Source organism: Tenrec ecaudatus, chromosome 4, assembly GCF_050624435.1.
Source record: "Tenrec ecaudatus isolate mTenEca1 chromosome 4, mTenEca1.hap1, whole genome shotgun sequence".
Lineage (NCBI taxonomy): Eukaryota > Metazoa > Chordata > Mammalia > Afrosoricida > Tenrecidae > Tenrec > Tenrec ecaudatus.
This window is the reverse complement of record NC_134533.1, coordinates 64,983,147-65,126,590: the sequence shown is the minus strand read 5'-3', so window position 1 is coordinate 65,126,590 and position 143,444 is coordinate 64,983,147. Positions and strand designations below refer to the sequence as shown.

Here is a 143,444-nt window from a genome sequence, read left to right as displayed (position 1 = left end):
CTTTTATTTTCCATGAAACAATTTTTATTTTATTTTGTTTTTCATGTTAAAACCTGCCTTTTTTGTCTCCTCAGCCCTGCCCTCCCCTCGCCCTGTCCCCCCAGGCCCTGACCTCTTCGTTAGCCCCAAAGTCCTGTCTATTGGTGTATAACTCACACTAACAATGGTGATATTAAATGTTTATCTTTGTAAGATTGACTGTTTTCTAAGCATAATGTTCTCTAATTTTGTTCATGTCTTGTGGTGTTTAAGAGAGTTATTGTCTTTTTATTGATGCATAAAATTCCATAGAATAACTGTACCAAAGCTTTTGGTTGTTTTCATGTTTTTGCTATTGTGGAAATTGCTGCAATGAAAAGAGTGATGTGAGACTGCATATTAAATCCTAAATTGACTATAACTAACATAGAAATATGAGGCAGGCTTTGTCCACTGCAGAATTCATACTGGTCCCTGAATCCACAGACAGTATGGGGAGAGAATTTGAACTTCATTCCACCGACCTTGGGAATGTCAGAGACACCACAAGACTTTATCCATTAGAGGTTAGGCTTTTGAAGTGAATCTGTACATTCAGGTTCTTACACTGTGTTGTCGCCTCGTTAACCATTTTACCTAAGTCCTCTCTGGCCGTCCCCTGTTTACATACACTAAGCATGAGATTCACCCTTCTGCCTAGGCACAATTCACATCCTTCCCAAATTTGTTGTCTTTTTCTTAGGTATTAACCTACCTGAAAAACTCATGATTTATGGAAATTAAAACACCAAAGACATCACAACTCCACTGCATCCCATCGACCTCTGTTGTCTCATCAATCCCTCATAACCACATGTGGAGTGGTAGACTGTCCTTGTACTGGACTCCAGACTTGTGCCTGGGACATTAAATTGTATCTGACTGTGATCCTGAACTGATGCCCCTGAGAAAGTCTTTGTAACACTTTCTCCTTGAGGTTCCTGCCATCTGGATCTATTTGTCATTCACCAATATTCTACACTTTAATACAAGGTGACTTCAAAACTCCTGTGGACAATAGGATTAAGAAATAATGGAATTTTTCCATGAAATTTTGTCTCCTAGAGAACAATACCATCCTTAAAATCACAGGCAGCCTCTCTTTTTTCCACATTTCATATTCATCCCATCAGCAAATCTGTCAGTTCTACCTTCATGATATATCCAGCTTTATGATGCTCACTACATACACTGGTGCAATTCTCTGCTGCTCACATGTCACTTTGTTGTACTGCGGTGGCGAGATGCAGCTGTGATGCTGTGAACTGTACATACCCTACTGTTCCAAATACTAGCACTGTCACCCATGGGGGTGATTTCAACGGAACTTCCAGACCAAGAAGAAACCAGGCAGAGAAAGAAGTGGCCCGCTTCTGAGAGATTAATCTTGAAAGCCAGTGGAACGTTATCTCATAGAGGACTGGACGATGAGCTCCTCCGACAAGAAGGCACTCACAATACAATGGGGAAGCGTTGACTCTTCAAGGTGTTGTTGGTATTAGGTTCCATAGAGTCCATTCTGACGCAGGGCAACCTTGTGTACACTAGAACAAAGCACCACCCAGCCCTGTGCCATCTCATAATTGTCCTTATGTTTGAACCCGTTGGTGCAACCATTGTGTCAACCTAGCTTGTCATGGGCCTTTCTCTTTTCCACTGGCCCTCTACTTTACCAAGTACAAGGTCCTTTCTATGGACTGTTTTCACCTTATAACAAACAAGCCCAGAGTAGGTGAGATGAAGTCTCCCATCCTAGCTTCTAGGAGCATTCTGGTTGTAATTCTTCCAAGACAGATTTGTTTGTCCTTTGCAGCACTGTCATTGAAATGCATCAATTCTTCTTCCACGTCTCCTGACATTGATAACATGAAGAGAGCAAAGCTTTAGGAATCTTCTTTTGTTGACAGGACATAATTCATAATGAAAATGAACAGTTGCAAACATCCATTAAAAACAGAATGTGGAATGTACAGATGGTTGCCACAGTAAATTGATAGGGCACTGCCAGCAATTCCAGCTTGATTCTAACAGGATGTAGAATAAGGGACGGATCTTTGCTAAAAGCAGAAAATATCATAAAAGTGTTTACTAGTGTTTTATTGAATATGCAAGGGAACCCAACTGTGTGGATCATGACAAACTATGAACAGTATTGAAAGGAAGGAAAATTTCAGAGCACTTCATTGCGCTCATGCGAAATCTATAAACAGACCAAGAGTTAGTTGTTTTATCAAGTAAGGGATATTTTATTATTTTAAATCAGGAAAGGGCATGCATCAGTTTTACTTCCTCTCATGATATTTACTCATTCTGTGTGCTGAGCAAATAATTTGGGAAACTGGGCTGTATGAAGAAGATTGTAGGACCAGGGTTGAAGAAAAGCTCACTCACAGTCTGAATTATGCAGATAACATAAACTTAGCTGCTATAAGTAAAGAAGCACTTACTGATGAAACTCAAAGGTTGCAACCTTCAATATAGAGGACAATTTATCGTAAGCAAAAAAAATAACAACCTTTACAATTGGACCCATAGACAGCATAATGAAAATCAGAGAGAATATTGAAGTTGTCGATAATTTTATCTTACTTGAATCCATAATCAATGTTAACGGAAGCAGCAGTCAGGTGATCAAACAATGCATTGCATTGGGCAAATCTGCGGCTGCACAGGAGCTCTTTCAAGGCTAAAGAACAACTACAGTATATATTCTTGTATACACCGAGTTTTTCAGCACAAAAAAAGTGCTGAAAAACGGGTTTGGCTTATACACGGGTCAGTGTGGTACCCCAGCAAGGTGTAACATCTCGCTGCCTCCACCCCCCAGGTAACAGGACAAGCGCCCATTATCTCGCGGGTGATTGCCATTTCTCCGCTGTTCACTCAATGCCCCGCTGACACTGCAGGGCTTTGAGTGTTTGTTTACTCCCATCTAACCAATCAGAGCCGTCCTATGACGTGTATCTTTGAATAAGCCTTTTAAAGACCATATACGAAGGATGTGGCATGAATGGATGTCATCTGGTCAAGCCCGACTAACAAAAGGAGGAACTCTCATGAAGCCTGACATAGAGTTAATAGCAAAGTGGGTTCAAGATGCTTGGGAAGACATTCCAGAAGACATGGTGAGACGTGCCTTCCAGAAATGTAGTATTAGCAATGCTATGGATGGCAGTGAAGACTGCGCTTTGTATGAAACTGACAGCAGTGATGGTGATGACGGCGATCTCAGTGAGGACAGCGTCTATGATGACCTCACACCAGCTGAAGCTCTGCATTGGGATACAGATGATGATGAGGAATCTATTTTTGAAGGATTTTAACTCTTTACATTTTAGCTTGGTTGCTGATTGAGCTCAGGGAATAGTATTCTTAAGGTATCATTGTTGATACCTTATTGTTTTTGTTGAGCCTATTTTCCACTTACTGTGCTGGTTTACTAATGTTAAATGACTTGCTGTCCTTTTATTTATGTTTTTTATTTAAAATAACTATTTAAATACATTACACCACTGATGTCTCAATTTTTAGTAATTTTATTTTCATTTGTTTTGATTATTGAAACTCACCAATAGCTTCTGCATTTTCCACCCTAGGCTGATACTCGAGTCAATCAGTTTTTCTGGTTTCCCAGGTAATAGTTAGGTACCTTGGCTTATACTCAGGTCGGCTTATATTTGAGTATATACCTTTGAGGACTAAGGTGCACACCCAAGCCATGGTATTTTCAATCATTTCATAAACATGTGAAAGATAGGCAATGATTAAAGAAGACCATTAAAAATTGATGCCTTTGGGTTCTGGTGCTAGCAAAGATTAAAAGTAACATGGACTGTCAAAATGCTCCTTATAAAGCAAGGATGGCCAAACTGTCTTACATATTTGGGACATGTGGTTGGAGAGAACTATCCCTGGGAAACGGCATCAATCTTGGCAAGGTAAAGAGTCAGCAAAAAAGAAATGGAATTATAAGGTGCTCTCCCAATGGTCCTGGGATTTCTCTCTGTCTCAGGAGACTCTTATACACTGAAGAATAGCTTTGATGGAAGTGTGGTTTTTTTCCTTTTAGTGAATCATTCCCCAAGAAAAGGAACCCTGGACATGTAGTTGTTATGCACGTGACCGCTAACCACAAGGTCAACAGTTTGAAACCACCACTGGCTCCCTGGGAGAAAGATGAGGCTTTCTACTCCCAGAGAGAGTTACAGTCTCAGAAACACACCGCAGCAGTTCTACCCGACCCCTGAGGGTTGCCTTGAGGCACTGACTGGAAGGCTGTGAATCTGGTTTTTAGTTTGGATCTCCAAGGGAAACAAAGGATGGTATCTAATATCACACCTAATAGTAAGTTTGTTTTAAAGATTCCCTCTAGCAAACACTCCTGGAACAAAATTATTGTTGTTAGATGCCATCTATTCAGGTCTGAGCTGTAGCTACACTCTGCACAACACAATGAAACACTGCTCTACCCTGCAGCATCCTCACACCTGTTCTGATGCAGGCCCTGTGCCAGGCCTTCCTCTGCTGCGCCTTCCCTCGACTTTACCAGGCATGTTCTTCTTCTCGGGAACTGGCTCTCCAGACAACCTGTCCAAAATATGTAAGACAAAGTCTTGCCATGTTTGTCTCGAAGGAGCACTCTGGCCACATTTCTTCCAAGACAAATCGGTTTGTCCTTTTAGCAGTCCATGGTACTTTCAATATTCTTCTCCAGCACCAAAACTCAAATGCATTGATTCTCAGATCTTCCTTATTCCATGTCTTACTTTTACTTGCATGTGAGCCACTGAGAATACCATGACTTGGGTCAGGTGCACCTTATTCCTCAAAGTAAGCTGCTTGCTTTTAAAGACTCTAAAGAGATCTTGTGCAGCAGATTTACCTACCGCAACACATCTCCAAATGCAACCTCCTCCAAAATGAGGTCATAGCCACAGGCAGAGAATCCAGAATTATAATACAGCATATAAAGAAGTATGACTAGAGGCCCTATTAAGCATGCATTGATGAATCAGACACACTGTTTGCCCCCAGACCACAAAATCCCATGTTCAATTTCACATTCCAAGCAAAAGTAAGGGAATGATTAAAAATATGTCTTCAACTTACATTTACTCACATACTTCTGATTGGTTAAAATGAGTCAGATGTCCATCTATAGTTGCCAAGAAAACTCAGAAGTTTAATATTTTAGCTTCTCACATTCTATGATTGAGAAAAGTTATTGAAAAGTAGGTTTGAATTGGTATTGTCAATAAGATCTCCATAAAAATAAACAATATATATTCTTTTCCATTAGCCATGCAATAGTTTCGAGCATTTATAACAAGACAGAGGCTTTTGGTATTTGTTTACTCTTTGGAATTTATTTACTCACTAGAGCTGCCTTCTATCCTTAATTCCAGAAATACTTACAAGATATTCAATAATAAATCAATATCTGTGTGATAATATAGTATCTGTGTCTTTCTTAACCACTTAAAATATATAAAACTTTCTGCTGTCTTCATTAGTTTTCTCTTTGTGTGGTTGCAGAACTTTCTCGTTTGACACTAATCCCATTTTCCACAAACCCTGTTGCTTTCTTGTGTGATTTTCCATAGCAATGTTGACCTTTTAGACACATATGTTTCACATAAAACACAATCAACTCTACTTGCTAGAGTGAGTGGAGAGTAAACCCAGACTAGACAGAAGGCAGAACGCATCTTCTTCTAAGAATTCAACCACAGAGAACGGCCTATCCAGTGAGCTAGTCCCTGGAAGTAGGTCTGAGTCATTCTGTTCCTAGGACTAGATAAACTCCCAAAGTCCCTGGGGGAACTTCACAGCTAACATCAAACAATAACCTATCTTTTGGGTAGTTGGATGACTCTCAGGGTAGGCCTAGAGAGGATCAAACCAGGGCCAGATTATATTCAAAATCTTAGGAGTAGTAAGACAAGAAAGATCTTCCATCTGAGCAATAAAACGCCAGACGTAGGCAGTAGGACCCAAGCTAAGGGAAGCAACCTAGAAGCCAACATTTGCCTGAGGACATTGATCTGGCTCCTCCTGTAATAAGTAAACCAGCGGATGACATGGCACTGAGAGAGGAGGTGATGGACGCAGTTCATGTTCCTGAGATTTTTGTCTTCATCTATGACTCTGGTTCCCGCTCCTTGGACTTCCTATTTTTCTTTTTACCTCCCTTTATGTTCTTTGTCTGTGAAGTGGCTAAGCATCATAGCTAAAGAAGGAGTCAGAGAAATTAGGTTGAACTCTGATCCTATCCCAAATGGTACAGGAATAATAATTTACACATTAAAGATTTCTAAAACAAAGGGGCCATTCTAAATTAAGAGGTTGGACCCTTTCATGATTTGATACTCTTAGAGAATATAAGATAAAATACTTGATTTATTTGCTTTATTTGTATAGCACAAAGTCTGCATTTTAATTGCCAAACATTTTAAAAGTTAAAATCTTAACATATAAAGATTTTTATTAAATCAAACAAAGAGAAAATTGGAATTGGCCCGTTCTGCCTAGCTAAATTTACATAACACCAAGTCAGCATCCTTCTCAATGTACAGTTTAAGTTTTTTTATTAAATCAAGGGGAGAATGATGTTGGCTATTATCAGTATTATTTCACTTTTTAGCAAAATAAAGCATAAATAAGAAGTATAATATTTAGAAAGGAGATTCCAAATTTATCATATTTATACAACAATTTAAGGTTATCCTAAAAAGCCAGCCCACAAAGAACCAACTTTTTATAACTGATAATAATTAAATAATGTGGTGAAAGCAATTCAAAATAATAAAATAAGAAGTTTCCTATTAATCAATTATAATTAATTAGAAAATATACTACACAAAATTTCCCACTCAAAAAATTTCAAACATAATGAATATCTCAGAGTAAAATGTTGGCATATATACAAAATGCCTGTTGTAATAGATCTAAAACTTAAGTAAGGGAATAAAGAGGTCAAGTTGTTGAATGAGAAGGAAAATTCAATATTTTTAAAATGTCAATTTTCTCTAATTTTAAAAATATTTAATATTATTATAAACAGATTTGGATACTTTTCAAATCAAAATAATTTTTAGATGAATGGCAGTATAATTATTATGGACAGTTGAAGATTCTATAATATTAAGTAGAAAATAAACTTCTTACAAATTAAATTCATTATAAATCTAGAACGGGTTATTCACTGTGGTAATCATAATACACAGAATTAAATAAAATGGAGGAGTTAATTAGACTCAGTGAATACAAAAACCTATTGTATGTAAAATTCTATGCCAAAAAATCAATTATGTAAAAAGAAGGCACAGAAAATGCAAAATAAAGACTTTGAAATATTTCGATGAACTCTGTGGTCTAATTCATTTTCACGGTTTTTGAATCACACACTTTTGGTTTTCAAAGTGTTTATTGGTTTTGTGACAGTTTTACTAGCATATAATTCACATATCATTTAATTCAATAGTTCAATTATAATAAAGAGGTGTACATCATTATCATAATCCATTTCAGAACATCTTCTTTCTCGTACTCCTTGTTATTAGTGCTCTGTTTCCCAGCCTCCTCAGTCAGAGCCCCAAGAATCTATGAATGCAGTCACTGTCGCTTTCACAGTATTTCAATGAGAACATACTGTCATCATCTAAATATTGTAACTGCCAGAAAGGAACGCAGCCTTCAGAAATAAATGAGCCATATGTTTCTCATCCTCAGAGATGTATTTAGAATATCTTCCAAAAACTCAAACCCAAACTCACTGCTATCTAGCTGATGCTGATTCACAGGGACTCTGGGCAGCACTGCCTCTGGGAGTTTCGGAGGCAGAAGTCTCATCTTTCTCGGGAGGAACAGGTGGTGGTTTTGAATTGCTGGCCTTGCAGGTATCAGCCCTACTCATCACCACTCCTCCAACCCAACTCCCTGAAGACGACCTCAGACAGGAGTAAAGAGAGTTGCAGAATGAATTGAAACAGAGATTTCGTGACACAGAAACTCATAGCACGGGCAATATTGTACTAGAAGAAAAATAATAGAATTAACCATTATGGGAAATTTATACAAAGTATATTGCCCACTTTTTTCCTTCACAGAACATAAATCTAAAATGTTATAGAGTCATACAAGATTTGAATCACTGTTAAAACCTCGCAAATGTATAAGTATTGTCATGAGAAACAACCCCCAAAAACACCCAGAAAAACTCTGCTTTCTTAGTATGCCGTTTTCCCATTAGGCAAGCATCAAGCAACTGATGAGACTGCACCCAGTGCCGTCACCTGGGAAGGTTCTCTCTGGTCACAGTGAATTTTTTCATGAAAGCAGTTTTGATCAAACCTCATTTTGTTGTTGTTGTTGTTGCTTTTATGGCTGATTTAAGAGAATAGTGTGTGGCTGTGAAATTTGTTTCCTGCTCAGGAAAAATAGAGTCACTTCAAAAAGAATTGAAGTGAAGCGGGCAACTCTCGAGAGTTGAGGAGGGACACCTTAAGCATAGATAAGATGCACTTCCCTCCAGGAACAAAGTGGGTCTCCCTCTCAATTTGAGAAGGGACATTGTGGAGAGCAGTGGTTCCCAACCTTCCTAATGGGTAATGGGGTCTGTTTGCAGGATGATGAAATGTTCTGGTACCAGATAACTAGATATGGTGATATTATACAACAATGTAAAGGATGTTAAAAACTCATTGAACTTTACATATAAAATGATAGATTTATGGTACATAAATTGAGCTGTTAAAAAATAAAATATTGTCAGCAGCTTTCTCACAGTAAAGATAGCAGATCTTCTTTCTATAAGAATCAATATAGTAATTATGTAAGGCTAAAACATAATAGAAACTATTCTGTGGTTTGCCAAAGGTTGAACTGTCCTACTATATTTGGAGATCTTTTATATTTGAGCCAAGAAGTTTTCTAAAAGAAAGATGATGAGCCAAAAAATCTCTTCATTTTAGAGTTGAATGCAATATGCCCTTCCCTGAGTGAATAATTTAAGGTAGTTCAAACAGTTTCTGACTCTATCTGCAACAATGGATATAGGAGACTACTTGAGGGAAACTTTTATTATACGTGAAGTGTGTGTGTTTTGTGAAAGAGAAAACACACACACACACAAGCACTAGGGAAAGTGAAGTTGATGATCCAAATCAAATGGCACAATCCAGATGGACAAGTGGGCAGTGTTGCCAGATTTAGAAACTGAAAATCCAGGATGCCCTGAGAATTTCAGGCAAACAGCATTTTTAATGTATTTATTTGTTTGTTTGTTTGTTTGGTCCAAGCATATTTCATGCAATATTTGAGGCATATTAATAATGAAAAAATATTTGTTCTCTATCTCAAATCCAAATTTGATTTGTGTCTATGTTATCTGGAAAGCCCATAAGGAAGTAGATTGCTGCCAAGTGACCTTGTGAATGAGGTGCACACGGAAGATCAGGGTTGGTATTTAAATGCAAGGTAAAGGGCTCTCAACTTGGAAGCCCTTGACAGGTAGGTTTTCTATCAACTTGGCAGGGCCATGATTCTCACGGGCAGTTGGGGCCTCCTCCAAGGTGTGAGCTAACGTAATGGGAACCACTCCGTGAGGGAGCCCGCTGTGAGCAGGAAGGCAGCTGTGGGAGGGTTAGGGAGCGAGCGCAGGCAACCTCCTCTCTCAGGTGCTGTCTTGCTCCAGCTGAAAGGGTGTTTCCTTGGGTGTGGTCTACTCCTATTAAAGCAGATTCTGTGGGAAAGCTTCGCTTGTTGCAGGTCTAGATCCTGCTTCTGACTTATAAACCCACCATGTTACCCACTGGCCATGGGAACCATAAGCTATAATGCCTACCAACCTTGGGTTCGTTCAACTCTGCAGCCATGAACCTGACTTACTTATGAGCCTGGTTTATCTTATCGACTCTGCAGCCATAAGCCTGGTTTATCTTGCTGCTTCCAAGTTCATTAGCCCCAGCAGGTACGTGAGGCAGAAAAGTCATGAGCCTCACTTGCTGACCTTGAATTCATCCACTTCGGCTTCTGCCAGCCTGGGATCTTCCTGCTTCCTGGTTCATCTGCCCCAGCAGCTATGAAAATAAGGGAAAAAATGTGGCCAGACTGGATTTAACTGCTTCTGCAACTAACTACATGAACCACTTTCTTGATATAAATTCTTTATTGCTTCTCTAGAGAACCCGGCGTAACATAGAACCTGCCTAATAGGAAGTCCAAATGTGAAGACCACTTAGCTAAACATAATACTGAGGAAATCTAATCCTCTATCTCATTAAAAAATATATTGTTGGCCATAGTATACACTCAAAATTTTTCTTCCAGGAAAACACAATAAAACAGCATGGCTGAAAATCAAGAAGTAGAAAACTATAAACTGAAAAGGCTGCTGAACTATAGGGAGAGGGTGTGGGGGGGGGCTGTGTTGCCATTCCCTGGGGCTGTTCCCATTCTACCCCTTCCTCCAGCAGCGCAGGCGGTGGGACAGGAGTGACTGAGCGAATCAGTAGCTTCTCTACCAAGAGGGACTGTTTCCATCTGGAGCTCAGCGTGGCCATCACTTACCTCGTGCTCTCCAGGTGAACCAGACCCACCCATCGCTGTGGTTTTAATGCAGCACACACACGAGGTGAGAAGCGCAGCAAAACGACTAGTAATCAGCCCTTCACAGGAATGGGTGAACTTTAGACTTGTGTTTGGAGAGAACTGTAAGATGAGGCTGTAGGTTCGGCATCACGCTGCTAATGGCAACGTCAGCAGTTCAAACCCACAAGCTGCTTCACGGGGAAAGGGTCTGCGCCTTTAAAAAGTTTGCCTGGGAACCCGCATGGAGCAGTTCTACACTGCTCTCTGAGGTTGTTATTGTGAACTTGAGAAGCTCTATTCCTTTCCAATAACAGGTGCCGCCTTTTCCACCAGTGCCCAGCATTCCAAATCCTGAGCGGGGAGAGGGAGCGGGAAGAGGGACTTGGTGTAGAGAGAGCCAGATGAATTGAAGGGACTTCTGTGCTTCCACATTGCACCTGTAGAGGGCAGAAGAGGAACAGCAATGACCGATACAGATCATTGGCGACTTGAAAACTGTCCCCAAAGCGGTATATATGTTACTTGTAAAGTTCTGTTAGTTAAATGTGCTTCTCAACATTTAAAACTTCTGAGAAATCAAAATATTTCAGCGACTGGCTGTATTCGTAAGACTCCAACTTCAATTTCCGTTAACAAAGGGTTCACACAGAAAAGAATTTTAAAAGTATGTTGCTTCAAAGTGGTAATTCACAAACTCCTATCATTTTAAAGGTGTTCTCCAATGTCCTTATGAACAGGGAATGGCACAAGGGACAACCACCTCTGGCTTGAAGTCACACCTATCCTTTCTACCCACATTTCTTGGCAGGATGAACACTGGCTGTTCAGTTTCTTCCCAGGAACACCTGTAATCTATGAATGGCGGAGTATGGTTTTGATCATCAGTCTTCTGAAAATTAACAATCCATTTAAGTCAATAGGCATTCATTCGATGCTACTCGGGGACAGGCTCAGTTCTGGACTTCCCAGACTCAGGCACTAAACAAACCAGGCATAGGTCAGGAAACCAAAGCCTCTGTAGGTATCTTAAGCAGAAAGCAGTTGAATACAAGGAATGAAATGCTTATAAAATGTATTGGAGGGGCAAAATCTTGGTGAGGTTTGCAGGAATATTTCCTAAAGGACTACAGCCTTATCCCACAAAGGGAATTACTTCTGGTCACAATGAACAAGATAGGGAAGCCACCAATAGAACAATTAACTTCAAAAAGACATGACTGCTGTTTTGATCCATAATTAAATCTCTGCGAATGGAGCAAAGTTTCAGAGACCTTCATTTGCTGATGAGACACAACACATAATGAGAAGAAATCACTGCAAGCACCCATTGATAATCAGAATGTGCAATGTCTGCAGAATGAATCTAAGGAAACTGAAAGTCACCGAAATTAAATGGAAGGTATAGAGGTCAATAGCCTGGGCATCAGTGAACTATATTAGACTGGGGTTGGCCATTCTGAATCAGATAATCATCTAGCTTACTATGGACAGAATGACAAACTCGGGAGGAATTGCATCACTGTCGTCATCCAAAAGAACATTTCAAGATCTATCTTGAAGAATAATACTGATTGTCACAGGATAATATCCACATGCCTATAAGGAAGACCAGTTCCTATTACTATGATTCAAATTTACACAACAAACACTAAAGTCAGAGATACAGAAATTGAAGAAATGTACCAACTTCTTTAGTCTGAGATTGATTAGACACACAGTCAGGATGCATTGATAATTACTGGTGATTAGAATGCGAAAGTTGGAAATCAAGAGGAAGGACCGGAAGTTGGGAAGCATGCTCGTTGGGATAGCGATGAGCTGGGCAACAGGTCATGGAATTGTAGAATGACTTCTCCCTGACAAATATCTTGTTTAACACCATAAATGGTGGCAATGCATGTGGATATCACTAGATGGAGCACACAGGAATCAAGCCCTTACATCTGCAGTGAGAGATGATGAAGAAGCTTAAAATTGTTACCCAAAAAAAAGAAAGGCTAATGGCTGACATGTAATTTCAGGTTGAAGCTGAGGAAAATAAAAATATGTCCACGACAGTCAAAATTACAACCTTCAGCAGATTCCATCTAAATTAAGAGACCATCTCAAGAACAGATTTGACACGTTGACCACTAATAACCAAAGACCAGATGAGTTGTGGGATAACATATCATACATGGAGACAGCAAAAGACCATGAAAAAAAGACAGAAAATGATAAAAAGGATATCAGAAGAGACTCCAAAAGTGATCATAGGACTGCGTTTACCTCAACAGAAATGATAAGCAGACTGAGTTCTCTACATTCTCACACCCATCTTTACAGCTAGAAGCAAATAATTTGAAAATAGAGTGGCAATATGGGTGATATTAGAATGGCTTGCCTGGAGAAACAAATCTATTGACACTCATATGTGTGTAAGAGAGAACTTTATATCAAATGATGCAACATAGGCAATGATGCTGAATACAGGAAGATCACAGGCCAGAGAAAGTCCTTGTGGATCCATTGGCAGTGGACGCAGCTCCAGGGCTCTGGCTGCCATCAGTGTGGCTCCATGTGGCTTGTGAACAGAACTGTGTAGCAAAGAGAGAGTGCGTCCTGCCTCCAGCGAGGAAGAGAGGAAAGTTCCAGAATTCTCATGAAAAGGCCGTGCCCACAAGGAGACATCAGTCAGGCTGTGACCTGATTGACAGGCTAGAGTCCACCCCTATAACCTATTTATCAAGTTGACATAATTTTTTTTCTTTTATTTATTTATTTATTTTTAATAAATCATTTTATTGGGGCTCATACAACTCTTATCACAATCCATACATACATCAATTGAGTAAAGCACCCTTATACATTCGTTACCCTCGTCATTCTCAAAATTCGCCTTCCACTTGGGTTCCTGGAATCAGCTTGTTTTCCTTTTTTTCCCTCCCCCTCCCTCCCCCACTCCCCTCTCCCCCATGAACCCTTAATAGTTTATAAATTATTATTTTATCTTATCTTACACTGCCCGGCATCTCCCCTCACCCACCTTCCCATTGCCCAACACCCAGAGAGGAGGTTACACGAGATCGGTTCTCCCTTTCTACACCCCCTTCCCTCCCGGTGTCGCCACACTCACCGCTGGTCCTGAGGGGTTCATCCGTCCTAGATTCCCTATGTTTCCAGATCCCCTCTGATCTAACCAGGTCCGCAAGACAGAATTGGGATCATGATAATTGCGGGGGAGGAAGCGCTCAAGAACTAGAGGAAGGTTTTGAGTTTCATTGTTGCTACCCTGAACCCTGAGTGACTCATCTCCTCCCCACTACCCCTCTGCAAGGGATGTCCAGCTGTCTACAGATGGGCATTGGATCCCCATCACGCACTCCCCCTCATTCACGGTGATGTGTTTTTTTTCCCCCTGCCTTTCTTGTTTGAAACCTGGTCCCCTCTGCCCTTCATGATCACACATGTTGGTGTGCTGCTTCCATGTGGCCTTTGTTGCTTCTGGGCTAGATGGCCGCTTGTTTACTTTCAAGCCTTTAAGTCCCCAGATGCTATATCTCTCAATAACCGGGCACCATCAGCCTTCTTCACCACACTTGCTTATGCACACATTCGTCTTCAGCGTTTATGTGAGGAAGGTGATTACACAATTATGGTTTTTGTTCCTTGGTGTCTGCTACCTGGTCTGTTCAACACCTTGTATTCACTTAGGCTGTGTGCTTCTTCTCTGTGGGCTTTGTTGCTTCCGAGCTTGATGGCTGCTTGTTTGCCTTCAAGCCTTTAAGACCCTAGATGCTATATCTTTTTGATACCGGGTACCATCAGCTTTCTTCACCACATTTGCTTATGCACCCGTCTGTCTTCAATGATCATGTCGGGAAGGTGGGTATCATGGAACGACCATTTGGCTGAGCAAGGTGCTATTGGATTGAGGGAGTGTGATGCAACCCACGCGGACAGAATTTTAATAGCAGCTGAGTAGTAAAGAATTTGATTACACAAGCCAGGAAGATGATCTGTGTGGTGTAATAGTTGGTGACCTGTGATAATTTGGAGAATAGACCTGAATTTGAGCTCTAAGAGGTGGAATTGGAAAATAGAGCATTCGCAGTATGTGTTGCCTACATTTAGTAAGTGATCCACAAGGAAAGACTGAGAAAGAAGAAATGAAAAGAACTAACCGTTTTGCAAGCAGAAAAGAAGGAAGTTGCAAGCGTATTTACTTCCTATTGCTGTAATAAGTTGCCACAAACGGAGTTGCGCAAAACAAAAGTCATTTCCCTAAATTGCAAACCAAAATACAGTCGTGGATTTATTCCTGACTCGCAGTGAATGGCCCTGCAGAACAGAGAGCTGCTCGTGTAGGCTCCCGAGGCTGCAGCACTTTAAGAAAGAAGAAAGGCTTTTCTTTCTTTCTCCTTCCGAGGGGCTGAGGAGCTTTCCCTGGCATGGCTTCAGAGGCGGGGTTCTGCCTGCTGACTTCTGGGTTCGCAGCCTTGCACATCATCCGCCCCACCCCCAGAGTGCCTTCACTACAGTACAAAAATGAAAACAAACTCTCTGCTGTTGAGGCAATTCGAACTCACAGCAGCCCTGCAGGACAGACAAGGACTGGCCCTGGGGGGGTTCCAAGCTGTAAGTGCTTACCAGCGTAGAAAGCTTCATCTTTCTCCCTCCTGCAGTTCACGAGCTTAGAAATCGAAAACGGGTCTTGCTGGGCTAAAAGCGCAAGACTGCATTTCTTTACAGAAATTCCAAGGAAGAATTTGGGGTTTTGGGGGGTTTCTTTGGTTTGGTTTGGGGTTTTTTGTTTGTTTGTTTGTTTTGAGCTTTGTTTACTATTGGGTTTGTTTGTTTGTTTGCTTGTTTTGCTGCATTTCACTTTGTTGTTTGCCTTTTCCAGCTTCTAAAGGTTGCTCACATTATTTGGTTGATAGGCTCCTTCCATCATCAAAGCCAGTAGACTTTCTCCCATCACATCCCTCTGATACTGACTCTTCTGCCTTCCTCTTCCACTGCCAAGACCCTTGTAGGGACATCCAGCCCACCCAAATACTTTAGTATAAAAACAATTAAATAAGTAAAACCACATTTGTTGCTATCTAGTCAATTCTTTGCTGCGGGTGGTGGTTAGAGACCATTGCGCTGGTTTCCACTCATAACAACCTGATCTACAACAGAACAAAACACTGTCCAGTCCTTTGCCTTTCTTACATGTAAGATGATATGCACATTTGGGTCCCACGTGCAAACACACGCTCTGAGCAGTCATGTGTGCACTCACAAAGTGTTCGCATTTCTCATGCTGACTTGGCCATGGAATATTTTTATAGCGCATCCATTGAAATCTGGCGTCTCTTTTTACAGAATATTCTGTGGAAAAGACTCCTGTAAATAATGAATAATCCTCCAAATTACCTGATTAAAAAGAGCAGCATGCGCCGTTCTTCCTTTTCGAATGCTTAACTTTGATCGTGTTTATAGTTTAAAATGTAGATGATGGAAAATACTGAAATCTGTTAAATTTATGAAATATTTCAGGTAAAAAAGTATAAAAGCACAAGTAACTACTCAAGGTAATGTTTTAAAAAGAATACTAACAATACTAATTATAGTTTAAAATTTCTCAAATACTCCCTATGAGTTAAGAATTGTGCTTCATGCTATCGGTGGCTTATTGTGTTTGAACTTCTTATTATTGTTGTTATCTCCAGATATCTTGAAATATCAAGAGATGGGAAGAAAAACCTGCTAAATGTATTGTTAAATACATTTTCCAAGCTCGTACAGCTAGAAAATAAAGAAGGCATGACTTGGTCCTAATGTGACTCCAAATACCATCCCCTGAACTACTTCATGGTAGAATCGGGCATCTAGAGACGCCCAACCCCTGAACTACTTCGTGGTAGAATCAGGCATCTAGAGAAGCCCATCCCCTGAACTACTTCCTGGTAGAATCGGGCATCTAGAGATGCCTCAAATCACTGACTTATTGAAGAGCATGCCTAGAAAGAAGAAGGTAAGAAAGACCCGGGATTTCAAGCTTAGAGAATTTGATAGCATCACCATAATACAGTTTTAAATTAAAACACACAGAGGAAGAAAAACAATTCGTTTAAGTGGAAATTATGTTCTCAAAGAGCTATCACTAGATAGGTGGATTCATTAGTCTGGTACAAAAGAGTTCTGGTTAGAGACAGAAATGCACAACTCAGTATTGTAGGTGGTGGCTGAGAAAATGATTCTGCAAGACATTTTCAAGAAAAGCATGATGAGGGTCAAGATTGTAGACCCCAAGAAAGTGCTTCTGTTTTGCAAACCTGGTCATAAAAAGAATGCTATCATTCTAATACTTGGGCTTCCAAAAAGAATCAAAGTACCCAGTTTGTAGTCAAAAGAGAATCAGCGTATCTCCTATTCTTTATATTCCCTGGTTTCTGCGTTACAAGTAAACCAAGATCAAACCCATGGCCAGGGAGTCTATTTCAGTTCGTACAGCCCCTACAGGACGGAATAGAACTGCTCCACCAGGTTTCTAAGGCTGTAAACCTTTACGGGAGCAGACTGCCTCCTCCTTTGAAGCATGGATGGGGCACGACATCAGACCTTACAGTTATCTGACCAACACGTAAACCAGTGCGCCACCAGGGTTCTTGTACGAAAAGTTAAAGTTGAAAGATAAAAAGCATTGTGGATCCCTGGCCAATTTGCCTCCGTGGTAGCAAACAGCCTTTGTGAGGGGCTCGTTTACTAATCACTGGTTCTGTGGATGAATCTAAATGTTCTGACTTCAAGAAGATGATTATGCTCGCACTCTTTCTTTCACATATTGATTTTTATCATTTATATACCAGGAATTTTTGTAGTACACTGAAGGTACAAATCTGGATTACATACACTTTTCTGATTTAAGAAATTTACAATCAACTGAGGGTCAAAATTAAAGAACAATACATTACAATTCTTTGTGCACATTTGGAGGTTTATGTAAGATGCAATAGACCAGTGGTTCTCACCCTTACATACAGTTCCTCATATTGTGGTGGCCCCCTAACCATAAAATTATTTTTGTTGATTTTTCATAACTGTAATTTTGCTACTGTTATGAATCGGGAGACCCCTGTGATAGGGTCGTTCAACCCCCAAGATCATGACTCACAGGTTGAGAACCGATACGATAGACATACATAAAGAGATGGGAGGGTTGGCTTTCTCAGGAAGATCGGGAAAGATTACGCAGAAGAGAATGATCTGGAACAGATATTGAACACGAACAAGAGTTTACAAGAAGGTCTAAGGGTATGCATTGTTCTTCAAAACCATCTACCTTCATTTATATAAGTGGAATGCTGGAATCAAGGGACATTAGGTGATGTACAAAAACTGAACCTACTTTAGACGGTAAATACAAAATTATTTTCATTCATTTGTCCATGCCCTTGCTTCACCCAGTATTCAGCTTCTGGGGCATGCCTGGTCTGCTGAGAATGCCCAGTGCTCACATCAGAATAATGTGCGATAATTTCTGGGTTGCAGGAGGAGGATAGTAAGAAGGTGGACAGAGAGAAACCACAGGAAAAGGCAAAGAAGTACAGAGAAAAGAGAAAGAAAAGTGGGCGGAAGAAGAAGATGGAGAGGAAGGCAGAGAAAAGGGAAAAGTATACAGACGAAAAGTCCTTTTAGTCCAAAAACCTCTGCATTTCTGGTAGTAGGGGTTCTGAGAAGCCATCAGCCAAGAGGAAAGGCCCTGCACCGAGCTTTGATGTCCAAGAGCCGGTGCGTGATACCTTCCCGGATCTGCTTAGTCTTTACACCATACACAATAGGGTTGAGCATCGGTGGCATCACCACGTAAAGATTGGCCAGCACGATATGCACATGTCGAGGAATGTTTCGTCCAAAGCGATGAGTCAATAAGGTGAAGAAAGATGGAACATAAAACATGAGGATGACACAGAGGTGGGAGCCGCAAGTGCTGAGGGCTTTGTGCCGAGCATCCTGGGAAGGCAAACGAAATACCGCCCGAAGGATCAGTGTGTACGACACACTTATGAGGATCACATCCCAGATGACCATGACAATGGGCACTGAAAAGCCATACCAGATGTTGACAGTGATGTCAGCACAGGCTAAGCGGGCTACGCCAATATGCTCACAGTAGGAATGAGGAACAATATTGGTCTGGCAGAAGGGCAGCCTCTTCAGCAAGAAGATCACCGGGAAGATGATGCAGAAGCTCCGGGTTACAATGACGAGGGCAATCCTTCTTACAGCAGACCATGTTAGCACTGCTGTGTATCTCAGTGGGGAACAGATAGCCACAAAGCGGTCAAAAGCCATGGCCAACAAGATGGCTGACTCCCCCACAAACATTACATGGACAAAGAAGACTTGAGTGACACAGGCATCAAAAGCAATTTCATGAGCATGGAGCCAAAAGATGCCCAGGGCCTTGGGCACAGTGGTGGTGGACAGCAAGATATCGGTTGTGGCCAGCATGGAGAGGAAGAAGTACATGGGTTCGTGGAGGCTCCGTTCAGTGATGATGACCACCATCAGGAGGCTGTTTCCCAGGACGGCAATGATGTACATGAGACAGAGAGGGATTGACAGCCAAATGTGGTAAGCCTCTAGCCCGGGAATGCCAAGTAGGACAAAAAATGCAGGATGAAAGACGGTAAGGTTGGTGTGAGTCATGACTGACTTCAGAGTCCCCGCTATCGTGACTGATGAACTGATGAGTCTGATGAAAGGAAAAGGAGTAGACAAGACCTCTGAAAACCTGCAAAGATGGTCGATAATAGCATAGATTTCTGAATGTTAGGACACTCCAAGGTCAAGTTCCCTAAGATGATATTCACATGGATGTAGGAATGGTTTTTGGCCATCAGCAATGTATTTGCTTACAGAACTTCTGTCTCAGTCATGCTTAAAGAGCTAACAGTGTTGTCCCTACCTCCAATGCCCATGCTCCCAGGGTTGGACCACACCTACCTTTCTAACTTCATTCTGCCATTTCTGTGCAACACTAGTTCTCTAACTTTGTTGTGTTCGTCCCTTTCATGTCTTCTATGTTGATCTCAAAGCCTCTCTCCCTTCCTACTTGTTCAACCTAATTTTAGCCATAAAATATCTCCTTAAAATTTAATACATCTGTATGGATTGTGATAAGAGTTTTATGAGCCCCCAACAAAATGATTGTTTTTAAATTAATATATCACATTGTAAAGGCCATGTTCATAATAACGTCTTCTTCCTGAAAACCTATTAACTGAACTGTAGTGTAATTTCATTAGATTTATTTATATTAACTTTAACTAGCGATTACGCTAAAAGACTCATGGTGGTGCAGTGGTTACGAGTAGAGCTGCTAGCCACAAGATCAGAAATAAGAAACCTCCCACAGATTTGAGGGAGAAAGACAAGGCTCTCTACTCCTGTAACGAATTACAGTCTCAGAAACTCACCAAGGCAGTTCTATCCTTCCGTGTAGGGTGGCTATGAGTCAGAATTGAGATGAGTTAAAGTGCCTTGAATAGTTCACGAGACTTGCCAACCATTTTGGACGTTGCAGCTCTGTGTGCAAGAAAATAGATCGCCAAGTAGCAATCTAGAAGAAACCTAAAAAATATATTTCTTTTTATTTGGGGGGAGGGGGTTCTGGAAAAACCAGAAAGCCTGCTAGACAAATTCTAAAAGAGCTATAACACTCTTAAAAAGTATATTTCTTCACTCGGACTAAAACTAAAACCTTTCATAGGGCCATGAAGGAAAGCTAGGAGGTGGGCTTTAGAGGAACCATCTTCATTACGAGCTCCTCATAAATTTCTTATGCTTCTTCCACACAGAAGGTGCTTGTTCATGTCTCTCTCTTTTTCCATAAGAGGCTCCCAGAGCAACTCTTCTGAGTAGAATCAATGCCTTGTCCCCGACTCCAAGACGGCCCTCCTCCCTGCTTTACTTGTGAAACTTCAGGAAGAGTCCCTGTTTCCCTATTTCTGAGAAGCAAATACACAACAAAGGTAATGTCTGTTCCTTCTGGGTTATATCTCAGCTGCCGTGTTTGGGGAAAAAAAATGATGGATTAAGAATCTGGAAGGAAACCTGGAGAGAAAGTACTTTGAAAAAGTACAAACAAACAAAATATGCATGAGTAAAGGTAACAAATACTGGCTGCATCTATTGATAGTGGTGTTCAAAAGGCCCCAGGGACAGGACATGCAAAACATTAAAATCCCAATGTGGGTCAATCCTCCAGATTCTAAACAGATGCACGGCTTTAGAGCATGACATCCTGTAGCCAGAAAACAATGGAACTTCAGGTGAGTTTAGGGAAGGGTCTCTGGACAAACTAAGATGTTAGGGCCTCAGGCAATTTAATAATTTTTGCATCCTCTAACTTTTAACCAAAAGGAAAGCAGGTCAAAGTTCCCCAACAGCTCCATGGGAAAAACACCTGGCATTCCTCCATAAAGATGATAGCAAAGAAAACCCTGTTAGGTCATTCTGCTCGGTCACGGGGGGAGGTCTGTGAATCAAAAATTGGCTCAACAACACCTAAATATTTTAAATATATATAGTAAAGTATATTTTAAATATCATTTAACTTTTACAGAGAAGAAAGAGAGAATTTTTCTAGGATAAACGCAAAGAAGGACCATTGGAAGCATCGCTCAGCCTCTACTCTAAGACGGTGTTCCCAAATGTATATAAACAAAAGTCCATCAGAAAAAAAGGTCATTTTCCTTAGGGGAGATAAAAAAAATTTACTAAACCTTTATTTTCTCACCAGTTTTCCCAACTTTCCCCATTATTACCATGGCTTTTTTCCCTGAGAAAACAGTAAGATCTTTGGCATAAGTCTTCATAAAAACAGCTATATCTTTTCACAGACCTGCTGATATCACCCCAACACTGAGACAACAAAAGAGGGGTGAGGAAAAAGGCATCAAGACCTGACTGGCGACTAAGAAAGTTCTGGAACCAATATTGCTATCTGTAGAGGAAGAACTTCTATTCATTTAATGGCTATTGCTCCGTTGCTAAGCACCTTTAAAGACTCTTGGGCTCATTTAGGTGAAAAGGATGGGACACAAAAATATCAAGACACGAAAAAAAATCTCACAGAAAGTGCCTTCCGGTGCCTCAGAAGATGCTCCGCTGGACAAGCAAACGGATCCAGGAGGCAAGGAACCGTGTCGATGTGAGAGAATGCCCTGCAGTGAGTGAGGGTCTGAAGCGCTGGAACCAGGCTTCCTAAGCTCATTTCCCAGTTCTTCCTTGCCTACATGGATGACTTTGATCAAGTTGCTTACCTTTTGCCTGTGTCATGGTGTTTCATCTGAAATACTGTGAATAGGAATAGTTGTGAAGCTTAAATTCCTATATAGTACTTAGAAGAGTGGACTTTTATTTTTATTTATAACTCTGACCATCATCCTATTGTATTTTTTCCAATATGCAAAAGACATTAACAATTATTTAACACACAAAAAAACATATATTCTGCACCCAGATGTGAGAAAAAGGAACCCCTTCCCCAGGATGAAAGGAGAAATGGTCAAAAGACTGTCCTAAAAGCACAATGGAGCCACGTTTTCTCTGCACCCTCTCTTTCCACCCCAGAGCCCTCCCTTCTTCTGAGGCCCACCCAACTCTGTATTGGGGTTATGTGCATTCCCTACTTAGGGATTTGCGTAAAGATGCTTTATGACCACACAACCTTTATTTTGAAAGGCCCTCCTAATGACAAAATATTATATTAAGACATAGTTACAACCCACAGCGATATAATTTTTATATAACTACATAGGAGATGTGTACTTGGTCAGTTTGTCCTACTGTGGTGGCTTGTGTGTTGCTGCGACGCTGAGCACTCTGTCGCTGGTATTTCAAATGTCAGCAGGGTTACACGAAAGGAAAAGGTTCTAGCAGAACTTCCAAAGGAAGAGCTACAAAGAAGGAATCAGCTTCCCACTACAGCAAAATTGGCCGCCAAAAACCCTACAGAGCGCATCAAACTAGTGTCCGTTACTGAAAACCTCATGAATGGAAGCAGAATATTGGCAGAGATGGTGCAAGAAAATGGGCTTCTCAGATCAGAAGGCCCTCACAATAGGACTGAGAAAGAACTGCTTTTGCAAAGTAGAGTTGACCATAATGACCTGGATGGAGAAAACCTTCGAGGGTAAGGCCTCCAGGACCTTCATTTGCTGAGAAAGAAACATTTGCAAACATTGACCAAACTTGGAATGCGCAAAGTCTGAATCTAGAACTATTGGAAACCACTAAAAATGAAGTGGAACTCATAAAGATCAATATTCTAGGCACTAGTAAGGTGAAAGGGCCTGGTTTCTGTTACTTTGAATCAGGAAATCATCTGGCTTATTGTGCTGGGAATGACACAATCAATAGGAAAGGGATGGCACTCATTGTCACAAAAGGACTTTCAAAATCTATTTTGAACTACAATGGTGTCTGTGATAGGATAATGTCTATCTGTATACAAGGAAATCCAATATATATATATATATATATATATTGTTCACAATCCGGTGAGGAAGAAATGGAATAATTCTACTAATGTCTTCAGTCTGATATTGATCAAGTACCAGTCAAGATGCACTGATAATTATTGGCAATTGGAATGCAAAAGTTGGAACTGACTACATCTGTGTGAACAGATGATAGAGATTCAAAATCACAACAGGTAAAACAAGGTTCATTGTGCTCCTGTGGAACCTATACATGATTCAAGAGGCGTTGGTTCAAACTGCATGGCTTAAAAATCAGGAAGGGTGGGCATCAGGGCTGCATCCTCTCACTCTGCTTATTCAGTCTGTGTGATGAGCAAGTAATCAGAGAAGCAGGCGTATATGAGGAAGAATGTGGCATCCGAATTTGAAGAAGGTTTAATAATACCTTTGATATGCACATGACACCAAACATTCTTTCTGAAAGCGAGAAAGACTTGAAGTAGTTGCTGATAAAGACCAATTATCACAGCCTTCACTGTGACTTACAATTAAATATAAAGAAAAACAAAGTACTCACAAATGGACCAATGGGTAACATCGTGATAGAGAAAAGATTCAAGTTGTCAATGATTTCATCTTGCTTGGATTCACAATAAATGCTCATGGAAGCAGCAGTCAAGAGATCAAAGAATACATTGTTTTGGACTTCTTTAACACGTTGAAAAGCAAGAATGTTATTTTGAGAACTAAGGCGTGCCTGACCCAAACCATATTTTCAATCCTCTCATATATGTCAAAGTTGGACATTGAATAAGGAAGATGGGTAAAAAAAATCAATGCATTTAAACTATGACATTGGTGGAAAATATTGAAAATATCATGGACTGCCAAGAGAATGAACAGATCTGTCTTTCGAAGTACTCTTTTTTTTTCTTCAAAGTACTCTTTAGAGATGAGATGAGCGCTCAAAATGCATTGCAGCAATGCTCTTTAGAGATGAGAATAGTGAGACTTTGTGTCTCATGTATTTTGGACATAGTTACTGTACTGAGCCAGAATTGTTGACACACTCTTAACAGTGATTCACAATGATTTCTTAAGGACTATGCATCTCAAGAAAGATGTTCAGGAAACTACCCAAGGGGACAGATCACCTTTCAGGCAAAAAAAAAATAGACAGGCATATTAAGTGAACAATTGCACACTTTAAGAAATACTCTTCGGAAATCAAATGCCCAACATTTGCCCAAAAACAAACTTCAGGAGGCAGTAAGGAGTTAGGAAGAGAGGACGGATAGACCAAGAACCCCAAGAGGAAGTGGGAAGGGTACTGATACATTGAGGGATTGCAATTAACGTCACCAAACAACTTATCAGGGGAGTTTCAAAAAGTTCTTGAAAGTTTTCCATTATCTTTAATTCCATTTTCCATGATCTTAAAAATTATTGAATAGTATATAAATTGTTGAACAGTAAACTGGTGTGCTCCATAAACTTTCACCCAAACCACAATAAAATGTTCCAGAAAGAGGGAGAACCGATCTTGGGGATCTATGTGTAACCTCCTCTCTGGGAGATGGGCAATGGGAAGGTGGGTGAGGGGAGACGCTGGGCAGTGTAAGATAAGATAAAATAATTATTTATAAACTATTAAGGGTGCAGGGGAAAGTGAGGAGCGGGGAGGGGGGGAGGGAAAAAAGGGAAAACGAGCTGATTCCAGGAACCCAAGTGGAAGGCGAATTTTGAAAATTATGAGGGCAACGAATATATGAGGGTGCTTTACTCAATTGATGTATGTATGGATTGTGATAAGAGTTGTATGAGCCCCAATAAAAAGATTTACTAAATTTTTAAAAATGTTCCAGAAAAAAAGATATCCACCTATCCATTTATTCTAATACCCATCATTTTCCCATGAATTTTGTCTAGATTTGAGTAAACATATAGTGGTATATCATGTATAAATGTCATCTGCCATGTTTTCTTAATATGGTAGCAAAAATATGGAGCGCCATAGACCCAAAGTCACAATTACTTCCTTTCCTAATTGCCGTACGTTCCTCATTCCTACAGAATCAGGAGGATTTTTTAGGTTTAGATACTGTTGCCATCCAGATTCCCAAGAGAAAGCTTCTCTTGAGTTCTCCTGACTTTGGACTGGGCAGCTCATGGCATTAACTGCCAAAACAAAACTCTCAGCGATGTAGTTCTTTCCAATTCATGGTGACCCTTACATAGGACAAATAAAACTGTCCTTTGGGGATTTTGAGACTGCAAATCTCCACATGAGTAGAAAGTCTCTTTCTTCTGAGGAGCAGCTGGTTATTTCAAGCCCTAACCTTGTAGTTAGCAGCCCAACGTGGGACCCACTACACCACCAGGGCCCACATGAAGTCCAGTCTGATACATCATAGGGACTTAGGAAATATTTGAACAAAGGAGTTATGGAATTAGTGAATTAATCTTCTCCAATAGTTTTCTTGTTTTGCCAAGAACAAAGTGGTGATTAAAACCTGAACCATTTTTCATAAATGTTGCCGTTAGGTGCCATCAACTCATAGCCACCCCACGTACAACAGAGCGAATGCTGCCCGGTGTGTGCCATCCTCACAATTATGCCAATGTTTTATTTAGCCCATTGTTGCACCCCCGGTGTCAACCCAACCTCTACTGTAGCAGTGTTTGATTCTGATTGATGTATTATCTGCCTTCCAATCTCACTTTATTATAAACCTTTTTATCAATTCTCCTTGAGCATTATCTGGTCCCTCTCTGCATTTCCATGACTATTTCAAACTCGTGTCTACAGCCTAGTCCCACTGATATACCCCCAATGCCCATAGTTTCCCTGTACCTTATTGTGTTACAATTCCTTTATCAACCATTGACTTGACCCCTTGCAATTTCCTTTCTCTCAGTCCCCAGTCGCTCCCTTACAGCGACTCCTAAATGCACACACATACTCCTCCAACCGCTCCAACTTCAATGCTTTTGCACTCACCTACTCCATCACAGTATCAGCAAATGATTTTCCAAGTGGTAGGAAAGAACTTAAAAACAACATATGCTGAGAGAAGAGAAATTATAAGAAAGGAACAAGCTGTAGAGTGATCATGTTGGCATGAGGGATTTCACTGTTCCTACCCTGGGCAGGGCCTATATATTTAGACACAAAGAAGTTGCATCCTCCCATCTATTGGAGGCTGGTGTCAGTCACCCCTGGGATCATTTAGCATAAAGTCAAGGGGCCAAGGGAGAAATGAAAATGCTTCCCCAGTGTCAATGAAAAATACTAACTAGATAAGTAACTTGCTCCAGATAAATGCATATGGAATATTTAAAGGCATAGCACAGGTGAGAAGGGAGCCAGAAATCCCAGCAAAATAATAATATAAAAGTTAATATCTTCAAGGTTTCTAATGTTTCACAAAACTCCTGGTGGCACAATGATTAAGCATTCAGTCGCTAGCCAAAAGGTTGGTGGTTCGGGAGACTCCGGATAGGGCAAGATATGACAAAATAACGATGTATAAATTACCAAGACCATATGAGGGAGGGGGGAATGGGGAGGGAGGGGGAAAAAAAGAGGACCTGATGCAAGGGGCTTAAGTGGAGAGCAAATGCCTTGAGAATGAGTGGGGCAGGGAATGTATGGATGTGCTTTATACAATTGATGTATGTATATGTATGGATTGTGGTAAGAGTTGTATGAGTCCCTAATAAAATGTAAAAGAAGAAAAGAGAAAAAAATGATTAGGGCAAAGACTGTACAGATGTGCTTTATACAATTGATGTATGTATATGTATGAACTGTGAAAAGAATTGTATGAGCCCCAATAAATTGTTAAAAAAAAAAAAAAAGGTTGGTGGTTCAAAACCTTCAGAAACTCCACAGGAAAAATAACCTGGAAATTTGTTCTCTAAAAGTTTGCAGTGTTGAAAACCCTATGGAGCAACTCTACTATCTCATGTAAGACTCCCTATGAGTCAGCATCCATTCAACGGTGTCAACTCAATGTTGCATAGCAACTGCAAACATTTCTTAAGGTACATTCGAGTCACTGTGTTAAGGGTTTCTCTCACTACCATTGAGTTGACGCTGGGCAGGGTAGAACTGTCTTGTGAGTTTCCAAGACTGGAACATTACAGAAATAGAACACCCCTAAACTGAGTTAAGGGTTTAACATATATTATTATCTCATTGAGTTTTACCTCATTAACTCATTCAGCTGAACCACCAACCTTGTGACTCCAAACCAAATTCACTGCCATTGAGTCAGCGTCAACTCATAGTGGCCCTACAGGTCAGGATAGAACTTCCCCTGTGAGTTTCCTAGATTGTAACTGTTTACAGGAGTAGAAAATCTAGTCTTTGGCCCATGGAGCTGCTGGTGGTTTCAAACTGCCAACCTTGCTGATAGCAGCCCAACAGGTCACCTGCAGCCCTACTACATCACCAGAGCTAATTCTCACAATAGCCCAATGAGACGAGACATTATTATTATACCCATTGACGGATGAAAATATAGTTTACAGAGCCTGAGTAGCTGATAAGGAGAGGAGACATAAACCCTTAGATGAACATATTAAATCGTTCAGATTTATACAGAATCACTGATGATGAATAGCTTGGAGAGACGGTTTTGAAGGAACCTTACATAGTCAATGACTCAATGCAAGCTGGAGGGTTGGGGGGAGGGAGAGAAAATGAAAAGGCAATAAAAAATGTTTCACTGCTAAAAGAAGAATCTACTATTTTGTATGAGTGTTTAATTAAGGTATTCTAACATTTTCAGAGGAGGACATTTCCCCAGGTCATCTTGTAACTTTGGGGATGAAGTCGAGGCTAGGACTCCAATGCAGCAAAGAGATCAAAACGAAGTGAATTAATGGCCTTAATCCAGTGATGCCCAAAGGAATAAAAATGCACGTCCCGGATTGTGTTGAGAGCTGCAAGAGCCCCCGATGAAATATTTTTAAAATGTACATCCAAAAGGAGTTTTGTTTTCAGTATTTAAAAAATTAAAATAACCCAAATATTCATCAACTAGAAAAATGAAGTGTGATATATTCATACAGTGAAGTTGAACACACTTTTAAATTAATCTCAGAATTACTGTGTTGAGTGAAAGATGCCCATTCATATGAAGTTTTACAACAACAAAGCCTGTTCATCAGTGGGAGCAGAAGGGAGTTTTCTTTGGTTAAAAGATTCTATATGTATATTGACAAGTGTGTTTTACATGTATATTTACATTTTTCAAAACTTAAACTATGCACCTGTGGATTTTGCTGTATTATGATCTCAAAATAAAAATAATAGTATTAACTTTGGCAGTATTGTTCCCTCCATCTGTAGAACAAAGAAAAAGGGAAGGGATAAACATGAGAGAGGAAAGAAAAGCAAGAGGTGTCTCCTTTTCTTACAATTTCTTGTCTTAAATTTTTATCACCTTTATATAATAAAAAAAGCTATTTCCCAGCCTACATCTAGCTCTGATCTATGAGGTTAGAAACATGAAAATATATCTTTAAACTACTATATTTTGCCTGGCTGTGTTATCCCTTTCTTGTATCCTGTGGGGGGGGGGGAGAAAGAATAAACCTACTGACATTGAGTCTATTCTAACTCAAAATAGCAGCCTTATGTAGTGTTTCCAAGACTGTAAATCTGTACTGGAGCTGATAGCCTCCTTTTTCTCCCTCAAAGCAACTGATGGGTTTGAACCACAAACCTTGTGATTAGAAGTCCAGTGAATTTCCTACGGGGCCACCAGGGCTCCTTTTAACAACAAATGTTTTTGTTTTATTTTGGCTTGTAGGATCCTGCTTCCCTTAGATTTCAAATTACTTGGTTACCTACTCCTTGATGGGTTCAAGAAAAGTTCTTAGTTTTCAGTATGTGTTAGACAGGGTTCTCTAGAGAAACAAAACCAGAATGCTAATACTAATTAGATAGATAGATAGATAGATAGATAGATAGATAGATAGATAGATAGATAGATAGATAGATAACATAAGAAATAAACAGTTAATTAAATTATAAAGCAGTACCAACGGCTCAGTGCAACTCCCGTGAGACAGTTGTGAGACACTGGCAGTCCTTCAAGTCTTGAGGGCCACCAGGTAGTCCTCTGTAGAGCAATTCAGGTTATCCAGGCACAGGCAGCAAACAGCAAGGCAGGTCACCAACAGTCAGCCAGATGACAGGGTCCACAGTCCCCAACTCAAGAGATGTAAATTCCAATAGTGTGGCAAAGCAGGTCTTGAAGGAACCTCAAATTACAGTGACACAGTCCACGGGTTAGGTGTCCCACGGGTAGTGTAGCTTGCAACTTGAGGCACAGAACAAGCAAGGCAGCCGCACACTGGTCCGATGATCAAAGAGACAAGAAAGGTGAGGCTCACCAAGCCATTTATCCCTCCGCCCTTCAATTAATCCCACATGTGTCTATCGGCCAGGTTGGCACAATAAACTAACTACCTCACAGTGTATCTTGCTTTTTCTTGTTTTGAGAGTGGAAGAAACCCTCTTTCCAATTTGTGAAATCCATTTAATTAATATTTACTGAAGGAGTAAGAATTAATGAAAGCAAGCATGCCCATTATCTAGATGACAGCATGAAGATGTCTACGTGCACTGTTTTGATCACAAAGGATTTCTGGCAGTTCTCATAACTAAGTTCTCTACTTGTTATTTTTGTAAAATATTTCTTGCCTATAACACCAAAAAGTTTCCTGTGAAAATTCAAATAGCCCAAAATAGCCAAGACATTCTTTTTTTAAAAGAATGTTTTTATTTTTAATCGTTTTATTAGGGGCTCATACAACTCATCACAAAATTCTTGAAGAAAATACATTAAAGCTCATATAGCTCTACTAGATTTCAATAATTACCATAATCTTAGGTCAATGTTATGCTGACACATTGCTGAGACAAATAGAGCAAGAAAATAAGAAAGTGCCCAGATACAGATCCCTGCAGTTCTCCTAGATTTATGACTGAAAAAGCACTGCAAAGCAATGAGCAATGAAGTTCTTCTCAACTAGTGATGGTATACAAATTTGTCATCCATGTTAATTCTTTTCCGCATGGAAACCTCACCTTTACCTTTATATACAAAATAAAAGCAATGCTTAGAGGCTTATGGATCTAAATATGAAGACCAAAGTTAAAAGTGGGGGGTTGAAAAGAATGTCTTCACTATATTGATTTCATTTTTTCCCTTAAAGCATAAATTTACCAGCTTGTAAAATTATTTACAAGGATTGTAAATAATATAATCCAAATCTAAAGCAGGGAATGGTCTCAGAGCTTAAATTGTGAGAAGGCTGTAGATGACAATAGAAACCCAGAATCCTGTGCAGGGTCCACATATGGATTACGCTGCTGGAGAATCCCTTCTGATCACAGCTGAGGGGTGTGGATTGCCCTGATATCAGACAGAGATTATAGCAAAGTCGATTATGACAGACATAGCTAGGTCAATGTGATATCATCTGATCTCCCTTTTTGACCCATTTTTAAACTGTTTCCATTTTTTAAAAAGTGAAGGGGAAATACACACAACTAAGCCCCTGATGAATCCCCTGTGACCATAGACCGCGGATGTCAATAGCCTGGTTAGCCTGCCGAAGGTTGGAAAGGGGATAGTTATAGGTAAAGTTAGGTTAAAATTTAACAACCAATCATTTGATCCCCCTTATGATCCATTTAAATTTGTTCTAGTTCTTAATATTTTCTGCTTTCTTTTCAATAGAGGTTGTTATCTGTTTTACTTTTGTCATTCTTCTTATTCATGTCAGGTTTTTAAAGTCCATTTTTCTGTGTATGAAATGCAGGATAGGTGACTCCACAGACAGCAATGGGACAGCTGCTTGGAGGAATGGCAGGGAGGCTGGGGGAATGAGGAGCTAATAACAACGAGTACAAAAATGAAGAAGAAGTTCTAAAAGCTGACTGTGGTGATTATTTACAACTCTCCTTGACATGATTGTACTATTGAATTATATGATGTCTATTATATGCCCAAAAATTGTTTTGGTTTTTTTTAAGCACAATTTTTAAGTTTAAAGGTTATTAAGCCTGACCATATTAAGGTGAGGACTCTTTAAAAACCTCCAAACTCACTGCCATCAAGTCCATGCTTCCTCAAGTACCCCCACAGGACAGAGGAGAACTGCTCCTGTGAGTGTCCATGGACTGGAGCTCTGTGGGAAACAGAACTGTGAAGAGAGTACAGGAGGACAAATTCCCAATATTCATGCAGGAAGGAGTCTGGGAGACCCAGGCTCTGGTGGAGGAAATCTTCACATCGTGGGTTGGAGATGCATCCCACTCACATTCGCCTAAGTAAAAATTGGTCCCCATGATGTGATCCCATAATAATGCCAAATCCAAGGTGCTGTTTGCAAACACTTGGGTGCTTACTAGGGCTTGAAAGTCAATTGCTTAAAGGATAATTGCCTGAAGACTCTCTGCCAACAAAAGCAATCAGACCCTACCTACAGTCTGTCCCACCCTAAGTAAGACCCACTCCCTTCTGATAGGGGTCATAGATTGTTGCCCTGGAGAAGAGCTCAAAAACACCTCAGGTCAAGCCAACTCAACCAAGCAAGGTGAGGCTGCCATCTCACGACATCTGTGCCTTCCTGTCATGTGTATGTCTCTAGTGCCTCCCCTTCCTCTTGATGTATCCCCCTAGCTCATCCCCCTCATGTTAAGTTTATGCCTCTTGTGCAACCCTTTCCTGCTGCATATGCGCTTACCAGAACCTGGATCCCCAGGGTTATATAAGCTTGTCTGCTCAGACCTGGCTCCTGAAGTCCTGGCTGAGGAGGTGAGCCCTAGCATGCTTTATCTTGTCTGATGCCTCTTTAGTTTACCTCTCAATTACACAACCACCTTTTGGACCCATTCGGTTGTGGGGGTGTTAGATCTCTCTTGTGGAAGAAAGAATCTCAGACCTTGGCTTCACATGAGAAAGAAATCTCTCCAAAACCTGGATTGCGATGCAAGAAAGTTTTATGAAAGATAGAAGAAGTTGAAGGTTTACACAGTCACCCCCAGGGCCCTTCATCCCTGCACAGCCGGAGAAGCTGCTCAAGAGTCAAAAAAGAGACGAGGCAGGCTTCGAATCCCGCCTTTTCAGTTGCTCCTGCAGGAGGCAGGGTCCATGATTCCGGTCAACCCCATTGGCTGAATTGAATTCACCTGGCCCAGATGGGCCAATCCAGGTGTGATGCCCACCTAGGTGTACCAGCCCTTCCTGTCCAGAAGCTCGAACGCCTGTGCATACGTAATGGACACCCCAGTCCCTGGGCTAGCTACCTAGCAGGGAGGCTGGTCCCCACAGAGTTAGAAGGCCTCATCTTTCTCCTGGGGAGTAGCAGGGGCTTTCAAAGTTGCTGACTCTTAGGATCACAGCCCACTATGATTATAGGGGACTTTTAACACACACACACCCCAAAATAAGCAACAACAAAAAACCCCAAAAGCAAAAATTACTAAACACACTGCCATTGAGTAGAACTTCTATGGATTTCTGAGACTATAACTCTTTACGGGAACAGACAGCTTCATCCCTCTCCCTAGAAGAGGCTGGTGGATTTGGAAATGCCAAGCTTGGGGTTAGTGGTCCAATGCTTTTAACAGCACCACCAGTACATAATGAGCTCATCTTTCAGTACATAATCATGGTCAGATGAGACAAAGTTTCTAAAATGAGGCAAATATAGTCATCAGCACAAGTAAACTTTGTTGGGTTCCAAAGAGAAAAGGAAGCAGACACAATAAACTAAGTGCAAGAAGCAAGCATCATACTGAAGATGCTAACTATGCAAAGGTGTGTTGAGCAGAACTCAGGAATGCCCAAGTCCAGACTTCCTAGCAACTCGCCAAACAGCTCTGTGACCTTGCCTGCCTCTACCCAACACAGGAGGAAAGGATTGAATGAGCAATGCAGAAAGTGGGCGTGCCCTGATTCACATTGCAGAAGAGTTAGATTTACATACTGTGAAAACGGAGACATCTGTGTATAGTAAGTACTGTACTTCACATTGTAGTGACTGCTTTAAAATGTTTGCTGAATTCTATGGGTGACGTTGGTGCTTTTCCTGGTTTTAGGGTCACCCAGGTAGAATATGTTTGGAAGAGAAAGGTAACGCAAAAAAGATAAAGCCACTGCTGATTACCTGAGAAAGGAACTTAAAAGGATTGATTTCCTGAAATATGGCCTCATCCAATCCCAACAAGGGGAGTCATTTTAGAAACCCTCTTTTAAATGTCATATTCAGAGCTACAAATACATTGAAAGAGAAACGACAGGGGGAAACAATTCATGCAAGTAGTAACTGTAGCTAAAGATGGTGTCTTGTCTTCTCTAAAGAAAGCCTTTGGTAGAATCAAATCAAAACTATTCTCTTCTGCCAATATTGTCTCGTCCAAAAATGTTCTCCCTCCCTCACATGGAAGTAAATGATTAGATGCGAGAAGGAGTGCAGAGCCCTAACTCAATCTTACAGGTGCAGTGTTGCCCTGGAGACCAGGATGGTAACGATGACCTCAGGATGCAGGAGGAAACTCGGCTCAAAGATTGACTCAGTGCCAGGGATTCTGAAACTGGAAGGAATGGTCCAGCTTCAAAAGAAAGGGAGACAGGAGGTTGTTAAGTGGTTTAAACTGTTGAAAAGGGTTGATGATCTGAAATGTAACCATCACCACCACCTAATTCACAATAAAAAGTAATTTAAAATAAAACAAAAATAAAAGAAAGAGGGATGAATGAAGAGAGCTAGTAGGAGGGTTGATTAAAAATTAGATTTTACCCAGTCACAGCCCTATGAGAACCTGGCTTCCACCAGATCTCATTAGAGTGGAGAGAACAATTGCTCTTCTAAATCTATGATGTCAGTACCAGCACATCCACTTTCCTAGGGATTAGGGACTCCCAATGCTTCCAGAACTTCAGGGATTATTAAGAACCTTCTCAAGGAAGTACTAAGTAAATTGAGATGCGAGGGGATTGTAGAACTTAAAGACAGAATGGGTAATGGCTTCACGACACCCTCCATATCCCCTCAATAGGGTGGAGCCACCAGCTCCTACCTTAGGTCACAGGAAACCCTTAGGGTCTAGGAATCCTAAAACAAAAGGAAGCGGAAGCTTGGACTAATGGAGCTCACACGGGGCTCTTGTACTAACTTGGGAATTGAAACTTGACAACTGAAAATTTACATGAGGAAGTTTCTACAAGAGGATTCAGTACTAAGTAGTACTCTAGGATTTAAGGTTTTCTAATCTGTAATCTACTCAGGGAGTTGTCATTCTTGGCCTAAAATTGGCCAGCATAGAGTCACAAGTCTGAGTTCTGACCTACAGGAGGTTTTAGTGGTAGCGGCATTAACCAAAGAAGTGAGAAAATCACTACCAATCCCCTGCTATCTTATTTTCCATTCAGTGTTAAAGCAACTGAGTGGTCCAATCATACTTGGGGCTGGCTCCTCTCTCTGAGAAGCAGACTAGCAGATAGCCCCACAAAGTCATAGTGCACTATCAGATCTCCTCCCATAATGGGTGGTAAACAAGGAAAACTCAACTAGGTGACTCCCAATACGTGCTCAGAGGACTTTCATTAAAATGAGCTAGGGTCTAGAAAGAAAATCAATGCGATTCCTTAATATATCTTAGCTTATTGGAGAGAAATGCATCATTCAGCAGATTTCCAGGAATTGAAGGACTTCAATTTTTAACTTGATGGCCTTCAGGAGTCCGTAACTTATCGTATGCACAATTGATGGACAACTTTTATACAAAGAGCGAGTGCCCAGGATGGGCATGCAGCAGCCAAAAGTCCAATTAGTACTCTCACTTGAAGCCAAGGACTCTCTTTACTACCCAGCCCTCTCCTTTTTGGCTCCCAACTCGCTGATCCCATCACCCAAGAGCTTCTCTCCTCCTCTCAATGGATAAAACGCATCGCCATCTATTAAAAAATAAATGCAGCTCTTTCTACATTCTCCTGTTCCGAGGACCACTTGCCAATCACAAAGTCCCTCAAACTCCTGCCGGGAGGAGGGGACTTTTTCTTCCACTGTATTATTGTCCTGTGACTGATATTATAAATCTCCACAAACATGGCAGTTTAAAGCAACATGCTTTATTCTGTCACAGCTCAAGAGGCTGTTGCTTTGTTGTTGGGTGCCATCGAGTTGACTCCAACTCATAGAAAACCTAGGTGCAACAGTGTACAACCCTTCCTGGCCCTACACCCGCCTCGTGATTGAGCTGACGTTTGCGCCCATTGTTGCAGTCATCTTGTGAAAGGTCTCCCTCCTTCTCACTGCCCACCTGCTGTACCGAGAATCATATCCTTTTCCATGGACGGCTCTCTACTAACAATATGTCCAAAATACATGACATGAAGTCTCACCATCCTCGCCTCCAAGGAGTATTCTGGCTGTACTCTCTCCAAGACAGATCTATTTGTTCTTTTAGAAGTCCATAGTATTGTTTGTGTTAGTCACCAGCACCATAATACAAGTGCACTGATTCTTCTTCAGTCTTCCTTAATCAATGTCCAAATTTTACATGCATATGAGACTATTGAAAATACCCTAGTGGTCTTAAATGCTTGAAGTTAAACAAGCAGCCATCTAGTAGGGAAGCAACAAAGTCCACATGGAAGAAGCACACCGGCCTGTGTGATCATGAGGTGTCAACGAGATAAGGTATCATTCATAAGAAGACCCCAAACAAACAAATATATCAATGCAAATGTTGGGGGTTGGAATAGAGACCCAAAGCCCATCTGTAGATAACTGGACATCCCCTCACAGAACGGGCACAGGAAAGAATGAGCAGTCAGGGTGCAGCACCAAACACAAAACATCCCACTAGTTCGTTAATGCTTCCTCCCCACCGCTATCATGACCCCAGTTCTACCTTACAAATCCGGCCAGTCTGTAGCAGATACACGGGTACAGATAAGAGGTCTCAACACATGGAATCCAGGACAGAGAAACCCCTCAGGAACAGTGATTGGAGTAGCAATACCATGAGGGTAGGGGTGAGGTGGGGGGAGAAGGGGAGAAAGAGGGAACGGACTACAATGACCGGTGCATAATCCTCCCCTCCACCCTCCCAGGGGGACAAACAACAGTAACTTGGGTGCAGGGAGACAGCAGGAAGTGTAAGACATGAAAATAATAATCATTTATAATTTATCAGGGGTCCATAAAAAGAGGGGGAAAAGAGGAGCTGATGCCAAGGACTCAAACAGAAAGAAAATATTTTTTAAATGATGATGACAACATATGTATAAATGTGCTTGACACAATTGATGTATGGATTGGTATAATGGCTATAAGAGCCCCCAGTAAAATGATTTATTAAAATAAAAACCTTTATGAAAAAGAGAGAGAGAGAAAATGCCCTGGCTTAGGTCAAGTGTCCCTTAGTCTGCAAAGCAATTTCCTTGTTTTACAATACACTAACGGAGCTTTGTTTAGCAGATTTATCTAATGTGACATGCATTTTGATCTCTTGACTGCTGCTTCCATGAGCTTAAATTCAGAATCCAAGCAAGACAGGACCCTTGACAACTTCAAACTTTTTACATTTATTGTGATGTAACCTGTTGGTCCAGTTGTGAGAATTTGTTCTTTTTTATCTTGAGCACTGACTCCACACTGAAGGCTGCCTTTAATCTTCATCTGCAAGGACTCCAAGTGCTCCTCACTTTCAGCAGCAAGGTGGTGTCATTGCATATCACAGGTTGGTAATAAACCTCCCTCCAATCCTGATGTCACAGTCTGCTTCGTGTAATCCAACATCTCTAATTATTTTCTCTGTATATAGATTTGATTCATATGGTGAGAGGACACAACCTTAATGCTCAACTTTCCTGATTTTATGTAGGGTTTCCTTGTTCCGTTTGCACAAGTGCCTCTTGATTCGGGTACCTGTTCTGCATGAGCATAATAAGGTGTCTGGCATTCCCATTCTTCTCAAGGCTATTTATAGTTATTTTATGATCCACAAAGTCGAATGCCTTTGCAGAGTCAATGAAACACAAGTAAGCATCTTTTTGGCATTCTCTGCTGACAGCCAAGATCCTCTTAAGCTCAGCAATGATACCCCTTGTTCCATGCCCTCTCCTGAATCCGACATAAACCTCTGGCAGCTCCTTTTCAATGTACTGCTGCGACTATTTTTGGATGATCTTCAGAAAAATTTTATTTGCATGTGATCGCAATGATATTGCTCTATAATTTTAGCATTCTGTTGAGTCACCTTTCTTTGTAATCAGTGCAAATATGTATCTATCTCTTCCAGTAAGTTGGTCAAGTAGCAATTTTCCAAATATCCTGGCATCAACGAATGAGTACACCAACCCCCAAACTAGTAATGAAGAAGTTAGAGAAGTCTACCAAGACCTTTAGTATGAAATTTATCAAATATGTAAGCAAGATGCATTGATAATTATTAGTGATTGGAATGCAAAAATTAGGAACAAAAAGGAAGGAACAATTATTGGGAAATATTGCCTTAGTGTTGGAAATGAAGCTGGAGATGACAGGATAGAATTTTTCAAGACCAATGACTTCTTCATCACAAATACTTTTTAACAATACTAAAGGCAACTACACGTGGACTTCTCCAGATGGACTACGCAGAAATCAAATGGACCAGCTCTGTGTCAAGAGACAATAGAGAGGCTCTATATCATCAGCTAAAACCACATAGCTAACTGCAAAATGGATCATTAATTTCTCCTATGGAATTTCAGGATAAAGAAGACAAAAATTAAAACAAGTCGGTGAGAGCAAAATTTGACCTTGAGTCTATAGCACCAGAATTTTAAAAACATTTTTTATATTCATTTTGTAATGGGCTCGTACAACTCTTATCACAATCCATACATACATACATTGTGGCAAGCATATTTGTACATTTGTTGTCCTCATCATTCTCAAAACATTTGCTTTCTACTTGAGCTCTTGGTATCAGCTCCTCATTTTTTTTCCTCCCTCCCTCATGTACCCTTGATAATTTATAAATTATTATGATATTTTTCATGTCTTCCACTGACCAATGTCTCACTTTTCTTTTGTCCGTCACCCTGGGAAGGGGTTATATATAGATCATTGTGATTGGTTCCCCCTTGCTCCCTCCACCTTCCCCTTACTCTTCTGGTATCGCTACTCTCATTATTGGTCCTGAGGGGGTTATCTGTTCTGGATTCCCTGTGTTTCCAGCTCTTATCTGTACCCATGCTCTGTACCCATGCATCTGTACCACATGCTCTGGTCTAGCTGGATTTGTAAGGTAGAGTTGAGGTCATGATAGTGGGCAGAGGGAGACATTAAAGAACTAGAGCAAAGGGCTTAAGTGGTGAGCAAATGCTTTGAGAATGATTGGGGCAGGGAATGTGCAGATGTGCTTTATACAATTGATGTATGTATATGTGTGGATTGTGATAAGAGTTGTATGAGCCCCTAATAAAATGTAAAAATAGAAAAGAGGAGAAAAAAAAGAAAATGATTAGGGCAAAGAATGTACAGATGTGCTTTATACAATTGATGTATGTATATGTATGGATTGTGGAAAGAGTTGTATGAGCCCCTAATAAAATGTTAAAAAAAAAAAAAAAAAAGAACTAGAGGAAAGGTGTAAGTTTCGTCAGTGCTATAATGAAGCCTGGCTGGTTCATCTCTCCCTTGTGATCCTTCTGTAAGAGGATATCCAATTGTCTACAGATAGGCTTTGGGTAGAAGCCCAAAGTCTGTCTGCTACTTTTATAATACTTAACATAAATATATGTACATATATATATTTCCCTATTATATATAAATATATGTACATGCCTATATGTAGACCTCTATAAATGCCCATTTGCCTCCTGGTTCTTTCCTCTATTTTATTTTAATCTCCTCTTGTCCCACTATCATGTTCGGCCTTCATTCGAGTTTCAGTAATTCCTTTCAGTTACATTGCCCTTGATCAAGCCCTACCAGGCATCTTACACCCTCCTTACCATTGATTTTACTTCACTTGTTCTTCCCTTGTCCCTGGGTTTGTTAACACACACTTCCTTTGCCCTGTCCCATGTTCCCCGGAACTATCGGTCCCTGTTGTTCTCTCCTCCGGATTATTTATCCTGCCTATCTTATCTAGATAGACATGAAAGAGACAATAATAAGCACAAAACCAAGACAGAACAAAAGAAAACAAACAAACAAAAATAAAACAACAATGACAAAAAAAGAAAAACCTATAAATCGTTCACACCAGAATTTGGAGAACATCTCCAGAAGAGATTTGCTGCATTGAACACAAATGACAGAACACCTGATGAGCTGTGGGAGGACAACAATAACATCAATCATGAAGAAAGCAAAAAGCCATGAAAAGACAGAAACAAGTATCAAATTGGATGTCTGAAGCGTCTCTGAAACTTGCTCTTAATCATAGGGTAGCTAAAGCAGATGGAAGAAATGATGACATCAAAGAGCTGAACAGAAAATTTCAAAGGGAAGCTCGAGAAGACAAAGTAAAACATTACAATGATATTTGAAAAGATCTGGAATACATTCAGCATATCATAAACGCAAAGAACTAAAGTAAAAAATGCAAGCCTCCAGTTACCTAAATTGAAAGATGCTATGGGAGAAATATTGAAGGATGCAGGAAGTAGCAAAAGAAGACGGATAGAGTACACAAAGTCACTGGACCAAAAAGAACTCACACACATTCCGTCGCTCAAGAGGTAGCATATGAGCAAGAACCAATGGTACTCAACGAAGTTCATGCTGCACTGAAAGCATTATCCGAAAACAAGGGTCCAGAAATGGATAGAATGCCAATTGGAATGTTCTAACATGCTGATGAAGCACTCACTCATCTCCTTCAGGAGGCTAGAGGTCTAACGTCAGTATCTCTGGGTTGAAATCAAAGGTACTAGTAGGGTCACATTTCACCCAGAAGGTTTCAGAGAAGACTCTATCTCTTGTCTGCTGACGTCTGAGATTCTAACCATCAAGGTGGGTATCTTGCAACATCTCTCTGCTTCATCCTTGCATCGCTTTCTCTTCCTCTTAGTCATCTTGATCATCAGGATAATCTTCCTACCTCAAGATCCATAAAATAATCATACCCACAAAGACCCTGTTTTCAAGTAAAGTAACATTTACAGGTCCCAGGGATTAAGACCAGACATTTTTGGGAGGCCATTTTTCAGTCTACCATACCAGCTATCCTAGACAACTCCCTGTTGTTATTAACACCGAGGCAGTCCCTACTCATGGCAAACCCATGTACAACAGACCAAAACACTTGGCACCATCTTTACGATCTTTCCTTTGCTTGAATCCATTGCGGCAGCCATTGTGTCAACACATCTCATCCCAAGTTTTTCTCTTTTTTGCCAACCCTCTACCAAGTATCATGTCCTTCTCCCGGAACCTTTCCTCCTGATAGCATGTCCAAATTGAGTGAGACAAAGTCTCACCATCCTTGTTTTGAGGAGTAGTCCAGCTATAGTTTCTCTGGGACGTGTTTATTTTCACTTCTGGCAGTTCAGAGTATACTCAATATTCTTCACCAACACCATAATTCAAAGACATCAGTTCTCTTCTCTTCCTCCTTCATTGTTCAGCTTTCACGACCATATGGGGCAACTGAATACACCGTAGATTGAGTCAAGCCCTAAACTCCTACTCACTAAATATCGAAAAGTGTAGTGTAGCTAAAAGCTAGACGGTACTCTAATTCTACCATTTAAAATCTGTGGACATTGAGCAAGACACTCAATCTCTCTCTCCCTTCGTTTATTCAATTGTACAATTGGAGGAATTCATTGTACGCATTTCAAACGCTTACTGTGAAGAGAGGAAGCTCCGTGGAAACATGAGAGTACTCTTCAGGGATTGACTTGACACTGTCACGAAGAGTGGGAGCTTCCTTTCTGTTTGCTACAACTCTACCTGGCACTGACGAGGAGTAAAGCAATCACCTTCATAGTAGTCTGACAACTGCTTACATCACCTGTGTCCACTGGACTGTGAGCTTCTTGAGGGCAGGGTCTTCTGATTGCCAGGATGGCCTGCCACTTGGCCCAGAATCAAGCACAAAAGTGATTCACTGCAAATTGGTCCCAATACAATTGATAGACTAGGGACCTGAGCATATTGTGAATTTTGTTTTCTTATGTAAGCCTCCCTCCATAAGAAAGACTAAGTGGACACAGAGAACCGCACCCAACTGAAACCAAGTGATGAAAGACTAACCAGTATGCACACGGGCACACTCCTTACACATCTGCCCACCCCGTCAGTCCACTGTGTGTGCTCCGCGCCGTGCCCAACCGCAGCTAGCTTTACGGCTTTTCCGCCTGGGCTCAGATGGGCCGGCGTCCACTATTTCACAGTAACTTATAACTCATAAACTGCAAACCTTCCATAAGGAAACTTCAAGCCTTTTCAAAGTAATGCTTTCTAAACTGTTACTTACCCATTCCCCTTCTCTCCTATTCCAGGTAATCACTAATAAATTTGATCTCTATATATTTGCCTGAATAGGCAAATTAATTATTTCATATAAATGATATCATTCCGGATCTGTCCCCTTGTGGTTGATTTGCTTCAACTCCACATAATGTCTTTAAGCTCCATTCATATTGTAACACATGTCAAGACTCTCTTATCGGTTGGAGAGTATCCCACTGTATGTATTGCCTCCGTTTGTTTATACATTCATCTGCTGATGCATATTTGGCTTGTCTCCACGTTTGGCTGTTGTGAACAGTGCTACGATGAACATCGGTGTCTATGTGGGTTTGTGTCTACATTTTCCAGTCCCTTCAATACATACACACCTACAGTGGACTTGCTGGGTCATATGGTGGTTCTATGCTTAGGTTTGTCAGCAACCACCAATCTATCTTCTACAGCAATTGCAGTGTTCGGTTCTGAATTTCCACCAGCAGTAGACAATCACTCCCATTTCTCTGGGTCCTTTCCAACTTTTCTTGCTTTCCTTGTTTTTTTTATACATATCTGAGGGGAGGTAAAATAGTACTTCATTTGTGGTTTTGATTTACATCTCTCTGATGACTGATGGACTGATGAAGTTTTCCTTGTAGTGCTCCTCGCTCCATGGTCCCTATAAGCTCAGTGGGTTTTGCTGTGTGACTTTGCTTAGGGTGCTTTATAGGATGTGCCTCACTATAGACATTTAGACCTTGGTGGATGGTGAAGAATTCTCTCTGGTTTCTGTGAATATCTAAAGCTCCTGTAGTGATGGAAACCTCTGTTAGTTAGCAGAATCTCTCTTTGGACCAACAATTAAAAGTGATAAATATCTTTTCCAACCCAACTACATGTCAGACATTGTGACGAACAGTGGCAATATTGTGGTTAATGGGAAACAATGCCTGGGATTCATTCAGTCTAGAGGAGAGGGAGACAAGTAATTATAGTAGACTGAGACAGATACTTTGGAAGACCGAAGCATGGTCTCTTCCCTCCCAGACTTCAGGGAGTCAGCAAAAACCTCCCAGAGGAAGTATCTTCTTTCCTAGATTATTCCCCTTCCACCTAGATTTTTCCTCTTCGACTCTTTCTTTGCCTTCTCTCATCTCTGATTCCTTACTCAGTTTGCTGAGCCAGTGAGCCCATTAGCAATGAACAACTAGACGGAGCAGGGAAGAGTTAATGTGGTGCAGGTGGGCGGGGAAGGGTTCTGAAGGAAGCCAGTAGAAAGCCATATAAGGGTTCCCAAAGGCAGTAGTCATGAAAAGATTTCAAGTCACGGTGCTTAGACTAGTCCCCAGTCAAGCCTGTTGCAATACTTTCTTTCTCGGTCATTTCTCCATGTAATGCGTGTTAGGTTCTTGGCATGAGCTAGATTCTGAGAGGAGTCCGTTCTACGTGGTCTCCCTCCGCCAGCATCAGAGGTGCTTCCTCCGGCTGCTTTTTCTTCCCTTTCTCTAACTCCTGCCCTGCCGACAGCAGGAATGAAACTGCTCTACTGAGGACTTCCTTCTGAATCATGCAGAAGGAACAAAGACAACGAAGGGAAGTTCTTTCCTGGCTATCATCGGTCTCTTTCTCTGCTACCATCAAGCCTCAACTGCAACTCTCCGGCTGGTGTCCAAGAGCATTCTCTCCTCAAGTTCAGAAAAATGTGAGCACACTTAAAAATTCTACTGCTTTCTCCTGACAGACAGAGGGAAGTACAGCTTCCCTCCAAATCCTGTCTCCCTTTCTCGCTTGTTTCTGCTGCTGCGTTGTACTTCTTCCCTCTTGGAGGGCTGGTTCCCAGAATGTTACAGGTGGGACTGTCTCACGGCTATAGTAGAGCTGGCGAAGCTGCAGCCCAGAGAAATAAACGACCTTCCACCGGATGCGCGGTCACAGACAGGACAGGCAGAGCTCTGATCCCTACCTAGCACTGACTCTCCCCCATCTACAGAGACGGCAACTAACTCGACTTGAAGTCTAAGGAGACACTCTTCTCAACTCCAACCTCGCCTGACTTCCTAGTTGTACCAGCGGCCACTGAGGCAGACAGCGCCGTCCCTCCTCCACGCTACCAGCATCCTTCTATTTCTCTCCCTACAACATTCATGGGATTTCAGGTACAAAGGATTTTCCCATCCCAGCCTGACTTGTGACTTTGATTATGCACTCCTAACCTCCAACGAAAAGTCCAGAACCCTTTGATCCTAACCCTAAGCTACCCATGGGTATCACAGTGGCACCCCCAAGCTCTAACCCTTGTCCTTCCCCTTAACAAGGCATGCCCCCATAAGCTCTAAAACTTTACACTCCACTCCCACCAGATGGAAGAAGCTCCTCACTCCAACTCCACCTGCCTACGCCCAACCTTCTTCCTACTGACTGGTATTCCAGGGCTGGGGGGTGCCCAGGCCTGGCTGCTCTTAGTATTTGGGCCTATGTATCTTCTGGCTCTGCTGGGCAATGGAACATTGTTGGCAGTAGTGCGGACAGATACCACCCTGCACCAGCCCATGTTCCTGCTCCTGGCTACATTGGCATCCACAGACCTGGGCTTAGCCACATCTATAGCCCCGGGGCTGCTGGCGGTGCTGTGTCTTGGGCCACAGCCTGTACCATATGCTGCATGCCTGACCCAGATGTTCTTTGTCCATGCAATGACTGCCATGGAGTCCGGGGTACTACTGGCTATGGCCTGTGATCGTGCCGTGGCGGTAGGGCGTCCATTGCACTATCCTGTCCTAGTCACCAAAGCTCGTGTGGGCTATGTCGTCTTGGCACTGGCCATGAAAGCTGTGGCTATCGTTGTACCCTTTCCTCTGCTGGTAGCACGATTTGGGCACTTCCGAGCCAAGAGTATAGGCCATTCCTACTGTGAACACATGGCGGTAGTGGAACTGGTGGTGGGTAACACACGGGCTAACAACTTGTATGGACTGGCACTCTCGCTGGCTGTATCAGGGTTGGATATCCTGGGCATCACTAGCTCCTATGGGCTCATTGCCCATGCTGTATTGCGGCTGCCTACCCGGGAGGCTCGTGCCAAGGCCTTTGGTACATGTAGTTCCCACATCTGTGTCATTCTGGCCTTCTATGTGCCTGGTCTCTTCTCCTACCTGACGCACCGCTTTGGTCGTCACACTGTCCCCAAGCCCGTGCACATCCTTCTTTCCAACATCTACTTGCTGCTGCCACCTGCCCTCAATCCTCTCATCTATGGGGTCCGCACCAAGCAGATCCGGGACCGGCTCTTGGAATTCTTTAGATCCAAAAAAAGTCCGTTCTAATGGGAAGTGTGGTATGGGTTGAGCTGTATACCCCCAAAATGCCTTAAGTCTAAACACTATGCCCGTGATTATAACTCCACTTGGGAATGCGTTGTCTTTGTTAGAGAGATGCGGTGGGATTGATGCATGGCCTATCACGATTCAATCTCCTGTCAGGGTGTAAACAAGATTAAACAACTGAGCAGAGTGGAAAAAGGGCAAGAGACTTCAAACCACATGAAGACTGCCCATGAGCAAAAGCTCCAGAGACCGGGACCTTCCTCCAGAGCTGAGAAAGCACGTGTCCCTCTAGAGCAGTGGTTCTCCGCCTTCCTCAGGCCGCGGCCCTTTCATGCAGTTCCTCGTGTGATGGGGACCCCCAACCATACAATTATTTTTGTTGCTACTTCACTGTTATTTTGCTACTGTTATGAATCGGACAACCCCTGTGAAAGGGTCGTTCAATCCCCAAAGGGGTCGCGACCACAGGTTGAAAACCACCACTCTAGAGCCAGTACCCTGAATTCAAGTCTTCTGACCTCGTAATCTGTGAGAAATCAACTGCCCTTTGCTAAAACCACCCCCTGTGGCAATTCTGACCCAGCAGCCCTCACTCCAAAGCAAGCTCGCTGCCGTTGGGCCCACCCTGACTCATGGCGACCGGCTGTGGGGATCTGAGGCTGCAACTAGTTATGGGAGTGGACAGCCAGGCTTCCTCCAGCGAAGCTGTTGGTGGTTTCAAACTGCCGACCATGCAGATTGGAGCCCGATGCATAACCACTCCACCGCCAGGGATCCCATAGCAGCACTAGCTAAATCAATCACAGAGGAAACCAGGAAGCCTGGAAGTGACGGTGGAGGGTCATTTTGAGGAGAGGCCGGGACCTTGGTGTATGGATTAAGCTATGCTTTGTCCCACTATTTGTGTGTAACTGAAAAACACGCAAAAGCTATTTGCTGTGGAACCCCAGCTATGTGCATCGCTCTATCCTACTTGGGAGGAAGCAGGGGGCTCCACGTCACCATGAAGGAAGAATAAGATCAGAAAACGCACGGGGGGAGGGGGGGGTCACAGTCGCCAAGGTTTAATGTAAAGAACACTTCTCCCTTTTTACCTAATGTGCCTATGTTTTCACTCCGCTGCTCCTCTGCAGATCCAAGTTGAAGAGACTGAGATGGGTGGCAGAGTGAGGCGGGTGCTTGGGTACTCGTCTGGGATCACACCATTCTATTCCTGGAGTCAGACACTGTTTTCAGTGTATCCCCAGGGAAGAAGCAATCCAGGCTATTCCCTACCTTCTGACAATCTAGATAATGTGCCCTGGGGTCCCAATACTGGTCTAAGGTGTTTCCAGTTCAGAGAATCCTCTTGGTCTCATGTGTAATCACTGGTCCCTGGCCCCTAAAGCCCTAATAGCTAGGACCTCTCTCCCTAGAAATATAGCTCCAAGGATGGTCAAAATGCAATATCCCACATCTTTGAAACATGTCACCTGCTTGTCCAAAGCCCAAATTCACTATGGTCTTTTGCCATTCTCCATTTTCCAATCTCCAAAGAAAAACCCCATTAATATATATTATTTGCCCTAGTCAGTATCACTAGAAGTACATGATATTAGTGCAGGAGGATGAAATAGGGGCATTTCACACTGATGCTGCCGCCAGGGATTATTTGAAGATGTTAAACAGAAGTCGTCATGGTGTTATCCAGCAGGGAATTCATTTTACGATAAGGTTCAGACTAGAAAGGATGTCGTACTACAAAAGGTCTTTCACATCCGTCTGGAGGTTCAGAATGAGTTTAATCTAAGACAGAAGACGGGGAGTAATGTTACGAGGGTAGAGAAAGTTCCAGGTTGCACATTCAAACCCAAGCTCTCCAGGAAGCCTATCATGACCACAGGCTTGGACTTTGTCAAGAAGACTTGAAGCCAGGAGCCAGAGAGCTGGTTCGGCTCCAGAGAGCTGACCCAAGCGTGATGGTATCAAACAAAAGAGGAGATCGGATGCCATCCCCATGGGGTCTCACCAAGAATTCATTAGCAAGGAACTGCAGAGAGGACCCAGTTGTTCTCAGCAATTTCCAAAGTGTCGTTACACTAAAGCTAAGTGAATGAAGTGTACATCTAGTTTCTGGGGGAAGTGTGGTTTCACTTATTCTCAGGGCTAATTTTTATTTTCAGGAAGTACCAAGTTTTAAAGTCTGTCAGGCAATGATACGTACAGACATAATTTGTGTCTTGAGTCTTTATAATGTACATAAGCTTCTCCTAGTGGTTGCCCTTTAATAAAACTATCCTGAGAAAATAATTCAAGGTGTGAACACACATGTATATAGGACAATGTTTATCTTAATGTTATTAGAAAAAAAGTGTGTATGTGTGACAATCACTCACACACACACACCACCACCACTTTTTACCTCTGCATTGTAGTTCTCTATCTTTCTCTCTCTCACACTGCCATTGAGTAGATTCTGACTCATAGTGACCCTATAGGGTAGGGTAGAACTGCCCCTGTTGGTTTCCAAGACTCTAACTCTTTACAGGAATAGAAAGTTTTAGATAAATTGGTCATTTTGAATTGCTCACCTTGCAGTTAGCAACCCAATGCTTAATTACTATGCCATCAGCATATGGGCGGTACCCACCCCCCCAAAATGGGATTTTTTTCCTAAGCTATGTATTTAAAAGTTTTTTACAAAACCTCATCACATTCTAAGTATTCTCCATTACCCTTAATACATTTGTCAAATCTGTGATTCCATTCTTGGAAACATTTTTCAAACATCCGTTTGGATGGCTGGCAGCACCTCCCTCATTTTTTTTTCTTCACCTCTTCTAAGTCATTAAATCACTGTCCTTTTATGTTCCTCTGCATTCATGGAACCAAAAAGAAGTTGCATAGTGTGAGTAAGACTCATGGAGCAAGAAAGGCATGCTGTGTTTTTGCCAAAAAACGGCACATTGAGATGGCTGCATGAGCAGGTGCATTGTCGTGATGTAAAGCGAGTCCCCTGTCTGCCACAACTCCAGTCTTTTATATCACATGGTGTTACGCAATCTTTTCAGAACCTTTAAATAGAAAGCTTGATTAACAGGCTGACCTGGTGGAATGTCCATTTGGGAAGTTGACAAATGTCCAGCAGGAGGTTTGTCATCAATCGACAGTTCACCTTTTTTGAAATGAGAAAACCACGTGTATACTTGAGTTTTTCCCATAATACTGTCCTTGTAAAGCTATGCTCAACATCACAATGGTTTCTGCAACAGTTTTCCCAAGGAGGAAACAAAATTTCATAGCCACACACTGTGCTCTTAGATTGACTATCACAAAAAAAAAAATTAGAGCAAAACTGCTTTTACGAAAAAATTCACAGTGACCAGAGCGAACCTTCCCAGGTGACGCCACTGGGTGCACTCAGAGCAAGTTGCTCAGTGCTTGCCTAGCAGGAAAAATGCGTACTACGAAAGCTCTGCTTTACCCGGCACAGTTTCAATGTTTTGGGGGTGCCCCCTTATATGCTCATAAACAGTAAGTTATGTCACTCTCCCAACACAAGAAGCCACTCTCCTAAAGCACCACACACCTCTTCCAAGGTAGCTGGTTCAAAATCTGGACACTGTCCATTGTAAGGACATATTCCTTCAAACCAAAAATCCACCATCTTGGACATGTGTATCTTGTTCTGAATTGAGATTATATACATACTTCCACACTGCGTTCAGCAGGCTTTACCAGATCTCACTCACTCCTAGCAACATGAGAATTATAAATCCACATCCCTTACCTGCAATTCCACATTTTAAAACCTGTGAAGAAGTAAACCATCATAGTATGATGGCATGAACCATCATACTATTTATAAAACCAATTAAATCCACAGCCATCAAGTCAATTCCAATTCATAGCAGCCCAGTGGCAGACCTGCTCTCTAGGGTTTCCAAGGCTGTAAATCTTTACAGAAGTAGACTGACTTATCTTTCTCCTGGGAATGGCTGGTGGATCCAGAGGAGCACCTTTCAGTTGGCATTCCATCCCACCAGGGCTCCTCATCTGATCACTAATCTTTATTAATCTCACTTAATGTAATTATTCATAATTTATAGACAAAAATATGTTTGATTACAGAGCACTCCCCAGATACCTACTGTGGCATTTCTTAATATTTAAGATATGCACGATATCCTCATTTTAAAATCTGAAAAATTCTGAATTCCAAAACATATCTCTCTCCAAATTCAGGATTTGTAAGTTTATCCCTGAAGGCTGAGAAAAATAGAGACTGTTAGGCCTCTTTATAAGTCCCAAACACCAATTGCTGTACACTATTGTTCCCTGCCCTACAGACTCTTACTCAGAGCCTCATGCTCTCCAGATAAATAGATGCATGTTCCCTTCACGCTCTCCAACATTAACCATCCCAAAGACAAGCTGCAGATGGCCTATTCCTCTTTCCCCAGCGAGATCCCAAAACATGCACACTGGAAACAAGCAGACCTGTGGTTCAACAACTTCATTGAAAACTCACTTATCTTGTTTTTCTTTAGTAATTTTGTTTCAGCCTCAGGTTCTATACGCCAAGGGAAAGATAAATTCACCTAATGTCTGAATAGGGCAGTATGAAATATGGAAAGCTCAGAGAATCATGCACACAATGAGTCAGAGTTGACTCGTTGGCAGTGTAGGGGTGGAGTCTAGCCTGTCAACCAGGTCACAGCCTAATGGTGCCTCCTTGTGGGTGTGACTTCCTCATAAGGAGGGTTCTGGGAACCTCCTCCTCTCTCTCTGCTTCACCTTTCTTCTGTCAACTCACTCGGAGAGCTGCCAGAGACACCGTCATGGGATCCACACAACTCTGCCCCCACCAGCCTGTGGTCTCCCTGCACTCTGCATCATTGCAGGTGGCTGTGTGAGTCTGAAGAGGGATTTATGAACTAGTATTGGACTTATGGACTAGTAACAGACTTATGGACTTGTAGATTGGGCTAGGATGTTGGCTTGAGATACAATTATTTCTTGATATAAAGCTCTCTCTTACACATACATAAGTGTCTCTGAATTTGTTTTTCTAATCAATCTGGCCTAACACAGGCAGTGAGTTGTTTTAAGAGAATTAGAATATTCAAACAGCAAGAAAAGCAGAAAATGTGGGTAGGACTGATCACTGCTTTAGAAGTTCACCAGTGCTTCCTCCTCCTATTTCACCGAGCCCACTATCCTGTACTTACCTCATGGATCTTCTTTTTCATCTAGAACCTCAAAATCTGGGGGTGCATGATTCCCTGATTTTTATCAGTAAATTTCATTGTCTCTGTACCTCTGCATCTGTATCTTTGCACTAAATTGTCCGTTTTGCACCAGTTCTGAGTACAATGTCCTATTATATGTACTGTAAATCTACTTCAATCAGAATTATGTTCTTATGGAAACTTAGTGTTAATATTAATTGAACTTTGTCTCCCCACCCCCCCCAAAAAAGACCTTATTTGGAAGTAGGCTCTTTGAAGATGTTATCAGTTAATTCCACATAGGTTATAATGGAATAGAGTGGGTACTAATCCAATCATAGTGGTGTCCTTCTAAAATAAGAGGAGAGACATAGAGAAAGGAAGAGACAAGAAATCATGTGACATTGTACTTGTAAGTTGAGGAATGCCTGAAACTACCAGGCTGGGAAGTCTCTGAAGAAATCAAATATATAAATATAAGAGACCCTGTTGTAGTAGCTATGTGTTTGGCCTGTGATCCACATGGTCAACAGTTCAAAATCGCCAGCAGCTCCTTGGGAGAAAGACTGGGCTTTCTACTCCTGTAAGCAGTTACAGTCTCAGAAACCCACGAGGGGTCATTATGAGTCAGCATTGGCTAGGTGGCACTATTATACATTCATATCTGTAGAAGTTTGTGGTTATTCTCTAAGGAAATAGATCACACATTTATAGAAGGTGGCAAATGTCGAATCTATGCATACGTCAGGGTCAGGCTGGATTGTCCTCACTCACATGACTGCAAACCAAATGAACTCAACGTCTGCGGAGCAAATGGAATGTTGCTGGCTCACATCCAAAGAAAGAGCTCAGAGGATAACAAGTGAGATGCAGGATCAAGAGAGCGTGGCCAGGATATTCAGATTTAGTAGATGTGGCCCTCAGCACGGAGGAAACTGATTGGCTTTCAATGGTCTACTCTCCATTGATTGACTTTGCAATTGATTGGCTGCTCACATCAGATCACAAACTGTGGTATGCTTGCATTACACTTGACCTTCCACTTCCCACTAAGTTGAAAGTCCATGTATAACTATGAGTCCCAAAAAACTTAGCTACTAATCGTCTATTGCTGACTGGTAGTCTTACAGGTAGCCTAAACAATCAATTAAAATATATTTTGCATGTCATATGTACTATATACTGCATGACATAAAAGCTGTACTTTCATTGTGATATAAAAAGTTAGTTCACAAAAAAATGCAAAGTTTTTCTGTGCCTGCTGACATAGCTGCAGCAATGGCTTCACAAAGCTCCTTTCGTTTGTTATAAAATGGTCCTTACGCTTTGGGCACTTATCTTAAGATGGCAGCCAACGGTAGCTAGACTTCAAGCTATGGCGTATATCAAGGAACTCAGCTTTTTCTTAAAATGCCTTATCTTCCCTCTGCTTCTTGGAAGTATTTCCAGCATCACTCATGACACTTCATATAAGTCTCAAGGCCTTATGAAAGGTTTTCTGTACTGCACGAGTGCCTAGTGTGCATTTCCAGGTGACCTTGGACTGTGCATGCCCAGCTTGGGCTTGTCCCCCCCCCCCCATAGGTGTCTAATGTGTGCCTGATTTCTTTCAAACCCCGCTATTGTGACATGGTCTGCTAACTTTTGTTTCGCTTAAGCATTCGGTGGAGACAACCCGCTTTGTCCTTAATCTCCCGACATGTCAAGTGGAATGCCTGCACGATCCCGGTCTGATGTGGTGAAGGAACACCAGAGGCCACAGAGCCGAGACCACGCGGCAGCGCTGCAGAGTAGCAGGCCACAGATCAATGCAGAGGTTAAGGGACCGTCTGGCTGAGAAACTGAATACCAGAGAAACTCGCTGAGAAGCGGTGCTGAGAAGAGGCACAGCTGTGGACAAAAAGACTAAGTCCTCGTGTTTTCTGATCCTGGCTGTGGTAACCTGCTAACGTCCCTTATAAAGCCCCACAACCGGAGGAGCCGATATTAAGGGCTCAAGTAGAAGGCACATGTTTTGAGAATGATGATGGCAACAAATGTACATATGTGCTTGACACAATGGATGTAAGTATGGATTATGATACGAATTGTACGAGCCCCCAATAAAATGATTTTTTTGAAAGCCTCGTAGCCAGGAGTATAGTGTGTGAGTTCTGGGTAGCCATTTCAACAGGTTATCAAGGCCAGCAGAGAGGGAGAGTGCGGTCGGGGAAATGGGTAGTGGCAGACTAGACTAGAAGAAGCCTAGAGAGTAGTGAGCTAGCTGACCTCCACCTTATGGGAATCCGCCTTGGACAGATAGACATTTGGACTCTCCTCCTTGTGTCGTCAAAGGAGGTCAGATGTGGCCCCCACACCACTGCCACAGTCAGCAAAACAGAGGAAGTCCCCGTGTAGAGACGTGAATGAACACTCCAAAATTGGCCAGGGAGCAGGCACTCGCCTAAGTCTTTCTGCCCACACACTCATGATACCCTCCCCCACAGATGCTTCCTGCTCTGTCCCTCCTGGGGTGAGTTGTGGGGGTCTTAGCATTATGGTGTTCATGACTTCAGCAGGTTTCTCTAGCCCATCTCACTGTCCATATAAAAGGGAACACACACCCCCTCACTCCCACCCTGCATTGGCTCCCTTCAGCAGAAACTTGCCTGTCCAGCATGGCCACCAAGTTGAAAAAGTAGTACTATTCATCCAGGTGCATAAGACTCCAAATATAATAAACTGATGTGTCTCAAATTAGTTCTGATGGGCGGGGGAGGTGATGAAAAAGGGGATGTGAGAGTTAGCCTGCTGTTAATCAAAACACTGGAAATATAATTTAAACTTTAGGTTAGCTATCCAAAATGGAATTTTCAGGAGCAGCATGTAGTAGCCCCTTCTTTTGCTGTAAAATTCCTTTGAAGCTGAATCAGTAGGGATGGTCTTCTAAGTTGGGGATGTGGTAAGCAAAGCCATTGAGGGCAGGCAACAAAGCATGTAGGGAAGCGGGGGAGACTAGTGCTTCGAGCGACGGTCGTCTGGCCTTGGGAAATTGTATGTACAAATTGTTTCCTGTGATCATTGCAAAACCTGCTTGTTGTCACATAGTTTGGGGTACATAACTTGCTTGATTTTCAACTTGTTTGGAGGTAGCAAACCTCCACTGTTTCCTCATTTTCTTCTGTCTCAAGCTTACATGATAGATTTGAAGTTTCTCACATCAACCTGGTCTCTGAATGAAACAGTGAGAGGGTGGGTGAAGGGAGACATCGGATAGTATAAGATATGACAAAATAGTAATAATTTATAAAGTATCAAGGGTTCATGAGGGAGGGGGAGCAGGGAGAGAAAGGAAAAAATTAGGAGCTGATACCAAGGGCTCAAATAGAAAGCAAATGTTTTGAGAACAATGAGGGCAACAAATGTACAAATGTGCTTGGCATACAATGATGGACGTATGAATTGTGGTAAGAGTTGAATGAGCCCCCAATACAATTATTTTATTTTAATTAAAAAGAAAAAAGCAACAGTGAGAGGCCACATATTTTAAGAGATCACCATAGGGTTCTTTGGGACCTACCAGTAAGCCAGGAATCCCCATTTAGGGAATCTGCCTTGTTGAGGATGTGGGGGAGGAGGGGGCGTGGACTGCCTGGACTGCTCGGACATGACCTTGAGTAGAAGTGCCAGAGGCCTCCAGCAGTCATGGATGGCCCTTTTCCTGAGAAAGAGCCTGGGTTGCCACTCACCATCTCAGGTTGCCTTCAACTTCAGATCTGAAACCCTTAGGCTTCTGGCTCTATCTAGCGAATGCCCTCTATCTCCTTTTAAGGCCCTGAAAAGCTGCAGCTCATAGAGCTGACTTATCTGTGTCTGTAGCCACATCTGAGAGAGGTCTCTAATCTGTAATTTAGTTGCTTGTGGTAGACTGTAAACTCTCTGTCCCAGAGAAAAGGCTGCTATGGCATATTCTGTCCTTCCATGCTTATAAATTTGTCCTTCCGTGCTGATAAACTTTGTGTCTTTGACTGTAACAACGCTTGGCCGTTATATTGTCTAAATTCAAGGGGGAAATGGCTCCTCAATGGTGCTCTAAATTATTATTTCATTTTACAGCTGAAATTGTTTAGTAGAAGGCCAGGTAAATGGGATGAAATTCCTTATATGCAAGCTTTTATAACTCTCCATAACCAGGATCAAAGGCAGAAGAGAAATGAGTTATTCATTTTTTATCCCTTCCATTTCTTTCTTAGGACTCAGTTTTTATTTTATAACATATGTGTGTTTGTGTGTTAAATTGTTTTAATATTGTAAAGAATTAATGAAATGGTTCATTTTGACAGGCTTTTGTGTGTGTGCATAAGCCTTAGAATGTAGGTGACTTGAATTAGATCGCTATTGCATGTGTTTCGAAAAGGGGGTAGAAATTTTAGTTTTCCCAAACAAACATATCTGCTTTTCTTCACTTGGCTCAGCCTGAGCTAGCTCAGATCTGCAAGGGAACAGGGTTCAAATTCGCCAGGTGGCAGAGTGAGGACAAAGCATGGAAGACTGAGCCAAATGGCCATTTGCACAAAGGAAAAAAAAAAAAAGGAAACAAACGAAACAGCATTGACTTTGACTATCTCAGAAACCCTCCAAAGCCATTTCTGCTCTACCCCGTGAGGCCATTATGACTAACCCAATTGGTTACAAACATTTTAAAAACCAAGGAGAAAGTAAATATTTTGAAAATGATGATGGCAACATATGTACAAAAAAATTATGTTCGATACAATTGATGTATGGAATGTTACAAGAGTTGTTAAGAGCCCCTAATAAAATGTATTAAAAATAAATAAATAAAAATATGACAAACTCCTAAAAAAAACTAAGAAAGTTAAGTTTAGATAAAATAAGTTTAAAATACTTAGCCATTTGAGTAGTTATTTTGATGTACAATTTAATTGCTTTGTGTGATTTGCTCATAGTAAAGTTGAGTTTATAGCTGTTATTTGTAAGTAGAAATCTAAGATCTTTTGGACAAGATATCTTCTAAATCCTGTGTTCATTTTTCCTTTATTTTGTTCGTTTTCCTGAATTTTACAGGTTATTTCAAGAACCTATAAATTAACCTGAAAGTTACTTTTCAAGGGGGGGTGGGGGTACTGAGTGAGTATTGATCTTAAATACTATTAATAAAGCATTAGGGTTCTTGCCATTGGAAAGGTTTTTTTTAATTTACTACTAGTTTTAAACTCTAATTCATTCTTTGAATAAGTAGTCTGGCTTGCAGGCAAGGGGTAGATTGGATTTACAAAACCACATGATTTGTTAAAGGCTAAAGTTCTGGCAACTCTCAGCTCATGCCTGAGAAGTCAAAACTTCCTGGGAAGTCATGTCCCTACATGTACTCCTGATTTTGTAGCTAGCCTAACTGCAGGCCACGTTTCCTTTGTTCCTCACCTCCAAGGTATTTGAACTGCTTTTGTTCCTTTGTTTTTCATGACTATTGCTCTCAGACAGACATGGTGTCTGGTCATTTTGCCTGGAGGGCCATGTAAGACTATACATATATAATATATTGCACTCCCTTATATGTACATCTTTTTTTAACAATTTATTGGGGCTCATACAATTCTTATCACAGTTCATACATATACATACATCAATTGTATAAAGCACATCTGTACAGTCTTTGCCCTAATCATTTTTTTCTCCTCTTTTCTTTTTTTACATTTTATTAGGGACTCATACAACTCTTATCACAATCCATACATATACATACATCAATTGTATAAAGCACATCCATACATTCCCTGCCCAAATCATTCTCAAGGCATTTGCTCTCCACTCAAGCCCCTTGCATCAGGTCCTCTTTTTTTTTTTCCCTCCTTCCCCCTTCCCCCCTCCCTCATGTGCCCTTGGTAATTTATACATCGTTATTTTGTCATATCTTGCCCTATCCAGAGTCTCCCTTCCCCCCTTCTCTGCTGTCCCTCTCCCAGGGAAGAGGTCACATGTGGATCCTTGTAATCAGTTCCCCCTTTCCAACCCACTCACCCTCCACTCTCCCAGCATCGCCCCTCACACCCTTGGTCCTGAAGGTATCATCCACCCTGGATTCCCTGTACCTCCAGCCCTCATATGTACCAGTGTACAGCCTCTGTCCTATCCAGCCCTACAAGCTAGAATTCGGATCATGGTAGTTGGGGGGAGGAAGCATCCAGGATCTGGGGGAAAGCTGTGTTCTTCATCGGTACTACCTCGCACCCTAATTAACCCATCTCCTCTCCTAAACCCCTCTATGAGGGGATCTCCATTGGCCGAAACTTGGGCCTTGGGTCTCCACTCTGCACTTCCCCCTTCATTTAATATGGTATATATATACATATATACATATACACACATTATATGTACATCTTAAGAACCAATTCTTCAGAGGACGCCTCCCCTCAGCTTTTCCCTAGGGGCGAAGAGAAGGAAATAGGTCCGTAGAGCGTGATCCCATGAAAACCCAAACCCAACTCACTACCGTTGAGTTGATTCCAACTCGCGGCAACCTTATTCCAGAAGAGGGCAGAAAAGCCTCTGTGGATTTCAGTGACGGGAAGTGTTCACAGGTGGAGAAAGTCCTGTCTTTCTTCTGAGGAGTGGTTGGTGGTTCCCCATTACTGGTCCTTAGGGTCGCGGCCCAATGTGTAACCACTCCGCCACCAAGGCTCCCTCATTGTCGCACAGACACCCTTCTTTAATAAACACTCCTTCCTTCAAAGGCGTCAGTAATTTCTTTGGAAATTCATGACCACTGGGAGCATGGGGGTAAATCTCTCCCTGCCCCTACCTCTGCCCACGCCCCTGAGAAATTGATTTTACTTCTGTTGGTGGGTAAAATAGGGAATGACAGCTTCCCTTGGAGAGAACCCTTATATTACCAGAATGGGTGCCCAATTAAAAAATTTGTTGTGTATAATGTTGCTAAGCATGCATTTTTTGACTAATTTTTTTCTGCGTTTTAGTGAGCCAAATCTTGTGCTATAGACTACTTGGATTTTAGATTTTGTATTTTCAAGGTGTGCAGCATTGCTGGGCTTTATTTTAAACACAGATTAAAGGATCTGAGTTACTCTTTAGGACTTAAAGCTGAAGCTTGGAAGTGTGAGAAACAGTTTAAAACATGAGTGAGAAAAAGCAGAGGACTGCCATGCCAAGGTTGTAGACTTGGAATTATTGGATTTGGTTTCAAATCTCTATTGCTTTGAGGTTGCCCAATAATTGACGATTTGAAAACTCCACTTATTTGCTATTTTCATGTTTTTTATGCTTATTTTTGACATGCTTTAGTTCTATAAGTAGTTTTGCCTTAATAAATGTTATTAAAATTGTTACCTTGTTTTCTTGAACAGTGCCCCATCACTACAACTTTAATGTGTATGAGTGATCACTCAGTGATCACCTAACAGTGTGTGCTCAGTTGTGTATAAACATACATAGAATGTAGAAAGGCATGTCAAACTTTCAAATTATCAAAATGATTTTGGAAGCTTTTTGTGTGTTTTTTTTTTGTTTTCTGCTTTTTGCTTTTCAATTTTTTATAAGGCACATATTTCTAAGCTTGAAAAGAAAAAAATGTTTTTTAATAAATCATTTTACTGGGGACTCAACAATCCATACATCAATTATATCAAGCACATTTGTACCTATGTTGCCATCATCATTTTCAAAATGTTTTCTTTCTACTTGAGTCCTTGGTATAAGCTCCACTTTTTTTCCTTCCCTTCCCCACCTCGTGATCCATTGATAAATTATAAATTATTATTTTCATATCTTAAACCATCTGCTGTCTCCCTTCACCCACGTTTATGTTGTTCATCCCGCTTGGGTGGGGGGGCGTGTATACATCAATCATTGCAACCATTTCTCCGTTAGTCCCCTTCTGCCGCCACCTTCCCCCTACCCTCCTGGTATCACTACACACATTAAGGGGTTTATGTGTCCCGGATTCCGTGTGTCGAGCTATTATCTGCACTAGTGTGCATGCTCTGATCTAGCTGGAATTGTAAGGTAGAGCTGGGGTCATGATAGTGGGGAGAGGAAGCATTCAAGAACTAAAGGAATGCTGTGTGTTGTTGGTGCCAAACTACATCCTGGTTGAATCTTCCCTTCCTTGTGATCTTTCTGTGAGAGGATGTCCAATTGTCTATAGATAGACTTGAGGTCTCCACTCCAGGCCCCCTTGTTCACATCAAATATGATCATTTGTTTTTGGTCGTCTGATGCCTGATAACTGATCCTGTCAACACTTCAAGATCACATAGGCTGGTGTGCTTATTCCATGTGGTCTTTGTTACTTCCCTGCTAGATGGCCAGTTGTTTAACTTCAAGCCTTTAAGATCACAGATGCTATATCTTTAAATAGCCAGGGACCATCAGCTTTCTTCACATTTGCTTATGCACCCATTTGTCTTCAGTGATCATGTAGTGAAGGCAAGCATCACAGTATGCCAGATTATTAAAACAAAGTATTCTTGCGTTGAGGGAAAACTTGAGTAGAGGCATAATGTCCATCTGCTACCATAATACTTTATATGTACACAGACCTATATCCCTATCATTATATATTTACATATATGTGCCTGTATTTATATCTCTACATAACGTTTGCCTCCTAGTTCTTTCCTCTATTTCCTTTTACTTTCCTCCTGTCCCACTATCATGTTTGACTTTCATTCGGGTCTTGATTCTGCCATTAAAAGAGGCAGGACACATTCTCACACTCTCTGCTACACCTTCCTGTTGACAAGACACATGGAGCCACATTGACGGCAGCCAGAGCCCTGGAGATGCTTCCATCACCACTGGATCCACAAGACTTTCCACCCACAGGTCTTTGATCTTCCTGCACTCGGCACTGTTGCATGTGTTGTGTGAGTCTGAAGAGGAATTTATAGACTGGCATCGGACATATGGGCTAACATCAGACTTACTGACTTCATCTGTTCTGGGCAGGGGTGCTTAGTATACAATTACTCTTTAATAGAAAACTCTCTTACACGCATATAAATGCCTCTGGATTTGTTTTGCTAGTCAACATTATGGAAAGAAAAATAATGTTTTAAAAGAAAACTTAGATGGAGTCCCCATTGCTTGTAGAATAAAGTTAGCTTTTTGACATCTTTTAAAAATAAAAATGATAAGAGTTACACGAGCCCCCAATAAAATGATTTAAATTAAAAAATAGTTAAACAAGTGGCCATCTAGCAGGGAAGCAACAAAATTCACATGGAAGAAGCAACACTAGCATGCATGATCACAAGGTGTCAACTGTAAAAGCTATCAGAAATTCAAAAAAGTAACCAAATCTATGTGAATGGGGCATGGATGTCATGGAGACCCCAACCCCACCTGTATGATAACTGGACAGTCCCTCTCAGAAGGGCCACATAGAAGGGATGATTAATGCAGGGTGTGGTGTAGCACTGATGAAACACACAACTATGCCCTAGTTCATTAATAATTCCTCCTCTTACTATTATGGGTTTTATTTCATTAATCATGTTAGACTTGCGTATGTTCATTTGTATAATTAAGATCATCCGATACATGAAAGCCAACATAGATAACCCTTCAGAAACAGTAATAGGAGTAATGGCTCCCTGGAGGGTAGGAGGAGCTGATAGCATTGACTATAGGATCCCACTCGAGGGGAACAAACAACAGAATTGTATGTGAGTGGATATATTGGATGGTGTAAGGTGGGGGATAGGGTGGGTGAGGGAGAAGATAAAGGGGAGCTGATATCAAGGAATTCAAGAAGACAGAAACTGTTTTGAAACTGATTGTGGTATCGATTGTACACTAATGCTTGATGTGATTGAACTGTGTAATGTTATGATATCTGTAAAGACATCTTCTGCTTGGACCAAAAAGAAGCCAAATTGACTGCTGTCAGGTCACTGCCGACACACTTTGACCTCCGGTGAATTTCCGAGAAAGCCCAGTCTCTCTCCCCATTGATTTCAAACTGCTGATCATGCAGATCGAAGCCCAACCCACAGCCACTATCCCACCAGGGCTACTCAGATGAAGAGTTTTGTTGTGTCCTATCAATTTTACTCTTTTGGACACCCTGCCTAAGTACTCAACATCACAAATCCATTTGAATCAGCCTATCTGGGTTATGGCTTTGGCTTTGCTATCCATTATGGCCAGCAGGCCTTATCTTTTAACCCATCACCATGGGCTCTAATGCACCCCTTTGCAGTCAGGTGTCCTAATTCGGCTAGGGCCGTGCCCACTATCATTTCACAGGGGAGTCACCACTGCAGCCAAGATGCGGAGGCTCCTTTCACAAACGGCTTCCTCGCCATTGTGAGAAAAGCTGTGTCCTCTGGGCATTCTACCTGTGGATCTGTGGGGCTAACCCAAAAAAATTCTCTCTAGCATGCCGATATCCTAAAGCCTTTGGCTATCTTCTACAGTACACCACAGCAGGCCTAGCATTCCAATTCGATATATTGTCGACCACTGGTCAATCCGTCTTTCGTTGACCCAATCAAACAAATGGCTCTATCCTTTTCTAATCTCTCGGGCTGCCGGGACTGTGAAATTGGTACTCAGTTGATCCACCTTCATGTTCCTTCAGCACCATTCCTCCACATCCTTCTGCGTGATCCCCGCACGCACTGCCCAGGTTTGTTGGCATACATTAGGAAAAACAAGTGAGTCTTTCATCTGTTGGGGTTCACGGAGACATGTCCAGTCATAAGTCTAGAAGCAAAACTGGGTGGTGGGGGTGGATCACGGTCACATTCTCCAGTGTCTGCAAGGCATCTGCCTCCGGTAAAGGCCCAGGCACCACCCCAGGTCGCATCTCAGGCCTTTCAGGTACAGCTGGGTTAATCTCCATTATGAGGTAAAAAGGATAATGGTTTCACAGGGTTTAGCAGGCAAGGAGTAATCTCTTCAGATGCAAGTGAAATGTTACGTTCCATCAAGTTGATTCCAACCCATAGCAACTCTGTGCACAAGTCATTGCAATCAGTCTGCCAATTCGTTTCATTGAGGGCCCCTCTTTTTCACTGTCCCTGTACTGTATCACGCATGCGGTCCTTCTCCAGACTCATCTCTCCTCACTACATGTCCCAAGTATGTAAAAGACAAAGTCTTGTCAATCTTGCCTCTAAGGAGCACTCTGGCCATACTTCTTCCAACAGAGTTGTTGGTCCTTTGGGCAGTCCGTGGTACTTTCAGCATTCTTTGCCAGCACCATAATTCAGGTGCATTGATTCTTCTTTGGGCTTCCTCATTCAATATCCGACTTCCACGTGCATAGGAGATGGTTGAAAAAGCCACAGCTTGATGCAGGCACACCTTCGTTTTCAAGGTAAACTTCCTGCTTGCAACCCCTGAGAAAGGTCTTAATGAAGATTTACCCAATGCAATGAGTCTTTTGATCTCGATTGCTGGTTCCATGAGCACTGATCATGGACCACATAAAACACCCTTGACAGTGTGGATCTTTTCTCCCTTTTTCATGATGTTACCTATTGATCCAGTTGTGAGGATTTTGGTCTTTATATTGTTGTAATCTATTCGAAAGGCTGCAATCCACGATCTTCAGCAGCAAGGCAGTAAAGTAGCTAGTTCTGACAGGGATCAGTCAGTAGAGTTTAGGGGTTCATTGTCCCCAGCTAGTTTATTATTTACCCATGTGTCACCAACTCGTTTCAGCATCTCATTTCTTCCCAACCAATGCCCCCATTTAAATTCAAACATCATTCAAGGTTGCGAATTCACTGATATTGTAATTCGGCACTCTTATAAGAACTCCGTGTTTGGTTTTCAGCAATTACTGACTGCCACTACAAGAAATAGGGTTTTCTTTCAGGGAAAAGGGGGCAACTTTCAAGTGTTTTACGTGGTGCTTGAGCTGACTCTGAAGCCCTCAGCTCATCTTTCTTTCACCACTCTGTCCAGCAAAAGCAGCCTCCCTAGGTGTCTCAATTTGACAGTAATGCTGAATGGCATCAGATAAACAATCCCCTCGAGCTGTTTCCCACAAATATCTGATCCAATGGGAATATTTTATGTATCTCTACTGCCACCTCACACTATGGATTAGCATGCCCCTTCCCCTCCTCAAATCAGTCATCAATGTATTTAGGTTTAGCTGGACTTGAGAACCAACTCAGAATATTCCTGATTAACATTGTTTCTCTACTATTTCAGTACCCAATGTGTTAGTCTTACTTGTCTAAAGAAACAAACTAGTATATGTGTACATATATGTGTGTATACATATATAATTATATATATGCTTCAAGAAGCATATATAGAAAATTCATTCCCTCTTTCATTCTAGCCTCATCTAAATAGAGATTGTTACAAGGAAATGACACACAGCTGGGCAGACTGGCAAGTCCAAAATACATGTTTTAGGCATATGGCTGGATTATTCCGTTGAATCGTCATTGCAGGGCCGATGAGCCTAAAATCAGCAAGTAAAATGGCCATAGATTATGGTGATCCACACAGCCAATACCTTTGTAGAGTCAATAAAACACAAGCAAACTTCTCTCTAGCCTTCTCTGCTTCTAGCCAAGATCAATCTCATGTCAGCAATTACCTCCTTTGTCCCACATAGCCTTCTGAATTTGGCTTGACTGCCTAACAGCTCCGTGTCCATGTCCTACTGCAACCATTTTGAATGGCCTCTAGCAAAATTTTTTCCTTGAATGTAACACTAATGATATTGTTTGATAATATCCGCATTCTTTTGTCACCTTTCTTTGGAATGGGCACAAACAGGGATCTCGTCCAGCCAGTACCTCTTCCACATTTCTTGGCACAATTGAGCGCTTCCAGAGATTTATCAACTTCTTGAAACATTTCACCTGGTATTCAGTCAATTCTTATAGCCAGTTTTTCACAAATACCTTCATCTCAGTTTGCATTTGTTCAGTATCAAGGGTTTTAAATTATATGTATCCTGACCAGTGCTTTTGAGTAGTGACTGTGTATTCCTCCCATCTCTTTTTATGTTTCCTGAATTACTCAATATCTTGCAACTGGATACTTCAATATTGCAACTGGAGGCTCGGGATCAGCTATTGTTTCCAAGATCAGATGAGATCGGGCAGGTTCAGGATGATATGGCCTTAGACTCGGCTATTGTTTCTATTAAACACGGGTCTTCTTCAATTAGGGTACAAACAATATTGTTTCCTTACAATCTGATATAGATGGTCTGCTGTTTCAGTCTTCATTCTACCCACTGTTAAAAAGTTACCGTATACACTCGAGTATAAGCCAACTCGAATATCCGCTGAGGCACCTAATTTTACAACAAAAACTACATTTAAAATGTGCTGAAAAACTCAGCTTATACACGAGTATATATGGTATTCACTTGTAAACTGCTAATTTGTGATACTGTCCCCTTAAACTTTACACAAAGCATTTATCTCACCATTCTTCCACTCAAGTTTTGCCATAAATTTTATATTTGTTCTGCTTCAATTTCAGAATTCATGTTGTTCTCATAGACTTTTCCCAACCTGATTTTTATCCTTTTTCAAACTAGGTTTTATTCAGATATGTTATAACAAGTTAGTAAAAGTTTATTTTGGTGCAAAAATAATCTTGAAATCCACACATAGCTTTTTCATAATACCATTTTCCAGGAACTTTTTAAAGACCTATCCCAGGTGGTCTCTCCTGGCCAATCACAATGTAAAAAATGTGCTAACTGGCAGTAGGAAACTTGGTTCCTCTGGGTTAACAAGAAATTTTGTGTTCCTTGATGACATAAGCCTTGAAGATGGAGTGATTACACAGTGGACTGTGAGCCACAGTCTCAGCAGTTTGAAACCACCAAACAGCTCTGCATGAGAAAGATGGGGCCGCTTCTCCTGTAAAGAGTTAAGGTCTCAGGAATTCATAGGGGCAGTTCTATCCTGTCCTACAGGGTCATTAGAAGTCAGCATCAACTTGGAAGCTGGGAGTTTGTTTTCTGATCATATGCATGCTTCTCACCATACATTAAGGTGAGCAGAAAGAACACATTTCCCTTCTCAAACATAATTACTGTTTAATTGTTAAAGTTGAAATCAGGGACCCTTGGATGCGAATTTCAGATTTCATTAACTCATGGTCTTGGACTACTTAACCTTGCTGAGCTTGCCCCTTCACATTTAAAACAGGATGTTAGTACCTACTTTAAGAGGTCACTATGAGAATTTGTTAAAATAATACACTAAGTATTTGACACACCCCTCTCACACAAAAGTACAAATATTTGATATGAATTCCTATCTTGTAGTATAGTCCCACAACTGCTGTAGAACCTTTGCTCAAGGACTAGGCACTCAAACAATTGGTCTGTATCTAGGGAGCTGTGGTGTCATAGTGGTTAAAAGCATTGAGCTGTGATCTGTAAGGTTGGCAGTTAGAAACCACCAGCAGCACGGCAGAAGAATGATGGGGCTTTTGTCCTGTAGACTCACTATGAATCAGTACAGAGTAACTATGAGTCAGTATTGACTTAATGGCAGGGAGGGAGGCCTACCATTCAGTCACATCTTGTTAACCCTACTTTTTCCCACCATTGTTAGCCCTTCCATGTCAGCCAGTTTCGACTACTACCAACACTGTGGGAGAGCTCTATAATCAAAACTAGTTAAGGATGCACTCAATTAGCACACAGATTCTCCAGAAAGACTCAGAGAAAAGAACCCCTTGGACAGATAAGGCAAGCGAGAAAGTAACTGCTAACAAGACTCTTTGGAGTGACTCTTCCCCCCAGAAGAATTCTTCTTCCTTTCCAGAAAAATGCTAAGTTGAGGCCTCTGGCAGAGACACAAAGAGAGAGAGAGAGTCACACAGATCAGAGCTGGAGTGGAGAGTAGCTACTTAAGACACAAATCAGCCTAGGACAGGGAGCAGGGCATCATGGAATTTTTCCTCAAATATACCTTTGTAATTCTGACTTCCTGAAGGCTCCCTCCAGTTACTAAGGCAACGTTAACCCAATTCAATTCTTCCTTTCCACATGGACACTGCTCTACATGACAGCCCCCTACACACCACCTGGTCTTTAATTTAATTATAACCCACCTATTAATAATGGGTTTCATTACAGGTCTCCCATTATAACTTCCTGGGAAGCTTTTATAAATTCTGATGCCCAGACATAATTCAGATTAAATCAGAATCTTTGGGGGTGGCCTTTTAAAAAGCATCAGCAATTTTTAAAACCTAAGTCCTGACCTATATTTCTCTCATATTCCTTCGAAACACAAATCCAATCTAATGAAGAAGGTGTCTGCACCTAACAAGATAGAAAATCTCTTCAGGGTAATCAGTGAAGGGAGGAAAGGCCTGTTGGTTTTCTTAAAGAGCTCCTCAGACCAAGAATTACACACACAACACTCTTCCTCTCTCTCTCCCTCCCTTCCTCTCTGACAGATACCTGTATCTTCCTCTCTTTAAGCAGTGGAATGCACAGGTGATTAAAGGGTACTCGGGCTGCATGTACAATGATGCTAGCAAACTGTCCTCTCCCTACCCAAGGCTCCATCACTGATCAAGACCTCTATGACCTCATGCTGCAGTAAGGCAGAGTCCAAGGCCTGGGGCCTCACCTCTCTGGGTAGCTTGGGGTTCCTGCAGCAGCCACCACCCTGCCCAATCCCTCCCAAATCCCACCATGTTGGTTGGTACCCCCCACTTGCTGACATTGGATGAAGCTGATGCTACATGGACACTGATCAAGGATAAGGTGGGTAAATAAATGACTTTGACACCTGAGAAGAGAGGAGCTAAATTAAGGGTAGGTAAATCAGGAAGGCTACCTGATTAGACAAGTATCTTAGTCACATAGATAGTGGAGGAGTATTTGATATATAAATTGTGCTTAAGAAATACCTGAATAAGTTAATAAGCAAAAGCAACGATGAGCAGAGTTCAAAGAGTTAGTGGTCAAAATCTGGTTGGGAAGGCAAAACGGTTGATCATGACAGGGCCCTTACGTGTCTTAAGAAGTCTGTGATGGGAGGTTGGTGGACTCAGATGCCTCTAGCAAAGAATTAAGCTCCTCAAATTTCCCTATTTTAAGATAAGCACTGGGACTCTCAGTGTAAAAGGACCTAATAAACTTTCATGGCAAATTAATGTCTATATACTAAAACATAACCTCCAGCTAAGGTAGAAACTCATCCTTCAGCCAGAAATGTGACCCGTAAGCACCAGGTATTTTAAACATTATACTCCTTTAGAGGGAGGCTCTTGGAGGCACTACCTTTTGTCTTAGTGATGAGGGAAGCTGGGCACAAAAGGAGCGGCAAGCTGTTGTAGTTCTGCATAGTGACTGTGCTTTCACTGTGTGGGGCGGAGCATTCCATCTCACTGGCGTTCTGCATTCGCTCCCAAAGACGTGGCTGGGAACCCACTGTTCTATTAAAAGAGAAGCGTTCCATAGAGTGAAGAAGGATCGAGAAGGGAAGAGTCCTCTAGTCAGAACAAGAAGTATCTATTTCCCTGGCCAGATGACAAGACTAGTCTTTCAAGTTATGTCAGCGTGTTCACAGTATAGACAACTCAATTGCTACTTTTCTCTTAGAGGGCCCCAACCTCACTGCTATCAAGGCAATTCGCATTGCGACCCTTCAGCACTTCAACAACAGCCTGAAGTGGCAGAAAGAATAGCTTTAAGGAGCAGTTGGTGAATTCTACAGCTGGCCAGTAAAGGGGACAATGCCACCAGGTCCTCAAACATGAAGGACTTGGTGGCTGAGGGTGGAAAGTACCGCACTTCATTTTCAACCATTATTGTAGGTCAGGTCCTCAATCCCCGGTGCCTGCCATTTCCAAAATGACATCTGATCTACCGCTCCCTCTACTGTCTTACTATTCAAAAGATGCTTTCTTCACCTGACCAGGCCCTCCTACCCAATGGACCTTTAAATGGATTCCCATCACCCTCAGGATGAACCCCCTGAGGCTTCACATATGTTGAGGAGCTTTCTTCATCTACTTCCTGTCTGCCTCTCTTTCAAACCCAACATTTCAGTAATATCCAATGATGTGCGTTCCTTTTGGTTTAAGATCAGGAATTCTCACTGGTTGTCATCTGATTTAACCATTCTCCCATTGGATAGTAATTCCTTCAAAGCTCAGGTTATCACTGTTGACCCCCTTTCCATCAAAGACAGCTAATTGCGTCCATCTTCTATGTATCTTACTCCCTATAATTTTCAGAAACTTAATTTTTTTTCAACAATGTATGTGTAGTCTCCTAATTTGATCGACAAAGTCCTCCAAGTTTTTGTTCCTGATAAAATTAAAGTAAATCTGGGTATGGTTTCAGTGCTTGCAATGTGCATTTTGAAACACTGACCATGAAGTAAGACATCAATAAAGGAAGATCATCACATGAATGACTTTCCCAGAACCCATGACATCAGATAGAGCGAGGGCAAACATGTAAGCATTTTGAGAAAGAGCAAATGATGGGTCCCTGCTCTTATACCTAGCAAACGTTAATTTTCATGACTTGGCAAAACAAAGTTTTTGTTTGGGAGAAGAAAAGGAAAAACATGTTCTAACATTGTAGTCCACTAGCTATCCCTTCCCCCAGCTGAAGAACTAACTCCGCTCGCTCCTAATTGCTTACGCACACAACACAGCAACGACTGTGCTCCTCCGGTGTCCTAGGTCTGACCATAAGGGAACTATCATGTGACTTGTCAGCTGATCTGTACTTCCTGCTAGTGTCCATGTGGAAAGTTTCGCTTGCGCTAACTTTTCGAAATGCATTTTGCACTCAAATTTTTGCCAAAGCTTCGTGGAAAGGTTAGTTCTAAGTCGAAGAATAAAGCTATGCACGTGTTTTGAAATTTTTAAACCATGTGTCATTACCCAAAGTGATCTATCTTGATTTTCACTAATTTTTAACTCCCCAATTAGACAAACTATATTAGGAAAAAGATCAGTGTAACCCTTTTATGTATTCCCAGTATATAGCACAACGAGGCATCTAGACATTCAACGTTTTGTTGCAGAAGAGCACTGGGAGATAAGCAGGAACTCGAACTAGCACGTTGTCGAGATGTAGCAGCACAGTGTGCAGCGGGAAGGTCTGTCCAGGGTAGGCTACTGGTTTAACTCTTGACCTTCACTCCATGCCTGACCTATAAACTGGCCACCTGCAGGTCATCGAGGAGCGCTTTGGGTCCAGTGTAGTGGCAGTGCCTTTCCTGACGGATGCAGTCTGCTATGATCTACTGGGGGTGCTAGTGAAACAGTCCCGCCCAGGACATACCCGCCTGGCTCTACCAGGCCGCCAAAGCAGGAGGACAATGCAACCAGTGGGGCCACTGCCAAGTCTTCTGCAGCAGGCAGAGTCTGAAGGTGCTTTTGCCCACTGTACTAGAGAATACTCACCAAATGGCCGAGCAGAGATAACCTATGAAGAAATGCGACTGTTAGATGGGCAGCCCTGCCGAATCCGCCTACACATGGGGGGTCTGCGCAAGAAGGTGGCCTTTCTGCTCCTACCACCAGGGCAGGTGAGCCTCCAGCAGACGCTGCCTTGGCTCCGGAGCACTCACAGCATCTATGTCATCTACCAGGTCTTCTCCTGCTCCTGGCTGCAGCTAGGGCTATTGCCCACAGCCCGTGAGCCCCAGCTGCTCCGCTTACAGAGATCACTGCCTGTTGCCTTCTCCTGCCTCAAGTTCTCACTGCAACCCAAGGGTGTGCTGGGACCACAGAAGCCCCTAAGCAAGGACCCCTTGCCCCATGGGGCCAACTGGATCAGACCCAACTTCAGCATCATGCCACCTCTAGTCCCCACATCAGTCCCTGTTGATATCCCTGAAGCTGCTGCTGTACCTCCGCCAGTACCAACCCCACCTACACCACCTCCCCAGGAAGGGCCAGAGGTCCGACCCACCAGATTCTCCTACAAGGGCCGAAACCCCTTCCGAAGGGGACCACTGATGCTGTCAGGTACTTCAGGGGAAATAGAAACAAGGGGTGGGACAATGTAGAGAGGGAGAAGCCTTGGAGATTATAGCCCAGGAATTTGGGGGTGCCCACTTCCACAATGGACCCTGGTGAGGGATAAAAATGGGGGTGGGAGTCGGGGGGAGTACAGAGTGGGGACAACATAGGGAGACCAGAAGGGAGACTAGGGAGGTAAAAGACCCGGGCATGAGTCAAACTGTGCCTATATCCCCAACCCTGGCAGAAAGCTGGCTCTTCAGCCCCCGCAGCCCCCCACCAGGAGTCCAGGGTGGGGCCCCCGGGGACCCCGACCGGCACTCCATGTCCCTGCCCCTGCTGCAGGGTCTGTCCTCGGAGTTCGACAGCGACGACTGAGGCTGAGGTGAGAGATGCAGGGGGCGAAGACTCCAAAATCTGACACAGGATATTGGTCCCCAATAAACATCAGCTGCTGCTCCCCACAATCCATCCTGAGCCCATACTGCTTCTTCCTTCTGGGGCTCACAGGAAGGGTAGAGTCCCTATTTTTCTCTATAGGTTTCAAGCTCCCCTGCCCTCTCTGGGACTGGCACTTAGGAGTTAAGAGGACCCCTGAAACCTGGCATTGGTGTCCTCAACCGAGAGCAAATGCCCCTGAGCACCTCCCCAACCCTGAGCACCTTCCCAACAGCCTTCTTGGGGCCCAGACACCATGGAAAAGGGTGGGAAAGAAGAATAAACACAAAATAGATTTCCCTTTTATACATATCGCAGTAAGTTTTCCATAAAACGATTCTTCTGAAATAAATTAAAAAGTCTTCTTGTCACTGCCTCCAAACATAAAAAGGAGCCTGCACCTTGGCCCCTACCTAGGCCACCCATGGCCCTGATTGTCCATGGAAGAGAGTTAAGGATGGAGTGGCCCAAAGCCTGAGACAGGAGGGCCAGACCCCTCCTCTGAAGTCTCCAACAAGAAAGGCGAGGTGACAGCATGGGCCTGGGAAATGGCAGCCAACTCCTTGAGAAACTCAGGGAAAATGACTGCACAGTAGACAGCATTCTTGACACGTAGAGCCTCGCCTTGGCGCTCAGGGGCCCCGCCCCGAGGGAGTAGAACTGGAGTGGAAGTCCCAGGAGAGCCCCCACCTAGGCCAAGTCCAGCTCCATCTCGCCCAGGCTGGAGAATCAACTGTGCCGCCTGGCGGGCCCTGGTTGGACTGTGTGTGTGCCGCAGAAGCAGCTCCCCCAAGGATGGCCTTCGGCTTTTCACTGGGAATAAAAGGGTATCACAGAGATGCGGGGGTCAGTGAAGCTCCCAGGTTCTGGGAAAGGAGATTCCCTCACCTCCTAGGTTCACAGACTTCTTGACTAGGGTTCTGAGAGAACGGAAAAAGGGACCACGTGGGCCAGAAACTAGTCTCAGACACCATTTCCTGTCTCATCCCTCAAGATGAATTTGAAGGCTCTTTCTCACTTGAGCATCAAAATGCTGCCTATCCAGCTTCTTCCTGCTATCTAGTCTCCCCACCCAGTTTAACCAAGCTACCCCAAGTATTCCCAGTTAGAAAATGCTTCATCCCAACCAATTCCTTCCCCATGCCCCCTTCACTCTGAGGGAGTCTCCTGTAACCTCTCCCATTCCCATCAGTATTCTATCACCACCACGAATTTCTCCTTAGTCTAGAACAAGCCCTTCCTTCAAGCTTCCCATTACCCTCTGGAGCTAGTTACCCACTTCTGCCTTCCCCCTACTTCTCGGTATGGAATGCCTAGCCCTCCATCATCCTCTGCTCCTTCAACACTCAGAGGCCATACACGCGATCACATAGTTCAGCGACTGTTTTCGCTTTTTCCCAGTCCACTCCCTCTAAGTTCTGCTCTCCTGTACTGCAGCGCCCTCCTACAGCCTCCACGCCACCACACTAGAAGTGGCCAGAAAGCCTCATGCCATCTTGGACTGAAATGAGCCATTTAAAATGTTACCATTCCCTTCCATGCTAATCCTCTGCCTAGATTCCGAGCTCTGGATCTATGACCACTAGCAAATCTATAAAACCTGGCATTCACAGCCCTTCACAAGCAGGCTCCACCCACCCTCTCCAGAGAGAATTTCCGTCGGCTCTCCCTGAGACCCTCCAGGTACTTTTTATGCTTCTGTGGCTTCCTTTGCCCACATTTTGCACTTCTCACTTTTAAAAATTCCTCCGGGACTAATTTTCCTATCTCCACCACGCTAGTAAACCTCCTCTGCAGTAATTTCCTATTTTATTGCCCTTACCATACTTTAATAATTTGTTTGCATGTCTTCTACCTCTTGTAGTAACTTATGAGCTGCGAGTGTGACTTAGTAACCCTGGGTGACTTGCATCCCTGGGTCCTCCAGAGTAGCCACGGTCCCAAGACTGGAAACAAGGGCAGTCACAGCACTGGTCCAGGAGAGCATGGCAATAAATCTTCACTGGATCCTCACAAGTGTATGGTACGCTTCTCAACCCACACATTGATCTCCTTAAGCCCCCATCTTACCTTTCTTTGCTTGTTTTCAGCATATTATTTTGCCTCATTATTTTGATTAGCAAATAAAGGATAGCATGAATCCTCTAACCTTTCTCACACTTCACAACTTGATTAATTCATGTCATTTTCTCTTTACCCTCTGCCTCACGGGAGAAAAAAAACAAACAAACCAATGCACCAAGCCCACTTTCCACTATCGCTGGGACACTGGAGGCACCCTGGTGACCCAGTGGGTTCAGTGTGGAGCTAACTGACAGGTCAGCAGTTTGAACTCACCAGATGCTCTGTGGGAGAAAGATATGGATGTCCACTTCCATAAAGACTTACAGCCTCAGGAACCACACAGAGCGGTTCTACTCTGTCCTATAGAATTCCAACTCAAGAGCATTGGGTTGATTTAGACCTTGCTCCCTTGATTACTATATCTCCCAGTTATTATACAAATGGATCCCCTGTACCAAGTGCCATACACACACACACACACACACACACACACACACACACACACACACACAAGGGCTCAGATACCCGGTGAATGAAAGATCTAGATTTAAAACTTCATGGCCATACCATGGGCTTCTAAGAGTTCATGAAAAATGGAATTAAAAGATAGTGGAATTTTTCCATGAGTTTTTTGAAACCTCTTTGTATTCTTCCTATTTCCTTATACCACACATTCATTCACCAAATTCTGCCAGTTTTTTCTTCCCATTTCCCAAACTCTAACTCAAGTGTTAACTATCTGCATTACTATAAGCGCCTCTTGCCTGCTCTCCCTGCCTCCAGGTTCTAGCTTCAGTTCACCCACCACATGCGTCACCGCACTCATCTTTCATCTAAAAACGAAAATCTCCAATGGTTTTTTAGAGATTTGAAAGAGCACAACTTCTACCCAGCTCAACTTCAACTCTTTCCAGCGTTACCACCAGCTGTTCCAACGCTTTCCAAAATGACTCCAACTGCTTAATGGTCCATGCTGAACAAAAGTCCTACCCCTCTCTAAAGGCTCCTGCCAAACACCGTGTCCTTTAGCAAGCTGTAACACCATCCCAACCAGTCTGCTCTGCCCCTTTTGCCTCTGCCCACCTCACAGCAAGTTTGGTGGCACTGTTCATGTAGCTCTTACTAGACAGAGCTGTTTCATTCTTTAACTAGGAGCCTGCGAACAGAAATCAAGACTCAATTTTCTGTAACTCCCCAGTTCCTGGCACAATTTCCCCCCGTTACTAAGGGCTTGATTCCTTTAGGCGAGGTAGCTGTCTAGAGGGTAAGGATAGAGGCAGCGGGGCAGGTCTCACCTAGGGGATCGGAGCGGCGGGGGGCAGGTCCTGCTGCAGGGCCCTCGGCCCAGTCCAACTTGCCGCGGGCAATGAGGTACTTCTTGGCTTTGGAAAGCAGCGCTGGGAAGTCCTCCTGGGAGGCCGCGAAGCTCTCGATCTTATTCTTCACAGAGCCCAGCACCTATGAAGCACAACTGCATGACACTTCTGAGTGGCTTGACAGACATCGTCCCTTCTAGGGTCACTCTTCCCTGCCCCCCCAGGGTCACTCCAGCTCTGAGCCTGGCCCACCATGGAGCCTGGACGCACCCATGCATGCATGCATCGCACACCTGCAGCAGGGACTTGACACTGGGCTGGAAGACCATGTTGGTGTTGAGCAGGAAAGAGCGCAGCAAGGGCTGGGGGTGACAGGCCAGCTGGGCCACCAGCCCTGTCAGCAGGAAGTTGACGTAGACGGAGTTCTGCAGCATGTTCTCGAGTTTGGCAAAGAGCACAGCCATGAAGGGGCCTGGGGATGGGCGCAAGGGTACAAGGCCTGAACACAGGTATCCTGCCGGCATTCTGCCCCCAAAAAGAGACCCCGCTAGATGAACGGCATTTACAGAAGCCTCTGGGGATGTCCAAATATCCCACGGGCACCGATTCTGAATAAGATAAGATGACAGCCACCACATGAATCTAGACGAGTCCAGAGACCAGTTTTACACTCATACAGCTGAGGAGCCAGCCCTTCAGCTCTGGAGTCGGACCTGGTTTTAAATGTGAGCTACACCCTTCACTAGTTGTATTATTTGGTACACTCAAATTCTCTAGGCTTCAGTTTCCAACCAAGTAAAATACAAAAACATACCTACCGCATAAGGTTACTGAGAGGATCAATGGGATAGTTACTGATACAAAGCAGTTAGCCCAAGATTTGAAGAATTTTAGCGTCCACTACAGACTACATAGTATTTCTTAGCTTTAACACAAAAAAGCTTCAAGACAGAGTAGGCAAGGAAAAATTATTAGAACCAAAATGAAAAATCAGTTTACATACAAGACAACAGACAACACTAGACCTGGGTCAGAATGAAAAAGGAGACAAAGAAAGTGACAATGAGGTGAGGGTAAACTTAAAGATAGGCAAGAAATATTTGAGGTACCAAAGATTTTGAAATTAGCTCTGTTTGCCAGGAATTGGGAACCAAGAAGATGGAAAAGAATCTGTAGAAAATCAATAGTATAGTCAGGCCCAAAGAAAAGGAATTCAGGACAGACTCAGTGAGAAGATAGCGGAAGGTATTCACTCGAAGACGCTTTTCATCGGCACTAAGCGCTAGGCCATCACAGTCCTCCTGCTCAGGAAGCGGTGAGGGAAATGGACAGTTGCTAAGGACTGCCTTAGGAACAAGGTAGAACAAAGGTCAAAGGTGAGAACCTGAAGAAATCAGAACATCTCTCACTCCAGTTGTACACACTTAGCTACAAAACAACTCTAGTTCAACGTGTTCCTAAGATAGACACCGTAACTTTGTCCCCTAGTCCTTCCTTTTCCTGGAACTTCCTTGCAAAAATTATTAAGGTTCAAATAAGCTTAAACCCTGGTCCCCTACAAGCAAGAACAGAACTGCCCCATCAGGTTTCCAAGGCTGTAATCTTACAGAAACAGATCGCCACATCTCTCGCCCATGAAGTGGCTAGTGGATGCACTTCCACATTTTCAATTAGCAGCCAACCATTTAGACCGGGGTCCTCAAACTTTTTAAAAAGGGGGCCAGTTCACTGTCCCTCAGACCCATTGGAGGGCCGGACTATAGTTTAAGAAAAAAACTATGAACAAACTCCTATGCACACTGCACTTATCTTATTTTGAAGTAAAAAAAACCAAACGGGGCAAAAACACTCAGCGGGCCACAGTTTGAGGGCACCTGATTTAAACACTGCACTGCCAGGGATCCTAAATGGGTTTATCAAAAGGAAAAAGTGTACAGACATCAGCTAATACTTCCTGATGATAAAACCATGATAAAACACGTATGCCTTCTAAAGGTACAGAGTAGGAAGGAACAGGCAGGATTGAAAATTTGGAGTGTATTTTCTTTCATCTACAATTAGAGGGAGTTTGTACAATTCCAAAGCACAAGCTGATACTGTGCAAGCTGAGCCGCTAGCATCTTCCAGACTCAATCGGGACACATCCTGATCAAGATATGACAACATGACTGCAAACAATTCCAAGCATGGTTGCTTTCCATAAAACCAAACTCACTGCCATCAAGTTGATGCCAACTCACAGCAACCCTATAGGGCAGGGTAGAACTGTCCCCGTGAGCTTCCAAGACTGTAACTGTTTACAGGAGTAGAAAGCCTCCTCATTCTCCCGTGGAGCGGCTGGTGGTTTTGAACTGCTGACCTTGAAAATCACACCCCAATACATAACCACTACGCCACCAGAGGTCCTCAGTCAACTTCAATCTGCCATGCAGCAAGAGTTAATTACTGTAACAAAAAAAAATCACTTGCTGAGTTTTTGTAGTGTGTCTGTCATCAGAACTATGCCTAGTGATATGCAAGCATCAATGTCATCGCAGGGTTACTAACTCAAAATGTGTCTAAACCAAAGCCTGGGACCTGAGCATACCTTTCCAGAGGTGTTTGTTTGTTTGTTTTGACTTGTTTTTAGTTTGGTTTTCTTTCCGGTCCAGGGTAGAGAGTGAAGACAAACGCTGGGCTAGGTGGACTGGCTCAAGCAAAAGCAAAAAGGAGGTAGCCTGGTCACATAGGTCAGATTTGCCCCATCCGCATCCTAGGGCATCTGAAGGAACTCTGCTGGGAACACACCACTCCGCTTTAGCACTTGTCCTGACAAAAGGTAACCATCTCAATACTTTCCATTTCAATACTTTCTACTGACCTTAAATCCCTAAAAAAAAAAGCCTCAGTGTACAGTCATGGCAACCGAGCACGGTCCAAGGATGTGAGCAGGACAAGGGGACATTGGAACCTTGAAACTGGGTCTCTCTTTAATGAAGCAAGAAGAGCAGGAGGAAGACCAGAAGAGTGGTATTGCAGGAGAGCTGACGGAGAATGAGCACACTGGTAGATCTACGAGGGGAACCAAAAGACCGCCAACATGAAACAGGGCTTACAGGTGCTGCTCAAATAAAGAGCACAGATACCTGCCAAATGGCTCATGATGCTGGGATTCACCAAGAGACACCAAACACAGGAAATGGCCAGAATGAAGATGAGGAACATGCACATAATGGACGTACAAGGCTGAGACATTGTTCAATTGAGCACAAGCAAGACAGACAGACAGACATTCACAGGTAACATGATACGTATCTGGAAGGAATCCAAGCAGAATGGATGCAGGGCTAGGCAAAGACATAGAAATGACATGAGCCAAGAAGTCTTGGGAATCAGCACAAACGTGTTGAGAACATGCAGAGATAACACAAACATGATGGCCTAGGTTAAATAGCTTACCAGTAAAGGGTTGGCTTGGCAGCTGGTTGAGAGTCCGCAAAGGGCTGCTGAGGAAGGGGCCAGGGGGCTCAGGGGGACAGCTGAAGCTCTCATAGGCCTCCTCCTCCTCAAGAGGTAGTGGAGGCTCTAGGAGCGGCTCTGAGCCAGCCCCTCCATTGCTCAATGCCACCTCCAGTTCCCGGAGCTCCTGCCCAAAGCCTTCCAGTGACGCCATGCCCTCAGAGGGGCCCTCTAGCAGTTCCCCAGCTCCCTCCTCTGGCACCCGACGAACCTTCTTGGGCCCCTCTGGCCATGGTCCTGGTATCCCATTGAGCTGGGGAGGGAGTAAGTGGCCAGGACCCTCCCCTGCACCCCCACCTAGCCCTCCAGTCCCCAGCTCTTCCTCCTCCCCTTCTCCCATATTGTCCCTGTCCGCCTCAGGCAGTAGGCTGCGTTTCTTAGTCCGGGAGCCAACAGGACTGGGTTCAGGAGGGGGCCTCTCGCCATCATAGGGGGCAGACCAGGTGCGGCAGGCTCGAACACAGCAGTCTACACCACGGCGTGCCTCACGCAGGTACTCCAGGTAATTGTCTTCCAGCTCACCAGGCTCCTCTGCAGTGCTGGGCCGTCGGCCAGGGCTGGAGGCTGGGGAGGCAGCAAGCCCTGGGGAGTGAGGGGCTGGACCTGGGGGTTCAGAGCCACCTAGGCTCTGCTGCCGCAAGAAGAGAGCTAAACGAGATGGTGTAGAGGGCCGGGGCACTGTCACCACAGAAGAGGAATCAACACTTGGACTGCCAGGACCTGCAAAGGAAACAAAACGAAACCCTAAGAGGAATCCAAGAAACAAAAGTGCAGGAAGGATAGAACATTTAGGAAGAATAACAAAGGAGAGCGAGCAGACACAAGGACTTATTCAGCCAGCTGACTCTCTACACTCCAGATTACCCTTTTCTGACACCAAAGCCATGGTGGAAACAGGAAGAGTACAGGACTGGATGAAGAACAGGAGTAGCTCTGCTCAAAAGACTAACCCTGAATTTCTTTGGCGGAATAAGGATTCTCTCCACAAGATCCCTCGCATCAACTCCCCCAAAGGCAGAATATGCCTCTCACAGCTACCTCCCCCCCTCACCTATCCCTACCTTCTTGCTAGGCTGCTCCAGAATCCAGACCATACCCATGGTGTGCGCCCTCCCTTCTCCCTGCATCTCTGCAAGGCCCACCTCTTGCCCACGAGGCATGCTCTGGACGAGGTGGGCTAGGGGCACAGTGGCGGCAACAGCGTGGGATTAGGGAGAGAAACTTGTCAGCTGCTCGTCCATATAGGTCTACATCACGCACGGCTGGCTTCTGGCTCAACATCACGTGGTTACACGGGACAAGATACCTGGAAAAGCGAGCAGAAAGAGGACACAGGGTGGATCAGGAAGATAGGCCCTGACCCAGCTCAAAGGCACGCTATAGCTAAGCTAGCTTTAAGAGGGAATACATGAGCCGCCCCACTAAAGCCCACAGTCCCAGCAATGCGCACGCCCTGAGGGCCCTGAGGGTTCAGAGTCAGCCAGCCCCAGTGCTGCCCCCACAGGTACCTGAGAACCAGCTGCAGCAGGACATCCTCACAGCTGAGGTTCAGTAGGGTCCTGAAGAGACTCAGAGAGACCATGCAGAGCTGGGGGTGGGGGGAGGAGGGAGGGAGTCACCATAAGAGCTCTCTACACTCTAAGCTTGTTTACCACATGGGAAGTCCCCAGCCCCAGTCCCCGCCCAACCACGTCTAAAGGAATAAATGCGAACAGGGCAGGGCACATAATAATCATTTTAATGTTAGTTAAAACAAATGACCACATGATCTTTGTGGTCAAGATTTCATTGTTCACAAATAGGAATGAACTATGTATCAATGGACCATACATGTTAGCAGTTCTTGTGGCAATATCTACCAGTTAGCAGAGGCTCCAGTAGGCCGGATGTGGAATGAATACTCATAAAGAGCGACACTACAAAGGAGACCAGCAGGAAACACCAGCAGCATGGTAACAAAATGAAGGCCCATTAGCAGGGACCAGGGACCTTAGGGAAACTCAAAGAAACCCTGGGAAGTAGGCAGGGCTGTGAGCAAAGAGTTAGAGCCATGTCCCCAGCACCAGTATCTCTCAGAATGCAGGGGAAAGAACAGCAGAAAGGGCAGCAGGCAGGATAAAGAAGCAGGTGGGTCCAGAGCCGGAGAAATCCTTTGTTACAGAAAAGGAAGGTTGTGAATCTCTGACTATGCAAGGAGAACAGACACACGTAGGCTCTCCCTACCTGCTCTGAATCCCCTGGTGCTTCCTCTGGCCTTCCTTTGGAAAAGGACTACAGACGTCTTAGGCTGCATGAGGACTACAACTACTCTTCCTATCAGTCACCTCATGACTCAGCAACGCCCATTTACAACAGCTGTAAAAACTTACTGAAAGCCAAGCAAAAACTCATTTGAGTGGAAAAAAAGTGCCTCCCTCCTGGGTCCCAAGTCTTTGATACACTCCCATTATAACCTTCTCCCCAGTTTTGTATGCTCATAAAGTTAAAGGGGCAGGGGACAGACCTTGGGAGATCAGATCATTAACCTATATACATGGGCCTAAGGCCTCCCCAAGTCCCCTAAGGCCTCCCCTGTGGGTTCACAGGCTGGTGGTAGAGCTGTAGCTTCAAGCCACAAAGTTTCCGAGATGACAGCAGAGGGGTACAGACAAGATTCACGGCGGTCACGTCAAAGGAGAACTTAGGATCCACCATTGGTACACTGGGAGGTACTGGGGCGAGCAAGTAGGAAGCCGGGTAGGTGGGAGTTTCCTGAACATTCCCAAGGAAAGAACTCTGCATGGGTCAGGGTAAGGCATGGGTCAGGGTAGGATGGGTCCCATCCTGGCTATAAATCCTGACCCAACTATGGTTTGAAATGGCACACACCAACAACCTCGCTCCAAGTACAAAGGAGCTGCGTGGAGGAGCAGCAGCTACAGAAAAGGGAGCAGCCCCACATGATGGCTTCCACTCTCTCCGGGAGCCTGTACAGCATTTGGTTGAAGTTGCACAGGACACTGATTTGCACCTAACGACCTAGAGGCTCTAGAACCTAACTATATTGATAAGTGAAAAGGAAATGTATTTGACCTGAATCCGGAGTCCTATCTGGCATATTCTAGGTCAGTGGTTCTCAACCTTCTTAATGCCGCAACCCTTGAATAGAGTTCCTCATGTTGTGGTGACCCCCACAACCATAAAATTATTTTCATTGCTACTCTATAACTGTAATTTTGCTACTACTATGAATCTGACGACCCCCCCCCCAAAAGGTGTCGCGACCCATAGGTTGAGAATCACTGTTCTAGGTGCTCACCATTTGCAAAATGAGAGAATTAAAAGAACACAGTGAAAAAGATATGAGGCAGCAGTTTATATTTTGACCAGGATGTATGTTCACAAGGCTTATCCAAAGTGACCACTTTGTAACTAGCAATGAAAATACAACTCACAAAAAGACAGTGTGGGAGACATCATAACACCCTCAAAGATGGCCACATCCTAATCTCTGGAACCAGGGACGATGTTACACAGCAAAGGGGCTTTTCAGCTGTGATTAAGGTTACAAAATTTGAGATGGCAGAATTACCCTGGCTTATTGGAGTGGGTGCAATCATTTCACATAAATCCCTAAAAATCAGAGAGCCTTTTTGGAAGAGAGCTCTGAAGCATGAGAAGGACCTGACCCACGGGGATGGTTTTTATTACTGAAGAGGGGCAACAAGTCATGTGTGACTGGCCTCCACAAGTTAGGACTGGCTCTCAGCCCGCACACAGCCAGAGAGGAAACAGCGACCTCCGTCCTACAACCAAATGAGCAAGGAAATGGATCCCCGGCCAGAACCTCCAGCAAGGAATGCAGCCCTGTGAACACCTGGCCATCAGCTGGATAGATGGATCCACGTTAGACTAAGACTGAAGACTTAAATTGCTGCTTGCCATCAAGTGTGTGGTCTTTTTGAGGGGCAATAAATCTTCACTGCTGTCGAGTCTATTCTGATTCATAACAACCCTGTCAGGTAGAGCAGAACTGCCACTGTAAGATTCCAAGACTATAACTTTTTACAAGAGCAAAAGTCCCTGTCTTTCTCCCACAAAGCCAGGCCAATAGAATTAAACTTGAACAAACTAGACAGTAGACAACAAAGCACTGCAAAGTTAACATGGGCATCCTGAAATCTGAAGAGATCTGGCTCCTCCAAGAACTAGGAACATAAAAGCCTCCTGAGACCAGGGGACATATAGGAATCTTATGGAATCAAGGACTAAGGACAGCTGGAAGAAGAATCTCAGAAAAATTAGGATAAGAGCAAAATAAAAGGAAGACAGCTCAACAGAGGAAACACACACACACTCATACACACAACCTTAAGGAAAGCAACTATCTCTATGCATGAACAGAACATTTTCTATGAGGTTTGAAATAAATCCATGATCTAATTTCAACACATTAAAAAAAATGAAACTTTTGGCCATCGGAAGAGGCAGACACCTCTCTCTCTCTCTCTCTCTCTCTCTCTGTCCCTCCTACACCTTCCTATTGACAAGCTACATGGAACCACGCTGATGGAAACCAAAGCCCTAAAGATGCGACCACTGCCATTTGATCCACAGGACTTTCTACCCACTGGCTTGCGATCATCCTGTACTTGGCATCATTTCATGTGCTGCGTGAGTCTGAAGAGGAATCCATGGGTTAATATTGAACTTATGGGCTAATATCGAACTTATGGACTTGATCTGGACTGGGATGGGATGTTTTATTGATGCATAATTACTCCTTAATATAAAATTTTCTCTTACAAATAAATAAAACTTTTCTGATATCTTTGACATTAGCTTATACTAGCAATATAAACCTATTGGCTTATTTAAGTAATTGTCAACCCAAGGCAAGTATTATAATTACTTTTTGGAACATTTTAAATACACATGCCCTGGGCCTACTCTCAGGGATTAAAATTCAAGAAATCTAAGGAAGTCTTTGGAACTACTGCCGTTGCAGTAAATTCGTTATTATCATATTTATTGCTAACAAAGTGTACAACTGATTTAGACATATTAGTTTAACCTGTCAGTCTGTAATAACACACACAAACCCAAACTCACTCAGAAAACCTCATTTATATAAATCAGCTATCCAGTAAACTTACCTACCTGGGACGCCGCTCCCTTGTGCCTCAATTACCTACAAGTTTTCTAGAACTCTTAATAATCCAAGACCCTCTGCTACTGTAAACACAAAGACCCAATGACTTCAAGTCTTTGAAATGGAAAACAGTCATAGTCCCTAAGCCAAAAGAGACACCAGAAGCAAATCTATGCATAAACTCCTGCTTGATTCCCCTAGAAAGCCTCCAGATCTTATGACTTGGAAACAATGTACTTATTTGATATATATGCCTGTTAAAATGTAAACATATTAGGTCTATACGGCCATGCATGATCTAGATCTTCCCTACCTTCTATTCTCATCCCACCTCCACCCACCCTCCTATGCTCACTGCAACTCCAGCCACCCCGATCGGTCTTTCATTTCTTTTTTTTTTAAAACATTTTATTAGGGGCTCATACAACTCTTATCACAATCCATTCATATACATATATCAATTGTATAAAGCACATCCGTACATTCTTTGCCCTAATCTTTTTTTCTTTTTTTTCTTTTCTTTTTTTACATTTTATTAGGGGCTCTTACAACTCTTATCAGAATCCACACATATACATACATCAATCGTATAAAGCACATCTGTACATTCTTTGCCCTAATCACTCTCAAAGCATTTGCTCTCCACTTAAGCCCTCTGCATCAGGTCCTCTTTTTTTTCCCCCTCCCTCCTCACTCCCCCCTCCCTCATGAGCCCTTGATAATCCACAGATTGTTATTTTGTCATATCGGTCTTTCATTTTTTCAGCTATATTAACTTCATCCCCACTTGACGCCCTCTGAGTGCTGTTCAACAACACGAACAATGGCTTGCTCAATAGCCAGCTCCTTCAAGCCCTTTAGCTCTCAGCTCAACATCACTTCCTCAGAGGTCTTTCTTGGCCACCTTTCCTATTACTTCCTAAGCACCCTGTGCTTAATATATTTTTCAATTATTTCATCAATGTGTTTGCTGATCTTCCTCATGAAAACGCAAGCACAATACAGTCAGCAACCGCATCTACCACGATCATTATTATATCCCATTCACAGGCAAACAGTAGGACTCACTGTAACAAAACCATAAGACTGTTTGGAACGAAGGAATGTAGGTTAAGTAGGTAGGTGGTACTTCAAAAATGCAGTAAATTCCAAAGGAGAGAAAAGGTAAGATGCCAGGAGCCACTGGATCATTGACCAGAGCAGACACTAAACTTACAGAAGTAATCTTGAGTCACCTATAGGAGGCCACAGAGCCATAAACAGCTGAAGAGAACCTTAGACCAGTAGTGTATCACAAGCAACACACAATGGAAACGCCTTTCATGATGATGAACAGTTACCCAAAAAAAGGTACCTCTGTGTTCCAGAACCGTACATTACAAAAGTGGATTAAAACCTGTACCCAAGTAAAGTTTATTGCCACTCATTTTTAAGCAGTTGGAGATAGAAGCCAAAGGTAAAGGATGAGAACACCCTCCCAGAATCGAGATCAGAGAGCGGTGGCTCACCCAGGTAAGCCAGGACAGAGGTAGGGGCCATACCCGGGAGTTGCTGCCAATACGGGCAACAAGGGTGTCAAGGATGGTGTGGGTGTCATGCCGGTGTAATAGCAGGAATCGCAGGAAGGTACGGAGCAAGGCAGGCTCTGAGATACTCCGTAGGAAAAGTTCCAGGTAGGCGGTACTGGCGATCATCTCCTCCACAGAGGTCTGGAGGAAGGGAAGGGGAAAGTTGGAAATGTAGGACTTCTCTCCACATACACTGAGCAGAGGGTCATTTTCCCTGACTTTGTCTAAGGAGGAACCAGGAACAAACAGGGAAAAAATGAGGAAGACTCAGCCCACTGCCTCCCACATTGGTCCCACACTGATGTTACCACTCCTCAGCCTGGCCCCTAATCTGCCTTGCCACCCATGACTCTCACCTTGTGCAGTGCAGGGCCCATGACAGGCACCAGGAACCCATTATGGATATAATCAACCAGCTGCTTCTGCACCAGGGGGTGAGCCACCTGTAGGGGTGCAAGACAGAGGAAGGAAGACTGTGCAGGGGACCACTGTCTGGAAGGGAATGAAATAGTACAATACAGGGAGGCGCCCTATAGCCAATATGGCAGAGAGCAAAACTCCAGAGAATGTCCCCTCTTTAATCCCATCTCTCCAGGATGACCCAGGGCCAGACCTCCAGGGAACCCGTTGTACCTGAATGACTGCATTGCAGAATTCTAGGGAGCTCATGAAGAGCGCAAGAGCCGGCACTCCCAACCAGTCCTCTCGTCGCAGACAGTGCCAGTCGTCCCCTGGAACCTCGATCTTGCGGGGCAGTGAGGAGTACAGGGCACTCAGTCCTGTAGCCAGCACCTAGGGGTCAGCACCAAGGGCAGATTACCAAACATTCAGACATATAAAGAACGGGGACAGGGAAATTCTTAATTCAGAGTTTGGATAGGAGTAGGAACAAAAGATACATGGTGCTTCAAAAAGTTCCCAGGGGGGAAAAATGGAATTAAAAATCATGGATTTTTCCCACAAACTCTTTGGAAGCCCCGCATATTTATTTACCTAATATGTCAGGGCATCACCTGGGAACACTGGTCCACAAAGAACCTTAGCCTGGCTCCACCCACGTAAGCTCATGTCTCAACCCAACCTCAACTCCCTTAGACCCAGGCTAATTCCTGGAGGAGAGGGTCCTGGTACACAGCCCCTCCACATGTCCTGGGTATCTTACACACCATACCCTACCCACACCCTCCTATCCCAGGGATGCTGACCGGGCAGAAGTAAGAGTGGTCCGCGATGTAGCTGCCCACAGTGGGGCTCCCAGCTGAGAGAGCCATGAGCAGGAGTAGGGCATCACGAGCCTGTTGGCCCAGAGTGCCCTCTCGATGGACGAAGGGGACAAGGCGAGAAAAGAGAAGAAGGCGGGGGGCAGCTCCAGGTTCAGGAGGTGACTGCAGGAAGAACTCAAGCAGTGACGGCTCCCGGGCCACACACACACATAGCTGGCTGAGAAGTAGCACCAGGCTTTCATCCAATGCTGGGCTACTGGGCACAGGGTGACCGCAGGCATCCAACAGGACCAGCAGAGCCTCTCGAACTGGACCGTGCCGCAACAGGGGCTGGCGAGCTTCGCTCACTAGCATCTCAAACAGTTTCAGTTGTTCAGCCCGCCGTTCCTCGACCCCATCTCCAAACTCATCCCATCGCAGCTGCCACGCCAATACCCGGGTCAGCAGATCCTCACGCAGAGCAAACTCCAGCAGGGGTCCGGGGGCTGTGGGGGCAGAGGGGGCTGCACGATCTTCTACCAACAGGGTCATCATCTGGTAAGTGTGATTTCGAACAGCACTGAGATCATCTGCACCCCCAGAAGCTGCTGCCCCAGGGCCTCGCCGCTCCAGAATTCGCACCACCTGCATAGAAAGGGTTGACAGGAGTTGGAATCCACTTGGTGGCAGTGATTTAGGATTTTTTTGGAGTGGGGAGGGGGGTGTTGGGAAAGCAGGACAGAAGAGGGGAGGAATCTAAGATAGTAAGGTGACTAAAGGAGCTGGCAAAGCAGTAGGGAATGCAGGAGGCAACCAGTGGACCTGGCCTTTTGGCATACAATCTCCTACCTGGGACCAATGATTCTTGAAGACCATGAGGCAGGTCTCAGGATCAGCCATGACAGGGGTCTGCTGACTGGTCCCTTGAGGTACACGGTGCCCAGGGCCCCGGGAGGCCAGTCTGCTCAGCCAATTCATCCTCTCCATGAGGCAGGCTGGACAGAGCCAGCAGCCAGAGGGCCACACTCTGGAACTGTGCCAGCCGGAGGCTTTCTCCACTTGTGTCTCCCGTCTGCTTCATCCGGTCTGTAAGAGCCAGTAGCTGGCCATGGAGCCAAAGAATACACCCGCTGGAGTAGAGACACCAGCGGTCAGTGCCCAGTCCAGGATAGCAATCTAATTCAAAGAAAGAGTATGGAAAGGATAAACAGAAGTCAGCCTTTCTCTACTCCCCAGCAGGAAGAGACCGAAACCACTACTATACACCATTTGCATAGCTAGTGAGCACCTCAAACTCAGCATGTCTTAAATGGAGCTCTTTGTTTCTTCCACCAAATCTCCCCAGCTTTATCTAGCTCAAAAAACTATACTAACATTCACCTAACTGCTCAGGCCAAAAACCTGGGCATCATTCTTATATCTTCTTTTCCTTAGCCCCAATAAATGCCCAAGTTATCAACAAACTCTACCATCTCCACCCTCAAAACCTATCTCACAATAGTAATAGCTTCCAATCCATTTTTGCCACCGTGTATAGAGTTTCTACATAGTAACCAATGATATATATCTATATCTATCTATCATCTTTTTAAAAGCCTATATATGTGTGTGTGTGTTTAAAAAAAAGCAACCTTTCCCCTACTGAATATCCTCCAATGATTTCCTAATGTACTAGTAATAATCCATATGCCTTGCCTTGGCTTATAAAATCCCACATAATCTAATCTTGACCTCTGTCCTGCCACTCATACCTGAGTCAGACTGCTCTTTTTCAGTACTCTGTTCCCTCCACCTGCCTTGAACACCTCTCCTGCTCTTCACATTGCTCACATCATTCAGTTCTTTTCAAATGTCATCTCCTCGGAGAGGCTTAACTTAACAATTCTATCTAAGTAGAACATCTTTCCACTGCTAATTTCCATCTCCAGCCTCCTAGTTCTACTTTCTTTGTAGTTTTCACTGAAAACTGAAATAATGTGTCTCGCTTTCATATTGGGATATAAGCAAGCTCTTTAAGGTCGGGTTTGTCTGTTAACTCCAGTGCCTACAGCAGTGCCTAAATTCGCTCTTCAGTTGGTTCTCACAGGTACCCCCTATGGGCCAAGAGCTGATAGCCTCATCTTTCTCCTGTGAAGCAAAGGATGGCTTGAACTGCAGATTCTGCACTCAGCAACCTAACACTTAACCCACAACGCGGTACCCAGGGGCTCAATGAATATTTGGTGTATGTATGAAATAAGTAAATAGATAAATGACAAACAGAAAACTAAGAAACCCACCTTTGACCTGACTCAAGCCCTCTGGAACTTTTGAGGAAGAAATTGTTCTTTCTGCCTATCACTGTTCCATCCTTAGGGACACTCATCCGATTGCCTCTGGGATATGGGCAAAGCCACTGCTGTTGAAGTTAGCAGTCTAATACTTATTCCACTGTGCCATCAGAGACCCTTAAAATGGCAACATTCTTCTTTTTTAATCATTTTATTGGGGGCTCATACAACTCTTATCACAATCCATACATACATCAATTGTATAAAGCACATTAGTACATTCATTATCCTCATCATTCTCAAAACACCTGCTCTCCATGTAAGCCCCTGGCATCAGCTCCTCATTTTTCCCTCTCCCTCCCTACTTCCTCTTCCCTCATGAACCCTTGATAGCTTAGAATTAATAATTTTGTCATATCTTACACTGTCCGACGTCTCCCTTCACCCACTTTTCTGTAGTCTATCCCTCAGAGAGGAGGTTATATGGAGATCCTCGTAATCAGTTGCCCCTCTTTACCCCCTCCCTCCACCCCCCCAGTATCACCACTCTTACCACTGGTCCTGAAGGGATCATTCGTCCTGGATTCCCTGTGTTTCAGGTTCCTATCTGTACCAGTGTACATCCTCTGGTCTAGCCAGATTTGTAAGGTAGAATTGGGATCATGATAGTGGACGGGGTGGGGGGAGAGGAGCACTTAAGAACTAGAAGAAAGTTGTATGTTTCATCGTTGCTACACTGCTCCCTGACTGTCTCATCTCCTCCCTGCGACCCTTTGTAAGGGGATCTCCAGCTGCCTACAGATGAGCTTTGGATTCCCACTCTGCACTCCTCCTCATTCACAATGATACGATTTTTTTGTTCTTTGATGAAAATGGCAACATTCTTGAAAGGTAGAAATCCACAACTGCCCAGAAGAACTAAGCTCGCTTGTCATTTTAGCAAGAACGCATAGAGACACTCCCATATATATATACACATCTCTCCCTCTGTCAGACTTACCCAGTTCTCACTCGCAAGACATGAGAAGACATTATCACATGAGAATAATAGTCAAGATGACTTGTAGCAAGGGGAAAAATACCTAAATAGTATTCATCCTGGCTATAGCCCATATTTCCGTCCCTTTCCCACATACCACTTACCAGCATTATCTCTTTCTCCCATTAAAATTTCAGAGGAAAGGTGTGGCTTAGTTGTTCTTCCTCTTGATATTCAACTAAAAAGCTAAAGGAATCCAGCAACCTGGCACTAGCCCCACACTGGCCTTTGGATTACATTAGTCACCATTTTCTTTCACGTAGATATTTATTCTTTCTAGTTTACTATTGGCACGCACAGCTAAAGGAGGGTAGCAACTCTGCTTAAGGAAACCTCCAGCAAGATTAGAGAAAGCCTTTAAGGGGAGGGTCGAGCTTCAAAGAGCAGGCAAGTCACACTCATCAGGAAACTCAATGTACATCCCTACTAATGTCCACTAGACACTGTGAGAGTGAAGCACTGAAAACTCTGAGCTAGAAAAAAAAGGGGTGGGAGAGGGTGCACAAGCTTAAACACTACTAAAGGCTAGAGAGAGAGAGGTGCCAAAGTGGTATGGGGGCAGGAAAAGAAGGCACCTAGTTCTGCACAGGGCAACATGAAAAGGCCCCACAAAGAGGGTGACCAACTTCTACCTCATTACAAGATGCTGCTCACACATCTCACTATTAAAATGCTTCATATATAAATATAGTACCTTTATTAAGAGAGCAAAGGGAAACGTTTCCTTTCTATTAAAAACAGTATTACAAAAACATGGCATTGTAAAAGAACATGACAGATTTAAAGAACAGGTGCAAGTTTGGTGTGGCTCAATCACAGATTATTTACAGAAGCGAGGCGTGGTAAGAGTTGGAAGTCAAACAGGGGTGAAGCTTATAAACATCACTAATATCATGAGTTTTGAGTTTTATCTTTTTTTTTTTTTTTTAGCTTTTGACATCCTGAGGACAAAGGTTTTTAAACAAGGAAATGACAGAGCCAGATCTGTCTTTAAAAATACATCATATTGTAACATGAGATAGAACAGAGAGATAACAGAAGACAATTTTTTAAAGCTGTTTTAATCATCCCAGTCCTGGTGGCACCATGGGCTAAGCACTGAACTATAAGCAATAAACCACCAGTCGCTCCAAGAGAGAAGGAAAGGCAGCCCGCCCCTGTAAGGGTTTAGCATCAGAAACCCTCCATTAGGATCACTAAGTCGGATCGAGTCGATGGCAGTCGGTGGACATGAGAAAGAAGGGTGGCACAAACAAGTAGGAGCAGAACTAGAAAAGTTAAATCTGAGATTCGCCTTAGCACATTTCATGTGATACTGAAATTATATCTATTGGTAGTCTCTCTGCCAACAGTATCGTTTGCTCTTTGAAATACTAGCTCCAACATAGTACCTGACATTCAAAATGCTTGTAGAACTGAATGCTGAATTAATAACAGCTCACATATGCTGAGCACTTATTGTGTAGGAACCTCTGTTCTAAACACATGCGATCTCCCTCACTGCTAGCAAGTCAACCCTGACTCAGAGCAGCCCTGTGAAACAGAGCAGAACCGGCCCATTTGAGTTTCTGAAGCTGTGAATCCTCACAAGAGCAGACAGCCTCATCCTCCTCCCTTGGAGCGAGCGGCTCATGGTTTTACACTGCCAGCCTTGTGGTTATCAGCCCAAGGTATAACCACGACGCCTCCAGGGCTCCTCACACCTGTAAGACTTACTTTAACTCACTGTCATCGAGTCAATGAGTGACACCCTGTGGGTTTACAAAACTGTAACTCTTTAGGAGAGTAGAAAGTTCAGTCTCTGCCGCAGAGCTGCTGGTGGTTTTGAACTGCTGACCCCTCAGATAGCAGCCCAAAGCATAACCACTACACCACCAGAGCTCCTTTACATGCAATAGCACACTGAAAATTCATCCGAGGAATGAAAACCAGCAGAGGCTCTAAGTTCAAACAAGGGTAACACAAAAGTACTGAGTAAAGCATAAACTCTGGAATCTCTCACACAAAGGTTGAATTTCAGTCTCCATTTTCCAGGTGTGTGACCTTAAGGAAACCACTCCTCTGAACCTGGGTTTCCTCGTCTATAAATCCCACCCGAAAGGAGTTACTGTTGGAAAATTCAAATAATCTGTGCAGTATCCAGACATACAGCGGTTTCCCTGTAACCGACATTTCCCTTTCCTTCTTCCCTCTCCAGATCCTACTGGACCCAGGGACCCCATCTCAGACTAAAAGGAGAGATCTAATCTGCTCTCAGCTCTCTGTTCTCTCTTCAGATTGTGGAACTTAATTCCAAAGATTAACAAATTGTTCCTGCTCCACAACATACCTGGGATACTCACTGTTGCTCCCTCTTATGTGACAAAGCAGAGCTCATACCCAAGAAGGATGGGCCTCCAGAGCCTTTCCTCACTCCAAATTATTTTTTAAAAATCCTTTAAAACCCCTCAAAAAGAAGAGCCACACTGGAATCAGCTCAGAACTCAAAAGTGACAGAGTCCTGCTCACACACTGCAAAAACAAAAAGGTCATAGTTCATCGCTGCTATTTACACACACACACATACACACACACACACACAGCACCCCCAAACCAAACTCTGCAAAGTCCAGCCTAAGACAAAAGAAGAGACCAGAAATCCAATTTCCTACTATGCTCTTTGCTCTCATATCAAAAGTCCATAAAAAAGCAAACCTTTTTAGACTTACCATCAGGCTGAACCACAGGAAAAAACAAGGGGAAAAGGAACTAATCTTGCAGACCTACAAATAAGCCAAACCCAGACAATGGCTGTAGAGTCCAAAAGACAGCCTCATAGTTACCTTCAGCAAGGTGTCAACCAACCCCACTACAGCAGACACAGAGCAGGGAGTGGTTCAACCTCACTTAGGAACCTTTGTCCTGGGAGAGGCAAAAAAAAAAAAAAAAAGTAGCTGGGGGAAGGGATATACCTGCAGCACCTACAGCAGAGAAGGAGAGACCAAAATTACCTCCTAAGAACAGACAGTTAGAGTCCTGAGGCCTCTCTCCACCTACAATGGCTCTTCCTAGGCAAAAGGACTGATTAGGGACCTCAGCATGTTGGATGAGCTGCCACTCTAAATAATGATGGTTGAATGTCCTGACTAAAACCTCACAGAACTAAGAAAGGAGGAAGAAGGAAAAACAGATACCCGACTTCATTTAAAAAAACCAATCCAGGGCTTAGCTCACACACTCTTCCACCCCTCAGTGTATGGTCCAAACTCTCCCCCTCCTCTCCCCTTCCTCTCCCCCTAATATCACTTCTGCTGTTGATCGGGATCTGCTTCCCTTATAACACATCGAGTGAGCCTCTCACACAGTGACTCCCCTTTATAACAAAGAATGCCCACGTCACACGATCATTTCTACCCCTGTGGTGTGAGGGTGGCAAAGAAGATGTCAAAGGGGGGTTGAAACTGAACTGGTCTCTGAAAGATAAGGAAAGGTCACCAGGCAAAGAAGAAAAGCCATTCCTAGTAGAAGCAGCAGTATTGCAAGGATCTCAAGGCTCAAAAAAGTAACATGTTTGTTAGGGAACCATGAACAATTTATTCAAGCTAGAACACAGAGTAGGGGGAAGCAAGCAGGAGAGGAGAGTGGAGAAGTGAGCCGGGGCCAAATGATGCCATATTAAGGAATTTGGATCTTATCCTACAAGATACAAAGAGCCAAATGTTTTGAAGCAGAGGAGATTCCATGACCAGATTTATATTTTTAGAAAGATCAATCTCGGGATGAACTAGAAAAGAACATGATTGAAAGCAGGCTACTGATGAAGGGGAAACAATAAGATGACTAGGAGCTAAACAAAAGCTTGAACAGTGAAACTGTAGTAGTGAGGATGAAGACAACAGACACAGCGATGTGTTAAGGGCTTAGTGACTGAGTGCAGGGGGCGAAGGAAGGAAAGGAGGGGAAACACACTGAGATAGAACACATGAAAGTACAAGTAGGCTTGCATAGCAAAGACTTCTATTATAAACCTGTGCAGATGGAGATAGAGTGAGTGAGTGAGTGAGTGAGTGAGTGAGTGAGTGAGTGAGTGAGTGAGAGAGAGAGAGAGAAACTGCATGTGCACCCACAGGAAGAGACAGGTCAAACACAAAGAAGTAATCACCTTATCCCAATATATATTTACACTTCACATTGTTTTTCTAAATTGGAATTATCTTCTCATGTGTTACTTTTGCTACCATATTGAGAATTTCTTAAAATCTCAAAGACCAATGTCATAATTATCTTATCCCACAGAAGGAAAAGTGCCGGACTATACCTGAACTCAAGAAGTATTTGCTGAGATTGAGGTCTTAAAAACACATGAGCAGCCATCTAAGGTGCAACTGCTGGTCTCTCCCCATCCAGAGGAGAGGCCAGTGATGCAAATAAAAAGACACAAGGAAGCAATCAGTCTAATGGACTAATAGACCTGAAAATATCAGTCTCCAAAACCCTGAGCTCAGATGGCACCAACTACTCTGGAAAAGATTACATTAGGCGATGCAGAATAGAGTAGGAGAAACGTACTGATCAGAGACTGGTAAAACCCCCAAAGTTATGGCCCTTAGTCCCACTTCAGATCTAGAATTAAATTCGCCCCTGCAGCTCAATTTTCAGGCAAATAATCTAAGATCCAAAGGACAGTACTTATCCAAGGAGTAAGTTCAGAGGGTTAGGAAAGGAGGAAGGGAAACAGGAAGTAGGAGTAAGTGATAGTACACTGAGGGAACTGAAAAGAATAAGATTGGGGTGCAAGAAAGATATTGATTGTTGGATGTAAAACTGATCATCTGCTCTACAAACTTACACCCAATTCACAAATATTTTGTTTAGTGTTGCTGAATTAATATATAAAAGAAGGAAGGAAGGTGTTTGCCAAGCACTTAACAGAGTACCAGGTCCATGGTGACCCACAATGATCGCCCACAGCACAGCAAATGTGACATGTCCCTAGCACTCTCCGCATCATCATCTGTTTTTACCTTCCTAGTCCTGCCGCCTTGGAGTCCTTGGTTGGTACTAACAGGTGCTAAACTATCAAGAGTAAGGTTGGCAGTTTTAGTTCACCCAGTGGCACCTCGGAAAATTGAAAGTAAAATTGCTTTTGAAAAGTCACAGCTGGGAAAATCCTATGGCGGAATTCCACTCTGCCCACAAGGGGTCACTGTGAGTCAGAATTAATTCAATAGCAACTAACAGACCCACCACCCAAAAAAGTTCATGGGAAAACTGACTTAAAAGATCATCAGATCTTTCCACCAACTTTTTGAAACCCTCCCCTATTCCACAGAACAAAATCCATTATATTTAGGCACTATTTCAACAAAGACTCCCATTGAACAAAAAAGCTAAACAAACCCAGTACTTTCTCCAATATAACCAAAAACTCGGACAGTCCCTAAGAACTCTATGCCATATGACTGATTCATCTTATCACCATCACTACGTGATTAAAGGGCAGTATTTACATAAAGTCAAAGTTCAGAAGGGTTAGGAAAGGAGGAGGAACAGAAATGGAAAACAGGGAAGAAGTAGAACAAATGTCTCACACTGTGGGGATAGCAATAAATGAGTTGAAATAATGTATGCATAAATTACTGAATGGAAAACTGATTTGCTTTGTAAACCTCCATTCGGTTCACCGTAAAACTTGAAAAAAAACAATGCTTTCTAATAGTTGGTTGTTTTTTATATCATCAGACTCCTTCCTACAGATCGCCTGCCTTTTGCTTCATGTTACCTTCATTCATTGTTACAACCTTTCCCTAAGTTGCTCTGACTCTCAAATTTTGAGTCTAGCTTTACCAGTTATCACTATGTGACCTCAGGCTTCTGAATTTGATTCCTCCCCTATAAATAAGAATCCCTGCCTCTGTCTTTCTCACAAGGCATCAGAATTGTCACAATGGCAGTAAATTTGATTTGGTTTATGTAAGGTTTGAATGGCATTTGAAATCAGAAGTTATATAGAATTATTGTATTAACTCAGGTGCCCCACAACCTAATACAAAAGCTATACCACCATCCTCTAAATTGTGACCCCAGATTTCTATGTCTCATGAGCCAATAGAAATACATTTTTAAGTAATAATGAAAGAAGAGGATTTTCATTTTTTGTGTTTACAAATAACACAATTTTTTATTTAAGTCCACAATCTACTGTCACCATTAGTTTATCAGGGGAGGGAACGCTTTAACACCAAAACAGAATGACTGATAATCTCAGAATAAATTTGTCTTTATGAAACTCTAAAAAGAAGCCCTGGTGGCATAGTGGTTACAAGTTGGGCTGCGATCCAAAAGGTCAGCAGTGCGCAACCAGCTGCAGCTCTGAGGGAGAAAGACAGGGCTTTCGACTCCAGTCCATCTCAGAAACTCACATTGCTGTTCTACCCTGTCTACAAGCTCACTAGGAGTAAGTATCAACTTGATGGCAGGAAGTGAGTTTTATGAACACTATGTTGCCTTGATTTTTCTCCTTATAGCTTGGATAGCTGAAAACTTTACCATCCAGTAGCACTGCCCTTGGCCCAGTGTTTAGGAACTACTGCTCTAAATTATCTTTATACATGTAGATCCTACAGGATGCTGACCATCTGACAGGCTGTCAAGGATTCTACCAGCATGAAGACCTGTTTGAGCTCCTGAAAAAAGCAATGAGAACACACCACAGAACAGCTAGCTCTAACATTGACCCTGGAACAGAATGGAGACTGTCTCCAATTCTCAGGGAGAGGTCTTGATAGAAAAGTTCCTAACTCTTCCTGACGCGAAAGAAAGTCAAGGCCTCGACAGACCTTATGGCTGATTGTCAATATGAAAAATCAGTAATGTGGAAGTGACCATTATTATTGAATAGCAACCTAGTTTTCCAGAAATCTTCCTTTTTTTTTTCATGTGTATGAGGGCAGGGTGAGGTTGAGGGTGAGAGGAGGTGGCTATACAACACGAAAAAGTGAACCTGGTAACAGGGCAAGGATGGAAGAATGAATTAGAGGGATACCAACTTTTGGGGGCAATGAAAATGCTCACTATCTTGAAAGGGGTGATGGTTTCACAAAGGCACACAAATGTCAAAACATATCAAATAGGCACATTTTAAATACAAGTTGTTGTACACAGACTTCACCTCAATAAAATCACTTTACAATGTTTTAACCACAGGAAAATAAAAACAAGGCCACCCTATGTGGGAGCCTAAATATGGTGCCGCATGTGGCAAATCACGTGATCTCAATGAAAGTGGAATTACCTTCATACAATAGAATCACCAAAGCCCCACAGCTCAGCACAAGTGAGGAGTAGCAGTGGAGTAAAGGCTGCCTGGAGCAGGTACACACACACACACACACACACACACACACTCCAACGGAGGAACTTAGGAACTAATATTCCAATCATTCACTCTGTTCACACGGCTCCCCAAATGCTTCTCATTACTGATACCCATGACAACTGATACCCATGACACCTCCATTTTTTGTCCTCCAGAAAACATCTCCACCCAAAATGTCCTACTAAGTCTAAAATTCTTGCTGTCACTGGGCTTAAGCCAGTCTATCAAAAGAGGCCTCAGAACCAATTCTTTCAGCCTCGTCGAAATCTCAATCCTCATTCCCTCCTCCCACCCCTGCACGCAACACCCTACCAATTTCACCATCACCACCCCCTCCCCCAAGCTCCCGCCTTCACCTTTCCCTCTGCTCTTCCTTCTCCTCCCCCTCCTCTCTGCACAGGCCTTCCCCTCCCTTTCGGTAACAAGATTGTCCCTCGCCCCTGCCCACAAGAGCTTCAAGCTTTTTCTAAGCCATGCACACAAGTCCTTTCAACTTGGCCCCTTAAAAAGCATCCCGATATCTTCACACAACTTAGTTCCTTACCTGCCCGCTCACTCTTAGGCTTTCACCTTTTCCCGTGCTTTAGATACCTGTCCCCTCACCACCTGCCAGTCCATCACCCGCTTCCCTCCCAACCAGTCCAGCCAGGTGCTGTCACTCCCTGGGCCCTCATGCCCTGGCTCACATGCCTCTCTCGGGGCCCCGGCGTACACTTACGGTTCACTCGTCGAACCGGACCCTGGCCAGGCCCGTAAGCCGCGGCAGTGCTAGGTGAGTTCAGGCCGCCGCCATCGCTCCTTAGGCGTACCAGCCGCGCCCCGCCCAGCGCCACACGCAGCCCGCGCCCCCGCGCATCTCACGTAACCGCCCAACGACGCACGACTCAGCCATGGCGTGCCTGCTCATTGGCTGTAGCCAGCCACAGGCAAAGCGTCGACGCTTGTTTCCTGGCAACGGCAGAGCACAGGGGCGGGGCTACAGACGGAATTCCTCGTGAAGAGGTACCACCTCTCTCCAAGTTCCGCCCCCTCCCACTGTAAACCACGCCCCTCAGAAGGACTGTCATAGGCCAAGACCTCTGGGGAGGCGGAGACCCTCGAGGTGGAGGCGGAGCCTGAGGAAGGAAGGTCGCTAGAGAGGGCAGGAGGCAGGACCTAAGGAGGTCCAGGTTTTTGAAAGACAGCGTAGAACCTGGAGGGCGGGGCTAGAGGAGGAACTAGGCAAATAGACTGGCGACGGAAGGGCGGGGCCACAGTTAAGAATGGGATCGTGGGCGTGGAAAAGGCGGGGCACAAAGAGAAGGTTAGAGGAGCAGTCAGTAAACGGAAAAGCAGAGCCTTGGGATGGGCTGTGGGGTAACAATCTTCCTCATTTCTGTCAAACCTGCGCGCTTGGCTTGCATTCAGTTTTAGTAAACGCCCCACACTGATTCTCTCAGCACCTGCCGCCTTGGACTTTACCTCATTCAGTCAGCCAACAAACACTAAATAAACATTTCTGTGTCAGGCCAGGATTCTAGATCAATTAGAATCGCAAGCAACTGCAACAGTGTAAAAAGTACAGTCCTCGACGCTGGAAAATTCATCAAGCTGCATATTTAATACATACAGTTTTTTATACGTATGTGCAATTCAGAAAATTATTTGATGTGATTCCTGTAGCTATAATAGTCTTTGTATCTCCCACTAAATGACCGGGTGTTGTTTTTATCCAGTTGATTGTGTCTCATGGCGACCCTATGTACAACAGAGAAAACACTGTCGGGGCCTACACCATCCTCAAAATCGTTACGCTTCGGCACATTGTTGCTATCAATCCACCTCCTTGAGCGTCGTCTTCCTTTTTGCTGACCCGCTCTGCTTTACCAAGCACGATGTCCTTTGCCAGGTAACTGTCTCTTCTCATAACATGTCCAAAGTATTTGAGACGGCTTTGAAGGAGTATTCTGGCTATACACTTCTTCCGAGGCATATCTCCTTGTTAGTCCAGCAGTCCCAAATGCTTCCAATAGCTTTCACCAACATTGTAGTTCAAATGCACAAAGTTCTTCTGTGGTCTTCTTTATTCATTGTCCAACTTCCACTTGCATTTGAGGAGGCTGAAAATACCTTGGCTCGATTTACAATGGTTCTCAACCTTCTTAATGCTGGGCCACTTTAATACAGTTCATGTTGTGGTGACCCCCAACCATAAAATTATTTCCGTTGCTACTTCATAACTGTAATTTTGCTACTGTTATGAATCAGGCGATTCCTGTGAAAGGTCGTTTGACCTCCAAAGGGGTCGCGACCCACTGGTTGAGAACCACTGCGTTAGGAGCCACTCTGCCCATGTGAAGAGCTGGTCGCTCACCCAGGGGGGAGTTGATTAGCTTGCTAATAGTGTAACTAAAGTACATAGCACCCTGGTGGGATCTGTGGGTGTTAGATGCCAACGAAACAGCCCTGTCCTAGGCCAGCCTCACAAGTCGTCCTATTTTGAACCCAGTGTTGCAGCCACTGGGTCAGTTCCCACGGTTGAGGATCTTCTTCTCTTTTTCACTCATCTACTACTTTGCTTGCCAAGCAGAATGTTCTTCTCCAGAGACCGTTGCTCTTAGAAACATGCCCAAATATGTGAGAGGAAGACTTGCACTTCTCCCTTTTGTAAAAAAATCATTTTATTGGGGCTCATACAACTCTTATCACAATCCATACATAAGTCAATTGTGTAAAGCACACTTATACCTTTGTTGCCCTCATCATTCTCAAAATTTGCTTTCCGCTTGGGTTCCTGTAATCAGCTCCTCATTTTCCTTTGTCCCCTCCCCCTTCCTCCCTGCTTCCCCCCCCCCCACCCTTCTCCCTTTTAAGGATCATCCCTGCTGTGCTTTTTTCCAACACGGATTTTTTCATTCTTCTGTGAATCCATAATAAACCCAATATTCTTCACCAAGGTCATAATTCAAATGCATCAGTTCTTCTTTGGTCTTTCTCATCCATTGCCAATTTCACGTGCCTACGAGGCAATCAAAAGGCCATAGCTTGGGTCAGGCTGCTTACCGCAAGCTCAGCAGTTAGAAACAAGAAGCCACTCCATAGAAGAAAGATGAAGCCTTCTGCTTCCAAGTCTCAGAAGCCACAGGGGCAGTTCTACGCTGCCCTGTGGGATGGCTATGAGTCAGAATCTACTCAGTGGCAATAGCTTTGGTTTTCTGGTTTTGAATTAGGTGCAGCTTAGTCCCCAAAGTGACACTTTACTCTTTAAAGAAGTCTTTTGCAGCAAAATTGCATAATGTGATAGATACATTATTTGATTTCTTGACTGCTGCTTCCATGAACATGATTGTGGATCAAAGTAAAGTAAAATCCTTGATAACTTCAATCTTTTCTCCATTTATCATGATGCTGTTTTTTGGCCCAGTTATGAGAATTTTTGTTTTCTGTACATTCAGGTGTAATTCATACTGAAAGCTGTAGTCTTCTATCTTCATCAGTTAAGTGTTGCAAATCCCTCTACGTTAAGCAAGTGCTGGAAAATGAGGCGCTGGAAGAAGTGTATGTGACCTGCTCTAGCACTCCTGACTTCAGGGCTCAGCACACCAGCCTAGTGAGAGTCGGCCATCCACAGTCCCGAGGATATGGGAAGCACCAAATGCACATATTCCAGAAAGGGCATTTCTCCACGGCCACCTTCCATAATCTGATCATCGAAAGCTGTCTCCTACAGATGCCTACTTTCTCAGTATGCAGTTAAAAGATGCTTGGCTCTTATGCTTAAGGAGTGGTTAGCATTTTCTGTCTCTTGCATACTTGATATTTTCTTTGAGATATTCCCCTTGAGGACTTGGGATGTTCAAGATTAACATAGTGCTCATTTTCATATGTATGTGTAACAAGAGACTTGCAGGCCTCAGTACTATAAAACTGTATTGCTGAATAAACTCTGGCCTCTTCTCCTTCTTGCTTCCCAGGAGAATGGAGTTGAGTCTCCTGCACGCCATTGTCTGTTTTCTTTATTTTCTCCCCTAATTGCCCATGTCACTCCACAGGACCCTGTTTGACTATGGGGCTGGACCCCCCAAGCAACCAAATTTAAGTCATCTGCATATCACAGATTTTGAATGAGCCTTCCTTCAAACCTAACACTGGATTCTTCTTTATATAATCCACTCTTCAGATTATTTGCCCAGCAGATATATTGAATAAGGATAGTGAAAGGATACATCATTGGTTAGTATACCTTTCCTGATATCAAACCATTCAGTATAACCTCTTTTGTTTGAACAACTGTCTCTTAGTCTGTGTACAGGTTCCCCATGAGAACAGTTAAGTGTTCTGGAATTCCCATTCTTGGTAATATCATCTATAGTTTGTTATGATCCACAAATCAAATGCCTTTGTACAGTCAATAAAACCAAGTGAGCATCCTTTCTGGTGGTCTCTGCTTTTCACCAAGATCCATTTGACTCGGCAATAATACTCTCCTGTTACACATCCTTCTGTAGGATGGAGTTCTGTCTGGGTGGAATTTCTTAATATGGCTCTTCTACCCAAGTCTCTGTAACTCCCACCAAGTGATTGGCTTGGACTATGCAGAAAGGGCATGTGTAACACTAATAGAGGGGATTGGTCAATTTTCTGTACCACCCCCACCTCCCCCTATGGCCTGGGGTGCCTGCAGAGAAAGGGCTGTCCTCATGGAAGAACTTAATCTTGAGCATTTCTGAACCTAAATAGTAACCTTTAATAAACCCCATAACAGTGAGTAAAGTTTGTAAGTTCTGTGTGTTCATTACAATAAATTATCAAACCCAGAAGAGAATCAGGGCATGTTTTGAGAGGGGTAGCTGATGTCAGATCAGTAAAAAGAGGTTAAAATGTGGAGGCATGACTGCCCTCTACCTTATAGGATGATGATGATGATGATGATGATGATGGTGATGATGATGGTGATGATGATGGTAATTCTTCACCTCTCACCTTGTGAAATTAAAGGAGATTAGATGCCACTCCTGGGCCATTTTTGCAATCTATATATTTTTTTCTGGTTACTATGTTGCTTAATAAACCATCCTAAAGTTCATGATGTAAAATAGCAACGTTATTAGGCTCACAGACTCTGGGTCAGGAATTGAGAAAACATACACTAGGAATAGCTTGTGTCTGTCCCAGGATGTCTGGGGAGCTGGGGGAGGCTCTCATTTGGAAGCATAAGTATCTGGACTCAACTTGAGGCAGTTGACTTGAATTCTTTTTTTTTTCTGGAGGGGGTTATATTTTCATGGTTTATTGTGAATAAAATGCTTTTTGAATTTTACATGATAAAGATGATGTGTTCATTTTTTTCTAATCATTTTATTGGGGGCTCATACAATTCTTATCACAATACATACATCCATCCATTGTGTCAAGCACATTTGTGCATTTGTTGCCATCATCATTCTCAAAACATTTGCTTTCTACTTGAGCCCTTGATATCAGCTTCTCATTTTCCCCCTCCCTCCCCACTCCCTTCATCCTTATGAACCCTTGATAATTTATAAATTATTATCATTTTGTCATATCTTACACAGTCTGACATCTCCCTTCACCCACTTTTCTGTTGTCCATCCCCCAGGGAGGAGGTTATACGTAGATCCTTGTAATCGGTTCCCCTCTTCTACCCCACCTTCCCTGCACCCTCCAGTTATTGCCACTCTCACCACTGGTCCTGAAGGGATCATCTTCCCTGGGTTCCCTGTGTTTCCAGTTCCTATCTGTACCAGCGTAAATCCTCTGGTCTAGCCAGATTTGTAAAGTAGAATTGGGATCAAGATAGTGGGTGGAGGAAACATTTAAAAACTAGAGAAAAGTTATATGTTTCATCGTTTCTACCCTGCACCCTGACTGCCCTGTCTCCTCCCCGCTACCCTTTTGCAGGGGGGTGTCCAGTTGCCTAGAGATGGGCTTTGGATCTCCACTCTGCACTCACCCTCATTTACAATGATACGATTTTTTGTTCTTTGATGTCTGGTACCTGAAGTTGACTTGAATTCTATGGGAGCTGCTTTCCTCATATGTCTGATGTCTGGGCTGAAATGGTTCAAAGGTGGAGCTCAGCTGTGATTGTCAAACAGTACCTACAAGTGACCTCTCAGTGTGGCTTCGGCTTCTTACATTATGGTGGCTAGGTTCCAAGAGGAAGCATCGGAAAGGTAGCCTCCGGACAGTATTCCAAGAAAAGCCAAGAGAACACTACCTGTCTTTTACGGCCAGGAACCCTCACACCACCACTTCTGCTGTACTCTATTGATGGAAGCAGTGACCAGGAAGAAATAGCAAAGAATGTGTGGCAATATAAAACTGCCAAAAGTTCACACAATAATAATAATTGATGCTAGATGTTCTGAGAGGTCAGGGATAGGAATCAGAGGAGGAAAAATAAAAAGTGGAAAGGTGGGGAGGAGCTCATGAATTCACTTTTAGACCCAGTGAGTTAAAGGTGCTGTGGAACATCCAGTGAGCCTGCAGTTCAAAAAGATTTCTTCAGACTCATTGGCAGAGAAAGGGTATCCCATGGGTGTTGGAGATTGGCCGGAGAGTCAGGAAGGTAGAGAAAGTCCTAAGAAACACCCAAGATAAAAGAGATAAAGCAGAGGGGCCTAGATAGAGGCTAGGAAGAAACCACCAGAAAATCAATAAACAATGGTGTCCCAGAAGCCAAGGAGGAAAAAAGAGTTTCAGGAAAGAAAGTCGAATACCTGGGAGTTATAGATGTTTAGTCAAATAAACTCTGCAAATACACAAACCTAACCATACCACTTGGCCCCCAAGGCACTTTTCTAAGTTATTCACTGTCTTCAAATGCTGACAAAGTTCTTCCCTCCCTGCCTCCTGCTCACCTATTGAGCCTCCTGTCTCTCCTCTCCCTACCTCAAATCCTACAAAAGTAAACAGTTCATGTGTCCTTGCTCCCCCATGGTTTCCATGCCTCTCTGCCTTTGCACAGGAGCCCTGGTGGCATAGCAGTTACAAATTACACTGCTAGCCAAAAGGCTGACAGTTCAAATCCATCCAGAAGCACTGAGGCCTGAAGACTTGCTTCCAAGGGAACATAGTTCTACACTTCAATACATGGATTGCCATGAGTCTGAATCAACTCAAAGGCCACGGGTACAGCTATGCCTGTGCACACTCTGTGCATTCTGCCGTAAGTGTGCTTCATGCCCCCATCTCACTGTCACTGGCTTACTCCTATTCTAGGACCAGATGGGACCCTTCCTATGTCAAACTACTATTTACCTGTCTGATTTCGCTACCCTACTGTGAACTGTTGGAAAATAGAGAGTATGTTTCTCAGCCACCTTTCATCCCTTCTACATCGCACAAGCTTGCCCTGGAACATTGAAGGTGCTCTGATTACAGCTTTTTTATTATCATTTTATTAGGAGCTCTTGCAGATATTAAAACCTTCCATAGTTCAATCACATCAAGCAGCATTATACAACTGCAACCAAGTCTGTTTCAAAACATTTTCTCTCCTCTGGAAGGCCTTGATATCAGTACCCCTGATGAACACTTTTTCAAAGAGATGATGGTGGTCAAATACATAAGGAGTTGAAGGACAATGTGCGTGGGGGGGGGGGTGTTAGTTAGTTAGTCTTTAGTCTTGAACTGGGAGAGATTTGAGCGTTTCACCGAAATGGAAATGTTAAAAGAGGTTGAGAACCAGAAAACACATGGAGTAACTGATGAACTAGGAACTAGAGGAAATAGGGACAAAGGGATTTCAGAAATGATCCCTTGTGCTGGGACCAGCAGGAAGGAATAAAGATGGGTGCAAATGTAGATGAGAATACGGACAATGAAAACAGATAGAGCTTACATATGACGTGAGAGGCATCCCTTCCCCAAGAGACTAGTTCAGCAACTAACAGAGGACCCATTCAGTAAATAGTTGTTAAATGAGCGCCTTAATGAAGCCTAAGCCGGGAAGTGGTGTAGGGTGATGGGGTGAGTCTGAATCTGCACAGGAACTCGGGTCTGCTGGACTAGAGGGTCCTTGTATCAGTCAGCTGAGGCATGGAGGACCGAGAAGAGGGCAGGATGGATGTTCAGGCTATCTGGCAGAAGCAAAGCCCAGCCTTACCAGTGAGGCATGCACCCCACCGCCTTCTCGAGGGACCTCATTAGAAATGCTTAGCTGGGCAGGTGTCAGCCCAGGTCCTGGGAGACCGGGCGAGGCGCTGAGTGCACTGCCTCCTCCCCTTCTGGAGCTGGCCCTGGCTGTGTTGCTAAGGGCTTCAGAAGCTAAAGACAAGTGAAGTCGGAAGCCGGAGCCGAGGGCAGCCTCTTGCAGACTGCCAGGCACTCGCCCCCACTTCGGGAAACCACCTACAGGCTGAGACCTTTGCTCTCTCACCCTCCAGCCACCAGCGCACAGAACCATGAGTCAGGACAACAAAGTGAAGACATCAGAGTCCAGTCCCCCTGCCCCATCCAAGACCAGGTGAGAGGGCCTGGTCCCCTGTGTTGGGTCCCGGATCTGCTTCACCAGATCTCACTCTTCCTGATGCCCCGAATCATAGCCACCGCATGGAATATCTGGAGACTCAATGAAGTGCAACCCTCACCCGACCCCCAAACCCCTCCTGTCCCACAGGAAGTTGCTGCCTGTCCTGGACCCATCCGGGGATTACTACTACTGGTGGCTGAACACGATGGTCTTCCCAGTCATGTACAACCTCGTCATCATCGTGTGCAGGTTTGGCGGGAGTGCTAAGGGAGGGGCCTTAAGGATCCAAGAGGATGGATCAAATAAGGCCCAGCCAAGTGGGCGGGGGTGGTCCTTGGAGAGCCCCATGGAAAGGTGGGGCTTGTGGGAGTACCTGCCCAAAACAGGGTGCTGAGGGGCCTGGGGAGGCAGCCCCGCTCGTTCCACACAGAGGGTGCTCTCTAGCCAATGTCTCTGTGCCCACCCGGCAGAGCCTGCTTTCCGGATTTACAGCACAGCTATCTGGTGGCCTGGTTAGTGCTCGACTACATGAGCGACCTGCTGTACCTACTGGACATCGTGGTGCGCTTCCACACGGGTCAGTGAGCTCAAGGGCTGGCCTTTCGGCCTTAACTTCTTAGTAACAATATAGTGACCCCTTGCCTGACAGGCCCGTCACCTGTTTCTTTGCTTGACAAGACCCCTCCTCCCGCCCCCCCCCCCCCCGCCCCCCGCAGATCCCAGCCTGTGACTGATCCTCACATACACACACCGCCTCCCCATCCCCTTCTTCCAGGATTCTTGGAGCAGGGCATCCTGGTGGTGGACAAGGGTCAGATCGCCAGCCGTTACGTTCGCACATGGAGCTTCGTTCTGGATCTGGCTTCCCTGGTCCCCACGGACTTGACCTACCTGCGGCTGGGCCCGCACACACCCACGCTGCGGCTGAACCGCTTTCTGCGCGTGCCTCGCCTCTTCGAGGCCTTCGACCGCACGGAGACCCGCACGGCTTACCCAAACGCCTTTCGCATCGCCAAGCTGATGATCTACATTTTCGTCGTCATCCATTGGAACAGCTGCTTGTACTTTGCCCTGTCCCGGTACCTGGGCTTTGGGCGTGATGCGTGGGTCTACCCAGACCCAGTGCAGCCTGGCTTCGAGCGCCTGCGGCGCCAGTACCTCTACAGCTTCTACTTCTCCACGCTGATCCTGACCACTGTGGGCGACACGCCACTCCCGGCGCGGGAGGAGGAGTACCTCTTCATGGTCGGTGACTTCCTGCTGGCCGTCATGGGCTTTGCTACCATCATGGGGAGCATGAGCTCGGTCATCTACAACATGAACACTGCCGACGCCGCTTTCTACCCAGACCACGCGCTGGTCAAGAAGTACATGAAACTGCAGCACGTCAACCGCCGGCTGGAGCGTCGCGTCATTGACTGGTGAGGTCGCTGGGGTCGCAGACCAGAAACGGGCGCTAGTGGTAGTGGAGGTGGAGGTGAGGGGAGGTGTTCTTGCATGCTGGGCCAGGAAGGGCAGCTACCTTGTGGCATTCAATGGGCAGGGCTTGGAAAAGAATGCTCTCTCCGCCAAGGAGACTTGGCTATGGAGAAGTTGGATAAGAGACTGACAAGACACATTCTTCCACCAGAGAGGCCTAGAGAGACAGTGGCTTCACCCAAGGGGTGACCTCACGATTAATGCGGCCATCAAGGACTGGGAACTTCCTCTGCTTGGTAGCCCCAGGGATGAGAATGGAAAAACAATAAGCCCCGGAAATGACCCGACACAGAGATGGTGGTACATACTGGGGATCCCCAAGATGGAAGTCGCACATACAGGCTATGGTGGAGAGAGAGGGTCTAGAGAAGGAGGCCGAGTGACTGAAGTAACATTGGGTAGGGCCTAGGGGGAACCAGGGGTATCGTACCTCCTGTCCGTGCCCTGGGGGAGGGAGAAGACTCAAACCTATCTATGACCAAGAGGATAGACAGTGGGCGACCTGTGCCATCTCTGTGTGGTTGAACCCTTGGCTCTTGCTGAGCTGAGTCCTGATGGATGGGGGCGGAGGCAGACATGGAGCTGGCTGGTGAGGAGTTGGCACTGTCTCTGCCCCCAGGTACCAGCACCTGCAGATCAACAAGAAGATGACCAATGAGGTGGCCATCCTACAACACTTGCCGGAGCGGCTGCGGGCAGAAGTGGCCGTTTCGGTACACCTGCCCACTCTGAGTCGGGTGCAGATCTTCCAGAACTGTGAGGCCAGCCTGCTGGAGGAACTGGTGTTGAAGCTGCAGCCGCAGACCTACTCCCCCGGCGAGTATGTCTGCCGCAAAGGTGACATCGGCCGAGAGATGTACATCATCCGCGAGGGGCAGCTGGCCGTGGTTGCGGACGACGGCGTCACACAGTATGCCGTCCTTGGTGCTGGGCTGTACTTTGGAGAGATCAGCATCATCAATATTAAAGGTCGGCTTCCCAACGTTTGTTCGGGGGGCAGAAGGGGCAGGGGTGGGTTTCAAAGAGTGAGAGCAAGAGAAGACAGGAGTAGATGGCACATCAGGACCCACCGATGAAAGAACCATAGTCCCTGCCTGAGCCATTAGAGGGCTGGGGGTAGAAGCCTGGCACAGAGAGTCTGTTTCCTGAGAAGAAGCTGGACCAAGGGAAGTCAACCGGGTGGATGTTTTCCAGAGGGGGCAGATATGCTCTGGGGTTTTGACCCCCGGCATCAGCAGAACAGTGGAAGTGACAAGCCCTAATCATGAGGAGGAGGAGGATGTGAGGAGCTGGTGAGTCAATTCTGGCTCCAATGTGCAGAGGAGAATGGCACCAGAGGCTTTTCAGAGCTGTGCTCTTCCAGAAGCTCAGCGCCAGACCTGTCTCCCGAGGTGCTTCTGGTTTAAACAACCAGCCTTTCAGCTAGTGGTGGTTGTTGGGTGCCATCAAGCTGGTTCCAACTCATTGAGGCACCATGTACAACAGCACAAAACACCATCGCCCAGTCCCGTGCCAGCCTCATGATTGTTTTTAGGTCGCAGTCCACCGTGGCAGCGTCCTGTCGGGAGCCTTCCGCTTTTTCAGGCAGTCATTGAAACCTTAACCATGGTGCCACCAGGGATTCCACAGTAACGGTCATTCACACATACTGCATGCTTACTAGACTGTTCTAAGCGGTCCACATGCATCAACGCATTCCATTCTCACAACTACATGGGGAGGTATTCTCCTGATCCGGGCTTTGAGGAAGGACATCAAAGCACAGAGAGAGGTTAGGTAACGTGGAAAGTTACACACGTGGTAAGGAAGTAGAAGGAACAGCTTTCTCATAGCCAAGTGGAAAAGGAGGGAGGCCAGAGGGAATTCTCTCTTAGCATCACTTTTGGGGCTGGCCCCATTTTGTTTGTTTGTTTATTCTGCCTAACAGTCATGTGCGATGGGAACTATTATGTCTGATTCAAGATTAAAACAAAAACAAGCCCTGCTCCCTGGATAGGAGATGCACACACCCTTATGGATGTTTAGATGTTCCAGGGCTCTCAGCTGTGACCCCCCACGGTTTAGTGGTTTGGAAGACTATGCATCTGTCCTGCAAGGACCCCTCCACCTCCACACGCTGTATGCAGGCCATCGTGGTTCACTTGACCTGAGAGCAGCAGTTCTCAACCTGTGGGTCACGACCCCTTTGGAGGTCCAACAATCCTTTCACAGGAGTCGCCCAATTCATATCAGTAGCAAAATGACAATTATGAGATAGCAACGAAAATAATTTTATGGGTCGGGGGGGTCACCACAACATGAGGAACTGTACTAAAGGGTCATGGCATTAGGATTCACTTCCCTTTTTAGGCATCAGTTTCCTCACCTGTATGGGAATTAAAAACCCAATGTGTTCTTTGTGAGGATTAAATGAGCACTTTGGGTGGCGCATAGTAAGTGCTCAATTAGCAAGGTATCTCCTTTCCCACCATTTGTCCTAACCTGCCTCCCCATCTGCTAAAGAGCTCCCTCTGGCCTCCACATAAAAAGTCTGAGCTCTGCCATGACTTCAAGGACCAGTATGGCCCACCCTCTGCTCCTCTCTACTCTTCTCACACTTTAGACTCCTGCCACGCTGGACTGCTTACTGTTTCTACATCCATTTAACTCTGTTTGTAACACCCGTTCCTCTGCTCATGCTCCTTCCTCTGCCTAGGTTTTTCTCCACCTTTTCCCCTCCTCCTTCCCCCCTCCTAGGAGCGCTGGTGGCCTAGTGGTTACTTGTTGGGCTGCGATCCACAAGGCCAGCAGTTTAAGACCACCAGCTATTTCATGAGCGAAAGACGAGGCTGTCCACACTTATAAAATGTTAGTCTTGGAAACCCACAGGGGCAGTTTTCCCCTGTCCTCGAGGGTTGCTATAGCAGTGAGCTTGGGCTTTGGGTTCACCCCCTGGGTAGCTCCTACTCAGCTCAGACAGCCCAGGAAAGCCCTCCCTGGACCCCTGCTTCCCGGCTTGTTCGAGGCTCTTTGCCCATTTCCCCACAGTACTCCACGCCGGTCTACCCTGCACCAGTCACACTGCTCTGTAACTCTCGCTCCACCTCAATGTCTGAACTCTTAGAGCTAGGCTGCAGCGGCCCAGCACAAGGCCTGGGCATCATTGCTGAATGAAAGTATAATCAGACAGGAGATGAGGTCAGATGGAGTTAAGGGTCTTGGTTTGGGAATAAAATGCTCCCCCCCACCCCCCACACTTACCCACAACTAACTATCCTCCTAAATGTGTGCCCATGGACCACAGGGAACATGTCTGGGAACCGAAGAACTGCCAACATCAAGAGCCTGGGTTATTCAGACCTGTTCTGTCTGAGCAAGGAGGACCTGCGGGAGGTGCTGAGTGAGTACCCACAGGCGCAGGCTGTCATGGAGGAGAAGGGCCGGGAGATCCTGCTCAAGATGAACAAGCTGGACGTGAATGCGGAGGCTGCCGAGATCGCCCTGCAGGAGGCCACAGAGTCTCGGCTGCGGAGACTGGATGAGCAGCTGGATGAGCTGCAGACCAAGTTCGCCCGCCTCCTGGCTGAACTGGAGTCCAGCGCGCTCAAGATCGCTTATCGCATAGAACGGCTGGAGTGGGAGACTCGGGAGTGGCCGATGCCTGAGGGCCTGGCAGATGCTGACGACGAGGAGGAGCCTGGGGAAGGGACTTCCAAGACAGAGGTGGGCAGGGCCGGCCAAAAAGGGACCTCGGGCTCAAAGTGGTCTTCCCTCTTTCCCAAGACCCACACCTCCAAATGAATGCAGACTGATAGGGGGCCTTGCCTGCTGAGAAGCTGCCTGTTAGGTCACAGAGCGGGGAGTGAATTGGATCTGTAGTGGCCAGCCAGAAATGTAGGCATATGGCACATGCTCACTCCACACGCTTCTCTCTCTCTCTCTCTCTCTCTCTCTCTCTCTCTCTCTCTCTCTCTCTCTCTCTCTCTCTCACACACACACACACACACACGCGCGCGCGCACATTGGCCTCAAGACTGTACATTCAGTAGAAACGTGTTCTGGAGTGTCCGTACTAAGAGTACGCATGCTTTCTCACAAGCATAGGTATGCCTTACACCCACATAACGTATTCCTATTCAGTCATGCATCCCGTAAGCACACACCTATGGATAGTAATGCACCCAATGGACACACAGTGGTATTCCTCAGGTGTGTATGCACTTGCCAACACGCAAGCATCCCCAGGGCCCTCTGTTCCAAGATGTCCCTAAATGCCCCCCAGTATGGGCATCTCCCAAGTGTACCCTGCAAGTTGCACATCAATAAAGTATTTGGCTCCTAACTAAGCCTTGATGGGGTGAGGAGCTGGGGGAGGCAAAGCTGGTGGTGTGACTGTGACCTGATTGACAGACTAGACTCCACCCTTACACTTCTATATACCCTTACAATTCTGTCTGAGTTCTGAGTCACAGGGCACCTGGCATACTGAGAAGAGCGCTGAGTACCTGACGCACTGAGAACCGGGGCTGAGCCAAGGCAAAGCACGTCGACACACCCCATGGCTGTAAGTGTGCAGAGGCTTTCAGCGATACGCTTGTATACACCTTGGTCCATGGCATCTCACATCATGGATGTTCTCAAACGTGTAGGCTCTCGAGCACACGACAACAATGATGGCAAAGGGTTTGAAGAGATTTCTGGGTGGGACTGGACTATAAGCTAAAAGGCTGGTGGCTGAAATCCACCCGACCTAAAGGCCTGGCAATCGGCTTCGGTAAAAATTAAAGCCAAGAAAACTCAGTGGAGGTGTTTTACTCTCTAACACGTGGTTCATAGTGAGTCAAAATCCATTCAACAGCAATGGGTCTGGCTTTGGAACCACAAAGGAGGTTGATCTAGTTGAACAAACCAAAGAATATACCTCTACTCCCCTCTGTTCTACTGGCCCAGTCCTGGTGCCTATGGGCCAGGGAGTCCCTGTCTTCAATGCTGATTTCTAGGGGAGAATAATTCCCAGGATCACCCTCCTGGCACTGTCCTACTATGCCACTTGTTGGACGTGGCCTTCTTGCTGGCAGACCCAACTTTCTTTCTTTATGCAGCATTCCACAATGGAGTCGAGTTAAAAGAAACACTATGGATAGGAAAGGAGTGCTCAGGGAATTTTGTACCAGTAATTTCAATCTACTTTGGAAGGAGGCTTGTAGGTTTGGGGCAGGGAAGGTGCTAGGGAGTTTGTCGGGAAGAGACTAGGATGTAATCTCTGAGTCAGGTTCACCTTGGCGCACCAATGCAACTCCTCCAGGGACTGGCCAGTCTCGGTTTCCACTGTGCTGGGACACAGGATTGACATGGGGACTCAGAATAAAATTTTCTCAGATGGTCCTTGAAAGGTTGGAGACGGTGGCCCAAACAGTCATATAAATTGAGGCTGTGACTGGAGCCCAGGTGGCTGGAGGATCTATGTGGGTGTGTTGGATTGATAGTATTTTGAATGATTTTGAAATCTGCTTTTACTTTGTGATGTCTTTCTCATGAGTCTGAGACTGAGTCTATCTTGTTGATGTACAAGGATCATCATCTCAAAGTTCAAACCTACTGCCATCAAGTCCATTCTGATTCATAGCAACCCTAGAGGACAGAGTAGAATTGCCCCTGTGGGTTTCCCAGGTTATAACTCTTTACTGGAATAGAAAGCCTTATATTTCTCCTCCAGAGCAGCTAGTGGTTTCAAACTGCTGACCTTTTGGTTAACAGCCCAACATGTAACCCACTACACCACTAGGGCTCCCTTGAGCATATCATCTCACTGCTATCGAGTCAATGCTACGTCAACCCCTGTGCATTTTCAAGACTGAAACTGTTTATGAGAATAGAAAGCCCAGTATTTCTCCCAAGAGCTGCTAGTGGTTTCAAACTGCCAGCCATACAGATTGTGTTAGATCAGGTTGCCCAATGAAACAAATCCAGAGACATTCATATATGTGTAAGAAAGAACTTGATTTCAAGAAGTAAGCATACATTAATAAAATATTCCAGATCAGTCCAACTCAAGTCCATAAGTCAGATACTAGTCCATAAATCCCTCTTCAGACTCACACAGCCATGTGCAATGAAGCAGAATGCGGGAAGGTTACAGGCCGGTGGGTGCACAGTTTTTCAGACTCAATGGCGGTAGCCCCATCACAGGGCTCAAGCCAACCTCAGTGTGGCTCATCAACAGGAAGGTAAAGACACAGAGAGAGGGGAGGTCCCCAGAATCCTCATGAGAAGACCACACCCACAAGGAGGTATTATCAGGCTGTGACCTGATTGACAAACTAGACTCCACCCTTACACTTCTATACATGAAAGTATGTAACTACCCCATGGATCAACGCCCAACTCCTAACCACTAGACCACCTGGGCTATTGGGTACATCATAGATATTGAAATATATCTGCTAACCAAAGAGATGGAAGTTGAAGCAAGTAGAGACCCACTGTTGAAGTATTTTCAATCATCTTTTCCCCCAAGTCATGTTGAGCTAGAATGCATACTTGTTGTTAATTTGGGTTCTCAAGAGAAGCAAAGCCAGTGATACTTGTACGTGTATGTATATAGAAAGAGATGTATATCAAGAAATGACTCACACAGTTATAGAAGTGGTTAAATCCAGTTCAGGTCAAGTCCATGGGTCAGATGTAAGCTGGAGACTTCTCCTGCCTCATGTAGCTACAGGAGCTGATGAACAGAACACAGGAATATGAAGCAGGAAGACTACAGGCTGGTGGATGCGGAGCTGAATGAACCTGAGGTCAGAGATCCACTGAGGGCTCCTGGGATTGGCAGGCAGGATAGCCTGAGAGCAGCACACCAGATACAGGTTCCAGAGCTGGCAGAAGTGAGCTGGCTTCTAACCTGAGAGCAGCACTCTGCAGCCTCTGTGCAGGCTCAGCCAAGACACACACCAGCATAGTCAGCATGGTCTGAAGCCCGGAAGTCCTACCACAGAGCTCTGCCCTATGCAACACGCCTAGAGACTTTTGCAAGACCCTCCATCGGTGGAAAAGAGAATGGAAAGAAATGCACGAAGGTGAACAAGTGGCCATCTAGCTCAGAAGCAAAAAAGCCCACATGGAAGAAGCACACCAGCTAGTGCGATCACGGGGTACCAAAGGGACCAGGTATAAGGCATCATGCAAAAAAAAAGAAAAGATATGTATATATATATGTGTGTGTGTGTATGTATGTATATGTGTATATATATATACCATATTGAATGAAGGGGGAAGAGCAGAGTGGAGACCCAAGGCTCAAGTGTCGGCCACTGGAGATCCCCTCATAGTGGGGTTTAGGAGAGGAGATGGGTCAGTCAGGGTGCGAGGTAGTACCGATGAAGAACACAGCTTTCCCCAAATCCTGGATGCTTCCTCCCTGCAACTACCATGATCCAAATCCTACCTTGCAGGACTGGATAGGGCAGAGGTTGTACACTGGTGCATATGGGGGCTGGAGGCACAGGGAATCCAGGGTGGCCGATACCTTCAAGACCAAGGGTGTGAGGGGCGATGATGGTTGGAAATGGGGAACTGATTACAAAGATCTACATGTGACCTCCTCCCTGGGAGAGGGACGGCAGAGAAGAGGGGGAAGGGAGACTCCGGATATGGCAAGATATGACAAAATAACAATCTATAAATTACCAAGGGCACATGAGGGAGGGGGAGCGGGGAGGGAGGGGAAAAAAAGAGGACCTGATGCAAAGGGCTTAAGTGGAGAGCAAATGCTTTGAGAATGATTGGGGCAGGGACTGTGCAGATGTGCTTTACACAATTGATGTATGTATATGTATGAATTTTGATAAGAGTTGTATGAGCCCCTAATAAAATGTAAAAAAAGAAAAGGAAAAAAAAAGAAAGAAAATGATTAGGGCAAAGAATGTACGGATGTGCTTTATACAATTGATGTATGTATATGTATGGATGGTGATAAGAGTTGTATGAGCCCCTAATAAATTGTTTTTTAAAAAAAGATGAAGAGCTTCAGAAAGAAGAAGAAATGCACGAAACACAATTGTGATTAAGTTTTCCAAGAAGTAAGACTTTAAGAACCTCGGCCCCAAAGGCCTGACTTGGAGAACCGAGGACATGGCCAATATGGTTAAGGGTTTGGCTGCCCCCTGAAAGGTAGACAATCTGTGCTCACTTAGAGACAATTCGGGAGAAGAGCATGGTGATCTACTTCCAAAAAAAAATCAGCCACTGAAAACTCTATGACACACACGAGGTTAGCAGAAATCTGAGTCAACTCTGTGCCAACTGGGTGGGTGTCTTGGTTTTCAAAGGAATCATGCACAACTGTTATACATTTCTCATTTGTTCCTTATAACATTGTCGGGAAGGTTATATTATGATGACGCTTACTTTTCCAGCTCAGGAAACTGAAGTCCACAGAGCAACTAAACTGATATGTTTATAGAAAGATAACTTTGAGGCAAGCCCCGGGCGGGCTAAATGTTTAAATGCATGATTGCAATGCATCCTTACAGTTACATAAGAAAGATGCTTTATACCCCCTTTTAAAAAGACGAAATGGGTTCAGGTTGATCAGATGTACTTGCTGCGTGTGCATTAAGTTGATCCCAACTCATATCAACTATATAATACCAAGCAAAATGGCCCATCAGGTTTCCCAGGTGGAAATCTTCAGGGAATTGGATCACCAGGTCTTTGCTCTTGCAGAGTGGCTGGTCAATGCAAACCGCTGACCAGCTGAGCACTTCACCGGGGCGCCTTTGGGAGATTGAATAACTTGCCCGTTGCTATGGGGCTCCTCGGAGACATGAAGTGAAACCTAGGCCTGTCATATTATGTCTTTCAGGGAGATAAGAACAGGATTACCTCAGCTCCAGGCTGAGGCTAGGCAAGCTCCTTCCTTTCTTGAGCTTGACTTCTGTGGGTTGTAACGGTAGTAACTGGGGACAGGGAGCCAGTCATGCGGGGCAAAACTTGTGAATCACCAGGTGAATTTGACAGTGAAGCTGACAAATGCACGGAAGCGTGACCTCAAGTCTATAGCCAAAGACAAGGAGCCACCCACGGCTCCGGAGAAGAGCTGCCAATTCCAACTGCAGTCTGCACAAACGCGGCTGGGGGCGAGACAGGAGTGTTGGAGTCACTGTGAGCGTTCTACAGAGGCATCAAGAACCGTTCAGGGTCCTCCTGCTGAGAGTCTTAAGCTGCTTCTCCCTCCCACAGGGCCGAGGGGCTCACCCCTCGCCTTCTTCAAGGACACCGTAGCCTGGCTAAGAGCTGTGGTGCACACCTCTCCGTGGGGCTCCCAGTCAGCTGCTCTCCAACAGAAGCTTCTCCGTTGCTGCACCCCCTTTTCTTTCATCATAGTTGACTGCTGCTCTTCCCACCCACCCCCACTCCACCCCAAGACACATAGAAATAAAGCATCAAGCTTAAGAAGAAATCATATCCTTAGGGCCCTTCACCCTGAGGAGAGATCTAGTGCAAATACTAGGGGCCAGGAGCAGAAAGGGCTGGGATTGGGCTTGAATTGAGGTTTAGGGATGGGAGGTGGACCAGTAGGAGCTGGGGTCTGAGTCATAAGCCAAGTGAGGGCAATTCGTTAAAAACATTGTGTCCATCCAGACAAGTGGTGACCCCGTGTGGAGAATGGCATTCCATGTGAGTTTCTTTGTTTGCTTGGTTGGTAATGAATAAAACCTGTTTATTATAGCTTTGTCATCGTTATGGGAGCCCTAAGATTTCCAATAGCTGTAGTCTTGTGGAAATAGATCCCCAGGTCTCTCCCCTGATGGTACTGATGGGTCTATTTGAACTGCCATCAAGTCCGTTAATCGTTAGCAAACCGTTTGCTCCGCCTAGGGAGAAGATTCAGCTGGCTCTAAAGGACAACAGATGGCGTCGTCGTCATCAAGCGTTGCTATAGCAGAAATGCCACGTACGGAGGACTTCGCCGCGGAGAAATGGATTCTCTCGCAATGTCGGAGGCTGAAAGTCCAAATTCAGGGCAGTGGCTCCAGGGGAGGGATTTCTGTCTCTGTCACCTCTGGGGAAAGAACCTTGGCTCCTTGCACCATCTGTGGGGCTGTCATGCCCTGGAGGTCTCCCAGGGCCTTGGCATTCATCTTCCCTGGGTTTAGGAGGTCCCAGCTCTTCTTTCTTGGTGGTAGTAGGTCCCTCTTGCAGGCCAAAGAGAAACTCCTCTTGTATCATATCTCATCAGATCACATCTGCCAAACCATTGAGAATTGTGGTCCAGCTAAGTTGACACAATTCAATCCACGACAAATGGAAAAGTGCCTCTTCTTGGAACCAATCAAATAGGGGTCTAGTTCTTAATCATCAGTGACAGAGTCTATAAAACCTCTCGGGGTTGTTGAGAGAAATGCTTAGATGATTACAATGCCAATAAGACCCTGAATGTAAAGTGCCTTGCATATATAAATTGCTTAACAGTAAATTGTAGGTATGCATTTAACTCATGTCCCTTAAGCAGATGTGTCTTTGAGATCCTGGGCCCATACATACACGTCGCCCAGCCTGGGCCTCTGGTCCATGTGGGCAATGCCAGACCTGACCAGCAGAGGGAGCAAGGCCCTTATTCCCTCCTTCCAGTTCCTGCCCAGACCTCAGGTTTGCATCGCCTTGTATTGCAAGGAAAATTATTACCCAGGGAGAAATGGAATCTTAGAGACAGTGAATGTTGTAGAATCACAGTCTCAAATGGTTTATAAAAATCTCTTGTTCGGATTATTTCACCAGAAACAAACAGCTAAGCTGCCCTACTGGGTGAAGTGCTATTGAATGACTGGGATCACTAGAGACTACCTTCGCCCTGGCCGTGGCTTTGTGCCTTTTACCCCTGAAATCATGGACTCAGAAGAGGCCCCTGGAGGCCTGGATCCTCTTTGCCCCTTTCCTTGCCTTTCTAGTTTCAGTACCTTGCCCTTCACCTTCAAGTTTCTCAGAGTCCCACAACCTAATAACTTGGAAGCTTTAATGAAAAGTTACCTTCTTTTGCCTCTTTTTTAGTTCCCAAATGAGGGGAGGCCCCCAACATGGGACACCAAGGCTCCTCTCAGCCCACCTGTGAGCGGGCCGGCTCTGAAGCCACGTTTGCCCTCTAGCCAGAGCCAGTGGGGGTCGGGGGTGGAGGGATGTCTGTGCTCGCCCCAGAGGTCTTGACTCTTGTCTGGTTTTCTTTCCTCTGACCAACATCCCTGTCCGCTCTAGTTCCAACCCTTTTGTCTTCTCAGCTCGCTCCCTCCTTGTTTAATTATCCCCAGAGAAGAGCCTCCTGCGTGGGTGAGGAGTGTGTAGGCAGGAGAACAGCGCAGAAAGAAGCTAGTCTGCAGATCATAGAAACAGAGAAAAGAAGGCCTTGAGAGATGGGAAGCGGAGACCTTCTCATCAAACACAGAAGAAGGGGCACATTGAGCACACCAAGGGCTAAGGTGTGGCTGGTTTTGCTGCTCGTGCTGGATACCAGCTGTATGTGTGTCTCTCAGTGGTGCTGGCAGCAGAGCCTATGACATGCCCTTCACACTATGTGTGTGTGTGTGTGTTCTTGGGTAAAGTGCTGATATTTCACAGGCCTGCAAGCTACCATTATAAGCCAGAACCTTGTAAAACAAGTTATCAGGCCATGTGTTATACACTGTACTCTATTTCCCCTGGACCTTTATGGAAGTGTCGGTTAAACATTCTTGTCTTATCTCATATGCGATACAGAATATTGAAAGGAGGAACATGTGCCCACATTTGGGCCAGCACTCAAGAGCATGAGTGATTGAGGCTACAAGGGAAAGGGAAATAATTCTACCTGTAAGAGGCAAGTAGTAGGTAGTCCAACAATCCCAAACCCCCGCACAGTCCCCTTCTCCTCCAAAAAATAGGACAACTTTTGCAAGTCAAGGCTTGAGTCAGAAAAGAAAGTGTTTCCTTTAAGACTGAGCCTGGCCCAACCTTGGACTCTCTTGCACTTGCTTGCTTGACCTCTTAGTTTTCTAACTTGTTCTAGGATCGTGAGTCCCGCCTCTTTCCCATGGCTGCCCATGTTGACTCTGTAGTTCCCTCCTGGCTCTGGTTTAAAGTCCATTTCCAGACTCTGCGAACTCTCATTCCCTCCAAACATTGGCTCCTCTCGTGTGGACACATGAATCTTTACCCTCTTAAACCAAAAAACCAAACTCGCGGCACGGAGTCCTCGCTGACACACAGCACCCCCTGCGGGGTTCCGAGGCGCGCCATGTACAGGACTAGAACAGCCAGTGTCTCTCTCGTGCAGCCATTGGTGGTTGTATTGCCAACCATGTGGTTCGCAGCTCCGCTCATAAGCACATGCCCTCTTAGCACTGCTTTTCCACCCCCTTCTTCCTTCTGTCTCTGCTCAAGGTATCCCTCTCCCCATTCTCCACTATGACTAAGAATTGCTTTATTTCCCTCTTTTCAAGCTATCTTTAAAAAAAAAAAAAAAAGGAGCTTGTACCCACCATCACTTAGCCCTTGCCTCACATCGCCCATCTGTATTTAGTCAATGGGGAGAACCCGAGCGGGGTGCAAAGATCCAAGACAAGGAGGAGGCACGTTCAACAGCGCTACAAGCAAACAAGCAAGACAGGATGCCTGAACGTAAAGAGGAGTCTCTGGGTGGTATCAATAGTAAACGTGCTTCGCTGCTAGTAGAAAAGTGGGTGCTTTGAGTCCACTCGGAGGGACCTTGAGAGAAAGGCCTGTCAGCCTAACTCCCAAACTCAGTCACGGGAAACCCTATGGGAGCCAGTTCCAGTCTGGCACGCATGGGTCACCACGAATCAGAATGGACTTGCCAGCAATCTCTATGGCATGATAGGGAGCATAAAGCATAGAAAATAAATCGTGAGCGTGAGGTAGAGTGGTGTGCGAAACTATTGGTGGAAGAGGAAGGAGCCAGAGGTGTGCAAGGTAGTGTAAATGGGGCAATTCCGAGATATGTAATTGTAAGAGTTACCCTGAAGAGGTACAAGGGGTCCCGCATGCGTGGGAGTTTTGTTTTCTGTAACTGTTTCCGAGATGAGAAAACGCATATGCTCAAACTCTTTGAACACTTCGGTGGTGCAGCGAATTACCTTGTATGTCCCTTCTAAGCAGAGTCTTCATTCACCCACCAAATGACTGAGTTGACACAAGCAAATGGAGAACACTAAAACTCGAATGTGAGTATTGATCAGTTTTGCTGCCCCACTGGGTCGAAAATGAGCGATCTCACAAGCAGCCAAGGGGAATCTCAGTGCCCTCAAGAGCCAGGAGCAGAGCACACCCTCTGAGTTCCTGCATGTTGAGCTTCCTTAATTCAAAAGACAGAGCTGTGATACCAAGGGAGCATCAGAGGAGTGTCAGCAATGGAGGCAGCAAAACAAGGCAGACAGGTTTCTTGACCCACCAAGGAGACCAAGCTGAGTGACTGTGCAGGAGGCTTATTTGTGGAGTAGGCGCCTGCAAACATCTAATCAAGGGAGCAAGGTTTGCTAGCCCATGGAGTTAGAGGTGAGCACCTTCGGGCTGAGGTTTATGGTAGAGTGGTGTGCCCTTTTAGACATTTGTTGGTAGTGCTAAAAGAGCTTTGTAACACCTGCTCAAGCTTAGAGACCAGGGCTGGAACAGAGAGCAGTGTGCATGTAGGCATAGCTGAGGAGAGGCACTCCTGACCAAAAGAACTAAATCCTGGGCATTTCAGATCTTGAATTGTAACCTGCTAACTTCCCTAATAAATCTCATAATTATGGATATTGTTTGTGAGTTTTTCCATTGCAATGAATTTTTTTAACCCAATCGAGAGTTCTTTGGGAAGAACAGTTGCTGTTATTATTGGTAAAGAAGGTTGGAAGCTGGAGGCATGTCTGACCTCTGTCTTATAGGAATTGCCCTTGGGCTGATACTCAGTTTACTACCCTCTTATGAAGCCAAAGGAAGTCAGATATTGCCCCCATAGCATTCATTCAACTCCTTTAACTGCTACGCTAACAAAAACCATTCACTGATAATATGGTCTCCAACTTCATAGAGGAAATAGAAACTATTAGACAGCAGTCCCACCCCACAAAATCTACAAACCTTAGTTAAGAGTCAGGGTAGCTTGCTAAGAGAAAATAAGGGGAGAAATTACAGGGATTTAATGTTGCACTTTTGTTTTTTCCCCTGTAGGAGAACCAGGGATGCTAAAATGGTACAGGAGATCCAAGGTCTTTCCACCTTGTGGCCCAGTCAGCCCAAGGGTGGCCCTCACTGCATGGCTGACGATGACTCACCCTCACGTCCACATTTTCCTCTGCAGCAAGGGGAACAGGAACAGAAGGTCCATTTCTCTCTTTTAAAACGTTGATTTAAAAGCTACGTTTATCACTTCCACTCACACCTACCAGCCAGAAGCTAGACACATAACCACACCCAGCTGCAAAGAAGGCTAGGAGATGTTGCTTTATCTGGTTGGTCATGACTCACTCTCATCTATAAGCATACTTTCTTACTAATTTCCTGTTACACTTGAGTCCTTTCCGACCCAAAGCTAGGACTCCCCACTTCTCCTATAGACTCCTTAGCTCCTGCCTTCTCAGAAACCTTGCAGTATTAATTAGCCACTTTCTTGCTCCTGTGTCTCCAGCCATTTCTATATATTGAAATGAGTCCAGCCGTCAGAGGAGGATGTTCTTTCTAGTTTGCCCACTAAAAGTGGCAGGGGGCGGGGTTGCTAATCTTGGATTCCACATCCGCCCCCTAGATGCTACCTTCTTTCATTTCATTCATAATTACACTCCTAAAAGACTTGTCTAAAACACTTGCTTTATTTCCTCACAGTACAGTCTGTTTTAATTCTACCCAGTCTGCCCTCTGCATCTATAACCTCACCAAAACGACTCTCCCCAAAGTTGCCAAAGATCCCTAACTAAATTCAGGGAATACTTCTCAGTTCTTGTATTAGTTTCCTAGGGTTTCTATAACAAATTGGCACCAATTTGGCACATGATAGATATTCTCTCATAGGAGTGTTCTAAAGGCCAGCAGTCTAATGTCAAGGTCACACTTCATGTGAAGGTTCTAGGGGAGAATCTTCCACCTTTCTGTTCTAATCTCTGCTTTTGTCACAAAGGGCCTTCTATTGTTCTTTACCTGTTGTCTCTCCTGTGTATGAGTCTGATAAGATAGTTTTCATTGGATTTAGGGCCCAATCAAACAATTCAGGATAATTTCATCTCAAGATCCTTAATGCAATTACATCCACAAAGACTCTTACCAAATGAGTTCTGGAGGTTGTGACGTGGACATGCCTTTTTGAGAACCAGCAATCAATCCACTACAGTGCTCATGGTGCTTAATCCAGGAGCAAACATTGAATCACTTCCGCCCTCTCTCCTCCAGTCTCTTCTCCTTCAATCTTTATGGTTTCTTGTTTCCCTTGTTTTCCCCCATACCTCTCTGTCTGCTGTAGCCTGATTTTTTTCAGTTGTCTTTTTTTTTTTTTCAGCCTTAAACAGAATCTCCAAGATTCTGACCTGGAGCTACATTTTTTTCCTTTTCTTATTTTCCACACTCATATAAGTCTATGATTTCCACTAATTCTATTACTTGTATATCCAAATTCCTACCAGAATTCCGACATAGATACCCAATAGGCATTTAAAACTCAACATGTACCAAACTGAACAGATTCTCTGGTGGGAGTTGCTGCCTAATAATTACTGTTTGCTCTATGAAGTTGGAAGCCAGGCTATTTATTGAAAGTGAACGACTGTGTGTGTGTGTGTGTGTGTGTGTGTGTGTGTGTGAAAGATGAAATTAAGGACCTCAGGTGCCAACAAAATTTGAAAATATTGCATATAAAATGGAACAAAGAAGTTAACCGGATACCAAGGGCTCAAGTAGAAAGAAAATGTTTTGAGAATGATGATGGCAACAAATGTACAAGTGTGCTTGACACAATGGATGAATGTATGGATTGTGATAAGAGTTGTACAAGTCCCCAATAAAATGATTTTTTAAAAAGAAGTTAATCAGAAATATAGTCAGACTTACACTAATTCTTGAAACATTAGAGTCCAATATATAAATTCTGGTTTTTAAATTCCTGGCTTTGAATTCTGGCGCTTTCACCCAGGAGCTTTGTGGCTTTGAGAAAGTTCATTGAATGCTCTCACTGAACCACAGTTTTATCATGTAAAATGGTAATCAATAGCACTGGACCTAGATGTATGTAGGTTTTGCAATGTAAAGATTAAAGATGATGTATATGAGGTGCCTAGAATATAGTAGGTACTCACCAAACAGCTCCTGCTGCTTTGGCGATGAGTGACACATCTCTTCAATTACCAGAGCCATTGTTAAACCTTTAACTCATTGTTTTCCCTCATCCTCCACATTCACATGGAGCCTCAGTGCTGTTTCTTTCCCTCCTAATTTGCTCTTGGGTCCATCTTCTCCAGTACCTCCATGACTTTAGTTCAGGCCACCAACTCCTCTCACCTGAATTATCATCATGGACTCCCAATCTGTCCTACTTCCTTAAGCTACTCTACACACTAGCTGCCACTGCGCTCTTTCAAAATCCTAACAAATTCCCAGCACTCCCACTCCTTCCAGAAAAAGCAGCATGTTTACTAGCATGGTTTTCAAGGGTCTTGCCTCAGGAGATGGATGATGTATTAGTTTCCTATTGCTGCTGTGAAAACAAATTTTCACCCATGTAGCAGCTTAAAACAATACCAATTTGTTCGCTGGCAGATCAGGTCAGAAACCCAGTACAGTGTGGCGGGGTTCTCTGCTCAGTTTCTTACAAGTTTAAGTTATCATGTGGAGGCTTAAGAAAAAATCTGCCTCCAAGCTCTTGTCAGTGGCAGAATACAGTTCCTTGCGACCAGAGTCCTTATTTTCTTACTAGCTGTCAGCCAGAGACTGCACTTGGGTCTCTACACCTCTCCCAGGTGTCTTCTCCCATTCCCAGGCCAATAACAGGATATCATCGCATCTTTGCACGGCAAACTTCTCTAACTTCCTCTTTTGCTATCAGCCACAGCCACACTACCCCCTTGTAAGGGACTCTCGTGATTAGAGAAGGCCTAGTGAGATAATCTGTCTTAAGGCCAATGTATTAGTAACATTAATTAAACACAAACCTCACTGCCATCAGGTTGATGCTGACTCATAGTGACCCCATAGGACAGAGTAGAACTGCCTCTGTGAGTTCCTGAGACGGAAACTCTTTACGTCAGGAGTAAAAAGCCCAGTCTTTCTGCCACCGAGCAGCTAGTGGTTTAGAACCACTGACCTTGAAGTTCGCAGCCCAAGCATAACGACTGCACCACCAGGGATCTTTAGTACATTTGAAAATCTCTTCTGCCACGGAAGGTAACAGTCACAGGTAACAATCTCAACCTATGTGATTTTACAAAATGAGGTTTGTGGGGATTTTGGAATTCTGCCTACCACAGGTAGGGAAGCCAGAGAAAGATTCTCTGAGAAATGTGCTGCCTGGGATAAGAACGGAGTAGGAGATAATGCAGTTAAGAAGAAAAGGAGAAGTTTCCAGAGAGCGGGAACAGCATGTGCAAAGACCAAGTCACTGAAAGAATTAAAGCAAATAAAACAGACTTTTAAAAATAGCTCTGGTGACACAGTGGGCTACACGTTGAGTGGCTAACCACAGGTTCACAGTTCAAATCCACTAGTTGCTCTGCAGTAGGAAGGTGTGGCTTTCTATCCCACAAACAGTTACCGTCATGGAAATCCACAGGGGAAGCTCTGTTCTGTGCTATGGGGGTCACTGTGAGTCAGAATCCACTTGGTGGCAGTGAATTTGGTTTGGGTGTTTGAAAAATGGACCAACAGAATCCAGCATATGTATAATGAGAGAGCACAGGCCTGAAATGCAGTTGGAGAGGCAGGTAGGAGGCAAGCCTGCAGACTTTGTAGATCTTGTTAAAAAGGGTTCTTACAGAAGAGGAGACTAATCCGATTTCCACTCCGAAACATCACACGGGGCATAAGGAGAGGGCAGCTGGAAGGAGGCATCGGTAGATGTGGTAGGTCACTTGGGCTAGAAGGGTAGTGTTTGAATTTCAAGATGCCTGTAGGGTCTGACTGTGAGTGGAGAGTGACTGAAATAAGGCCATAAAAGAATGTAGTGGGGGTGGGGTGGAAAAATATACTGTACATCCTTACCTACTCACCCAAGCATATATATATATATAAAAATAAGGGAAAATACTGCAACTGGTCATGCGGTCACAGTTGGCATTTCTAGCGACCTTTCCCCACTACCCATGCCATGTCCCCTGTGCCTTCAGCAAGCTTTCAGGGGGTCCTGGCTCTTTTCCTGACGGCATGCTTTTACCGTGACTTCCTGAAGGAAATGGCCCAGTGGTTTAAAAACCAAAGCAAGCAAAACTGTGAAGCCTATGACCATCACACTGATTGGGACTCATAGTGACCCGAGACGGGGTTTCTGAGACTGTACATCTTGATAGGAGCAGTCAGGCTGAACACGCTCCTGGGGAGCAGTCAGCGGGTTTGAACGGCTGAGCGGAATGACTGATTCCGGAACATGTAGTGGGTAAAATGGACAGCACGTGGTGATGGATTGAGTATGAAAGGGTGCAGTTGGCTTTCACAGGAAACAAGCACCACGGCAAAGATGCTTACTAAGGGGAGCGCTTGGAATCAACACCAGGAGGGGAAGGAATGGCGGACTCCGGCAACGGGAGAAGCTGCGCAGGGATTCTGTCTCTATGGAGACCTCCAGCAACTCCAGGAGGAGCAGAGCTCCGGGGCTGGCAGGCCTTTCTTTCAGAGTCGTCGTCCTTTGGCACGAGAGCTGAACTTTATCTTTCTGCATTGAGCCTACACTGGATGTGGGATGCCCCAGGAAGTGACCATCACCTCTCTTCTGGGAGTAAGGCCTTCAGGAAGACCCCTAAATTTCTGACTTGTGCAACCTGGTGGATGCATTTATGACATATATTGCGGTCAATCATCCCCCCAACACACACACACACACACCCACACACACATGATTGGGAGCTACTGGAGTACAGATGATATTAGACAGCCAATGTGCAGCCCTGTACCTGGCACACAGTTTGCTGAATAAGAGAACGCCTGCCCATAGCTCCTATTTCCACAGCTCAATGCAGCATTCCCTTGGCTCCCCCAGCCTTCGCCCCCTCCCTCCATCTAATGTGGGAAAAGTCCAGCAGGTTATCTGAGGCCCCACCTGGGCTGGTGCTGAACAAACAGCAAAGCAGGCTTCAGTGATGGGCAAGCAAGCAGTGCCAGGAGGAAGGAAAGAGAGAGCAGCTGAGGACATCCCCACCCAAGCCACGCCAAACCCCTCCCTGAATGGTCCAGGGGATAAACTTTGCAGTGGCTAGACCAGGTCCTCTGAAGTCCCCATAAACCCCGAACCCATCCCACTCCAGTCAGCTCCTGGAGTGGTACCCTTACTTATTAAAGTTGCTACTGGCAACCAGAGGATAGAAGTTCAGGTCATACTGGAGCGTGTTAGGAAGGATGGAGGATAGAGGAAGGATGGAGAACAGGCAGAGCTGAACTATTAGGAGAGTCAATTTCTGCTTCAAGAAGCTGAACCCATCTCATCAGACACCCCCACACACTCCCCCTTCTGCTTTGATTCCTGCTGCCCCTCAGTGACCTAGCCCCCTTCGTGCCCCTTCTCATGGGAACCTGGCACCCTGAACAGGCGGCTCCGCCTGGCCTGAGAGCAAACAGCGAGGTCAGCATGTCGGGCGGGAGTGGGTGCTGCCTGGAGACCTTGGGGAAAACCAGCAGCCTCCTCCTCCTCCTCCTCCCCCACCCCCCCTCCTTCTTTGCCTGCCCTGAGCAGCCCCAAACCCCACCCCACCCCAGGCTCGCCCCATCAGAGCACTTCTCTCCACCTCCCAGGGCCGTCCTCAGAGCCCAGGCAGACTCTTCCTCCAGGCAGCTCTTTCTGAAACCTGCCAGGGCTTCCGGAAGACAAATGGCACGCCGACCCCAGCCCACCACGACCCCCGCCCTCCACTGAAGGTTCCTTGGGCCTGTGAGTTGATCCCTAGCTTTGGGCTTTGAGCAGAAGGCGGAGGGGGCAGATGCAAAGGCTACTCCAGCCCCTCGTGAGGACCTGCAGGGCACGCGAGAGAGACGCGGTCTCCCGGCTACTGCGGCACAGGACCGTGCTGACCGTGACCATGCTCCACGTGGCCGCGGGCCCCTGAGCAGCAGCGGGTGTCCTCCACGTGCAGCCCGGTCCTTCGACGCCACCCGCACGACCCCGCCGCGTCCGGGACTCCGGAGCTGCAGCATCTTCCCCACTCCTCTACGTCCCCTTCCTCCCTCCCCCGCACTCCCCCCCCACCTGCAGCCACCTCCCCGCGCCTGAGCACACGCTCTCTCCCGCGCTCCAAGATTTCTCTGCTGCCGAGGGCAGTGTGAGAGGGAGGAAAGGGGAGCCGATCGCGATCTGGGGAGGGGGCGACCCTCGGAGCACAGCCCTCCCGGGAGCGCGCGGAGGGTGCCGAGAGGAGGCCGCCTCGGGCTGGACCGCGGCGGCGGCGCTGGGAAGACCCAGTGCGCGCGGCGGGATCAGGCGTGCGGGGGGCGCGGGCTCCGGCCAGCGCTGGGGGCGGAGACGCGGACAGGGACGGGGACTGGGCTGGCGCCGGAGCCGGAGCCGGAGCCGGAGTCGCCGCGGGTACGAGCAGGTGGAGCGGCGGCGGGAGCCCGCCCGCTGAGCGGAGGGAGGCAGCGGAGCCCCGCCGGGGCCATGGAGCCGCTGAGGCTGAACCGGAGCGCGCCGGGACCCGGACCCGGGCCAGGGTCGGCGCTGTGCCGCCCTGGGGGACTCCAGCTCAACACCACCGGCGCCGGCAACGTCAGCTGCGAGAGCCCTAGCGGGCGCAGAGCCGGGACACAAGGTGGGTGCCTCCCTGAGCCTCCTCCGCCAGCTCCTTCCCACTGCGCCCACAGCAGTCCTACGGGCTCCCCGCATCGGCTCCCCAAACGCCCACAGCAGCCCCGAGACACGGGCGACCCCCTCCCAGCTTCACCCCCTCTTCTCAGCAGCCCCTCCCTCAACTCTCCCACCCCTTCCTCGATTCCGGAGACTTGGGGGACTAGGAGCTCGCCTTGTCACCTCTTCCAGGTCTCCCTCTTCCTTTCAAGGCCAGTTCGCAGTGGCGAGCTGGGGGTGGCAGGGGAAAGGCAGGCAAGGTTGGGGGGACGGGGGGGTTCCTGTTGGAGAGGAGGCATTCTGGAAGGCCCGACAGAAAGTTAGAATTGTGATCTTGTGATCCCCTTTGTCCTCCACGGAAAGTGTCAGCCTTCCCAAAGGAGACCCTTGAGCCTCAACCCAGAGGGCTGCTCCCAACTTCACACCTCCCCACCCTTCTACCTCCACAATGGGGGTTCTTCTTAATCTGTATTCTCGGCCCGGAAAGGGGGTCTCCAAACCCCCTTCCATCCTTCCTCAACTTCAGTCTCACTCACCACCAGAGCCAGACTGTCTGCTTCCTTCTCCCATCATCCCTCACCATGTTCCCCCTCCTACCCTCTTCCCATTCCAACCACCCAGGCCTCAAGAGAGGACTCTTACTCCTCGCAGTTTCTTGAGGTTCCTGCTCAAGACAGATCTTTTTACCCTCCTGCATGTACACTTTCCTCTAAAAGGTTCCTTGGCACCAGATCTCCCCATTCTGTGGACACATGGGTGTCCCCAGAGTCCTGTGTAGAGGAATGGCAAGCCAATGGATTTGTCTCCAAGGCATAGGTCTCAAGTGGCACTGGCACCAGAGACTGAACCGCAGGCACCCAAAAGAAAGAAGGAATTCCTTCACCCTGAAGGGGCCCCAGGGAAATTCACGGGGTGGGGCTTGAGAGAGGGGGGACCTGGCGCTGGTTGCTGCCGGCTGGACTTGGCATTCAGGAGGCAGACAAGTAAAGTGGGTGGGGGAATGTCCCTGGAGAGCAAGGTCAGGAGAAAAGGTAATTCAAGCAGTGAACTCTCCACAACCCACCCAATGCTTGCTTTCGCAGTTGGTCGTTATACACACGTCCTTAGATTCTTTTCCGTCAACAAGTGTTTATTGGACCAGAGACTATGCTGGGCACTGGGGCATGAGTTAAACACTACAGACAGTCCCTGCTTCAGAGAGCTCACAGGTTAGTGGTCAGGGCAGGCAGATGACCAGGTAGGGGCACACCCAAGTGAGAAGTGCCTTAAAGGGCAGTGGAACCACAAACGACATCTCACCAAAACCCCCGAGAGACTCATGACTGGCTCCAGAAAGAAGTGATGTCTGAAGGGAAATCAGACAGATGAGGGCGAGCCAACCAAGTCAAGGGGGAGATGAAGCAAGTAGCCCAGGCAGAGGTACAGATGTGTAAAGGCCCAAAATGTAAGTCCAGGGCATTTTTTATTCAATGGAACATACTTCTAAGTGGCGGAAACATGTACCACTAGAAGGGAATAACGCTCACTGAAGATCAGACTGGAACTGTACTTACAGAAAGTCAACTAGGAGTATGTATTTTATCCTGTAGGCAGTGCGCACCCCTGCAAGGTTTTACTCCTGGAAGAGTTGTACAGTGTGGAGAAGCGGTTGGAGGACCTGAGCTCGAGGGCAGAGGAACGTTTTAGGGGACTATTCCAGTGCTCCAGGTGAAAGATGGCACTGAGAGTGGGGATGGAGAGACGTGGACGACTGTGGGGGTCACTTCTGGAAGCAGATCGACTGGAAGGGAAGAGGGAGGGAGAGGTCAATTGTCAGGGTTTGGGGCTTGGGCATTTGGCTGGGTGTTGGTGCTATGGGAAATGAGAAGGATGACAAGGGAGCAGAACATTTGAAAGGTTGGGAAAAGGAGGTTATAAACTCAGCTTGGAATCTACTGAGTTTGGAGGCTCGTGGGACATCCAGGAGGAGTGGCTGTTTAATTCAATGGTCTGCACTTGAGGTCTAAGATAGAAATACCCACTTGAAAGGCCTTTGCCTAAAGGAGGCCATGGCAGCCATGGGAATATATAAAACCATCCAAGTTTATATCAAGTGAAAAGAGACCCTAAGACGGGACCCTGGAGACACTCAATATCTAAGAGTCCATGGAAGACACACAGACCAAACTACCAGAGAGACAAAAGCTATGTGCTTTCAGAATCCAAAGGAAAAAAGAGTTTCAAGCAGGATGGGGTCCAAAGCCAAATGCTTTGCCTTCATTCCAGTCATAGGATGGAGTAGAATAGCCCCATGGGGTTTCCAAGGCTGTACATCTTAACGAAGCAAATTGCTGCATCTTCTGGTCTGCTCAAACCACTGGCTTTCAATTAACAACCAAGGGCATAAGCGCCATGCCAGCAGGGTTCCTTCAGAGCAGTATACTCACTGCTACTGCGTGCGAATGCATTCTGATTTACATAGATCCTGTATGATTTCTGAGACTGTAAATCTTTTGGGCAGCAGATAGCTTCCGCTTTAGCTGCTGAAGGGTTTGAACTGCTGACCTTGCAGTTATCAGCCCAATGTCTGCCCACATGACGTCAAACACTGTGATATCGTTGGATAAGGCGAGAACAATGTCCTTCAGATTCAATAACAAGGCAGTTCTTAGCTGGAATTGTGGGTACTGCGGCCTGACTGCACTAGATTAAAGATTGGACTGAGGGGGGAGGGTGGTGAGAAGTGCATGAACAGAAGGGTACCCTTTCGAAGTGCTTGTCATGGAGAGAGACAGACAAAGATGGTGCTGGGAAATTGTGTGCATGTGTGTGGATTCTGTCTTTGGGTTTTTGTGTTTTGGTTTTTTGGGTAGTAGATACAAATGTGTTTTTTTAATGTTGAGAAATGAGGCAGGAGAGAAGAGGAAGGTTAAAGGTGAGAAGAGAAGGGATAGTCACTTGGCCAGGAGTTCTTGAAAAAGCAGGATAGGAAGCGATTCCGAGCACAGGTACAAGAAGTGGCCTGGTGCCTCTACAGGTTGTTGCTCACGTTTTACCAAGCAGCCAAAATGTACTCAGAGAACTTCAGTTGTCTCCATTTACTCCGATAGTACCCTGCATGGGCGTACATTACCCAGGTTCATTCCGATGTATCTTGACATAATACACAGATAATTGTTACCGATGCTCACTTCAGTCTCAGCCACAGTCATGCATTCAAATGTCACCTATCTATGGAATGCTACACATTTTCATTTTATTAGTAACCACATAAAGTCAGATGCTACCCCTGTGCACTTGGGCAATCCTCTTCCAAGCATTGTTATCCATAAAATCAGAGATACTACCTTCACACACTCAAGATATTACCCACAGAGACTGCCTGAGCTTTTTCAGGTGTTCGATTAATTTCACTGAACCAGCTGTTACTCACACTCACTTTCCATTGGCCATATATACTTCTCACTTAGCTGTTACCACATTGATTGGAAATTCCTGTATTTGCACAGCTGATCTCCACAGATCCCTGATGCAAACCACATTGCCGCAAGCGGTTTCCTACCAAATGAGATGCTATCTACAGACTCTTGGATACCTCCTTTGCTCGTTCAGTGTTATAACACTCAGCACCTACAGACACATAGGTATTAATCTTTTCTGAATATTGCCCACAGAACACGTGTTATTCTCACTCCCCCAGATATCTATTCAAAGACAAGGTTATTACCCAATAGTCACTCCAATATTACTGACACGCTCTTGAGTATTACTGATCTCCTCAGTTATTACCCAGTGACACGTGGATGCCTCTCCATTCAACCAGCCATTGCTCATGGTCACCGCAGCTCGCCTCAAAGACATTGATGTGGGCAAAGGTGACCAGTGCCAACGTGCCAATGGAAGGCAGAATTTCAGGCATCAATGACTTCAATGTTCTGCAGAATACTATCATATAAAAACTGGCATTTTCCCCCCATCATATTGTCTGGATTTTTGCTCATACTTTCTCCGCCACAATCTAGACCTATATTTGTGCTACTGCCTCACTGTCAAGTCAATTCCAGCTCACAGGGACCCTTATAGGATAGGGCAGAACTGCCACTGTTGGTTTCTGAGGCTGTAACTCTTTATGGGAGTAGAAAGCTTCATCTTTCTCCCTCAGAGTGGCTGGTGGTTTCAAACTGCTGACTTTGTGGTTAGCAGCCTAGTGTGTAACCTACTTTATCCCCAGGGCTCTGTGGAACCACTGCGGTCGGGCGGCTGGGGCTGCCAAAGCAGATGCCTCCACTTTCTCCTGGATTCTGGGCTACAGTATTCAAGGTTTTAATAGCCAGGGATGCTAAATGATTTTTTTAAGGTTATGGTACGTCAAATAAGTTTGGAAACCAATGATGTAGGCACAACAAATAAAAGCCCTCAAGACCCCAGAAGCAAAACTGAACTCTCATAGCCTTTGGGGTCCCCTGGCCTGATTTTCTGCTCTACCCTCATGCCCATGAGGTTGATGCCGCAGGTCGATGGTCAGAGCACTGACACTGCATCCCACAAGGTGTCCTGCCCCACCCTCCCACCCCCGCCTTAGATCCCTACTCACTTCAGCCCCTGGGGCCACAGACGCGCACACAGAGACAGACCTTCATACCGGAGTTTTAAGCACTCTTTTTCACATCACCTAATTGGTGCTGTCAGGTAAGTGTGGAACTGCTAACCACAAGGTTGGTGGTTCAAGCCCACCATCTGCCACACGGGTGATTTACCAAGCCACGGAAACCCTAGGTAGTGTTCCCATGAGTCAGAATGGATTTGAGAGCAGCTGGTTTGGGCTTTGGCATTTTTTAACAGCAGCATTAGAGAGAGAGCACGCTGTCTGGGAGCAAAGTAATATCGAGGAGTGCCCAGTAAAAATGACAAAGCACTGTGCAATTGCTTATTTTTATGGGGATTGTGTCCTCTAGTTTTCAGAAGTTTCCTGAGCAGATTAGGAACTTCAGAGGGATGGATCCTAGCCTCATCTTCCTGCTCCACCACAATTAGCCAAGCTGGCAGAGAGACCCACAGTCAGATGAACGAATGGCAAATTCACTCTGCCCACTCCTGCAGTTCCTGCATCACAAATCCATTCAGGAGAGACATCCGGAATAGGTTGTGGGAGAGATGATGGAACTAGACCAGGGAGTGGGAGAGAGCAGCAGAGAGTGTGAAGGAAGGATGGAACACAGAGCACAAGGCAGACACCAAGCCTCATTCTTCCAGGTCTAAGGGCTGCACTGATAGCGATCTTCCAAAAGTTCCTTATTTCCCCATACACACACACACACACACATGCACCTCAATTTTATGACATGTAGGTCTTTCCTTCAGAGAAGGGCCCAGTGTCCAAATAAGACACAGATGATTTACATATAAGAACAAAAGTAAAGCATCAGAAGGCCCAGCTTGTGATTATCCCCCTGCACCTGGCCCTGCCGAAGACCTTCCAACAGAGGCAGACAGCAGAAGGCATGCCGTCAGTGTGCAGGCGCGGAGGTGAGCACTGGTGTGCAAGGAAAAGGCAGGTGCACGTCCATGGAGAGAAACAGATTCAGTCCAGATCCATTCACAAGCACTTACAGCGCGGCTTTTGTGTGTGTGTGCTGGGCATGGTGCAGAGTGCTAAACAGAACAAGACAGACACTATCTCTGTCCCCAAGAAGCTCATAGGCAACGAGGGAGGTAGGGAATGAAACATTACAATCCAGTGAGCAATGCTATGATAGAACTGGGGTGGGATGGACCCTGGTGATTGAGATTTGATTTAGAGAAGGAGGTAGCATGATGCACGACAGAGGGACCAAAGAGCAGTAGGGAAGAAACATCTTAAGGATCTAGAGCAGCGGTGCTCAACCTGTGGGTCTTGACCCCTTTGGGGGTTGAAGGATGCTTTTACAGGGGTCACCCGATTCATAACAGTAGCAAAACGACAGTGATGAAGTAGCAATGAAAACAAGTTTATGGTTGGGGCGTCACCACCACATGAGGAACTGTATGAAAGGGTCGAGGCATTAGGAAGGTTGAGAACCACTGATCTAGAGACTCAGAACCTGATTCCACCTCTCACTTGCTCTGTGACCTTGGGCAAATTACTTCACTACTGGTCTCAACTTGAGGATCTCCTCTAAATAGCACTGTTGATGTCTGCCACAGCGTCTGTGTCCGCCAATTATTGTTATGTGGGGAAACAGTTCAATGCGAGATAAAAGTGCGAGTCCATCAATGCACAGGGCTGTGGGAAACGGAGCTACCATTCTGGGCTTTCCTTCTCCTAACCTGGGAGGCTCTGCCACTAGCTGTCTCTACCTTGAAGTGCTAATCTCCCATATTTTGGAGCCAAGGGCGCAGATGCTTCAATCCAGCTTAATGCAATTCAACTTTGTCTAGATGCCTATTGGCCTAGGAGTCAACTTTGCTGTGATATGGAGATCTCAAAATGAACCTACCTTCCAATAGAAATTAACTCAGCAGAATGGGGTCCACTGTCCCACCCTTTCCCTCTGGCCCAGCAACATCAGATGCCCCTCCTCTGAGCTCTCGCAGCACCCTGTACATCCCTCAGTCTCACCCCTTATCATGCTATGTGGCAACTGTCTGTCTGTGTATCGGGACTGGCAGGGAAGCTGTCCTTATTCGTGTCACAGAGGTAGTCCCCTGACTATCTGCTGAAGAAGAACGAGACAGCGCATGCTTGGAGATCACCAAAATACTAAGCAGACAGTGCAAAGGACTCTAGTAGACACGTGAAGAACGTGCACGGATCAGAGAAAGGGCAAGTTGGTCCCAAGGGCAGTGTTCATAAAAGCCTCGCAGGAGAGGTGGCAATCAGCCTGAGTCTTAAAGGGAAGGGGATGAGCAGGAGTTCACCAGATACAGAAGGTAAGTTTGCAATGAAGAGAGAGGCCTGGCGAAGGAGCATTCCACTCCAGGCTAAGAAACCAGCGTGAGTAGGACGGCAGGCATGATTGCATAGGATGCATCGAAACCCTGAGTCATCTGGTGACTAAAGTGAGTGCATAGCAAGGAGGAAGGGAGAGGGAGAGGGCGGTGCTTGGAGGACCTTGCGGATGGCCTAAAAATAGATGAAGGGTTTTTTGTTTTGTCTTATAAAGAAAATAAGGACATGATCTGACCTGAGTTTCAAAAGGGTAATGAGCTGTCAGCTGTGTGACACGCTACGGGGAGGTCAAATAGAATAGGCTGAGAAGGGCCTTTGGGGGCTAAAGCTTCATGACCTTGGGGGAAAAGGGTCCACACAGTGATGGAAGGGATGGTATCATATTTTAATGGATTGAAGAATGAATGGGAAGAGACATACTGTCTCTTGAAAAGTTTGGCTGCAAAGTGAAGGAAGAATTTGGAGCAACCATGAAAAGAAGTCTATATATTCTCAGATCACCCCTTTTTTAAAAAAAAAAAGTAGCTTTATTGGCATATATGTCTAATATCATACAGTTTAATCATTCAATCGTATTATGAAGATGTGTGCAATAATTACCACAATAGATTTCAAGGCATTTTATCCTCCTACTCATTGTTTGTTCCCCACTTCCCCCCTGCTTCCCTGCCATGTCCCTTGGCAAGTATCAATCCAGTTACTTTCTCTATAGCTCTACCTGTCCTGAATTTCATATACAACAAATCACATAAAACACAAACAGGAAGCAAAAAAAAACTAAATAAAACAGATGAAAACCTCACTTTAAAAAAAAAGCAGAAAATACTTTAAAAATAAAACTTTAAAATAGGCCAAAGCGGAGATCAAATGACAAAGTATTTTAACCTAACGACATCTACCATAATGAACTTTACAACATGCTCTGCCTAGAGGAACCAGCAACTGGATGTTGGGCTCTCACTGTCAACCCCAGCCCTCTGAAAACTGGGTGAAGAAACGGGCTTTCAGCAGAAGGTAGCGCTAGGCAAGCTTAACTGATGATACCTCAAGGCAAGGGTCAAAGCGTGGGACCTGGGGGGATGGGGAGGAGGCGGTCTAGGCTGCAGTGAATCTGGCTGGGTAGTTCAGGTTGGGGTCAGTGGAACTGAGGAGGTTTGGTTCGGTGAGGACCAACCCATTTATTGCCACCTCTCCTTTTCCCACCCAGAAGTGGAGCTAGCTATTAGGATCACCCTCTACGCTGTCATCTTCCTGATGAGCGTTGGAGGGAATGTGCTCATCATCGTGGTCCTGGGGCTGAGCCGACGCCTGCGAACGGTCACCAATGCCTTCCTGCTCTCTCTGGCCGTCAGCGACCTCCTGCTAGCCGTGGCTTGCATGCCCTTCACCCTACTGCCCAATCTCATGGGCACATTCATCTTTGGCACAGTCGTCTGCAAGGCAGTCTCCTACCTCATGGGTGGGTGAGAAACCCTCCCCACACCCACTCCCCTTCTGCAGTCTGTGCCAGATGTGGGGATCTCCCCTGGTGGGGGTTGCGGGGTGTGAAAAGTCCCACTGGTGAGTGCATCGTGCACCTCTGCACGGTGATCCCTTTCTCTTTCCTTGCTCAGGGGTGTCTGTGAGTGTGTCCACCCTAAGCCTCGTGGCCATCGCCCTGGAGCGCTACAGTGCCATCTGCCGGCCACTGCAGGCACGCGTGTGGCAGACGCGCTCCCATGCGGCTCGCGTGATCGTAGCCACGTGGATGCTGTCAGGCCTGCTCATGGTGCCCTACCCTGTGTACACCAACGTGCAGCCTGCGAAGGTCCGTGTGCTTCAGTGTGTGCATCGCTGGCCCAACGCATACGTCCACCAGACCTGGTGAGGATGCCCAAGCCTTAAATCTCCCCGGAAACCCCGTCTCCGGCTCAATCTGAGGCGTATGATCCATCATTCCCCAGGGCGCTCCTCCAGCTGCTCCACGCAGTGATAACACCAGTCCCCATGTAGCACCCACCTCCCAGGATTCCCATTTGGAAATCCTACCCCTAGAATCTGGCCACCAGCCCCAGGAACCCCAGTCCTTGGCTCGTCCCCATCTCTGTGGTTGGGTGACTGGACACAGACCTGCACGGTCTGGTCTGTCTGTTCTGGACCCAGGTCCGTGCTGCTGCTCCTGCTGCTGTTCTTTGTGCCGGGGGTGGTCATGGCCGTGGCCTATGGACTGATCTCACGTGAGCTCTACCTGGGGCTTCGCTTCGACGGGGACCACGAAGAGAGCCAAAGCCGGGGCCGAAGCCAAGAAGGGAAGAGAGCAGGTGGGAAGGTTGAAAACACAAACCAACAAAAGGGTGGAGCCATATTGATGATCGATGGCGCTGTCCCGGAGTCTGGAGATTTGGGGCCCAGGCCGAGGAGGAGGGAGGAAAGGGGTAGCAGGCGGGATTGGGGATGCAGCTGAGTTGGAGGTAGGCACCGCGGGGTGGGGCGCAGTGTTGGAGGTTAGGAGGAGCCTGCCCTCTGATCTGATGGCTACCCTCTGTGCCCAGATGCGAGCCACCGGAACGGACACTGCCGACTGGAGGCAGGGCTGGCTGGAGAGGACGGCGATGGCTGCTACGTGCAGCTTCCGAGCTCCCGGCATACGCTGGAGCTGTCGGCGCTGACCGCGCCCCACTCGGGGCCTGGATCCGGCTCCCAGCCCATGCACGCCAAGCTCCTGGCCAAAAAGCGCGTGGTGCGGATGCTGCTGGTGATCGTGGTGCTCTTTTTCCTGTGTTGGCTGCCAGTGTACAGTGTCAACACCTGGCGCGCTTTTGACGCCCCTGGGGCGCACCGCGCGCTCTCGGGCGCCCCGATCTCCTTCATCCACTTGCTGAGCTATGTCTCGGCCTGTGTCAACCCCCTGGTCTACTGCTTCATGCACCGGCGCTTCCGCCAGGCCTGCCTGGAAACCTGCTCCCGCTGCTGGCCCCGCCCTCCACGAGCCCGCCCCAGGCCTCTCCCAGACGAGGACCCTCCCACCCCCTCCATCGCCTCCCTCTCCAGGCTGAGCTACACCACCATCAGCACGCTGGGGCCAGGCTGAGGGAGGGCACAGGGGAGTGGGAACGGAGGCAGGCGGGAGACCCATCCCCAAAGCTGGAACCCGTCCAGACCCACAGGAAACACAGACTCAAACTAACATGAGCGAGTGACATCTGACAGCATGGACTCACACTAAAGCACAGGAAAAGGTCACTTCCCTGATGGAACCCAACCCCTCTCAGCCCCCCCCCCGCCCCCCAGGAATTGAGAGACATTTTTTGAGATGGGATTGAGCCAGGCACATAAAAGCACGGCACCAACCTTGAACGTCGAAGGCCAACAGTAGCTGTCCCTACACAGTAGGAACTCGGATGGGCTGACCTGCCTTTCCCACCATATGCAGTAATGGCAATGATTCCTTTAGGGGACATAGAGGCTGGCAAGGAACCGACTGCTGGGATGACCCAGGGCTGCCCTCGGTTTGATCTCGCCATGCCCCCACCCCCTCGAAGCACTGAAAATGCCATTAGGCCTAAACTCAGCCCTCTCTGACCAACAGACTGTTTTGCACTGAAAAATCCTTTCCTCCCTTTCTGTATAAGCACTGCGCTCCTGCCCCCTCCTCCTTCTCCTAGCCCTTTCAAGAAATAAACAAGCTGACTTCCTCCTGAATTGCCTTCATGGTGTTTGTTTTGGAACAGGGGATTTTGTGAGGTTCTCCCTGTCACATCCTTCCGTCATTTGCCCACAGCTGGGCACAACCTCGCGCCCCAAAGCCCCCAGTCTGAGGGTAGATGGGGCTGTGTAGGTGTAGTCTCCTCGGAAGGCCATCCTCGATCCACCCACATGCCAGTGTCTTAGGAAGGCCATCCTTGATCCACCCACATGCCAGTGTCTTAGTAACGGAATTGGGAGGAGGAAGGGGGCGGGGCTGGGTATCTGTGCTCCAGGGAGACTCCCGAGCACTTTCTCCTAAAGTGGCTCCGTTGCTAAGTCACTACCCTGGTGGATGATTATGAAGCTGTTGAGGAAGAGAGGAAGGAAGAAGCATTCTGGTAAGACTCAGCAGATCCTGTGGCAAGCGCGTATCCCAGCTAATTAAGAAGAGGGCCTTTTTATTTTTTAAATGTACGACATTTGCCAATTCAATATTGTTCACATGTACGGTTCAGTGAGATCACTCGCATCCATCATGTTGGGGAACTATTATCGATTTCCATTGCCGAACACTCCGCCATCATCACTGAAACCTCAGGGTCGCCTAAACAATGCTTTCCCTTTTCACCTGCGCCCAGTAGCAGCTGCTAAGCCCTGGTCTCGACATCTTTCAGTCGTAGGTATTTCATATGATGAGGTCATACAGAAGAAGCATATATAGTATTCGTCAAGAGTAGGAACTTTTCAATGCACCAACTCTTCTCCCATTCAGAACCTAGGCAAGCTTCTGACCCAGCGAGGCACCCTTACTGGCTCAGCAGCAGTGAAGAGACTTGGAATTGGGAGAGGGGGGCAGGGAATAGAGTCCAATGTAAGTCTTAGAATCCAGCCTGCATTCTCTTCTGATGCAGGCTCAGAAAAGAGGCAGCAACATCATCCTGGGCATACGCAATGGCACGCAGCTAGGGAAGGGCACAAAATGGTGACAGCACAGAGATGCCGAGGTATGGCATGTTGGAAGAGAGGTTTTTTTGTTTTGTTTTGTTTTTAAATTCTATCAGGTAACTCCGGGAAACTAAGACCTCGAGCAGGAAAAGAATTTGTCAAGGTCAAGGAACAGATTAGAGCAAAGCTGAGTCATGTTGAAGTAGAGACCGGGCTGAGGTGGAGAAGGAGCCACACCCATCAGGGATGGAACCAAGTTTTGTGGGGCCTGAAATGTACTCAAGCCAGTTCCCTTTTTAAAGAAAAAGGCTACAAAATTGTAGATGCGAACTTGCCAGGACCCAGACCAGGCCCTTGGCAGAAAACTGAGGAGCCCTGGAAGCTAAGCTCCGTTAGGTTCACAGTCAACACGTTGCTAAAATCCAATCACTCGCTATGCTGGACAAGGGCTGCAGAGTGAGAAAGGCCAGTGGGTCTTCTGTTTACCAGTGTTGGGACTGCTCCATCCACCATTTCCACAACGTTGTGGACTGCTGGGGTGACGAGAGAGGAGAGAGAAGGCGTTCTAAGCTGTCAACTTACGACAGCGCTGATTAAAAATAGAATCCCAGCTGGTCTGAGAAACGGAAGGCAAGATATTGGCGTGCGCGCTCTCTCTCAAGCCAATTTTTGCTGGCTGGGTGGGATAGGGTTGCTTATAAGCGCCCCAGGACCCCACTCCCACCCCAACACTACCTTCTGAATGAGGTAGGCACATAAAAACACGACACCATCCTTGAACGAGGTATGAATGAGGTATGCCTAGAAGGCCGGCACCCCACTGGCAGCCCCCCAGCTGAGGCTGGAGCACTGGTGACCACCAGATGGCAGCAGGGAGCTAATCGTAAAAGGGTTCAGCCCAGCTTCTTGCAGCCTGGAGTGTAGACACAATTGACGTTCTTCTTTGCCAATCATGTGGGTGTTGTACGGTTTTTGCTCTTTTTGGAAAACGTGCAACTCCTCTGCGTGTTCGTTTTCTGTGCACACTATGTGTGCACGCATTATTTACATGAGTGCATTATACGGGGGTCAGGGGTGAAGCAAATGCCCAGGTACTCCCATGTCCACGCAGAGGTACTTTGGAAAGTGCTTTTAAAAACCCTACTGAGTGCAGTTCTACTCGGTGGCCATGAGCCAGAATAGACGCAACAATAACAACATCACCCTGGCCTGAGACCAAGGTCACAGGCCTAGCCAAACAAAATTACTTCCTTTTAGTCTACAAGAATACTTGGATGATCATCGTGCCATAGTATACCCTATCCAGGCACCACATGGGGCATCGTGGGGTCCTACCACGTATCTCCATCTATGAAAAATCTTGCTTACTATTTCAGGTCCAAAGTTAATATCACGGTCTCCATGACAACTCATGATTGCCTGGTTGCCGTAGCAAAGGTAGACTACTCGGACCATGCTCACTCCTTTCTGGTCATAATTATTTATGCTCCTGCTTGGTTTTTTCCTTAATGAGCTCGGAACAGCATGATGTAGTGGGAAGATGTCTGAGCCCGGATTAGAAGATGGGGTGAGTGGCGGAGGGTGGGCGGCGTGAAACCAAATGCTTCTTGGAACGAGGTGATAGGCGTTTTACATGCAACATTTCATTCTCAGAACACAGCTACAGAAGATTTCCTGGTGCCACCGATGAGGAAAGTGGTGCCACGGAAGCTTTAGGGGATTTCATGGAGGTCTGGCAGCCAGTTTGGAGCCAGGAATTGAGCTCAGGTGTATCTGATTTTAAAGACCTTTACTCCCTAGTATACTGTGTTACTTTCTTTCAAACCTAGATGACGGGGTTCCAGTCCTGGTCCTGCCTTTTTAAAAGTCACATGATTCTGTGCAAATTATACAATCTCAGTGAGTCTCAGCCTCGCCTGAAAAATGAAAATAATCCTATTCACTTCACACTACCGCTTTAATGATTAACTGTGAAATTGCTCATAAAGAACTTATTATGGTCCCAGGGGACATGGCTTGAAAGGGTTAGACTTGAGACTGCGTCAAGGCTAGATGGAAGCACTAGTAGCCAGAAACAAGGTCCTCTGCCGAGGGAGAATCACCTGTAACTGAGGGAGGCAGAACCCCAAGGTGAGAGTCAGGGCCTGCTGTGGAATGATATTAGAAAATGGTGTTGTCAGGATTTGAAGCCAGGTCAAAAGCCCACGTTCTTTCTACTGTTGGCTCTGATTCTGAGAACCCAGGTTGAAGATTCATTCCAGGCCTTACAGTAGAAGCCTGGCTGTTCGGTCTGCAGGTCTGCAGATCTGCAGCCAGGGAGCCCTCCAAGTGCCCCAAGGCTAGTGCCTCATCACTCAACGGAAGGCCCTGAAGAGCCACCTCCTTAAAACAAGAGGGAGCAACTGTCCTGGGTATCTCACCCCCATGAAGCCTTCCCAGAAAGCAGGTGACATGGCTAAAGTGCAGAGACTCTGGATGGTATGGGGACAACCCAGGGAGCATGCCCAGAGGAGGACCTCAGGATCAGAATCTGGCTTTGCGCACAAACATCTCAAGCCAAAGTCTTGGATAATTATGCACTCTGCTAGTCAGGGCTGCCTACTCGTATTTCAACAGGCTCTGTGGAAGGCTTCCATCTTCTTGCTGGCTATGGATCCTGCACTTTTCTCCAGTTCTTCAGACGAGCCAACAGCCCACTCTATGGCCTGCTGACCCTGGGAGCTATTCTCAGCCAGCCATATTGCCTTCCGTCTTTGCATTCATTTGACTTTGCAACCATGAGTTTGGTTTGACTTGCTGACTCTGGATTCGTCTGCCTTTGCCTCTACCAGCCTTGGTCTTCCTGCTGCTTCCTGGTTCATCCGTGCACACTGGATGTGGTGTGTGTGTGTGTGTGTGTGTGTGTGTGCGTGTGTGTGTGTGTGAAAGGGACCCAACATAACTTGGACAGGAGCAGAGCCTTCCAGCTAGAACTCAACTTGTGGGCAAGGAGAAAAATATTTTTCTTGCCTGAATGAGAGATGACTGCTGATTCCTTCAAATATAGTGATCACAGCCCTCCTTGAAGTCCTTTATGCTCACCCCTCACTTCCCCACTTATCCAAGTGGTTAGGTTCCAAAAGTCAGGTCTCTAAATGAAAGCGAGCATCATATGGACAATGACCACATCAGATCATAAAATGAATAATGGCTACATCATTACCTAAGTGCCAGATTATATCATTACATAGCTTCTGACTTACCCCATTATATATAACTGCCAAAGTACTGAGATTCGTGGCTCAGTCAAGCTTACAGATACCCTTCACCATCACAGCCAGTTTAACTCTCTGCTCACACCAGTGATGTCTGTGACTGGCAGACACGCATTGTCGCTGTGCATGCAAGACTTTTTAGGATTGCCATAAATGAAAAAGACCAGATAATGCTATAGTTGCTAAGTGAGACATAAGTGGCCCCTTTCTATCGGTTGCAAACTTATCTCTTGGATCTAGAAATTTTATTGAACTCTTCCAATTTATGATCATTTTTCTCTCTAAAATTTCTACATTTCAAAGACTGGGCCTCCTGAATCGGGCCTCCTTTCATACCTAATTTTTATCTCTTTTTTATTTACTTTCTGGAAGACCATCTCAATGTGATTTTACAATCTCTTTTTTCCCTCTGGGATATTTTTAAAGTCCCAAAATCGTGTTTATCTTTTGTTCCCCAAATGCTTCTTGTTGATAGTGTGTGCTTGTTTCTTAAATGCAATACCTTTGTGCCTTTCTGAAAATAATAAACACTGAAAACTCTGCATCTCCAGGTATGCTCTCTCCATCTTCCAACGTCATGTATTTGTTCTGGTCTCTACCTTTCACATTACGAGCTGCAGCATGAAGAATTAGAAGATGGCTCAAGATTGTCCTCCCTTGGAGGACATGCCCTTCATATCCCTGGTATTGTGAATATGATGGGTTTTACTCTCTGACTAGAGTCTGTTATCTAGCACAGTTAATGGTGCTGGCCTTTCAAAGTGGAGAGTCTTGTAGCTGGTTGAAGAAACAGAAGTCAGAGTTATAGTCTCACTCAAGATGGCATGAATCTACAGTGTGAACTGCCCAGGGGGGCCGTGTGGCCTCCAGAAACTGAAAGCAGTTGTCAACAAAGAACAATAAAGAAAGAAAGGAATTTCAATCGCATGCTTGTGAACAATTGATTCTGCCAGTAGCCTGGAAGCTTAATAGAGGATGCCTGTCCTTAGATGGCAATCTAAACCCAGCTCCAGCCAGCACCTTGATTCTAACTGTGTGACACATAAACATAGGGGCAAGCTTCATATGCCAGCTGTCTGAGGCAGGGAAACTGAGATAATAAAGAGGTATTGTTTCAGTCCATTCAACTTATGGCAATTTGTTATGTATCAATGGAAACTAACATGGAGACTGTCCTTACTGACCTCTACTACCTGATTGTCAGCCTACTTTAACAGTGGATAATTGAAAGTTGATTGGAAGTCCTGGATGATGGTTGGAACTTGTGAACTTGGATGTTATTGAGTGATATGGTTAGGCTGTTTATTGGGGACTCCCGGGTGTCAGCATCTTCACGTCTGCTCAGATCTACTAGAGAAATTTTCCTATATAGAGAACAAAGGCCTGGTTTCCTATATCCAGTGGAGAACCAGTAGAACAAGAAGACTGGGAAGTGCACAGAGGTTGACCTGACATGTTGTATGTACACAGAAGCTTCCTGCTTTGTTGTGCTTTGCTTATGGTCTCCCTGCCTCAACTGTGCCTAGAGGACTCTCTTTTTTATCTTCACCAGAGCGAATCTCTCTTGACTCCTCCTACCTGGTGGAAAAGGGGGTAGAGAGCTGGGAGAGCCGGCTGGAAAACTGCCTTCTGCACAACAGCTCGGCCAATTTATTATTATTATTAGACAATGAATAAGGAAGACCAAAGAACAATTGGTGCATTTGAATCATGGTGTTGATGAAGAATATCGAAAGGACCATGGGTTTCCAGAAGAACAAACAAAACTGTCTTGGCAGAAAGACAAACAGAAGACTCCTTAGAAGTGAGGATGGCTAGGCCTTGTCTCACGTCCTTTGGACATGTTACCAGGAGTCACCAGTTCCTGGAAAAGGATGCCGTGCTTGCTAACACGCAGAAGCAGGAGACCCTCAGCAAGAACAGTTGGTACAGGGGCTGCAACAATGGGCTCAAATACAGCAACGGCGAGGATGGCACCAGATTGGCCGTGCTTCCTCCTGTTGTGCATGGGGTCACTGCGAGTTGGACCGACTCAGAAGCACCTCACAACATACTCTGGATTGATTTAGCACAGTGGTTACACGCACTCTGCTGCTAACGAAAGGTCTGCAGTACACACCCACCTACAGTTCCATGGGAGAAACATGTGCCCTTCTGCCTCCATGAAGATTCACACCCTTGGAAACTTCCTGGGTCAGTTTGCTGTGTATTATACCTTCACTATGAGTTGGAATTGACAACACACAGGATGCTGTTTGAGACTAAGAGCATCCAAAGAGCAGCTCCCTCAAGCATCGACCTTGTACTGTTCTTCCAGGCCGTCAGGGGGTTTCCTGGTGGTGCTTCACTATTGACCAAAAGGTCAATGTTTAGGCCAAACAGCTGTGAGGAAGAAAGACCAGGCAGTCTGGTTCTGCAAAGACCCTCAAAAACTCACTGCCATTGAGTTAATTCTGACTCACATTGACCCTAGAGAGCAGGGTAGAACTGCCCCTGTGGGTTTCTGAGCCTGGAGCTTTTTATGGGACTGAGAAGCCTTGTCTTTCTCCTTTGGATCGGCTGGTGGTTTTGAACAGCTGGCCTTTCGGTTAGCAGGCCAACGTGAAGACACTCTAGGAAAATCTATGGGAGAGTTCTACCTTGTCTTAGAGGGTCATCAGGTGTTGAAGTCTGCTTGGTAGTAACAGGGTTGGGTTTGAAGCTTTCCAGTAGGGTGGTTACAAGGATTGGATCTTAGGATGTTCTTTGCAAAGCAGAGGCCCTTCAGTATGGCAAGTAAGAAATCTCCTTTACTGTCAAGTTTTTTGACGTGGAAAGT

The 143,444-nt window shown here is 45.1% G+C and overlaps 6 protein-coding genes, 1 long non-coding RNA gene and 1 other non-coding gene across 10 annotated transcripts; 5 read left to right on the top strand and 3 right to left on the bottom strand.

Annotated features, from left to right (window-relative positions):
• Nucleotides 1–18,318: 18,318 nt before the first annotated feature.
• Nucleotides 18,319–19,287, bottom strand: OR52B2 (olfactory receptor family 52 subfamily B member 2). Its single transcript, XM_075548488.1, has one exon. It carries the CDS (start codon nt 19,285–19,287, stop codon nt 18,319–18,321), a length of 969 nt encoding a protein of 322 aa, XP_075404603.1.
• A 956-nt stretch (nt 19,288–20,243) lies between these two features.
• On the bottom strand, nt 20,244–20,302 carry LOC142447558 (U7 small nuclear RNA). Its single transcript, XR_012784242.1, has one exon. It is a non-coding gene; the product is annotated as a U7 small nuclear RNA (small nuclear RNA).
• A 22,562-nt stretch (nt 20,303–42,864) lies between these two features.
• LOC142446745 (uncharacterized) lies at nt 42,865–52,201 on the top strand. The gene is made up of 3 exons (XR_012784046.1): nt 42,865–43,251; nt 43,540–43,705; nt 51,741–52,201. It is a non-coding gene; the product is annotated as an uncharacterized LOC142446745 (long non-coding RNA).
• Nucleotides 43,723–45,772, top strand: OR52W1 (olfactory receptor family 52 subfamily W member 1). The gene has a single exon (XM_075548487.1). It carries the CDS (start codon nt 43,910–43,912, stop codon nt 44,870–44,872), a length of 963 nt encoding a protein of 320 aa, XP_075404602.1. The 5' UTR covers nt 43,723–43,909; the 3' UTR covers nt 44,873–45,772.
• A 13,548-nt stretch (nt 52,202–65,749) lies between the features above and the next one.
• C4H11orf42 (chromosome 4 C11orf42 homolog) lies at nt 65,750–69,423 on the top strand. Its single transcript, XM_075548486.1, has 3 exons — nt 65,750–65,821; nt 68,253–69,051; nt 69,293–69,423. Exons 1-3 carry the CDS (start codon nt 65,750–65,752, stop codon nt 69,421–69,423), a joined length of 1,002 nt encoding a protein of 333 aa, XP_075404601.1.
• A 351-nt stretch (nt 69,424–69,774) lies between these two features.
• Nucleotides 69,775–95,751, bottom strand: FHIP1B (FHF complex subunit HOOK interacting protein 1B). 2 transcript variants are annotated; one of them, XM_075546162.1, is made up of 12 exons: nt 95,647–95,751; nt 85,112–85,438; nt 84,266–84,907; nt 83,694–83,852; nt 83,417–83,503; nt 83,034–83,201; nt 77,870–77,949; nt 77,504–77,667; nt 76,302–77,081; nt 73,157–73,335; nt 72,843–73,005; nt 69,775–70,296 (listed from the first exon to the last, which is right to left on the bottom strand). In XM_075546162.1, exons 2-12 carry the CDS (start codon nt 85,247–85,249, stop codon nt 69,935–69,937), a joined length of 2,922 nt encoding a protein of 973 aa, XP_075402277.1. In that variant the 5' UTR covers nt 85,250–85,438; nt 95,647–95,751; the 3' UTR covers nt 69,775–69,934. The 2 variants fall into 2 exon arrangements, with proteins under 2 accessions (XP_075402277.1, XP_075402278.1); XM_075546163.1 differs by lacking the exon at nt 83,417–83,503.
• Nucleotides 95,752–103,336: 7,585 nt separating this feature from the next.
• On the top strand, nt 103,337–125,636 carry CNGA4 (cyclic nucleotide gated channel subunit alpha 4). The gene is made up of 7 exons (XM_075547730.1): nt 103,337–103,398; nt 103,552–103,653; nt 103,875–103,981; nt 104,180–104,825; nt 105,503–105,852; nt 108,167–108,623; nt 125,267–125,636. Exons 1-7 carry the CDS (start codon nt 103,337–103,339, stop codon nt 125,634–125,636), a joined length of 2,094 nt encoding a protein of 697 aa, XP_075403845.1.
• Nucleotides 125,637–125,668: 32 nt separating this feature from the next.
• Nucleotides 125,669–135,831, top strand: CCKBR (cholecystokinin B receptor). Of its 2 annotated transcripts, XM_075548484.1 has the most exons (5): nt 125,669–125,819; nt 133,969–134,220; nt 134,375–134,624; nt 134,904–135,050; nt 135,285–135,831. In XM_075548484.1, exons 1-5 carry the CDS (start codon nt 125,669–125,671, stop codon nt 135,829–135,831), a joined length of 1,347 nt encoding a protein of 448 aa, XP_075404599.1. The 2 variants fall into 2 exon arrangements, with proteins under 2 accessions (XP_075404599.1, XP_075404600.1); XM_075548485.1 differs by lacking the exon at nt 133,969–134,220.
• The last annotated feature ends 7,613 nt before the right edge of the window (nt 135,832–143,444 follow it).

Bases quoted from the DNA above. Each gene is read 5' to 3' on its own strand.
- OR52B2 (XM_075548488.1), bottom strand. From the start codon at position 19,287: ATGACTCACACCAACCTTACCGTCTTTCATCCTGCATTTTTTGTCCTA.
- OR52W1 (XM_075548487.1), top strand. From the start codon at position 43,910: ATGGAAGAAGCTCCTCACTCCAACTCCACCTGCCTACGCCCAACCTTC.
- C4H11orf42 (XM_075548486.1), top strand. From the start codon at position 65,750: ATGTTGGTTGGTACCCCCCACTTGCTGACATTGGATGAAGCTGATGCT. The intron at 65,822-68,252 runs GTGGGTAAATAA...GGCCACCTGCAG, and splicing joins GGACACTGATCAAGGATAAG to GTCATCGAGGAGCGCTTTGG. The intron at 69,052-69,292 runs GTACTTCAGGGG...CAACCCTGGCAG, and splicing joins GGGACCACTGATGCTGTCAG to AAAGCTGGCTCTTCAGCCCC.
- FHIP1B (XM_075546162.1), bottom strand. From the start codon at position 85,249: ATGGAGAGGATGAATTGGCTGAGCAGACTGGCCTCCCGGGGCCCTGGG. The intron at 73,006-73,156 runs GTGTGCGATGCA...TGTGCTTCATAG, and splicing joins GTGTCAAGTCCCTGCTGCAG to GTGCTGGGCTCTGTGAAGAA. The intron at 70,297-72,842 runs GTGAGACCTGCC...TTTTATTCCCAG, and splicing joins CCGCCGCTCCGATCCCCTAG to TGAAAAGCCGAAGGCCATCC.
- CNGA4 (XM_075547730.1), top strand. From the start codon at position 103,337: ATGAGTCAGGACAACAAAGTGAAGACATCAGAGTCCAGTCCCCCTGCC. The intron at 103,654-103,874 runs GTTTGGCGGGAG...CCCACCCGGCAG, and splicing joins CTCGTCATCATCGTGTGCAG to AGCCTGCTTTCCGGATTTAC. The intron at 104,826-105,502 runs GTGAGGTCGCTG...CTCTGCCCCCAG, and splicing joins GAGCGTCGCGTCATTGACTG to GTACCAGCACCTGCAGATCA.
- CCKBR (XM_075548484.1), top strand. From the start codon at position 125,669: ATGGAGCCGCTGAGGCTGAACCGGAGCGCGCCGGGACCCGGACCCGGG. The intron at 134,221-134,374 runs GTGGGTGAGAAA...TTCCTTGCTCAG, and splicing joins GGCAGTCTCCTACCTCATGG to GGGTGTCTGTGAGTGTGTCC. The intron at 135,051-135,284 runs GAAGAGAGCAGG...TGGCTACCCTCT, and splicing joins CGGGGCCGAAGCCAAGAAGG to GTGCCCAGATGCGAGCCACC.